This window comes from Phocoena phocoena, chromosome 19 (genome assembly GCF_963924675.1).
Source record: "Phocoena phocoena chromosome 19, mPhoPho1.1, whole genome shotgun sequence".
In the NCBI taxonomy this organism is placed as follows: domain Eukaryota; kingdom Metazoa; phylum Chordata; class Mammalia; order Artiodactyla; family Phocoenidae; genus Phocoena; species Phocoena phocoena.
The window spans coordinates 1627403-1771581 of NC_089237.1; the positions used below are offsets into that span (position 1 = coordinate 1627403).

Here is a 144179-nt window from a genome sequence, read left to right on the forward strand (position 1 = left end):
GCGCCCAAGCGGGCTTCTCAGGAGAGGGCGCCGGGGAACAGGCTGCCCGACCCGATGGGTGGGGTCCCTTGGGGGACAGGTCAGCAGGGAGGAGAGGCAGAGCCAGGACTGGCGTCTCCCCCAACCCCTGCATCAGAGATCTCCCGGGAGAAGCACGCAAGATCACGGAAGTAGATGTGGAAAGGCTCTTACGGGTTGAAAGCATGTGATGATGGTTGGCTGTTTCCTCCACCTCCGAAGGGTCACGTCTGTTTGTACAGGTGGGGCAGGAGGACAGGCCTGGGCCGAGAGCTCAGAGGGCCTCCAGTCGGGCCCAGCTCCCAGACCCCCTGGTTTTGTGACCTCTGGCGAAGAACTTCGTGAATCTGAGCCTGTCTTCGGGGGTGTAGATGGGAAAACTAACATCTCGAGGGCGGCCACGATGAATCGATGGAGGGTTTATGGAAAGCATGCACGCGCTCTCCCGAAACTGGACTGGACGCCATGGCCCCCAGCCTCAGCTCAAGTTCCCACTCCCCACAGCCAGCCCGTAGCGCCAGGCAGCGGATGGGTCCCCCCGAGTCTTCTCCAAAGACTGGCCTCTCCTCCGTCCAGCACGAGGGGGCTTTCCACCGGGAGGCTGGTGAGTGGGGCTATCTGACACCTGCTCAGGCGCTGGAGAGGCTCACGTCTGTGTCAACCTGCCCATCCTGGGCCCCCAGGCCTGTCGGGGTGTTGAATGAAGCTGAGAAACCCACCGCTGGGCCGACTTCTAAGTCCAACTGGGCGGCGTGGCCTGGGGCAGCGCTGATTATTTTGACAAGCTGATGGACGGGCAGAGCCGTGCGGTGGCCGCCACTTCTGTCAAGGTGGAGCCTTCTGTGCATGAAGGGCAGAGGGAGTAAGAGCTAGAGAGCCGGGGACCATGGCCCTGAAGGAGGACCTTCCGAAGCACAAGACGGCCTCCTCCTGGCCACCCGGGGGACTGCGCCTGTCACAGCCCCTGTGGGGCTCCCTGTCTGGGGGTGGCCACAGCCGACCACTCTGAGTGGGAACCCCCCTCCCCCGGTCACCATCCTTTAGAGGCAGCGCTAGAGAGAGCTCAGGCAGCCGGATTCTTGCAGGAGTCGTGCAACGTTGCCCTTGGACACAGTCTAGACCTGGCGGGGGTTGGCTGTGATCGGCTTCCCCTCCTGCTGAGCTGGGGAGAGGGTGCGTGGCAGGGGGCTGGGTGTGAGGGTGGTGATGGAGACGCAGGAGAAAGGGCTTGACTTGCCGCTGTTGTGTTAGGAATTGCAGACACCTCAGGCTTCTTAAAAAAACTCGCGTTGACCCCCTTCACCAAAACAGCAGTTAAAACCCAGAAATGAAAACAATAATGCATCTGTGCAGGTTTTTTCAAATTAAATAAAGGGTGAAAGCAAACGATAAAATCAAGTAGGTGGCTCTGGGCTAATTCTTCTCGTCTGACTCTCAAGCCAGGCTACACAGGTACGAAAGGACATTCACTTTTCTCCTGTTGCTGAGCGTGGTGGCATTGTCAAATGACACTTTGTTGAAAATATTAAAACGTAGAGGTCACGCCAAACCCAGCTTGAAAGCGGGAGGACATTCTTTCGTCTACGCACCAGTGCATATTTGGAACCTTAGATGCAAATTCTTTGGAGACGGACGTGCTTCCCTGGCGGCAAGCACAGACAGAACGTTTGAAAGCAGGTCTCACTTTAATTTTTGACAAGTGTTAGGAAGACATACCCTTCGCAGCTTGAGAGAGATGGAGAAGGAAAACCAGCTTGCGTGTCAGAGAGTGGGGAGGGAGGGTGGGGAGAGGCGGAAGTGGCTTCTGGAAGGAACCGTCTGACTCAGTTTCCACGTCCACCGAAGGCTCTGTCTGGTGTTAAGGAGGGGGTGGCAGGGAGGCCACGAGGGCAAGTCCAATGACAGCATGGCAGGCACCTGGGAACCTGACAAGGAATCTGAATTTCTCCAGGGGCGTGGGGAGAGGGGGCAACAGAAGCTTGGGCTCCTGAAAACTCATGGGTGTTATCTAGTTTATAGTGGTTTGCATCCAGCCCTGAGCCTTGTGGTCCAGCTGAATTCTTGTAGGGCTCATGGGAAGTTGCCCTCAAAGTCTACACCTGAGGGATTTGGAATGGGATTGTCCACCATCCTTTGGGGGCAGCCCTAGAGACAGAGCACAGTCAGCTGAATTCTGACATTGCCCTAAGACAAAATGTAGACCTGGGGGATTTGGCTGTAATCAGCTTCCCCTCCTGTTGGAGAGGGTGCGTGAGGTCGGGGGGAGTATAATTTGTCCCTTCGCCCAGCCTTCCTGTACTCATGCCCTGTCACGTGTAAACAAGACTCTGGGAAGTTAAGGAGGAGGGACAAGCAAGGCATGTTGGGTATATGCAGCAGGTGCCCGGAGCTGCCATTGCATCTTCCCAGCAACCCACGTTGGAGATGAGAAAATGCAGGTGAGGGCAGCCACGTGACCTGCCGAAGGTCCCCCAGCGAGCAAAGGGCAGCACCAAGATGCAACACAACCTTGCCTGGCTTTGAAGCTCTAGTTCCTTCTTCTGTACGGAGCCACCTACGTGTATAAGAGAAAATCAGATGTCCAATGACCGGATTAAAGTCCCTTAGCAGTGGAAGAAATGAGACCGAAACACGCATGTCTCGGTCACTTAGTTTGGGTCGCTGTCCCTACGCGTGAGTGACCTCCTGCATGCCTCACTGATATCTGATAGTTAAGGAAAAACCCTAGTGTGGCCAAGAGAAGTGAGTCTTGTTACCTCCTAAGCTCTCACGTGCTCTCTTAGCTTTCCTAAGCCACCCCCCCAAATTCATCCCCATGGCCTTTTAAAAAAATTGAGGTATAATTCATATACCACAAAATTCACTCTTTCAAAGTAGACAATTCAGTGGTCTTAGTATGTTAACAAAGTTGTGCAACCATCACCACTATATAATTCCTCTAAAATTAGGAATTTCATCACCTCTAAAAGAAACCTCGTACCCACGGTCCTTCCTACCCCATCTCCAAGCCTCAGGCCTTGCCGATCACTAGTCTACTTTCTGTCTCTACGGATTTGCCTATTCTGGGCATTTCATAGATGGACTCGTGTGCTATGTGGCCTGCTGTGTCTGGCTTCTTTCAGATAGCATAATGCTTTCAAAGTTCATCCTAGTTGTAGCATGTATCCATACTTCATTCCTTTTTATGGCTGAAAAACATTCCCTCGTAGGAATAATTTGTATCTCTTCATCAATTTGTCCACATCTTTGCCAACATCTGTTACTGTCTTTTTTATTGCAGCCGTCCTAGTGAGTGTGAAGGGCTACCTCGTTGTGGCTTTTACTTGCATTTCTCTAAAGGCTACTGTTGTTGACCGTCAATCATATGCTTACTGGCTTGTACATCTTCTCTGGAGAAATGTCCAAATCCTTTGTCCATTTTTAAAATTGGTTAGTGGTCTTTTTGTTTTTGAGTTACAAGAGCTCTGGATATGAAGCCCTTATTAGATGTATGATTTGCAAATATTTTCTCCCATTCGGTGGGTTGTCTTTTCACTTTCTTGATCGTGTCCTTTGAAGCAATTAATTTTGATGAAGTTCAATTGATCAATTTTGGGGGGATTCCTTTGCCTTTGGTGTTATATCTAAGAAGCTGTTGCCCGATCCAAGGTCATGAAGACTTACACCACCTATGTTTTCTTCTAAGAGTTTTAGCTCTTACATTTAGGTCTTTGCCCATATGCTGAGGTAATATGCGTATATGGTATGAGGGAGGGGTACGACTTCATTGTTTTGCTTGTGGATGTCCCATTGTCCCAGCACCATTGGTTGAAAAGACTATTCATTCCCCACCAAACTGTCTTGACACATTTGTCTAAAATCAACTGATCAGAAATATATGGATTTATTTCTAGACTCTCAATTCTATTCCATTGATCCACAGGTCTATCCTCATGCCAGGACCAAGCAGTCCTGATTCCTATAGCTTTGTATACATTTTTGATTACTGTAGCTTACTCTATGTTTTGAAATCGAGAAAGCATGAGTCTTCCAACTTAGGTCTGGTTTTTATTTTATTTTATTTATTTATTTTTGGCTGCACTGGGTCTTGGTTGCTGTGCGCGGGCTTCTCATTGTGGTGGCTTCCCTTGTTGCGGAGCACAGGCTCTAGGCGTGCGGGCTTCAGTAGTTGTGGCATGTGGGCTCAGTAGTTGTGGCGCACGGGCTCAGTAGTTGTGGCATGTGGGCTCAGTAGTTGTGGCGCACGGGCTTAGTTGCTCCGTGGCATGTGGGATCTTCCCGGACGAGGGCTGGAACCCGTGTCCCCTGCATTTGCAGGTGAATCCTTAACCAGTGCGCCATCAAGGAAGCCCCTAGGTCTACTTTTTAAAGATTGTTTTGTCCATCAAGCCCCTGACCTCGGCCGCCTTTACCAAAAACGCGGGTAAGAAACCAAGAGCCACCTCCTCGCCCCAACCTCAAACCAAATCCTATTCAGTTGCCTTGACAAGCCCAGGCCAGCCAGACACATCGTCCCCTTTCCAAACTGACAAGCGTGGTGCGTTCACGCTGGATCACCGTGGACCAAGGGGGTGACCAGCCAAATCTTGAAGCCTCATCCGTCTTCTGATCATGAATCCTTCCAGGCTTTGAATCTGTCTGTATCAAAAAAAAAAAAAAAAAAGAGGAAAATACATTGCCAAAATCCAGGCATCTCGTGTCTCATTTATATCTTGCCTCTGCAGTGTAAGACCTGCCCAGAAAGCCCACCTCTACCCCCTTCCTTCCTTCCCCTCCTCCCCGTTTCCCACTACTCCCCCCCCACCCTTTTGAGCTGGGTTGAGTCAGCCTCGCCTGCGTCCCGCCCCTGCGGTCTCCAGCCCAAGCTGCCCGCCACCCCCTGGGCAGTTCCTTGGCAGAGATTTGAAACGTTTCTATTGAAATGACATTTGAACAAACGCGGAGGGGTTCAGTTGTACTTCAATCAAATTCCGTCAGATCCAGTTGGGAGCCGGGTCCCTGTGGACAGTGCACACGGAGTTCCCTCTGTTTTCTGATCTGAATTGCTTTGTTCTTGGTCCAGGAAGGGGGAAAGAGGGGGATGCATTTGGCCTAAAATGAAACATTTCCCTTTTAAGTCAAAAACTTGAACGTGGCTTGAAGGAGAGAGTTTAAGCTCCATAATCCCCGGTCCTGAGCAAAGCAGTAACAAGCCTGCCATTTCCTTTCTGAAGGAGGGGAGTCAGGGCAACAGCTATTGGGTAGAGCAGCCTGGCATCCCCACGAGCCTGCCCGGAGTGGCATTTCACATGCTCCCGGGGCCACCGCTCAGAAATCATGTCCCGCAAGGCAGCTGGGCCTGTTTCCTTTCCCAGTCTGGGCAGAGATGCTCTGTGTTTCAACTGCTGGGGGAAACAACCCCAAAGCAGCTTTTCTGTGGCTCCCAGCTCTTTTCTTCCACTTTTGCTGCCTGGGCGGGTTCCCCCCCTGCCCCTCACCGCACCATCACAACAGCTGCTGCCACTGGTCTTTAACCAGCCCTGCTGCCTGTAACCAGCAGCGGTTCTGTCACAGTCTTTCTTCTCTCCCCGCCCACCAGCCATTAGCAAGTGACGGAGTCTTGAGGGAGCGGAGTGGGTGTCAGGTCTTTGGGTTCCAAAAGTTTGGTTGTTCTCGCCCCAGACGTGAGAAAATCGGGCCAGATAACACTCTAAATTATCATCCATTTTGAAAACATTTGAATCGTCGCGGAATAGCCTCAAAGGGACGTGAGCAGGTATCTAGTTAGATTTTCTCATTTTTCTAATGAAAAAGCGTGCATCTGACTGAGTCCCAGCCTCCAGGCACGGAAGGCTTATTTGACTGGGACTTAGTGCTTCGAGCCTCTCCCTCGCAACACCTTCTGCCGGCTATTTATTTTTAAGTGTTATTATTTTAATTTAATTTTTATTTTATATTGGAGTACAGTTGATTTACAATGTTATGTGAGTTTCAGCCAGACACATCGTCCCCTTTCCAAACTGACAAGCGTGGTGCGTTCACACTGGATAACCATGGACCAAGGGGGTGACCAGCCAAATCTTGAAGCCTTCAAGCCAATAATGTCTTCTTTCCCCACATGCTCTTCTAGAACCTTGGCATCCCCCTGCCCTTGAACCAGGGTGGGCCTGAGGGCTGCCTGACCAGTAGAGGATGTAGGAGTGACACCATGTGATATCAAAGGCTAAGTCATGGAAATGCCGTGCAGTCTGCCTTTTGCTCTTCTGGGGTGTTCCTTCTTTCCCCTCCCCCAGCCCACACTTCTCTAACACATCTGTTTATACTGCGGGGTTCACCTCAAAAATTTCCTCCCCAAGAAGCTGTCCGTGATCTGTCCTGCTCCCAAGTGTACAGTCCCTGACCGTGGCCAAAGGGATCTGATCACCGTGCCCAAGAAAAAATCCAGGGCGAGGTGCTTCTGGGATTGGCACAGCATTTCTACGAGGCCCTCTAGGAATCAGGTTCTCTCTTTCCATGTTGTGAAACCCAGCATTTGACTTTCCATCCTTGGTTTGATCCCAATCTAGCTGCTACCTCTCCAAATGCCGTCTCTACACACAACCATTCTCGTCACAAAGATGCGCGAGCGCTCCGCACGAAATTCTCCTAACATCTCGTTGGCCAAATCTGGTCACGTGATCACCCCCTAAGCCAATCCGTAGAACCGGGGATTACACTTGGCTTCGTCCAATCATGCTTTCTCCCTTGGGTCTGAGAGGGGCCCATCTGTCCTGACCCTGTGGTCACAACAGAGTTTTTTTGTCTGTTATCACTTATGTGAGACAAATATCATTATCTTCCGGGCCGGACTGAGTTTGTCAAGGATAAGAACGATATCTGAGTTACCCCTTTGTTGGGAGCAGCACACCCAGGGCCTGATATTTTAAGGAACTCAATGAATATTGCGTGAATATAGACCAAGTTCATCTCGGAGTCAAATCCCTTGTGAATCCCATCTTCTTATTACTCCCGGTTACTCAGGGGGGCCCCTCCGAGGCACCTGGGGAACTAGCTTTTGTCTTCTCAGCATTGTTCCCTACCTGCAACTTCTCACGAAAAATGCCAGTTCCCCGGTTGCTGGGATGGACACGTTTGCTAGGATGGTCTAATCATACACCCCACACCATGGTGATAAACGGGACCCCAGAGCTACCAGCAGCCGTGCTCTCTGCTTGAGAGGAAGGAGATGCCCCCCCCCCCCAGGAAGAAGCAGTAAGCGTCTGTGACTCTGAGGTCCTCAGAGCTGCCCTGTTACCCGCTCGGTATCCTTCGAATCAAGACCCACTTTCCCTTAAGCTGGTTCGAGTTAGCTTCTGTCACTTACAATGCTGACTAATACAGCCCCCTGTCTAGACTTGGCCTCCTCCGCAGGGCTCAGTTCTTTGAAAACCAGTAGGTCAGCTTTGTTCACTGATGTGTCCAGTTCCCAGAAAGGTGCCCCGAGCCATTGCAAGGATGCCATAGAATGAATGATGATAATACGACAGAGGTGGGTTCAAATCCCAGATCTACTGTCTATAAGATGCAAATTACGGGAGCCACTGAAATGTACTGGAATTTAACCCTCTCCTTTTTAAAATGGAAATAACACACTGTCTGTTTCCCTCCTGTAATTGTTATTAGAAATAACATAAACATATATGAAAAGTCTCCCAGCCTCAAGGGCCTCACAGGAATCCTTTCTGCCAGTCTTTCTCCCTGTGGGCCCAGCTGATCGGACTAACTGGAACAGCGTCCGTGCCTTGTGATGTCTTGGCCTATGGGAGAGGCATCTGTGTGTACCGGATCTTCCGCCACCATCTCCTTCCAAGCAGAGTGGTCAGAAGTGGTGCCTATGCGTGTGTTGCTGTGTTTTGAACCAACCGATGCTGGCACAGCCAACTGACATGAGCAGTGGTCTTGGCTGGCCAGTGGCCCTTGCGGTGCTTTGGTGGACGAGCTCTACTCACCAGAAGTGACCAACAGTGGCCGTCCAATCAGATTCCCTCACTGAAAAATGAGGCTTGTAGAGAAAAGGAGAGAGAGGTGTGATTATAGGGTGGGGGAAGCCACTGAAAGACACACAGAGAGAAGAAGACAGGAGATGGTCTGAGACTTAGAAAATTAACATGGCAACATCCAGGAAATGGGAAGAAAGAAATCTGATGCCACTATGTCAATAGCAGCAGGGACCTACTGGCCAGGAGCTAACAGATGCCTTCTGCTCAAAGGGCAATAGTAGGACCAGGTCACTCTGCTGGATGACCGGCGTTGCCATGGAAATACCCTAACTCTTGAAATGCCCTATTGAAAAACCTGGCTATCAAACTCCCATAACTCCTGTTATGGTATAAGATGTTCCCGTTCTTTGTGGGGCATGGCTATGCAGCTGCTAAGATGTTTGCTATCTCTCTAGATTCCCCGGGTCCCCTTATTATAAACCCCATTAACACAGCCTGAGCACACCCCTGTTCCATACAGTTTAAAAGAACCTATCATACCTTTCTCTCTGCCTAACATGTGCAGGTCTTACCTCAAAAGAAAGTTTGATGTAGACATTTCAGGCATTAGTGAAAAGACTAGTTGGTACATATATTTTAAGTTAAGGAAACATAAAAAATCATACCACACAGACCACAGTGTCCAACTTAATCGACAGAACCAGAATTATACCACAAAGGACTGTAGTAGTTATTCTTTAAAATAGCACTACTCTCTACAAAAGACTTGAACAGGACTTCACACACAAAAAAAGGATCTCCAAATGGCCAATAAACACATGAAGAGGCATCCAGGTACTCAGCTTCAATAAGGCAATGACATACCACTACATGCCCGTCGAAATAGAAAATACCAAGTGTTGGCAAAGAAGCAGAGGACGAGAAACTCTTACACACTGTGAGATGGGATGTAACCTGGTACAACCACTTTGGAAAACTGTTTGGTGGAATCTACCAAAGCGGAACACACATAGACCCTATGACCCAACAATTCCACTCCTAGGTATATGCCCCAAAGAAACACATTCACCAAACAACATGAAAAGAATTAGAAACAATCAAATGCCCATCGGCAGGAGGAGGGGTAAAACCTACTGTGTAGACTCACAGTTGACAAATGTAGTTACTCGGTGGATCCTGTGTGTCAATGAGCTTGAACAAACTTTAGATAAACGTCATGGGCAAATCTCATAAACATACTGTATGATCTATTTATATAATGTTCAGAAAGTTCCACCCACATAAAGTTTAAATCAGGCAAAACTAACCTAAGGTGTTAGAAGTCAGGGTGGGTATTATCTTTATCAAGGGGAAGGAAACTGGAAGGGGGTACCAGGGAGGCTCCTGGGGCTCTTGAAATGCCTGTGAAAATCCATCAAGCTGTACCCTGGTTCACTGTGTGAGCCTCTCTATTTATGTCAAACTTCAATGAGAATGTACCTTAAAAAAGAAAAAGACTGCCTGGTTCAAAGATGACACTGAATAGATCAGTGTTGATGTGATTCATGTGCCTTTGTCTTTTAAAAACAGTTCAATTCTTTCAAAAACGATCCTTTCATTGCTGCATCAATATAATTCATCATGGCAAGCTTTCCCTTCACACTGTACGGACAGCTGTGTCCTCAGGCCCCATGCTGGTCGGCCCTTTGTGCGGACTCATCTTGTTTATTGGCACGGCCAGCTCTGCTCAGCACCTGTGCTCTCTTGGAACCTCTAACCCCATCCCAGATGCTTTGGCTAATTTTGCGTTCAGCAGGGGAAAAAAGTTGTCTGATAGACAACGGGGTACGGTGGAAAGAGCAGAGAACCAGATCTGCTTCCGTGGAGCCAGATCTGGACGATTAACACATTTCTGCCGCTTCAGGTAAGTTGCTTAAACTCCCTGAGCCTCAAGTTGCTCACTGTAAAATGGGATCATGGCAGTTGTGAGGAATGAATGGGATGACATAAAGTAGCCAGCCCCATGCCCGGCATACTGAACTTCCTGAGTAAATGTGAACTCTTACTGTTGTTGTTGGAGGAGGATCTAAAATAAGTTTTTTTCTAATTTCAAAATTAGGGATGTTCTGTTGCCAAACACATGGAAAGCACCCAGAAGGAGACAGAAATCGCTCAGCGATATAACCCCCAAATTGTAATTTTGTGGTGTGTCCTCTTACTCCTTTCCTGTCCATACACCCTGGTCCCCAGCTTCAGGTGGGCAAGAAATAGATGTTGATTTCCTCTAGTCCAGCTTGAATTCTGTTATGAGCCCATCCCCCTGCAGGCAGGAATTCACTTCATCAGTTCAATCCCCTTCTTTTCCCTGGCGTCGTATCCGAATTCTCAGGGTGGGTGGAGGAGAGAAGGAGGGAGATGAGGAGGAACTGGGGGCCGGGGGGTCTGGTCCATGGGTCTGGGCATCCATCTATGTGCTTTGCTGCCCACTGCCCCTCACCTCCATTTGCAGGCCCCGCAGGTCCCCTAGAGCTGGCGGCAAGCTGGGGCATGCCACAGAGGCGGTCTGAGGTCCCATCACAGGATCCTCTCCGCAAAGCACCCTCTCTCTGGGGTCAAAGGCCTCAGAGGAATTGCCTCCGATGCCCTTGGTTCTCAGAGCCTTTGAAGGATACTCCACCTCTGCAGCCCCCGGCAGCCTCCGCCTAAGTGACAAGCAAGGCTCAGGGCTTTTTCTTTTTTTGTTTTTGGCCGTGCCTCAGGGCGGGATCTTAGTTCCCCCACCAGGGATCGAACCTGTGCCCACACGGCAGGGGAAGCACGGAGTCTTAACCATTGGACCACTGCGGAAGTCCCAAGACTTTTTCTCAGGAACCCTCCAGCCTCTAAATTCTCAGCCTCTCTCCCTCTCCCCTCTCCCCAACATCCCTCTGTCCCTCCCCCACTCCAATCTTAACCCCAGAGGACATTTTCTGGGGTGGAGCTGGAGGAAAGTTTATCCATCATGCCTTCTGTTGTTGCAGCCCTCAAGACCCTTCTGTTTTTCAAGCCCCAAACCCTGAACCTCTCCTTTTCCACTGCTTCCTGTTTTACATCCCTTCCCCGAGGCAAGAAGCACCAAAGAGCTGAACTTTAATTCCGAGATAGTGTGTCTGCGAGGAGGTTCAGCAAAGGGTAAAAGGAACTGGAGACACAAAAGTATCCCTTAATGCTTAAAAGATTTCGTCTACACACACACGTGCGCGCGCACACGCACCCCAGGAGGACGCAGCTTTGTGGCCTAATTTTTCCATTTAGCGATGCCGTATGGACCCATGCCTGTGTCATGATGGCATTTTTATTGACTTCATGCTGTGCCATTGCATGGGGTGCAGTCACTTGCCTTAGTGCACCCAGTGTTGGAGAAATACATGACACATCTTCCTTGAGTTATGATGGGTTTACATCCCAATAAACCCACTGTAAATTGAAAACATCTTAAGTCAAAAATGCATTTAAATCACCTCACCTACCAAACATCATAGCTTAGCCCGGCCCACCTTAAAAGTGCTTGGAGCACTTAACGTTAGCCTGCAGTTGGGCAAACTCATCCGACACAAAGCCTAGTTTATAATAAATGTTGGATAGCTCATGTAATTTATTGAATCCTGGACTGAAAGCAAAAACCAGAATGGTTGTCTGGATCCAGTGTGGCTGTCGGTGTGTTGGCCGTTTACCCTCATGGTCGCCTGGCTGCCTCTGTGCAGGTTCAAAAGGGAGGATCGGACCTCACGTCGCCAGCCCAAGGAAAAGATCCAAATTCGCACCACCTTAAAGTTGAGAAATCACAAGTCAAACCGCTGTAAGTCGGGGACTGTCTGAATCTCCAAATCTTTATTACCGTAAATAACATTGCCACGCACGTCCCGTAGGCAGGCCACTCTCAGCTGTGGGTTCTAAGACAAGGGTCATTATCTCTCTAAGCCTTAGTGTCTTGATTTATAAAACACTGGCACCACCTCACAGAGTCATTAGAAGAATTAAATAAGACGGTAGATGTAAAGATGTAAAGTGCCCAACAAAAACGTGTTCGTTCAAGGATGATGAAGATGGTGATGATGACAGTCACACAACTTCTTACAAATCTCTATTTTTCTCAGGATAAAAACCTAAAAACAAGACTGCTGGGTTAGAGGTTCCTTAAAAAACTAAAAACAGAGTTACCATATGATCCAGCAATCCCACTCCTGGGCATATATCCATAGAGAACTCTAATTGCAAAAGATACATGCATCCCAGTGTTCACAGCAGCACTATTCACAATAGCCAAGACATGGAAGCAACCTAAATGTCCATCAACAGAGGAATAAAGAAGATGTAGTATATAGATACAATGGAATATCACTCAGCCATAAAGAAGGATGAAATCATGCCTTTGCAGCAACATGGATGGACCTAGAGATTACCATACTAAGTGAAGTAAGTCAGACAGAGAAAGACAAAATCATGTGATATCACTTATATGTGGAATCTAAAAAAAATGTTACAAATTAACTTATTTACAAAACACAAATAGATCCACATAGAAAACAAACTTATGGGGCTTCCCTGGTGGCGCAGTGGTTGAGAATCCGCCTGCCAAAGCAGGGGACGCGGGTTCGATATCTGGTCCGGGAAGATCCCAGGTGCTGCAGAGCAGCGAAGCCCGTGAGCCGCAACTACTGAGCCCCCGCACCACAACTACTGAAGCCCGCACGCCTAGAGCCCATGCTCCGCAACGAAGAGTAGCCCCCGCTCGCCGCAACTAGAGAAAGCCCGCGTGCAGCAACGAAGACCCAACGCAGCCAAAAATAAATAAACTTTTAAAAAAAGAAAACAAACTTAAGGTTACCAAAGGGGAAAGAGAGGGGAGGAGGGATAGATTAGGAGTCTGGGATCAGCAGACACACACTACTATATGTAAAATAGATAAACAAGAGCCAAGAAAACAAAAGCGCTGGGTTAAACGATAGGTACATTTTCTAAAATCTTCTGAGAACTGTTTTGATTTACCCTCCATGGTCCCTGCCCAGAACCCCGTTGCCAGCCTGGTGCACCTGTCTCCCACCTGTTGGGCGCGTTGACTGCAAAGGGCTCACAGCTGCACCGTCATCTGGAGCGTCGCCCTTGGCCTATGGGAGCCACCCACGTGAGAAGCGCCCGGCAGGTTAGCCCGCCCCCAGGGCAGGCCGCAGCCAGCGGCTGACTGACACGGGGTGCAAAGGCCAGCTCCCCGGCCTCAAGGTGGGACAACCCGTGTTTCCGTTCCTGCTCCCAAGCTCCCCACGGGATCAGGTTAAGACCAGACTTCAGCTGAACCACATCGTGGCTCTAGCCGCTTCCTTCACTTCCTTAAAGGCTTTTCTCCTAAGAGCCTTCCTCCATCAGTAGATCATTTCCCTGGGAATCCCTTCCGGAGAATCCATCTTGAAACACCCATCCAATAGCAGTGGGGGGCGTCGGGTGGGAGGTCTTAGGTGCATTGTGTGGTGTCACTCTTTAAAGCGCGTGACCGCACAGCTAGGCTGCCCGAGCGTGTGTGCTGGTAGAAGGGGGGTCTCCATCCCAGGACACCCTGCTCTGAATGGACGCGTCTCCCCAAACACACGCGCGCGGGCTGCCCTCCCCCAGCGAGCCAGTGAGCCTCGAGGCGAAGTAGGAACGGACAAGCCATGCAATAACAAACAAGCCAGCGCTACGAGAAGGCGGCGTGGAGCTTCACTGCCCTTCACGGAGAGAGGCCGAGGAAGCCAGCAAACAGAACCTGGGGGTCCAGGAGCGGTGAGGGGGTGGGCAGGCTGAGGCAGCTGAGACGAAGTCCAGAATGGGGCCGAGGTGAAAAGCGGGCACTGTGACCTCGTTCAAGTACATCCGTGCAACGAAGATGCTCATTGAATACGCAAACCACCTGATGCTTGCATGGTAGGAAAAATAATAAGAAAACACCTGGGGGCTTCCCTGGTGGCGCAGTGGTTGAGAGTCCGCCTGCCGATGCAGGGGACACAGGTTCGTGCGCCAGTCCGGGAAGATCCCACATGCCGCGGAGCGGCTGGGCCCGTGAGCCATGGCCGCTGAGCCTGAGCGTCCGGAGCCTGTGCTCCGCAACGGGAGAGGCCACAACAGTGAGAGGCCCGTTTACCGCAAAAAAAAAAAAAAAAAAAAAAAAAGAAAACACCTGGCACTGCCTTTGGGTGGATCAGCCAATATCTTTATTCTCTCTCTCTGTCCCTCTCTCTGCGTTTGTCTCTCTCTCTCTGTCTCCTCTCTCTCTGTCTCTCTCCCCCTCGATGACTGAAGTACCCACTCTGTATGGCCTTCTGCTCAATCCACACTGGTAATAGTGACAAGACTTTGATGTGCTCCTTATTCAACAGAATGTTGTTTAGTTCAAAGTGAGGAACAGAGGCAATTCTTTGCTTTTAAATTATTAGCTCCCTAAGTCTTCTGGAATGATGTAGTTTGACTGAAGCGTGCGGTTTATTAACTACATAAAGACGACATTATCAGAGCGGAGAAAGGCGGCGGCGAGCTCTGCCATTCAGCCCAGCAGCAGGGGTTCTAGGTGCTTTGATCTCAATCAATGCTAAATGTCTTTGTGAGGTAGAGAGCGAGCTGAAATTATCTTTGGCATGTGGCAGCATCAATTATTCAAGTCCTTTTCCTTATGAATTAAAGTGTTCAACTTCCACCCCATTTGTGGGATTGGGGCATTTTTTTTCTTTTATTGTTGTTTTTCCAGTCAGGAAAGGCCCTTGGAATAAACCTCCGAGCGTCCGCTAATCATACCCCAGCTGATGACCTCTGAAAGGTCACATCTCCTCCTCACTAATTGCTTCCCCACCCTCACTCGGAGCCCTGGTCCTCTTCGAGGTGACCCGGAGGACTGCAGAGAAAACAGGGGCATTGTTTCTATCTGGCTTCGTGCCAGGATGGTCAGCAGAGGCCAATGAAGTAGCCCCTTGACAAGAAGTGTTGGTTTGAAATCTGATGAAATGGAGGCGTCCCCAGGCTGTTAGAACACCCCCGCCCTGGCTGACCTCAGCTGCCCGCTGTACCCCCCAAGGAAGAGGTCAGCTATCAAACCGCCCTTCTGATCAAGACCCAGTTCCTTTGAATACACCCGCCCTCTGGGATGGTGATTTTTCCATCTGCAGGCTGAGACCCATGAGTGAGTCATCTAATCAATGTAGTGGATTGTGTCCAGCAGAACTGAAGAGAAAAGAAAAGGAGAGATCAGAATGCATTGGATGTATTAGGCTAAGTATTGTTCCTTGAAACTCTATTTCAGATCTGAGTGCCCTGGGTCAACATACAGCATCACCACCACCACTTCCTCACCAGAAAAACCTTGAGACAAGGATCTGGGGGCAAGTCGCTTATCTGGGGGGCGGGGGTGATTCCAGAAAGTTCTGTGCTAGGCGGGGTAAGTGAGAGAAGAAGGAAGAAAGCCAATGAACTGCAAGTTAATTACTGGGCTGCCACCATGGGCCACTGGAGCTCCGTCCCTCTGGGGACAGTCTGAGTTGTCCCACCAAAAATGAGGGAGCTGAAACCTTGGTCCACAAATACTTGTCCTCCATCGGTCAGGGTCTCGCCTGGATATTAGCTCCCTGTCGCTTCTAGGAGGCTCCGTACATAGACCAAGTATGCCCCCGTGGCCAGAGAGCCCCTTCAGGCAGAGGGATGGGACAGAGTGGAGAGAAACTGTCTGTGATGACGCTAGGGGAGACCAAGGGAATGTACACGGAGCACAGCCTCATCTGCTCCACCACGTAAGATGTATTTTGTATCATGGATGGCAGTCAGAACAGTCTGAACATCCCTGCCCTAGAAGATAAAGGTCAGAGATCCATCACCCATACCACTGGAGTATTCTTTAAGCCTTCTAGACTTTTCTCGAAAGCTCTGGATCAACTACATTCACTGACTTACTACATTTACCTTACAAGTTAGTGATGTTGGCACAGCAGAAGCCCATGTAGGTCAACGAGCCCAGCAGAGTGCTGGTCTGGAATGGCTACTCAACAAAGGGTGAGTTGAATTTGAAACCAGTTTATGAACCACAGGGGCAGGGGGATCACCGAGTACCTACTGGATGCTTGACATGGCGCTTGGTGCTGTGGGCAACCAGGGCGTTGAGGTACTGATGATCTGATCAGAAGACAAGGCTAAGCAAAAAGCACCAGCTGGAAAACATCGTGCAGCCAGTCAAAGACCGAGGCAGGAAGCAGGACTTGCCCCTGTGTGATGGTTAGGATCACGGCACCTGGGTATCTGGTCAAGCATTATTCTAAATGTTTCTGCGAAGGTGTTTGGGGATGAGATGAACATGTCAACGAGTGGATTTTGAGTACAGCAGATTGCCCTTTATAATGTGGGTAAGCCTCATCCAATCAAAGACCTCAGAAGAACAGGCTGACCTCCCCTGGGCAAGAAGGAAATCTGCCAGAAGACAGCTTTTGGACTCAAACTGCAGCTCTCCCCAGCCTCCCTCCCCCATCAGATGTTAGACTCACCAAGTCTCCACTATCACGTGAGCCAGTTCCTTAAAATCTCTCTCTCGATATCTGTCTATCTATCTACCTACCTACACACTTATCTGTGTATCTCCTTTTGTTTCTGTTTCTCTGGAGAACACTGATTAATGACACCTAAACTCTCCCTTTTCACTCACCCCCAACCCCCCATAACCCGGTCACCAAACTCTTTGCTTTCACCCCTCTGTTATCTCCAGAATCAATCCCTCTTTCCCACCCACACCATCCCATCCACGCCATCTTCTTACCTGGATCACTGCACTCAACACATAACCAGACTCTGTCTTCCCACCACCTTAGGGACCTATGGCACATGTGTTAAATGTTGGCATACTGGAAGCTGAGAACTCGACCTTGCCTAAGGTGACCTCAAGAGCTGAGCACGAAGGAGAAGAAGGCCAAGTAGGGGGCTGGAAGGGGAGAGAAGAGGGGTACATAAGATCTTCCTAGAGAAGGTGCTGCTGGAAATGAGTCTTGGAAAAATGGATGAGTGTTTACCAGGCAGGATGATAAAAGAGTGTGAGAAATTTTCTAGAAGAAGGAAGTGGTATGATGGGTTTAGGGAACCAAGCTCTATTTAAAGTGGTGTACGTTTAGAATTGTAGTACCCACAGTAGGCGAAATGGGTGCTTACATATTCTGCTGAGAATATTTTCCTGGAAGGCAAATGACCAACAGGTATGAAGAGCATTTGAATTTTTCCGCTCACTTGACAAGCAGTACCTCTAGGAATTTTTTGGTAAGAAACGCCTGTAAAAGTGAAAAACTAGAAATATCCCAAATAGCCAACAAAATGGGATAAGTTCAATAAATATGCTGTATTCCCTACAATTGAATACAATCTGATTATTTTAAATGATGTTGAGATGAATATTTATTGTCACGGGAAAGTGTTCATGACTAATTAAGGGGAAAAAGTAGGTATTAAACCGGGTGAAAGGTACGTGGGAACTCTCTGTACTACTTCACAACTTTTCTGTAAATCTAAGACTATTCTCAAATGTAGAAGTTTGTCTAAATACCTTAAAAGCCAGATATTTACAGCACTGTCTTATTTGTACTGATATGTGACGTACACACTGGAGAATATATTTGAAGGTGATCCTAGTGGTTATTCTGTGTGGTAGGATCAGGGGCACTTATTTTCTTCTTTTTACTTATCTGTATTTTCTATCTTTTCTACAATGACTGTGGAGTACTTTTGTCACGCTTTTAATATGAAAGATAAAGTTTATCTTAAATTTATCTTAAATATTCTTTAAAGGGAGCTTATCAAAGAGGGAAAGAAGAAAGACCAGTAGCTAGAGGAAAATAGTATCAAGAGATGGTTTAACATTTTATTTTAGTCTTTATTCCAATTCTAAAATAATATATTCTAATCCTGTAGAAATCTGAACATCACTAAAATGTACAAAAAGTGTAATCATCACACATAAGCCTGCTTCTCAGAAATGATCACTGGGGAGTGGACTCTGGTGCTCCACTGAGAGCCCACGGATTCCTTCGACCATTTCTGGAGCTCCTCTCCTGGGTCCAGTGTGGCTTTGCTTCTCACCACCAGCACCTGTGACTCTCTTTGAAGGGCTACGTTCAGAATTCTGGAGCTGCTTTGCCCAAATGTGCAGAGAGGGAGAGGTGGCTGGGCAGACTACATGCGAAGGAGTAGAACATGCGGTGAGGCATCATTTACACTCCTGAGTTTCCCTGTGGGAGGAGACTGGAGCTACTCTTAACTATACTGAGACTGCATTCTGACTTGGCTTCCTCCCCATCCCTATCCTGCTTCCCCCTCCCCGACCAGGTTCTCCTGGAAGCACTTCTGTAGTAAATCACCTGCACACACATCTCCATCTCAGGGTCTGCTTTTAGGAAAACAGTTATGTTGTTGCTGTTGATGCTCAAATGCACCGCCTTCCCTTCTTTTCTCTATACATACAACACGTGTTGCACGGCTCTGACACACTGTACTTTATGGACAACTTGGCTCTGATCTTCTCAGAAGCCAGCGCCGAGAGAGCCATGATCGGTCACATGATTCAAGGCATCCATGGGATTAAAAAAAAAAAACAAAAGCATAGCTGGAGAGAAGCAGAGGTATGTTCTAGCACTGAGTGCAGAGAAACATTTACCCTGTGACTTGCAGACAGCCACCTTCTCAACAACTGCCTGTAGTGGTTACAGTAACAAAGTCCATAGCTGAAGGCAAAGGGCTGAAGTGGTGTGGCTGAGGAAAAGATGCTCTGACACAACCCAAGGTTTAAAGTCAGCATGTAATCAGGGATGGCACGAGCAGACGCCTGTGGAGGCAAGGTGGTGCAAACGAGGCAGCGGTGAGAACAAAAATGATCGGAGGGCGCATTTCCTGTGGGAGCCACTACACAGCTCTAATGAGGAGCTGCCATGTGGGAACACTGTTGCCAGATCTTCAAGAGGACCTGAAAATCAGAATTTATATGTAAAATATCTCAATTTTTAAATACTGGAGATCTTTTTTGTTTTTGAAACACCAGGCCAAACAAATATGATTGTGGGCCAAATTCAACCCATGACTAACAATTTGCCACCACTGTTCTACGGAGGGAAATAATGCAGAGAAAGGGAAAAATGAGGCATGCTCTTCAAATAAGCCAACCGAAAAAGTACCTCGCACAATTTACCTTTTAACTGCATTTTTCTGTTGCTAAATGCATATTGTACAGTCAGCTTTATCTTCTCTTTTCATTTATCACAAGCATTTTCTAACACCATTAAATGTCACCTATGAAAATTATATATATATATATATATATATTTTTTTTTTTTTTTTTTTTTTTTTTTTTGCGGTACGCGGGCCTCTCACCACTGTGGCCTCTCCCGCTGCAGAGCACAGGCTCCGGACGCGCAGGCTCAGCGGCCATGGCTCACCCGCCCAGCCACTCCGCGGCATGTGGGATCCTCCCAGACCGGAGCATGAACCCGTGTCCCCTGCATCGGCAGGTGGACTCTCAACCACTGCGCCACCAGGGAAGCCCTATGAAAATAATTTTAATGGCAATATTACAGAAGTACTTAAAGTGCTAGGGAGTTTTTGTTTGTTTGTTTGGGGATTTTTGTTTGTTTGTTTGTTTTTACTTTAGGAAATAACACTGCATTTCAGATAATTTACTCCAACTAGACTCCTAGGTGTGGGATTACTTTGTAAGAAATTTTTTTAAGCTCTAAATTCATATCAAGATTTAGAAATGCTGTTGCATATATCAATAGTTCATTTCTTTTTATTGCTTTTTTGTTGCATTCTACTGTATGAATATACCAAAGTTTGTTTATTCATTCTCCTGTTGATGGACACCAGGATGTTGATGGAATAATAAAAAGGTCTTTAGTGCCAAGTTTAAGAACCACTGAGATACACACAGAACATAGATGATCATAAATACCAATGAGGGAAGGAAAAAATAATATTATTACCTGTATACCCCTCATCATACATGGTGGGTCAGGTGGGTGAAGAGAAAGGTGAAAGAAAAAGTTGTTTGAGGACTAAGTATTTTTTTCTGTATTCTACATACGAGTGATAACACCAGGGAATTTCAATTATGTCTTGGGATAAAGAAGAAAGAGTTGAAAGTCACCAAAAATGTGCTTATGAGGTCAAATATGTAGAGTCAGCCTACAGGGAGAAAGGACTAATGAACACATATTTAGACACATAAGTAAGTGGTGGGGCTGAGGCATTTGCCTATGAAAACTCTTGTGACATCGAGTGGCCACACAACACACATCCTCCCTGGGCACCATCAATGTGCACTCATGGTCTCTAACCACCAGTGGGTCCTCAACGCTGCCAGGCACCCTCTGCATTCCTCTGGTCCCTTCTCACTTCACTCTCCTCCAGATTCTGTGCTTGAATCTCTTCTCTTCTCTCCCTCTTCTCTGTCCCTCAATATCCTCCTCGAACACCAGGCCTTCAATTCTCCCGTCATGTCTCTGAGGAAGCCCACAAAAGCTACATCACCCTTCCCGTCTCCTCTCCCAGGAACCCATTCGGCGTCTTCAGACTCAACGTCATGAATTTATCTCCCCCAAACCACTTCCTCCTCTTGGTTTCCTGGTCCCATCAAAGGCAGCTCCGTTCTCTAACTCACAGGGTTCCCCAGTCTCAGCGCCTTTGCCTTCACCCTCTCCTTTCCCCTGATGACATGTTTCACACCTGTTTGACCTCTGGGCTGCTCTTTCCTTTCTAGTCCCATTGCTGTCACCCTTGTGCAGTCCCCTTACCTCTCCAGCCCTATGGAGATTTCACAAGCTTGCTGTGGTCCTATCCATCTCAAACCCTGTCCCCAGATTTATTCTTCCAAAGTGTGGCTCTGATCAGCCACTGTCAGGCTCAAAAGCTTCCTGTGACTCTCCCATCACCTATCAAGTTAAGTCCATCCTCCTGAGCTCCGCTCTGGGGTCCAACTAAGTTACAATATCATCTCCTCCTGGCCCTTCAGTAAACTGAGCTCCTCATTGTTCTGGAATGCTTCCCCCCTCTACCCTCTGGCCACCGCATTGTCCTTGTGGGTCCCTCTAGAACTGGAACCCTTTCCTTCTCCTCTTCCCATCATTTAAGTTTCAACCTAAGCTCATCTATGGAAACCCTGATGGCACCAGTGGGGTGATTCTCCCTTCTCTGCAGCTCTGTACTCTCTAGGCAATTGATCACATTCTGCTTTGTATCATTTTAATGCGGGATTTAGCGCTCTGACTACCCAGAAAGCGCTCGAGGGCTGAGGCCATGCGATCCATTCTCGCACCTTCCAGCAACAGCCATGCAGTAAATCCTCGTAACGGGTGTTCAGTGAACCCTTAAATTACTCAGGCTGTTGAGACTTGCCGAGCCAGGCCACATGTGTGGATAAAGAACTCTTCCCGGGCTTCCCTGGTGGCGCAGTGGTTGGGAGTCCGCCTGCCGATGCAGGGGACGCGGGTTCGTGCCCCGGTCTGGGAAGATCCCACATGCCGCGGAGCGGCTGGGCCCGTGAGCCATGGCCGCTGAGCCTGCGCGTCCGGAGCCTGTGCTCCGCAGCGGGAGGGGCCACAACAGTGAGAGGCCCGCGTACCGCAAAAAAAAAAAAAAAAAAGAACTCTTCCCTGGCTCTGCTGCTAAGCCCACACACACACCAGCTCACTGGCGTTTCCTCACAAGTCAAGCACTGCAGACGCATCCCTCATTACAGACCCGCCCAACTGCTCTCTCTTCAGACCCAGATCTCTTGCCCTGAGGGTTTCCGGCCAACACCCCCAGACTAGAATCTCAGTCTCAGGGCTTAGATGACTTCTTAGAGCCTCTTTCTTTGTCTTCTCGTCCCCAGTTTTTCACTTCTGGGACAACCCCCAGGCGCAAGAGCAAAGCCAAAGCTTGACCCCAAGGCAGGGTCCCTTCGGAACCAGCTCGAGAGCAAAAGAAACCCTGCCTTCCCCGAGATGAAAGCTCTGTGCAGCAGGATCACCCGTGGCCTAATGCCACGCTGCCATGGCAACATGAATTTTAAGCAGTCATCGCAGAACCCGCCTCTCCTGTTTCAGCAACCCTGGAGCCAGCCTCTCCTGGGTGGGTCTTGCCACTATGAGCGTGCCGGGTGCACTCGAGGGACCTGAGTCACTTTCTGGGGTCAGGACGGCCCAACCTGGTAACTGATATCCTGAAACCTGTTTAAGTGTGACGTCCGGATCACACTTACGTCTCCAGACATAGAGTTTGTTGCTGGGGAAGATGTGGAGGCACCAGCAGCCTCAAGGGAATCACACCCAAAAGAGGGCTGGAAACAGATTCTCACTCCTCTACCCTCCAGGAACCGGACCTTTCTGTATCTTTTGCATCCATGCAAAGATGACTGACGTGTACGTGATCCCAAGGACGTCACCGCTTCTAGGGAAAATAAACCACATATTGAAACAACACAAAATGCGTTGTAACTGAGGTCACAATAAAGGCTCCTCCACTTGCTGTTAAGCTGTAGGCTGGGGCCCCGGGTGACAGTGACACCAAACAACAAACACCCACAGCCCCAGGGAGGCTGGGATGCCCCAGAGGACAGGCAGGGAGGCACATGTCCTTCAGTCTCCGTGACCGTCCCCACTGTCCTGTCCCCCAAGGGTCAGGGGTGCTCAGAGAGACTGAGGCCCCAGCACACTTGGCCTCGTGCCCTAGACTCGAGTGCTGGAGCCCAGGTGGTCTCGGCGCTGAGTAGATGCAGCACAGACAATGTAACGGTGTCAATAACAGCTCTGGCTAGCATGCAAGGAAATGATTGCCCGCAGACCTTGAGGTCGGTAGAAATCTGAATTAGTACAGAGTTTTAAGAAGCCAATTTGTGGACTTCCCTGGTGGTCCAGTGGTTAAGAACCTGCCAATGCAAGGGACACAGGTTTGATCCCTGGTCCAGGTAAGAGCCCACATGCTGCGGAGCAGCTAAGCCCATGTGCGCCCCAGCTACGGAAGCCTGCGCGCCTAGAGCCCGTGCTCCACAACAAGAGAAGCCACCACAATGAGAAGCCCGTGCACCACAACGAAGACCCACTGCAGCCAAAAAAAAAAAAAAAAGATTATGGTGGACTGGTCTTTAAAATATGCATACTTTTTAACCCAGGGATTCTTTTTTTTGTTTCTGTCCTGGAGAGGTACTTGCAGATGTGCCCAGAGAGGAATGCACCAGGGTGTTGGTTGCAACATTGTTTGTTTTCATGAAAACTTGGAAACAACTTAAAGTTCATCTACAGGAGAATAATCAAACCATGATACAAACTAAATGTATTGGTTTCCCAGCGCTGCTGTGACAAAGTACTACAAACTAGGGGGTTTAAAATAACAGAAATGCATCCTCTCATAGTTCTGGAGGCTAGAAGTCTGGAATCAAGGTGCAGGCAGGGCAGTGTCCTTGTTTTCAGAGCGGAGTGTCCCTCTGAAGGCTCTGGGGAGTGGCCTTGTTTGCCTCTTCCAGTTTCTGATTGCCCTGGCAATTCACAGCATCCCTTGGCTTGTCGCTGCATAGCTCCAATCTCTGCCTCTGTCTTCAGGTTCCCTCGGTGTGTCTCTGTGTATCATCTCCTCTTCTTAGGATTCCATTCATTGGATTTAGAGCCCAACCGAATCCAGCATGACTAACGTTTCAGTAAATTCACCATTAGGGATTTTTTTGTTTTATTGACCGCATGGCACAGCATTTGGGATCTTAGTTCCCCGACCAGGATCGAACCAGTGCCCCCTGCATTGGAAGCGCAGAGTCTTAACCACTGGACCACCGGGAAAGTCCCGGGATTTTTTTTTTTTTAAGACATAAAAATTTGGACACCCATAACTGCTGTGAAGTCATTGACTTTTCACCTATTTCAACAAAAATAATAGAAAGTAATATGAGATGTAAAAGTGAGGTAATAATAGGGCCACCAATTCACAGTATTAGTGACGTATCTGGACATTTGCTGTGTAATCAGGAGATTTTTATTTTAATAGGTGACCCGACATCCTCAATCCCCTAAACCCCAAACTAAGTGTGGTACTGCCTTGGGGTCTGTACAAAGATGAGGTTACAGACGTGACTCCTGCCCTGGAGAAGTTCCCTTTGTTGAAACTGATTGAGGTGAGAGTAGTATGCAGTACAAATGCTTCAAGTTCTGCTTGCCTCTAAGCCAAAGAATGAGAGAGTATAGAGGACTAATACAGGGAAGGACCAGCACCAGGGATGCTGCAAGGAAAGTAGAAACCCATAACCTAGGTCTCTCTAACATCTAATTAATAACGTATCAATACATACTAGAAGCTAACGGCTTGGGTCAAAGGTTTGCGCCCTACTGGGAATGAAGCTTGCTCTCCTCCCAGAATAGGTAGCCATGCTTCCCTGCTGGCTGAAATAGGCTCTGGTCTGTCCTCATTCCCTGGGCTTCTAGAAACTGGATCCCAGAAGGTGTTTTATGCCAGCTCCTCACCGAGATGGGTGTCTCCTTCATTCCATGCCTTCTCGTTTTATATGGATAACATCTCACCACGTTGTTTTGCATTTTATTGAAGGTTAGAGCTCTGAGATTATTTTGATATGCTTCACATGTTCCTGAAGGGAACGAAATCCTTCCCCATAGAAGCCCAACTCACAGAGAGCCACATTCTGGGGTCAGAAAGACTTTATGAAGGCTCTTCTTTGCGTCAGTACAACCTTGCATGTAAAAATTGCAAATAGTCATCGAGCATTCACTAGGTACCAGGCACTGAACAGAGGTTTTTTTTACATAAAATTTCCCATAATTTTCATACCCCTGTATGAGGCAGGTATTACACAGATCCCAATTTTATGGATGAGAGAACCAAGTTTGGAGAGTTTTATTAAATGTTTAAGGTCACTCAGCTAGGAAAGGGTAGAACCTGGATCTGCCCCGAGGTGCTGTGCATCAGGCAGTGTGCTTCTAGCTGTCATGCTCTGCCCCCCCCTTAATAGAGTGTATTCTAATTCTTAGTTTAAAAGTATGTTTCCCAACTAAACTATAAATTCTTGAGAGCAGGACCTAATTTTATTCATGGCAACATACCAAATGCCTAGTTGGCCTTCTATGAAATTGGATGGATGGATGGATGGAAATGATAGGAAGGAAAAACCTTTTCCCTCTACCAATTTATGTCCATTGCTTGGGGGCCTGCAAATTAACTGACAAAAGAACAGATTAACAGATTAATTAAGGGAGGTTCATTCTCAGATTGACAGAGAAAAGACAAAGTTTATTCACGAGCATGAGAGCACCCAAGGGAATGGCTCCTGAGCAACTAGTTAAGGGTCTATATGTCATCTTAATCAGAAGGGAGGTTAGGACTTCAAGGGAAAGCAAATGGTGGGAAACTAACGAGAAACAAATAGGAGAAACAAGCAAAGGGTATGGAAAGTTTTGATAAGGCTTTGTTTATGTAATTTCTCATGTAGGTGCAAGTGGTCCATCTCCCTTCTGGCTGTAAATCTCCCAGGGAGGGGATTTACGGCAGCTGTATTTTTGAGGCTTTGTTTAAGTCAGAAAGAAAAAAAAAATCAGGTGAGGTTTTTGCCGCTACTGCTGTTTGTTCGGATATTTTCAGCTTAACATAGGTTTCATTTCACATTGGTGGGTCCAAGTGGATGCTATCAGATGGATGGTTGGATAGAGGGATGGATGAGTGGATTGGTGGGTGGATGGATGGGTGGATGGAATGATGAAAGTGGATGGTATAAACTCATCTGTGCATTTGGGGTGGAGAGTAAAGAGGCATTTTACAGCAAGGCCAGAGCCACAGTCAGCCTCCCAAGACGTTCCGTATAAATCTCCCCGCCACCAAATCGCATCCACAGCTTGCTGAGGTGCCTACAGTTCTAAGTTTGGAGATGCATTTTCTTAAGCCAGAGATCCCTGTTTAAACGGAGCTACAATAGAGAGGGAAATAGTATAATTTGAGAATTTATACGAAATGTATACTTATAAATATATGTGCATAATAATATATATTATAAATGTTATACTGTATATATACATATATATAATATATATACATATCTGTCTATATGTGTGTATGTGTGTGTATATATATATATATATATATGTCAGACAGCTGTGCTGCAGTGGAAAAGAAGACCCCGGATGAACTTCTAGCTCCAGCAACAGGACAGCTGAGCTAACACGGACTCCCTTCTGTTATAAAATGCAGAAATAATACTAAATGAAGATAACAATTACATAGGCCCTGGGGGAGAACAATAGGAGGCTCAGAGACTTGGCGGATCAGACCTAGGTCCCCTCCATCAAGCTGGAATACCTGAAGGGCTGCCCAGGACACGAAAAGGGGGATCAGATAAAAGACAGAACTTCTCCCTAAGGTATAACAAACATATAATAGGAGCTGCCGAAAGAGGACAGAGGAACCTTATTCAAAGGACAGGGGATGAGAATTTTGAGAATGGAAACAAGACATGAGTCCTCAGGTTGAAGACACATCGTCCTGAGCAGGACACAGAAGCATGCCCGCCTCTAGACACACGGCAGGGAAGCTGCAGGACCCTCAAGATAAAGACCTCTTCTTGGAGGTGAAATGGGGAAGAAAATCTATAAAATAACAATTGGACTTCTCAGCGGCAGCAAGACAGGGCAGAAGGATGAAATAATATCTGAAATGCAGAGGAAATTACTCTCAACTTATTCTTTATTCCGCTAAATAATCATTTAATGGTAATGATAAAAATCGCGACACGTGGACATAGAGAACAGACTGGTGGTTGCCAAGGGGGAGGGGGTTGGGGGAGGGATGGAGTGGGAGGGTGGGATGAGCAGATTTAAGCTTTTATTATACAAACAGAATGGATAAACAACAAAGTCCTACTGTATAGCACAGAGAATTATATCCATATCCTATGATAAACCATAATGGAAAAGAATATGAAAAAAAAGAATATATATATATATGTGTGCATAACTGAATCACTTTGCTGTATAGCAGAAATTAACACAGCATTGTAATCAACTATACTTCAATAAAAAAATAATAAAAATAAGAAATAAATAAAACTAAAGCAATACTCAAAGAAAAAAATAGTGTTAGGGTACAATAAGAATGAGGGTAAGACAGAGACATTTTCAGACAAAAAACTCAGTTTCCTAATCAAAGCCATTGATGAAAGATCACTGAAAGATGCACTCCAATAAAAAGAAAGTGGACCTGGAAAGAGGAAGTGGGATCCTAGGGGTGACGGTGAGCAAAGAGCTGGGTAAACATGCAGTTGAAGCTAAATCAGCATTGACTATAATAAACAATAGTGACAATCACAGGGACTCATTTGTTTAAAACCGTAATGGTACTAATAATAACATCAAGGCTGGCAAACTTTGACCCTGGAGCTAAATCCAGCAACAGCCTGTTTTCATATGGCCCTTGTGGTACAAATGTTTTTTCCATTTTTTGTGTGGTGGTAAAATACATGACATAAAAGTTACCATTTTAACAATTTTTAACAGTTCAGTGGCATTAAGTATATTCACGTTGTTGTACAACCATCACCACCATCCATCTCCAGAACTTTCTTCATCGTCCCACACTGGAACTCTATCCCATTCCCCTCTGACCCTCAGGCCCTGGCAACCACCCCTCTGCTTTCTGTTTCTATGAATTTGACGACTCCAGGGACCGCATATAATTGGAATCATACCGTATTTGTTCTTTTGCGACTGGCTTACTTCACTCAGTGTAACATCCTCAAGGTTCATCCATGTTGTGGCCTGTGTCAGCGTCTTCTTCCTTCATAAGGCTGAATAATATTCCACTGTATTGGGCTTCCCTGGTGGCTCGGTGGTTGAGAGTCCGCCTGCCGATGCAGGGGACGTGGGTTCGTGCCCCGGTCCGGGAGGATCCCACATGCCGCGGAGCGGCTGGGTCCGTGAGCCGTGGCCGCTGAGCCTGCGCGTCCGGAGCCTGTGCTCCACAATGGGAGAGGCTATGATAGTGAGAGGCCCGCGTACCGCAAAAAGAAAAAAAAATTCCACTGTATGGGTAGACCACATTTCAGTTATCCATTCTTCCACTGATGGACACTTGAGTTGTTTCCACCTTTTGGGTCTTGTGGATAAAGCTGCTATGAGCATGAATATGCAGATATCTGTCCACATCTGATCTCAGTTCTTTGGGGTATAGACCAAGAAATTGAATTGCTGGATCATAGGCATTTCTGTTTTTGATTTTTTGAGGAACAACCCTACTGTTTTCCAGAGCGGCTGCCCCATTTTACGTTCCACCAACAATACACAGGGCTCCAATTTCTCCACATCCTTGCCAACACTTGTTGTTTTCCGGGGTTTTTGATCGTAGCCCTCCTAACAGAGGTGAGGTGGCACCTCGTTGTGGTTTGAACTTGCATTTACATAAAGATTAGTGACATTAAGCATCCGTTCATATCTTTATTGTCTGTTCATTTTTGCTGACAAGACGGAAGGGAGGATGGATGCAGGGACGAGTATAGGAGTATTGTTTTGCTTCTTTATTAAGTATGAGAAGTAATCTGGGCGAAATGTTAACATGAGTTAATTCGAGGTGATGTGCATATGGCTGTTGGTCATGGTATTCATTGTATTTTTATGGATTTTTTAATTCCAAAATTGAATTTTAATGAACACACCCACAAAGAAAATAAGGTGCATTAGACTCCGTTGGAGTGCTTCTACCTGTTACAACTGGGGAAATCACACCTGCAGAATGAAGGTAGAGATGCTCTCCCCCCACAGCGCTGTAGTGAGAATGAAATGTGGCAGGAATTCATGGAGGGACTCTTTCAATGTAAGCCTGGAAGCTGTGGTTGTCCAAATCCCTAATTCCCCAAGAGAGGGACCTTCAGGACAACACAGCTTGGTGGCTGCCTACGGGTTGAGGAAGAAGAGCCGGTTAGAAGATGGAGAAAGGATTTCTTTCTCAAGGTTCTGAGCAGAGTCCTGCAGGAATTCGGCCCAGGACCAGCCCAGAGCATGGGCTTGGTCATGTCAGTTGAATCTCACTGGACCCCAGCACACTGTCTCACATGCAGTGCCCCCTCTCCCTAAACATTTGGTATCAGGAAGACAGAGGCAGGGACTTCCCTGGTGGGGCAGTGGTTAAGAATCCACCTGCCAATGCAGGGGACACGGGTTCGATCCCTGGTCCGGGAGGATCCTGCATGCCGCGGAACAACTAAGCCTGTGCGCCACAACTCCTGAGCCTGCGCTCTAGAGCCCACGTACCACAACTACTGAGCCCGCGTGCCACAAGAAATAAAAATAATAATAATAATTAATTAATTAAATAATGAGGGATGGAAGGGAAAGAATTGAAGGAAGACAGAGGCATTCGTCCTCAACGTGTGGCCATACAGCGCCCTCCCACCAGAAGTGGAAAAACTTGTTTTCTGACACCATTTATTCCCCCTGTACATCACCCCGCGCAGGCGCCTCCGGATGCCCCAGCCTCCAACCTCACCAGCTCAACGGAGGAGCTGACGAATCACTCAGGCTGAGGAGGGGGAGATGAAGGGGGCTTAATCAGGTTGCGGTGCCAGGAGTTGGAGCTGGACACAGAGAGATGACCCTCAAAGGGAGGAATTCTCTTGGCGCGGTCCACAGGCCAGGGAGGGAGTTTTCTTTCTGCACGAGGTTTTCGGCAGAGTCTCAACCCTTATCCGAAGCCTCTAGAAACAGGTCACAGGCCCCTCATCCCCTCAGGGCACAGCAGCCAGGAGACCGTGCGGCGACCCACCCCCCAGCCACCATCAGCTCCCACCTCGCCGGCTCCGGGGGTTCTGGGGCTGAGGACGGGGTGCGTGGGGAAGCCCAGTCCCCTCTGCTCCCCACGCCACCCCAATCCGGCTTTCCAACAAGCAAAGGACTTTCTCCACAGCAGGTCCCTGAATCCCTAAGGGGAAAGCCCAGCCGCCTCTCTTTGGGGAGCCATGAGCCTGGGACGCCCCCTTCTGGTGAAGTGTGGGGAGGGGACTGTCCCCAGAGCGAAGGGCGGGGCCTCTGAGGCTGAGGGAGGGAGGCCCCGTGTCACCAGACACACAGACCCCCCAGCTTGCCTTCTCTGCACGCTGGGACCCCAGAGCCCTCGGCTGATGCAGACGTCACGGTCCGTCTTCCGTTTCCTAAAACTAGCAACGGGCAGCATTGTCTCCTCTAAGGATAAACGACTTCACAGCCTCCAGGGGGCCACTGATGGTCCCCTCCCCAGAGGGCCAAGGGACAGGGACGAACGCCTGAGGACTCCTGGAGAAATGGCCCTGGTGGTCAATTGTCAAAAGGAGGAAAATAAGCACATTCCCAAAACTCTGACAAAGGTAACGGGATTCTGTCTCTGTTTCTACTGTGGCCCCAAAGACTGAGAATAAACCGGTAGGTGCCCACCACTCGCCCAGGTCCAGACAAGGTGCTGGACAGGTGTGCCCACCTGGTGGACCAAAAGGCATCCTTGCAGTCCAGCCTGTTGGGGAAGAGCGGTTGTGCCCTCTCTTCAGTTAAGTGAGGGGGTGTCACAGGGGCTTGGCTGTGCTCCAGAGTGAGAAGGGCAGGACTGGAGGAAAGTAAAGGTCAGTTGAGGCCACGAAGCAGAGGGGACGGAGGGAGGATCAGGTGCCCTGTTAGGGCAAAAGGATGCTGGCATCGGAGGGGCTGCACTGAAGGGAGTGGCTGCAGCCATTTGAATCTCGCCCCAGGCAACCGGAGATGTGACCACAACTAAGATGTGGACCAGGGGACGCTCAAGGGCCCAGAGAGGTCCTCATGCAACCAGCAAGGGGACTCGTGGTCCCTTCTGCCTATGGAAGCCGAAGCCAGAAAGCCCTCAAGGATCGAGGAAACCCCCCACCCAAGTAAGAGTCGGCAGGACGGGTGGTTTCTGTGTCAGTCAACTAAGTGCTTCCCTGTTCTCCCACCTCCCCGCTCCAGGGGCCAGTGAGCGGGAAAGGAGGAAAAGAAGCGCAGGGCAGACAAGAGGGAAGAAGCTGACCCCTGTCTCCGCAGCCCAGGCACCCCAGGCGGCCCAGCCCGGAGCAGCGCAGAGGCTGCAGGAAGGAAGGAGCTGGACCTCTGGACGAAGTGCTGAGTTTGCTCATTACGCTAACGTTTGAACTGCAAACGGAATTAGATCGAGATGGCTTTTGTCACCGACAGTGCCTGGAGTATTTGTTTTCTGGAAGGGACCAGAAAAGATACGGGACTCGCCAGAGCTTTCATTCAGGGTTAGGAGAAGAAAGAATGCACAGTGTAGGTTTAAAGGGAGAATGGGGTGTGTGTGTGTGTTGGGGGGGAAATACAGTTGTTTTCTTCTTGCAACCTATAAAGTTCTGAACAGACAAAAAGTTACATATGTATCACCTCATTTTATGTATCTCCAAATAACCCTAGGAAGAAGGTCAAATGATCACCTTGGGTTCACAGAAATCAAGGAGCCGTCCCAAGTTGGAAAGGGGCAGGGGGAGCTCAAGCATCTCACAACCCTACGATCCACCAAGGACCCACAGACCCACTTCCCCACCTTCTTCTGGGCAAAAACAGAGCTCCATAGGTAAGCAGCTTTCCTACCCCCCTTTCGTGGTGTTTGGCACCACACAGGCATTCCATCTGAATGAATGAAAAGCCACCCAGTCATGGGATAGAGCATGGCTGCATTTCATAAATATTTGCAAGCTATTTGGCTACATAAAAACTAATCAGCACTCCTGCCCCACCTCCTGCATCCTCCCATTTTTCCCATCCCCCAACCAAGCCAGTGTAACCATCCAGTGTGGGAGTGCCTATGTGTCCACCAGTACCCGTTCTCCCCACCTTCCTTCCCAGTATTAGAACCTCCGGAAGTTCAGCTAGTCACAAGCTGGACTAACGAAAGACTACAATTCCCAGCCTCCTTTGCACCCAGGTGTGGCCACGTGACCAAGTACAGGCCAATGGGAGGTGGGTGGAAATGACACCCTCTCCTTCCTCTCTTCCCACTGTCTTCCCAGGCATGACCGTGGACACGGGGGTGGTGAATCAGCATCAGTCACTACCCCAGGGCCGTGGTTGTCCACCTTGTCTGGACCTTGGGATCACCTGGGCAAAGGCTCTAAAACAGCCCTCTGATGCCAGGGCTCCACTTCCAGATTCTGACTTGATTGGACCAGAAGATTCTAATGTCCAGACAAGACAGCGAATAATCATACCAGCGCCGGGGGTGGGGGTGGGGTGGAGCAGCAAGGTGAAAACACCTCGGTCCCTGGATTTCTGCTCTTCCTTGGAGCCCACTCACCTGGGCCGCCTCCTGCCTTTGAGCAAGGATGTGACAGAGACAGAAACTCCTCCACGTGTGAACCACTGCCTCCCTTCCAGGGTTCTTTGTTACTGCTCTTTGGCCTGGACCTCACCTAGTCCAACCCGGGAATCCTCCAGTCTCCCATAATTGATGCTGGGAGCCGTGTGGGCTTGGTTTCTCCGTGGGACCCTGGGGGCCTAGGAGTACAGCCGCCTAACACAAGTATGCAAGTCCAGGGTTGGAATCCTCCTGATTTCGAGACACACTGGCTGCTGGTAGGGTATGGATTTGCCTTTAATCTCACTGTAGATGAGCTTTGCAAGTAAAGGCATCAAATTAACTGGCCTGCTCGCCTTCCAAGAAAGATCTGGCCGATTTCGCTTACTCTCTGGGAGAAATGTTTCCTTTCCCTTAGACGAGGGACTCTTGTGAGCCCCGAAGAGTGGATTCTGTAGAATCTGAGACACTCTTTCAGTGGTGAAACATCTGTGTTCCCTGCAGGGGCAGTGAGTCGAGGTCTTGGGCACACACCTACCTGCATTCATCTGTAGAGGCGTGCAGAGAGATGGCTCAGCGGCCCCAGTACTTATGGGCTAAATAAGGTAAGTTGTCTGAGGTTAAAAGCAAGTGAGGGGCTCCTACCTGCTAAATGGATTCTGATGAAGCTGAGGATTAAAAGTGAAGAGAGCATGAGGGTTTGGCAAATCACTTACTATCTTTTTTCCTACGAGGACTTTGCAGGCAACTTTTAAGAAATGTTTTATTCACCATGTAACCCTTAATCTCAACCCACTGACCAATCCAAGTATGAGCCCAGCGGGACCCTTTGGGGCAACATTTCAGGGCTTTGGGCAGAAACCAATGACAGTGTCGAGCAGCACAGGGCGTCACCCGTAACTCCTATTCCAGGGCTTCTCCACGGCGGCATTGACATTTTAGACCAGAAGGTCTTCTGTCATGGGGTGTGGGCTGCCCCGTGCACTGTAGGATGTTTAGCAGCGTCCCTGGCCTCTGCCCACTCGATGCCAGGATCACTCCCCGCCCTAGTCATGGCGTCTGAAAATGTCTCCAGGCCCTGCTCAAGGTTCCCTGCGGGCAGAGCTGGACCCTGGCTGAGAACCGGTGCTCTAGATGAATTCCACGAACTGAGAAGTCACAGCGGAGTCCGCAAGGGCTCAGCGCAGACTGCACCCATAGGGGGCGCTCCGTCAATGCTTGTTGGGGTTCCATCAAGGCGTGTTAATAACTGGAGAAGAGGTGGGCGGCGCGCACCGAGGCTCAAACCTCCAGAAGTGCCTCCTACGTTCGTGCAGCGGACGTGAAAATGTGCGCTCAGGGGGCAAATGGACCGAGGGTCCCCAGCACGTCCACACCACGGCCAGGCTGCCCACAGGGGCTCCCAGCCAATGACCTTGCTTGGTGGGGGTCTTAAGGCAGAACCATTCTCACAAGACACAGGCTCAAGGACACCCGGGCAGCCTGGCCAAAACTTTCTTGGAAATGCTCCGCCATCTGAGACTCCCTGCCCACCGCCTCCCCAGAGGTCAGCCCCGCACCATGGTCCGAGAGCCCTCACCCTGTTCTCCAGCCTCCACCCATCATCCTTCACAGGTGTCTCCCCCAGCAATCCCCTTGCCCACCTCATCCCATCTTGGCCTCTGCTTCTGGGTGGATCGGAGCACACCTGGCATTCTAGAAGGATGCCTTTCCCCAGCCCCCTCTTCCTGTGTGATGCCACAGCCTGGGACTTCCTCCCGGGGTTGCGGCGGGGGGTGGGCTCCGTTGATGAGAGCATCACATAAAAACCAGTTTAGACCGGGAGGGAGTTCTTTGAAGTGATTCAGTTCCCTTTGTCCAGAAAACCAAAGAAGACTTGAGATTATCTCATAAATAGCTAATAAAACCAGAAACACACTAACATTCCAATCCAAAAACACTTTGACAGGGTAACCTTTTATCAGTTTTAAGGCGGCAAGTCAAGTCCTCTGGTCCACATGCCTTTCTTCTGACCAAGGGTCAGGGTCGAGGGAAGGGGCTGGCCAGGGGGAGCCCTGCCAGAGCACTCTTCTCCATCATCCATCCATCCTGTCTCTCCAGTCCCCAAATACGATCTTAATGCACTTTGGTTTAGAGCAAGCATGTCCCGCGGCCCCATCCAGCCGAGTGTGCAGGAGCGACTGCCTAGCCCGAGGCCCCGGGCTCAGCTAGCTTTGCCCGCGGCCAGGCTCTCCCAGGGGCAGATGACCTCCTTTTCTATGGCCTGGTCACTCCGTTCTCCTGTCCTCGTGTCCTCCGAGTCCACCAGGCAGGTCCCGCTCCCTGTAGGCACGTCCATTTTGATCTGGAAGAAGCTTCAGGCGCAAGAGGAAAGCAGGTGGGTGGGGATAGGAGGTCACCAAATCCCCAGCTCACCCTGACATCCCTGAAGGGGTGTGGACACAGGTGCATTTGCCAAAGGCTGTGTGTGCAGGGACTGGCTGGGCAGATCCCTTTCACTGGGGAAGGAGGGAGGCTCCTATTTTCTTGCTGAGTGAAGAATAATTCAGAAAATGCTTTACTTTCATTTTCGAGGGGCTTTTGAGTTTTTATGGTTTTGATGAATTCCGGATGTTCCTATAGAACATGCCAGGACTTAATCTCAGCCCCTTTAAACTGCCTTCTCATGAAGTGGTGGCCACTGAGAACAGAGGTTTTAAAAGCCCCAAGCCTGTATGTGTGGCCTGGCTGTGGCCACAAAGCTAGAACATTCCCTCAGCAGAGCCAGTTGGGAGGAATCAACAGCTATGTTCGCCGTGGATCCTGACCCCTCCCCTCCCCCATCCCCGGATGCACAGTGCACGGATACTTGGGTATCCATGGCAACCTAGGACCCCAGCAGGCGCCTTCTTTCAACCAGACGTGGCAGGGCCCAATGCAGGAGCCTGTTGGTTGGTGCAAGGTTGCCCCCCCACCTGCTGTCTCCCCCCCAGACCAAATAAAGATGGGGGCTGATTCTTTGTTTTGCATTGTCTGTAACTTTTCTTTCTGCCCTGGTCCGGGAGTGATCAAGCGCCCCTCAGAGCCTCTGTTCTGCACCCAGGAGCTGCTTCGGGGCAGGGGGTCCTCAGAGGTGGGAACAGCAGCACCCACGATGGGGTTTAGAGGGGCCTCCCCTGCGCAGAGACTGGACACTGTCAGCACCCCTGCAGCCCCTCTGAGCCACCGGGCAGGTGTGTGCAGGAGGGGGTGGGGGAGGGGAGGGAGTGCGGGGGCCCAGCACCACCTGTGGGTCCCACTGCTGCCACTGAGCTTTCCGGCCCTTTAAAAAATGCGATGGATTCATTAGATTAACGTCTTAGGGGTGGAGCAGGGTGGGTGGAAGAGTATAAAAAGGGGAAAAGAAGATGGAAAAGAAAGAGCCTCGGTCCTCACCAGACATCCACGTGCACCCGCGCGTGCACACACAGACAGACACACACACACACCCCTCCATCACACACACACACGCCCACACGTGCACACACACACACACACCCCTCCATCACACACACACACGCCCACACATGCACACACACACACACACACCCCTCCATCACACACACACCCCTCCATCACACACACACACCTCCATCACACACACACATACACCCCCTCCATCACACACACACACACACACACACACACACCCCTCCATCCTTACTTGGCTGCTCTCCGGGACCTTGGTCGTGGCAGCTGCCGGCCCGCCTCCCCCAGCGGCTGCACCTTCCCGTGGGGCACAGGGGGGCACCTGGGGGAGAGCCTGGCAAAGACCGGGGAGGCCAAACAGCCTCGTCTCAGGAACCGGCCGAGGGACAGGGCCACGCTGGCCTTGGGAGGGGCCCGGGGCCGGGGCTGGTCCGCGGAGGCCCCGCTGGTCTCAGCATCCGAGCGCCCGCGGGCGGCCTCCCGCTCCGGCTCCTCGCCCGGGGAGCCCTCCAAGGCCACCTTGATGGGCGAGGGGCAGACGGTGCTGCTGGGCCGCCGGAGGAAGCGGCTGGGCGAGGGGAAGGGCCTCCGTGGCGAGCGGCAGCGCGGGGAGCGGGGGCTGGACGGAGAGGAGGGCAGGGGGGCCCCGGTGTACACGGTCAGGTGAGGGCTGGGGGCCGCGCAATGGTCCGGCTGCAGAGAAGGAGGGAGAGAGAGCGCGTAGTGAGCGGCGTGGCTGGTCCACGGCCCGCGGGCCGCGCTCGGCTGACTCGGCCACCTGGGCCGACGGCACGCGGCACAGAGACCTCCCACCAAGGGGCCTGCCCGTCCCCAAGCCCTGGCCACGTCCCCAGGGCTGGGGTTTGCATCCCAGGGCACAGACGGCCCTTCTTCCAGGCCTGGGACACGGGGTGTGGCCAGGCTGGATTTCCAGTCGGCCTTGGACTCCGCCCCCAACGAGCAACGCCTGCACCCACCGTCCATCATGCCCTCCCTTCTCCATCCTCGGGACCGCCTAAAGACTGGAGGCATCTAACACCCTTTTCACAGAGCAGCGGAGGTGCCAGGAGGAGAGCTGATCCTTCCAGGCCTAAGACCACCCGTCTTGTCCTGAGCCCCGACCCACGTCCACGGGTCACCCCGGGGATGACCGGGCCCACCCTTTCCCACGCCCTTCCCCGCAGGCAGCGCAGCAGGACCTGGACCTTCCGCGGAGAAGGAGCCTGGAAACACAGACAAGGAGGTTATCGGTGGGGAAAGGGGAAGTAGGTCAGCAGATCAGCCTCCCTGGGCCACGGGGGCCGACCAGGGGGCAGCAGCGTGGGGTCAGGCAGGCTGTCGGGAAGGAGCCCGAGAGCTTCATCTGAGCTAACGGCGAAAGCGAGAACCCTGAATCGTCGGCAGGAAGGCTCTCTGCTCTCACCTCCCCTCGGCCTGCTCTGTGTGCCCCTGTCACCCCGAAGGCCTGCCCTGGCCATGTGCCACATCAAAGCCCAGTGTGGATGGAGCTGGGGGCTGTGCTGGTCCTGGCGGGGAGAGGGCTCCTGGGACAGCTGGACCGACACTGCCTCCAAGAGAGAAATGCCTCCAGGGAAGAAAAACCCTCTTTGGAAGTGTCACAGCCACACAGATGTCCCGCTTAGAGGGAGCCACCTGCCCCCGGGGGCCTGGGCACTGCCCTGGGGCCCAAGGAGGGCAGCTCCGGGCGCTGAGCTGGAGTCTGCTGGCTTCTGAGGCGTGTGCTGGTCCCGACCTGAAGAGGGAAGGGCACATCCGAGAACAGCCCTGAGAGGAAAAGCAAGGCCAGGGGGCCACAGGGAGCTTTGCCGCCGGGGTTGGGGAGAGCGGTCTCCACTCTCCCACCAGCTCCCTGAAGCTCAAGCAACACTCGGTTCTGAAACAGCAGCTCGGAGGCACTGATGCTGTTCCACTGCTCAGACAGGCCGACAAACCAGAGCTGAGGCCCGGAGCCGAGGCCACTGGGTTATTATACTAATCATCATTGTGATTATTGCTGACATGCAGGGACAACCGAGCAAATGTGAGTTTCTGGGCTAAGCACTTTATGTGGACTATTGCATTTATCTCCCAGAGCCACTCGGTGAGGCAGTCAACTCTTACTATGCCCATTTCACAGACGGGAAAACCAAGGCTTCTAGAAGCTAAGCCCCAAGAATGCGGGGAACGGTGAGCAGATTTTGCAAAACCAGGCTCACTGGCTCCGTAGTTTGCGTGTGTCACGCCAGTCAGATGTCTCAGTGCAGGCTGCAGGTCAGAATCACGCAGGGTGCCCGTTACAAATGCAGATCCCAGGCCCACCCCAGACCCACTGGAGGAGAACCTCACGGGGGGCACTCAGGGAAAGCAAAGTCTCACAAACTTTGCTTGTGAGAAGGAGATGCTTTGCAAGTAAGCAAGACCCAGTAAGTTCGCGGAGCTGTGCACTGCGCTTCCGACACCTGTGTCCTACAGGGCACAGTCTGCAAAGGAGAATAACAAGAGGGATGGCTGGGCCCTGATGAAGGGTTTGGGAGATGACTGCCAGGTGTACGGCCCTGCAGTTTATGAAGCACTTAACGATGTGCCAGGTGCGCAGAGCATCTATTACCACCCCATTTTAGAGACCAGAATACTGAGGACCAGAGGGGTTCAGTACCGTCCCCATGCTCCCACCACAAACCAGTGAGTGTGGAACACAGAACTCTACGGTGGCACCAAGATGCCTGCCCCTGCCCTTCAGGATGGGTGTGAGCTGTGGATGTCACAGGGCAGTCATCCCCGAGGTCAGGCTATGGCATACGGCATAGGTGACTCTAAAAGGAATTATCCCGGCGACCCTGATCTCATCACCTGATCCCTTCAAATCTGAGTCTAGAAGCCAGAGAGACAGAAGTCAGAGAGTTCCGGAGCATGGTTAGGAATTCAACGAGGGAGGAGTTCTCCATGGTTGGCTTTGAAGATGGAGGGTGGGGAACGTGCAGCAAGGAGTTTGGGCGGCTTCTGGAGGCTGAGAGCAGCCCTCAGCCGACAGCTGGCAAAAAAAATGGGGCCCTCAGTCCCATGACAAGAGACGGAATCCTTCCAACAACGTGGAAGAGCCCCCAGATGAGAACACACACAGCCTCGCGACACCTTGACTGTGTACCCTGAACAGAGACCTGCCCAGTCTCACCTGGCCACCTATGAGCTGGTAAATGGTGCTTGTTGGTGCTAATTTGTCCCTCGGGGATTGCTAACTAATATAGTGACCAAATGAGACTCTGACTCCAGATCCGTGTAACCCCAAAGGCTTTGCTTTTCCTACTGATCCACGCTGCCAGCCCGTAGCCTGGGGGTTTTGTACGGGACTTGGGGTCCTGGGCCAAAACGCCAAACTAGGAACCAGGCTTTATTCAGAGAGATGGAGAGGCATCGAGTTAAGCGAGGACACACCCACCCCCAGTTCATTACCTTAAATCCCACTCACTCAGAATTTGCGGTCAACTCCTGCTATAATCCTCACTTTACAGATAAAAACACAGAGGCTCATGGAGATGATGAAGCTCGACCAAGACGATACAGCTTAGGACAGCCAAGCCCCGCCACACACCCCCGCCCAATTCTGGCCCTTCCTCTCCACCCCACTCCTCCGCCCAGCACCTGCTTTATTCCAGGATGAATGACAGGACACGTTAGGAAGGTGGCTACTGTCCTGCTTCACTTACCTGGCCTGAGAAAGTCCCTTCTTCTGGGCAAACAGGCATCAGCCCGACTGGCCCTGGACACTCTGAGCAAGATGCCTTTTTCTACCCACTCCCACCGCGACCCTGGCCCCTCCCATACCCACCACGGCTGTGAAGCAGCAAAGCAGCGGTGTGCGAGGCACGTGGCGAAGAAATGACGCAACAGAGACACAGTGAAGCCGTGCTTGGCTTTGTTTTGTGCTGCTGTTTTATTCTGCTGCAGAAGGAGCGCGACACGGAGCGCGGTCAGTGGCACGAGAACACGAGCACAGGCTTTCAATGAAAGGCAAAGCAGACGATGCGGAGACGCGACTCACTTTCCGTACAGAAACTGGCTGAGAATTTGCAGGAGACCCTGTGGCCACTTCCTGGGAGCAGGTAGGTGGAGAGGGCCACCTTCCGGGGGCCACATGCCATGCACCAGTCCCCCCTTCCCAGCCCCTCTCACTCGCCCTTTCCCTGCTGCCCCCGAAAGCGAATGAGCACAGTTGGCCCCGTGGGGAAAAATCCATGTGGGCGAACACCCCATTTCTCCTACCGGTCAGCTCATCTGCCACCGCCCAGCACAAGACCTTCCCATCTTGAACAGACAAAACTGGGGACCCATGGACTGACCAGTCACTACACTGCTGCTGGTCAGCCCTCTGCAGACATACGACGTGCCATCAATTCCCCACTCTCTTCCCCTCAAATATATCCTAATGGTCCCTGGAGAGCTAGACTCTGAGAGAGAAGAGAAAGTAAGATGGTTTGGGTCAACAAGGCTTTAAATACACCTCAGGAAATGCCCTAAAGAATAATGAACCACTGTGCTGGGCAAAAATGCAAGGAAGAACAAGCTTACTTTAAGACCATGAAGCTACTAGGGTTGGTGATGATGATACTGATGACAACGATGACGACAGTGATGGCGATGATGGTGATGATGATGGTGGTGATGGTGATGATGGTGATGGTGTGATGGTGATTGTATGATGGTGATGATGGTGGTGATGGTGATGATGGTGATGGTGTGATGGTGATTGTATGATGGTGATGATGGTGGTGATGGTGATGATGGTGGTAATGGTGATGATGGTGATGGTGATGATGGTGATGATGGTGATGATGGTGATGGTGGTGATGGTGATGGTGGTGCTGATGGTGATGATGATGGTGGTGATGGTGATGGTGGTGATGATGGTGATGATGATGGTGGTGATGGTGATGATGGTGATGATGATGGTGGTGATGGTGATGATGATGATGGTGGTGATGGTGATGATGGTGATGGTGTGATGGTGATTGTATGATGGTGATGATGGTGGTGATGGTGATGATGGTGGTAATGGTGATGATGGTGATGGTGATGATGGTGATGATGGTGATGATGGTGGTGATGGTAATAATAATGATGGCTGTGATGACGATCACGGCAGCTAGCATTTACTGAGCACTTATATGCCAGGCATTTTCCTAGGCACTCTACTCCCTAGCCCTTGTATTTCCACTCAACCCTCACAACAAAAGCAGTCCTTTCTCTAAAATCCAAGCCTGAAAATGAATCCTGGTACCTTATGGCATAACTTATATTCTAGCATCAGATATACACCACATGGGTAGAGAAACTCAAGCTGTCTACAATATGGCATTAGTGGAATTAAGATGGTGCCTAAGTGCGTGGCAGGATAGAGAATATCATAGTAATTTAAATGTATCAATACTATTGTCCAAATAAATACTATTTTTACACCATTTGAGATTCAGATGGACCCTGTGGGGCTACTGTTAGTGCATCAAAGCTGGCAGGAGCAGATACCAGTGGCTGGAGTCTAGAAGCAGACACACTTCCAAAACCTCAAAACTAGGTAGGGATCCTTTCTACCAAACATGAGAATTTCCTGGTGCACCCCCCTCGACCCCCCAGGCCAGACAATTCTCCCCCATCTCTGTGCTCCACTAGTGTGTTGCACACCACCCAGCCTATATCGCCTCCATGTACCCTTGTCAGCCCCTTGAGGGCAGAAAACACCTCGTCCATTTTTGCATCTGTGCCATAGCACCCACCATGGGCTCTCACACAAAACGGGTGTTTAAAATACATTTGTGGATGGAGATTAAGAGGTACAAACTACTAGGTATAAAATAAATGATACTAGGATGTAACGTACAGCACAGGGAATATAGCCAGCGTTTTATAATAAGTTTAAGTGGAGTAAAATCTATAAAAATATTGAATCACTGTTGTACACCTGAAACTAATATAATATTGTAAACCAACTATACTTTAATAATAAAAAAATATATAGAATACACTTGTGGAACACATCCAGAAGTGAAGCCATGTGTCATCTCCCTTCCTTCAGAAGGGTAATGTGGAAGCACTCATCCGTCCAATAAGGAACGATAACCTACTTTGTTGACATGTCTGTGCCTCTCCTTTGACTGGGGATTCTTGTGTGTCTGACACTGAGAAGGTTTCCATCGATGCGTGCGCCACACCTACTATGTGTCTGACACAGAGCACTGGGTACTCTGCAGGAGGATGACAGACACATGAAGCAGACACGTCTCATGAGTGAGGAGTGGGCTGGTGAATCGTTGAGTCAAAGACGAACAAGACATACTCTGTGTCCTGAAGAATTCAAGGTGCATTTCAACTCTCCCACCACCCTACCACCATTTTGCTAGGTGTGTAACCTCAGCTCATACAGGGGTAACTAGGATGGAGGGCAAATACCTCCAGTTCCATGCTTCTCAAACTTTCCCACAGAAGTAGGCCCAACAGCAGGAGAACTGGGCAACCATGCTCTCCCAGGAGTCTGAGGGCAAAAGCCTGAACCCGCCACAGCCAGGCATGAGATATCTTTGACGTCTCAGCTTTTATGTTAAAAAATTCACGTACAGCTTGCAGTCTAATTCGTAATATATTCATGATTATTTTAATGTGAAATTTAAAAAACTATCTAACTTCCCTCCCATTGCAAATCTTCAAGTAAAATTGATGGCCCAGGCTGGGTATGCTCCTGGAATTCACTGACTCTGGTTTGAGAAACATGGATCTGGTCCCAACCCCTCATTTCAAAAATTATGAAGCAGAGAGGTGAAGTGACTTGCTCACGACCACATGGCTAGCGACAGAATGAGGACAAGAGTCTAAGAGGCCTTGTCCAAACCCGGGGGTCTTTCCACCCATCCATCCATCCATCCATCCATCCATGTAATATGTTTATGCAGAATTCACTAGGTATAAAGCATCAGATTCCAAATAGTGAGTGAGATACGGTCCCTTCCCTCCTGTCACTCAGTTTACAATGGCTCATCACCTGAAATTTCTGCTTGAGGCGCTCCCCCTGCGTTGGAGGACTCCAAGATTCTTCAAAAGAGAGATGAACAAAGCATCTCTGTAGTTGCTCTTCCCGAGTGTAAACTAGTCTATGACTGGGGAAGACGGGGAGATTAATAGAATCCCTTTGCTAACGTGAAACCAAGAGCCTCAAACCTCTTACAACGGCCTGGAAAGCCCGCGATGGCCTGCCTGCCCACCTCTTGGACCTCATCTTGTACCACTGCCCCTTTGTCTACCAGGCTCCTGTCATCTGGCCTTTCAGTCTGAGCCATTTCCCGCCTCTGGGCCTTTGCTCATACAGCTCCCTCTGCCTGGAAAGTTCTTCCTGCCTCACCTGCACTCCTTCTATGGCCAAATGTTTTTCATCCTCTGCTTACCCGCCGCCACCTCAGAGAGTCCCCCTGAGTCCACACACGCCGCGTCCTCTACTACGGCACTGTATATGCATTAAAGCACATTCTATGGGTTTTATCATATTTTTGTTTGAGTTGCCGATTACAAGGATGGCCTCAGTTCTTCAGCCCTCCACATCTCCCTGTCTTTTGCCAGAAGACTTTGAAATTTCTCTCACTGAAGAGGAAGAATCGATTTCCCCAGCCCTTGATTCTAGGCTGGATTTGTGACTCGCTTTGGTTATTAAGATGAGGCACCAGTTCCAGGCCTTCATCTCAAGAATCTTACGTTCTTCCACCGAGTCCCCTGCAATTTTGCCATCCTCATGGGATCATGCCCAGGCCAGGCTGTTGAAGGATAAGAAACATGTGAGCAGAATCCTTCAACTCATCCCGGCCTAGGCTGCCACAGATCAACCCTCACCAGGCGTGGGGATGAGCCCCACGAAGATCAACAGAACCTCAGAGATGACCCTATATGCATAAGCCATGAACACTTACTCTTCTATACCACTCTAGTTGTGTGCTTGTTTGTTACACAGCAGCAGCTACCTAATACACTTGGCTTCCTTATTTTTTTGTCAGTCCTGGACTATAAGCTCCATGAGGCAGGGAACATGTCTATTTTATTCACCAATGCCTGGCACATAATATGTGCTCAGTTAATTTGCTGAGTGAGTCTTCTTGATGTAGAAGGTCGGTACCTGCTCATCCACTTGCTTTATCTCTTTTGCATTCTTACACAGGTGTACAGGAGCAAACCCAACTTCAAGAATTACCTTTAGGCCTCCAAGGTCAGAGCTGGAACTGTCCTGACCACCCCACCCCCCACCCCTGACCACAGGCTGGCCTAATCTAAAGCTATGGAGGAGGGAAGCACCAACATCTAGATAATATCCCAAAGAGTACTATCTTTGACCCTGACTCATTTTGAAAAGGTCACAGACCTCTAACCATCCCTCCTCCCATGAATGAAGACATCGGCACCTTCGTCCTTTAACCAAAAAGATGCTCCATTTTACCTGGACTTCTCTGGAGGCCTCTGGCCTATGTCCTTCATTCCTACAAGCTACTAATTCCCCTGGCATCATGTAAAAGGGGGATGGGGAGGCAAAAGCGAAGGAGAGAGTCCACCAACCCTCAAAACTTAGGACTAAGAACAAGCTCAAAAGAAATGTCTCAGCAGAGTTTCTCCAGGCAGGTGTGACAGAGGGGCCCCAGGAAAGGGCATCTACAGGGGAGCCCTGCAGCCAGCCCCTGGTTGGGGCGCCCCGTCCCCGGCTGCTTTAGAGGCAGAGTCTAAATTGGACAAACGGGAGGAGGAGCTTTGGACGCTACTGGAAACAAACATGCGGAACGACGCCCTGGGGGTAGTTAACCACGCCCTTCTCGCCAATGGCGGTTCACGAAGCAGCTTTTCTCTCTGGTTCTCACCCCCAAGGACTCCGGAGGGTAAGACAGGCGATGTCACAGCAACGGAGTCAGGTGCAGCCCCCCTCTCCCCGCCTTCCCCGTGCCCGCCCGGCCCCTTGGCGATCTGGAGGGGTAAGAGGAAGCCCAAGACAGGGGTCCGAGGAATCGGGGGTGAACCCGACTGGCCCACCGCTCCCTGAATGGGGCGCAGAACCCTCTAGACTCTCCCCCACCCCCAGGAATAAATAAGTAACTGTGCATTTATTTGGGAGGCAGCTCTTTTCTGAGTTGGCTCCTGCGATCCAGTTTGCTCATGACCTGGGTGATGTCCACCGTGTTGGCCGCTTCCCGAGCCTTGGCTTCTTCTTCCAGCTGCCTGAGGATGACGGGGCTTGGGCTGGAGCGCAGGGTACGCCGCATGAACCGGAGGCTCGAGCTGAAAGGGAGGAGAGAACAGTGGCTGGCGGAGGGCCACGCGCTCCCCGAAGCGACACTGGCACACCTGGCGGGAGGTGAGGCCGGACTCTGTATCGGCCCCTTATCCCCGCGGGGAACCTCACGGGGGGCCCTCAGAGGCACATCCAGCCGTGGCTCTTTTCTCCCCGCTGGGAGGATGGGACCAGACTGAGGACCAGCTGCCATCATATCTGAGGCTTAGACGCGGCCAGGAAGACTCAGACGGTGCCAAGTACAGACTACCGTTCATGAGGTTTAGAAGTCAACGAGGCATCTTATCTTCCTGGAGGCCCTTCCAGAAAGAAGCGGACGAGGAGGGTCTGGATACTGGAAACCCAGGGGCTCCGGCCCCCAGGGAGAATTGGAACGCTTGTTTTCAAAAGCCAAGGTTCTGGGGCTTCCCTGGTGGCGCGGTGGTTGAGAGTCCGCCTGCCGATGCAGGGGACGCGGGTTCGTGCCCCGGTCCGGGAAGATCCCACGTGCCGCGGAGCGGCTGGGCCCGTGAGCCATGGCCGCTGAGCCTGCGCGTCCGGAGCCTGTGCTCCGCAACAGGAGAGGCCACAGCAGTGAGAGGCCCTCATAGCGCAAAAAAAAAAAAAAAAACCCCACAAAAGCCAAGGTTCTGGAAAGGAAGGAAAGAGCGGGGCCATCAAGGAGCGAGCCTGCACGGGCAGAGCAAGGGGACGGGTCCTGAAGAGGGGTGATGAGCAGGCGTGCGCTGTGCACCCGCACCAGACCCGGCGGACCCTTCCTCCAAAGCACTGTGCGCATGCGCGAACCGTCAGCCCCTTCAACAAAAGCCAGTCGTGGATCCCCGACCCCAAACTCTCCACCACGACCTCGGGAGCCAAGACAAAGCTCTGAGTGAGGCAGGTGATGGAGAGCAGGCTTGGAAAATGATAATTTCAGCAGCAAGGGGAGACTTAAAACCTAGGACCTCCCCCAAATTTCAGGACCACGTAAGCCCCTGGAACTCCAGCATCCACCCTAGGGAGGAAGAGGGCTCCCCTACCCGTAAGTCAGGGGTCCCACCAGCCCTGCCTGCCTGGAGCTCCATTTAACTTGTTCTGAAAAAATTAAGTTTTGTGCGCTGTCTCACGCCTGAGAGTCACGGGGCAAACTCATACCCGCCCTGCCTTCCCCACATAGTTCCAGGCCGGGCTTCCCACGTCCCACGGGGGTGTTCTCACTCGCGGTAGCGGTGACAGCATCACCGGACAGCGGTACCCGACCTCACAGCCGAGCACTGCACCTGTGGTCTAGTGCCGCCCCAGCCAAGCACCCGGATGCCCCACAAAAGATCTCAGCTGATTTCTCAGGTCTGTGCCAACTTAAAAAACATCTGGAGAGAGACATACGAAGCTCTCCTCCCTTCCCCACTACTTTCTGGCAGAACTTCTGGAGCTATTATGGCCCTTTCTTGTGGCTTAAAGAAAAGCTTTCAAGTCCCCAGGGACACTGAACTCCCTTCCTTACCCCGTGAACCTAGAAGAATAGCACCACAAAGACCTCCTTTCTCTCCTTTTCATAACAGGGCCATTATCCTCAAGAATGAAACCAAGTTGGGGTTTTTTTTTAAGCTCCTTTGACAAAGGCTCTGGTCCAACCACCCCTCTTTTGAATTGACTGGAGACTATGGAAAAAGAGCCCAGCGTGGGCTGAGCTGGCAAACGGGGCGGAGAACATCTACTAAGGGGGGGCCAGGGGAGGGGCGGACAGGACATGCGCTGGTGCTGGGAAAACCTCCGCCAAAGTCCTGCGTCTTTGTTCAAGCTGCCGTGCGGATACTCTTTTGAATCTTCAGTCCCTGTTGAGTTTTCTTTTTCCCCAAAAAAAGGAGCCCAAACTGCCCCTCAGAACATTTCATCCTTTGCCCAAGGGCTCTGCCAGATGGGATATGCTCCACATCTCCAATGAGGAAGGTGAGAAAGAATAAAGAAGGCCGTCCCCCTGGCTCAGCAGGAATTACTTAGTTTCCCTGTACCTTTTCCCTAAGAGTCTATATTTTTCTTGGGGTGCAATCTGCTCTCCTCTCCACAGTCTTAGGCCATTACAAAGGACATTACCAGGGTGTAGCTAAATTAATTCCTACACATCGGTTTGGAGGTGGAGAAGCGTAGCAATTAAAAAGCCAATGAGATGCTTCCATTTGTAATAAAGGTCATTATCCCAGCTCATAATCAAAACTCTTTGAAACCAGTGTTAGGGAAACAAAAGTCACTGGCAGTAATTACTACGCGCATCTTGCCAGCATGATTTCAGAGCATGGTGAGAAATACTTCCCAGTCCCCAATATTTTCATCCAGCAAATATCTTGATAATAGCCGTTTGGCTGAAAGAGACCCTCCTTTCCCTGTAAACAAAGCAGCAGGCAATGAGTGACTGCAACCCATTCTACTTGCCTTCTCTTGGTGGTTTCCTGAGGTTCAACCGCTCTGGCCAGCATTTCCTTATAGACTGGGGATTTCAAGTAGCGGGCATAAGAGTCCTAGCGGGAACAAGAGAAAAACAGTTATTATGAGAGGGAAAGTGTCACATCAAACGAATACACTGGGGCTTCCCTGTGGCGCAGTGGTTGAGAGTCTGCCTGCCGATGCAGGGGACACGGGTTCGTGCCCCGGTCCGGGAAGATCCCACATGCCGTGGAGCGGCTGGGCCCGTGAGCCATGGCCGCTGAGCCTGCGCGTCCAGAGCCTGTGTTCCACAACGGGAGAGGCCACAGCAGTGAGAGGCCCACGTACCGCAAAAAAAAAAAAAAAAAAAAAAAAGAAACGAATACACTGGCCGTTTCCCCAGCCTTCCCTCGGCAGTGAGATTGCAAAGTTAAGAGGATTTGTATCCTTGTGTGCAAGGCATTCAGATGTGTGTCTACAGCCACGGCGCTCAAGTGTGGTCCCCATGCGGCAGCGTCCATTTCACCCGGCCACTTGCTAGAAATGCACATTCTCGGAGACCCGGGGAGTGGGACATGCTGAGTCTTGGCCAGATGCTGCCGCCCTTCACACTAGAGAACCCGGGTCCACAGCCGCCCCCAAAGAATCTCGAGGGCTCTCCAGCGAAGTACGCACGAAACAGCAGACCCTTGCTTCCAACCTTGCCCACCCGCTACCTCCACTTCCAAGCCCACTCACAAGCCCTTCTCCCCTGAATTTCAGTAGAAAGGCAAGAGGATACCAAACCCAGCCCAACCAAAAACAGCCCCAGGCTCAGACTCCTCTTGTGTGGCTATTTACTGGGACCCTCGGCAGGTTCAGGGAACTTCCTGAACGCCTGCTCCCCGCAAGCCGACTGCAAACTCTAGTCGTAACATACATGGGACAAAGCCCACAGAAACATCTAGGAGAATTTCTCAACGACCAATTGAGAATTTTAAAAAATTTATTGAAACGGTACCATTCTAAAGACTAAGTAGTAGCAGTCCAAGTCATGAGAACTGTGGACAGAAGACCTAAATAGACATTTCTCCGAAGAAGACACACAGATGGCCGACAGGGACATGAAAAGCTGCTCCACGTCGCTAATCATTAGAGAATGCAAATCAGGACTACCGTGAGGTATCACCTCACACCGGTCAGAAGGGCCATCCTCAAAAAGTCTACAGATAACCGATGCTGGAGAGGGCGTGGAGAAAACGGAACCCTCCTACACGGTGGGGGGCATGTACATTGATGCAGCCACTATGTCATGACGGTCTATGCGACGACTGCAGAGTGAGAAGCCTTAAGAAGGCATGCAGGGGCTTCCCTGGTGGCACAGTGGTTGGGAGTCCACCTGCCAATGCAGGGGACACATGTTCGAGCCCTGGTCCGGGAAGATCCCACATGCCGTGGAGCAACTAAGCCTGTGTGCCACAACTACTGAGCCTGTGCTCTAGAGCCCACAGGCCACAACTACTGAGCCTGCATGCCACAACTACTGAAGCCCGCGCGCCTCGAGCCCGTGCTCTGCAACAAGAGAAGCCACCGCGATGAGAAGCCCACGCACCGCAACGAAGCGTAGCCCCCGCTCGCCGCAACTAGAGAAAGCCCGCGCGCAGTAACAAAGACCCAACACAGCCAAAAATAATAAATAAATTTTTAAAAATAGATTAAAAAAAAAAAAAAAACAGGGCACACAGTCTCTGCAGGCAGCCCTCCCTGGCCAGAGGGCCCAGGAGCACAAGGAGGGGCCAGCTCAGCGGGCAGGAGGGAGAGACAGCTGACAGCCCTGCATCTAACACCGCAAAGCAGTGACCACGCATTCTCTCCCTTTTCCCCACATCTAAAGAACCCTCCCAGCACCTGGGGAGGGAAGCGCTTCCAGGCCTCCGTGCACCCTCACCACCGCCGCACCTACCTTCTTCATGAGCATGTAGATGTGGGTCTGTGCGGCGTCCAGCACGTAGCGGTGGGGATGCTTCAGCCCCTTGACTGTGATGTCCATGGTTTTGCCGTCTATGTTTATCCACCGCCTCGCCCCTGGGGCCAGAAACAGCCTGAGACGGGGAGGAAGACGTCAGCAAAAGTAGCCAGACCAGGTCAGTGAATGAAAAGTTCACAGCTGCTTGGGAGCGAGGGGTTGACAGTCGTGGGTTGGGTCCCCCGGGGTGAAAGTGGTCCTTTTTTTAGGAGACACTAAAGCATTTGAACAGGCCATCAAGCAACATTTCTTAGAAGCAAGAAAACAGCCCTGCCAGCATCGGGAATGTGAACTTGTGTTTGACTTTGGAATTCCCAACCTCTGGCAGAGAGAGAGCAAAAAGTGGGTGGGCTGACCCTCCCCCAGCTTTCTCCCAGGACCTCCAGCCTCCCGGAGCAGGGGTGAGGTGTCCACAGCGCGAGGTGAGGTGACTGATGGGGACGCGAGGTGTGGGGGGCCTCCATCCAGTCTCCGACCTCAAGCATAACCGCGGGGGGGGGGGCAGCTGGGGTGCCGGGGGGAGACCTCCCCCCAATCTGGCTCATCCTCACTTGTAAATCTCCTCCGCTTTCTCCTTGACCTTGGACTGATCTCCGTACTTCAGATCCTCACAGGCTTCCCAGAATCCCAGATTCTCCCCTGTGCGGGGGGGGGGGGGGGAAGGGGTCGGGGGAGGGGGGAGGGGTCGGGGGAGGGGGGGAGGGTCCACGGGGACAGCCGGACAGGAGTCCAGATGGGAGGGGAAGGGAGGAAAGAAGAGAAACGGGTCAGCTGGGGTACATCCCATCCTGGAGCAGCGACTACGGCGGGGCCGAGACCACACGTCCTCTGTCCAGGGCCCGGAGAGGCTTGTTACCCCAGTGAGCACACCTACGTGCTCCAGGGGGGCACGTGCCCTGTGTGTGCAGCCATGTGTCTGCCGGGAACCTGCGCTTTCCCCCGGGGCACACAAGTCAGAGCTCAGATGAACCACCAGAGGCGGTCTCGTTCCTCTTCATCCAGGAGGTCGCACACCTTGCTTGGACAAGTGACATCTGATCAGGCTGGGACGCATGCGTCGCTGCTCTGTAGGTTTTCTCCGTGAAGGGTCCTGGTGACTTTGCGCCTGGTCGATGACGCACGTGACTCCCACCTCCTTTGTGCACAGAGAGCCCGTCTCTTAGGGCTCCTCGCGGGGCGTATTCCAGCCAAAGACCCTCACGGAGACGCTGCCGAAGCAGCGATGCTGACGGGCTGGCTCTCAGGAAGGCCTGGTCACCTGAGCCGGAGAGTCTGCGCCTCTGGGCCCAGGAGGAAAGCCAGCTTCTGCCCCACCCCGTTTCCTTCCAACTTCTCTAACTGGAAGGGGGATTCTCCCAGCCCCCAGTAGTGGGAACACCTCGGTGCGCCATCCCAGGTGGCCAGTTTTCGCCTGAGAAAATAAACGGGGTCAGTCCAGTGGGAGAGCAAGAGCTTACGTGTGCCTGTGTGTGTGTGTGTGTGTGTGTGTACGTTGTGCGTGCACACGTGTCTGTGTATTCGCGTGTGTGCATGTGTGTGTGTGCCTGTGTGTGCATGGGGGGCAGGGGGGAGGTGAATCACAGAATGCCATGGTGGGCGGAAATGGACCAGACCATCCCCTCCTCTCCATTCCCAGTATTCTCTGGAAGGCTCCCAGGTATTTTAGACTGGAAAAGTTTGCACGATCCTAAACTAGTTGACCTCTGTCCCGTAACTCCACAGAGATCCTTCCTCTTCAGCATGAAATTCAGGGTGCTCCTGGGACCGAGATCACAAACATGAGTAAGCAGGCCAGCAGTGCTCTTAAGTGACAGCCATTGGTCTTACAGCAAGTGCCCTGCAGACCACCTTGCCCACGGCAAGACGGTTAATTGCTGAAGGGTAAAATTAAATGAGCAATTATTCACACTAGTCAAAAGGCGGAAACAACCCACACGTTCATCAGCAGATGAACGGATAAACAAAATGTGGTGCACACATACAGTGGGTATTATTCAGCCTTAAAAAGGAAGGAAGTTCTGACATAGCTACCATGTAGATGAACCTTGAAGAGAGCATGCACCGTGAAACAAGCCAGACACAGGACAAAGACAGTCTGATTCCATTTATATGTGGTTCCCAGAGTCGTCAAGTTCATAGAAACAGAAAATAGAATGGTTCCCAGGAGCTGGCGGGGAGTGGAGGAGTGGGGAGTTAGTGTTTAATGGGGATAGAGTTTCGGTTTGGGAAGATAAAAAAGTTCCGGCGACCGATGGTGGTGACAGGTGCACGATGGTGTTAATTTCACTGAACTCTACACTTAGAATGGTTAAAATGGTAAGTCTTACGTTATGAATACTTTACCAGGGTAAAAAAAAAATTAAATGAGCACAGAAAAATGTGTACATGAATGTTCATGGCAGTACTACCCATAATAGCCAAAAAGTTGAAACAACCCAAATGTCCACCACCTGAGAAGTAGATAAACAAAATGTGGTATCTTCACACAATGGAATATTATTCGGTCATGAAAAGGAATGAAGCATCGTTACATGCTCCAACGTGGATGGACTTTGAAAATACTATGCTAAGTGAAAGAGGACAGAAAGCCACATATGGTATGATTCCATTTATAGGAAATGTCCAGAACAGGCAAGTCCACGAAAATAGAAAGTAAATTAGTGGTTGCCTAGGGCTGGGGGTGTGGGCTGGGGAGTTGGGAGCAGAGGAAGACAGAGAAATAGGGAGTGACTTCTATGCGTCAGGGGTTTCTTTTTGAGGTGGTGAAAAGGTTCTAGAATTATATAGTGGTGATCGTTGTGCAACTCTGTGAATCTACTACACAGCACTGAACGGCACACTTTAAAAGGGCATGTGAATGATACGGTCTGTGAATTTATAGCATGTGAAGCATATCTCAATTTTTAAAATTTTAATTAAATGAACTGATTATTTACGTGTTCTGCTCGTACCGGAAGCCTCGGGAATCTCATCCCGAGATCACCAATAGCGCTCTTTTAATAACGCAGGGAAATCTTGGGGATGGATTCTTACCAACACTAAGTGACGCCTGGGTGGGATAAGCTCAGAGTGTAGTTTGTTAGCCGACCACTAGATGGCGCCGGATCCACTTATTCACCAGTTGCTTCCGGCCTGTCCTAAAAGCAGCTCCCTTTCCCATCCAACTGTTCTGGGTTTTATCACCTCGCGGCAATTAGGCTTAATCAGAAAAAAAGCGATTTTCAAGAATCCATCTTAGCATGTAATGTGTGCATCCGGCAGTCAAACAGGCTTACGGCAAGTCCCGTGGGATACTTTCAGGTGCAACCTCACAGGCCAGTGGGTCTTGGGGAGCCAGGCCGTGTCAAGGCTCAAATGCGATGCTCCCCACGACTGGGGACTTGGAGAGAAATAAAGGAACCCCATAAAAGTAAACTTTTCAGGGGAGGTGGTGAAGCCCATGGAATGCTCCGCCTATAGGGAAGCTGGTCCCGATCTGGCCTTTGCTTTTCCCAGGTGTCTCCCACTGCAGTGTATTTACGAGGCTGCAGGGGCCTCCGGACGGCTGGGGTATAAAATGTGGCCCCATCCATTCCATTCAAATCCTCCAAGGAAGCAGACCAGGAGCTGAGACAGTGGCTCTCGATCATGGCCGCATGTCAGAATCACCTGGGGAGTTTTCAAGACTTCAGAGATTCCGCCCCAAACCAATTAAAAAGGAACCTCTGGGGATGGGATCCAGGTGAACTGCGTGGGCGGCCACGGCAGAGGGGCCCTGAGCTGAAGAAAACCAGGTACATGGCGGCAGCAGACCCGGGAGCTCGAGGGTGGGAGACCCAGGGATCAGGGTGAGCCAGTGAGGGCAGCCAGAGGGGATGGAGCCTTGGAAACCTGAGTCATGTCCACGTGGATTCTGTGAGCAAAGCAATTCCCCCGACCGCGGGGCCCCCGGGAGCCAATGGAGAGACCGGGTCCAGGATGAGAGTCGGCCCAAGCAGAGCTATGGAAACACCTGCCGAGCAACCTCGGAGCCCTAGGCTAGACATTCAGGAATATTTCTAAAAGCAAATGTTTTATTTAAAAGACTCAGAGACCCACCACTGAATTCTTTCTTGAGAAAGTACTGGAAGCTCTGTCGACCCTTGGGGTCTCGGATCAGCTCGCTGAAGTTGAAAGCCCATCGTTCCACCCGCATCTTGGTTGGGAATTCCACCCTGCAAGGACCACAATTTGTAAATGCTCCAGACACTCAGGCCGCACCCAGGGGGCCTGCGTGCGGCGAGGGGGCTTCAGCCCCTGCTAACCTCCGCGAGTCCCTCGACCCAGGGCACGACCCAACCCTCCCCTCCTCCATACCCGCACAAACAAGCCGAGTAACCCCTTGCTTGGAAAATGCAGCCTCAGACACGTCCCCTGGGCCTCGTCTCAGGATTTGGCCTCCCCAGCGGGGGGAAGGAGGCCCCCAGCAGAGAGCCTCACGCTAACCCTTCAGGGCAGAGGGACATGCACGCCTCCTCGAAGGCCTGTGGAGACCAGGGGGCCAGCCTGCCACACCAGACCAGAGAGAATCCCAGAACGGCCCCGGTGATGGGTGCTGTGGCCACTGCCAGCCCCTCAACACCCCTTTCCCACGGGAACATCTGGTGACCCTTCCTGCCCTGCTTCAGGCCCCATGCCCCCAGGCAGACACCCCACAGGCCCTGCCGGCCGTGCACCCTCTCCCAGAGCCTCCCCTACGATGCCAGGCCCACTCCACTGCCGCTCATTCTGAACACGCTTCGATCTCAGGAAGGACACGCGAGCCCAGCTAGCATGGGGTGGGTCTCACGGTCTAGAAAATCCAGAAAACTGTTGGCTTTTCTCCTATTCCTTATGGAATTCTCCGTAACCCAACACAGCCCCTGGGAAACAGAGGTTCCCAAGTCCCAGACACCACGTTGCCCACTGGTGCAACAGCTGAAACCATGACTGGGTACAAGTGATGTCTGTGGTATCTCAAGCCGGTCAGGCGATCTTACGCTTCCCTAACGTCAGCGTGGGAACAGTAAGGATCCCGGAGTAACAGCTACCACTTACGGAGTCACCATCTGTGACACACTGTGCTTTACACACACACCCATCGCTGGGTCCCTAAGGGAACACGGCCAGCTGGATAGCACTTCCAAGACGACGGAGGCTCAGAGAGGGTAAACCCTTGCCCGGGCCCACACAGTAAGAAGCAGGGCCCGGCATGAAACAGGTGTGCCAACTTCAGCGGACATCAGAATCCCCTGGGAGACTCATTAAAACACTGACTGCTGGGCGCCATCCCCCAACTTCCTGATTCAGTCTCGGGTGCGGCCCCAGAGCTTGCATTCCCCACGAGTTCCCGGAGGACGTTGATGCGGCCGGTCCATGGCCAACCCTGGGAGCGGATGCTCCGAGCCGGTCTTGTGAACCCTCGCTGCTCACTGAAATCAGTGGGCTAATGGGGCTCAGGAGGTAAGCCAGGCCAATTAAGAGGCTTTGGAGATAAGGGCTGGATACTGGGTTTTCGTCTGCTACGTTTTGTTTGTTTGGCCGCACTGCACGGCACGTGGGATCTTAGTTCCCAGACCAAGGTTTGAACCCGCGTCCCCAGCATTGGAAGCGTGGAGTCTTTACCACTGGACCACCAGGGAAGTCCCTGTTTTTGTTTTTGTTTTTAAGCTTCCCAGGTGATGTTAATACCGTTCTAAAATCTAAACCATTAAGAAGAAGGCCTCCCATTTTTGGGGGGTGGGGCTCATCTGGCATCCACCCAGTACCCTCTGATCACGGGCTCCTACATAAGCATCACCTCTTTTCTTCACCAGCAAATCTCTGCCTCAAGCTTCCATACTCCACTCTCCACTGCACGTAGCATCCGGCAGCATCCACGCCTCCTTCCCAAACCCTCTCAGGACGGTCCCTGTCCTGGCCAGGTGGCCCCGCCTTTTCCCCCACAAGAGCCGACTTCTGCACATCCTTGTGCACAGGGAGGTACAGGCTGCCTCTCCCTTCTGATGACTGCGACAGAGACACAAGCTCCAGAAAACCGTCCTAATAACTAGAGGCCCCGGAAGACTCCCCAGAAGATGGTTCTAGAGTCTTGGGCTCTGCGGTTGACCCCCAACTCCAGGTGAGCGCCCTCCTTCACCTGTCTGCTGCCCATAGCGGGCTATGCGGAGGGGTGAAAGGCCTCCGCAGCTACGCCTGCTCACCTGGCCGGATCTGTGCCACCTGGGTGTTCCTCATGCCTTAGGTGGTGACGGCCTTGGCGCTGACCCCGCTGTGGCATGTACCCGACGCTCTCTGTTTTTCCAGCTACCCCACCCCACCCCACATGCTCCTTCCAGCCCCTTCTGCCTCTCCTGCTCCAGCTCCCTCTGAACTGCCCCCCTCTTCTTCCCCCCTATGTTAGCTTGGGCTTTTCCCCCCTGCATCTTGGCCTTTGCCCCCTCTTCCAGACGACAGATTTATGCAGGCACAGGTAGCAGCAACAACTGTTCAAATTTCATAAACAGCAAAGGAGTAAGTGGTGTAATCCCCAAGGCAGCTTTAGGGCTCTGCTTTCCAGGAACTTATTTTTACTCTAGTCAGAAGTCAAAAGTGCGAAGCCATGAAGATGATTGTTTTCTTTTCAAAAACGCTCTATGGGCTTCCCTGGTGGCGCAGTGGTTGAGAGTCCGCCTGCCGACGCAGGGGACGCGGGTTCGTGCCCCGGTCCGGGAAGATCCCACGTGCCGCGGAGCGGCTGGGCCCGTGAGCCATGGCCACTGAGCCTGCACGTCCGGAGCCTGTGCTCCGCAACGGGAGAGGCCACAGCAGTGAGAGGCCCACGTACCGCAAAAAAAACGATCTATGTATTGTTAAAGCAGAGTTACCACTTGACCCAGCAGTTCCATCCCTAGGTACATACTCCAGAGAAATGAAAAACATATGTCCACGTAAAAACTAGCACACAAATGTTCACAGCAGCATTACTCACAATCGCTAAATGGCAGAGACAAGCCAAACGGCCATCAGCTGATGGATGGGTAAACGAGATGTGGCGTGTGCATATACATTAATATTTTTCAGCCGTAACTCGGGATTGAGTATGAATACCTGCTTCAGCATGGATAAACTTTGAAGGCATTATGCTAAGTGAAAAAAGCTATCACAAAAGACCACAGATTGTGTGATTCCATTGATATGAATGTCCATAATAGGCAAACCTGTAGAGACAGAAGGTTTAGCGGTTGCCTAGGACTGGAGGGTTTTGGGGAGGGGGATTTGGAGGGTAATAGCTAAAGGGTAGAGGGTTTCTTATTTGGGTGATGAAAATATTTTAAAATTGTGGTGATGGCTGTACAATTCGATGAATATAGTAAAAACCATTGGCTTGTACACTTTAAATGGGTGAATTATACGGTGTGTGAATTCTAACTCAAAAAGTTACTTTTAAAAGGACCCCGATATCTCGAATACATACAGTTTGGCATTTAAATCCCAGAACTGGGTGTCATCCGTTACCCAAGGATTGCTAGGAAGGCAGCCCGACATGATGGCGTCGTTGGACGAAAACTGCTCACTGTACTTGACGATCCTGAAAAGCAAACGGAAAGCGATTTCCTAGAAGTTCAACACCCCAGAGACCAAATCAACACTCAGGTTGATTGACCAGCCTTCCCTCCTTCAACTTGTTGGATTCAGTTACATACTTGTTACCGTCTTCTTAGAAAAACGCTCTAACAGCCCTCGGGATTGGCAGGTGTTAAACAAGCTCTGTCCTATTCTAGTTGTGAAATGAAACCTCACCAAGATCTGTCCTATTCTAGTTGTAAAGTGAAACGTCGTCTCCCAAACCAGTTCTCTGTGACTTCTCCGTACGTATTTCATTAAAATACAGGCTCTTTACATTTGATCATGAGTTTTCAAAATGCAAAGCTGACTCTTTGCACGTGTTCAAACAGGTGTCTTGGCACCATCTTGGAAGCACATGGTCGCCACAGACTCGGTGAGATTCTGTTGTGCCACCCTGGGGTCCACCCTTGGTCAAATAATGCCTGCATTTGGGAACTCAGACCCAGTATTCACAGCGGTGGTCTCACTGAGACAAACGTGGGCAAGAGCTAATCCCTCCTGGTCGGGTTAGACCTTTTGAGTCAACACGCGTCCTGGTATCTGGCAGTTTGGAAAAAACCTGGCATGCCTTCACCCTACAGGTGGGGATTGCATCCGTAGTATACACGTAAGGCACCTGCCACGAAGTCTGCCCACAGCCATGAGAGTTTGATAGAGCAGGACCGTGCCCGGGAGATACACCAGAGCTCTCGGTTCACAGTTCCGCGCAGAACTCAAGCCCCTGGGCTCCACCTGCCCCGTGACCTCCCTATTCTTATCAGACCTTTACAGTGGAGCAGCTGGAGGGAAGGGGAAAAAATGCATCCACAGGTCCAAACACTATAATGATGTCCAAAGTATGGTAATGAGACAAACAAAAATTGGAAAGTGGGCCTACGAAGTATCCAGTGTAGCCTTTGAACCTCCTCTAATGGACTTTCTATTTGGTTTCATGAAACTGGGTTTCTGCAACATCAGAGCAGGTGGGTCTGGCTTTATCGCAGAACATTAGAACCCAAAGTGAGCGCCCGGCGTGCAGCCCCACCTGTGACTCGGCAGCCGCAGACAGAAGTCACTGCAAAAGGTGGGTGAGGTCAGGGCACGTATTTTCGGGCAGGTGGTAGTTTTGCAAACTACGGGTTTGGGAGGATGTCAAAAGATATTTGGAGATTTTGACAAAAGCCTAACCCTAACCGCCCTGGAAGAAAGGCACTGGACAAAACACAGTCTCTCCCACCCCGATCGGTACCTGTGGGCAGAATAAATGACTAGTCATGTCGTGCGTCCCCAGAAATCAGCCAAGTCCATTTTCAAGTGTGTAGAAAAATTGCAGAGCTAGAAAGGTGAGCCTCCAAGGAATTCCACATTTTGAAAGGGTAATTGCTTACATTTGGGGGGCACGAAACCTTTTCATGTCTTCCAAATAATGCCCTCTGGGAGACTGGATCAAAGTAGCCTGAACGTTCAAGAATCAAACATAAATTTCCAGTTTCTCCCAACGGGATTTTAAATCAAACATTAACAACGGACACTTATCAGTACATTGAACACAGAATCCAGCCGGTGAACTTCTGACTCTTCCCACTTTCCCATCCACACAGACAGGCTTGTCTAGGGCCTCACCCAACCCTGATTTTGCCTAGCCCGAGGCCTGAAGACTAGCACTGAGTGAAGAACCAGGAACTAAACCCCCAAGAGACTGCTTTTGTCCCCGTGAGTCCTTCAGGCTCTTACGTCAACCTATGACTTGTCAAGTTCGCCTTGAAGCAGTTCCCCTCCTAACTATTGTGCAAACCTCACCAAGACCAACAAAGCAGGGACGTACCCGCCAAGGGACACGGAAGACTTCACCGTGGACCTCATTAAGGCCTGTCGGTAATACATGATCTGGAAGAGAAACAGTCGTTAGATGTCCAACTGCCCCACGGGGGTGTCGCCAATGCCGACACATACGTATGGCTCCAAACCAGGAGCCATGTCCCCATCAAAGCACCCCATTCCGTTCCCTCAAGCCGGCCACCCCAGGACCAGCAGGGCTCAGGTCTGCAGCAGATGGGTGGCCCCCAACTCCAAATAAGGAGCCTCCTTCACTCATCTCATTGTGTGTTAGTCTTGGAAAAGGCACCAACTGGGGAAAAAAAAGTTCTAAGGTGCGTTAAAGTGAGACATGGGATAGACACAGAAGCTTAGCTTTTCCCCCAAATGCCTCTGACTCACAGAAGCAGATCTAACTAACCTCACGGCCAGCACTTCCCAGGGCTCTCTGTCTTGCACCCCGGATACAAGATTTGCCAACACAGGTCGCTTGTCACCCTGGACAGATGCTGAGCGGCCCTGTAACTGTAGCAGCAGGGACCAGGGTGGATGCATCCGCTCCACGCCCCCCAGTTCTGTGCCTTCGGAGGGCATTTCGCACCCTGAGCCTCAGCGTCAGCCCCAGCCAGATCTTACATGAGATGCTTTGGCTTCTGTGCCGTCCGTTAATTGGGAAACAGCTGTTTGAACGTTACACGTGGTTTTCATTTCATCACTGAGGGCAGAGCATGAAGCCAAAGTACATATGATTTGTAAGAGGATTAAAAATCAGATTCCCTTGAAACTGGGAGACTAATTACCTCTTTTCTGACAGAAACCACCGTTTGTTTCTGTAAAACAAAGAAGCAAAAACCATTAAACAGATGTCATGAAATCATTACAGTCCAATTACCCATTTGAAAAACAAAAACCCTTCCCCAAGAGAAAACTGCCCATCTCTTTTGACTTAAAGGATAGAATTTCCCCATCACCAGCCCTTCCACCCTATTCTACACAACTTCTAGAGAATAAGACCGGCTAAGAAGGGGATGCTTTACCACTGTAACTTTATCCTACTCTCCGAAAAGCCAAGATGAATTCAAGACTAAGCTCGGGATTGCTCCCAACCCAGTGTAGCGCCTACAGAACGTCTGAAATGGAACGGGGGGCGGGGGGGGGGAGAAACTAGCGACTTGACCAATACCATATGTTGCGGGGGGGAAAGCCACGCTGTCAAAAACAAAGCACACAATTAAAAGAGTCAAGAGAAGCCTCCACTGCAAGCTGAGTCCAAGAGCTGAGCTGTAACATGGAAGAGCTCACACCGGGCCCTATCCTCTCTGCAGCCGCTGAAGCAAGTTCGCCTCCCCTCTCTGGACTTTTCGAGTCATAGCCGAGGAAGGATGGCTCCGAGAGGGATGCCATGTTTAGGGTCTTGGAAGCTCCTGGAAACCATTCAGACCTGTCTCCTACTAAACTCTCCTACCATCTGACATGCTTCCCTGGTACCACTTGTCTGCCCCATGCAAATCTTGGAGGCTGGGCATGGGGGGTGATGCCAATTCAGCTTTCCTAGGTCTGGTCCAGGGGCTGCCTGGTGCTGACTCTTACACTTCAAGCTGAGCATCTAATTGCTGGCTGCTAAAACCCACGCTGCTGAGTGCAGCCAGGTTTGCGCTTGAAATAGAGTCAGAAGTCCAAGGAGGACACGATCTCCCTTAGCCAGTTAGTAAAATAAGTACTGGACCAGAGCCCATTAACAAGGAACGAAGGAAGGTCTGATCTGGAACGTCATACGCAAGTCTCTCCTTTCTAATCCACGCTGGGTTTCATTTTGCATCGTTAGATTGTTTTTATGTGCTTGCTTTTCGCAGGAAATCCTTCTTCCTGGGTGGGGTAGGGAGAGTTAACTCAGAAAGGTAATGCTCAGGTAGGCCTCTCTAATCTGCCACCCCTTCCCAAACTTCCTTCTTCATAGCGCTGATCACAAGTATAATTAGATATTTGTTTGTGTGACTCTTTGTTTAATCTATGTATCACCCATTAAGCACCATTAAGAGCAGGAAGACCATGTTTATCTTCCTGAGCATAATGTATGGTACAGAGTAGATGCTCATTAAATGCCAAACAAATGATGACTGCAGTGTACTTGGAGGCCTAGAAAAATGGAGATGTATTTTAAGGTTAACAGAATATTTTTCCACTTAAAAAACTGAGAACACTCCCCAAATATTTTGGCAATCACACTGATTATCTGTTCCAATTCTCTAACAGCCCTAACATAGGGCTGTTTTAGAAGACACGTGTTTCAGGTAGAAAAGAACCCTGGGGTCAGAGTAGGGAAGCTGGACTTTTGTGTAACAATAACCACCAAGCAATAGTACAAAGCAGTTTACACCTCTCCGAGCCCTTACAGAGTTTGAGGGAGGAAGGTTTTATTTTTCTGATTTTCAGCTGAGGAAACCAAGGCCCTGACATCTCCTGGTCAGTAACTGGCTGAGGCAGGATTCAAACCCAGATCTGCCCTTTGCAAAGCTGAGGAGTGATCCAGGAAAGACAGAAAATGATCTGCTCTCTTCACCAATGCCTTCCTCCTTGCCCTGAAGCTGAGGGTGCCGCCGAATGAAATGTCTTCTCTGTCCGGCCATTTAGTTTAAAATTAAAACAAAAAAGAGTGCTAGGGGCCCCAATCACAAGAGGACACACACACACAGAAGACACTAGTAATTAACACTAGTGATGGTAAAACACACTCCCAGCTAGAAGGGAACTAAGATCTGGGGACCTAAAGCACAGCACGGTGACTATAATTAACGATACTTGTGAGTTGGCCAGAAAGTAGAGCTTAACTGTTATCACCACAAAAATCGCAGTTACGTCAAGGGATGGAGGTGTTACCTCACCTTATCGGCGGTAATCATCCTGCAATATCTACATGCATCCAATCACACACTGTACACCTGAAACCTACATATGTTATGCGCCAATGATACTTCCATGAAGCTGGAGTCCGGAAGCACGAGCGCTGGTACTATAGAGCAGGCACCACCATAAACACCCTCCTTTGAAGCGCCCAGGCCCCAGGATGAGCCGTCCTGTGGGCCACTGGCCTCTGGCCTCGGGGACCCTGCGTGGACGAACACAGACAAGACAGGCAGACTCTCAGCCTGTCCGATGGTCTCCGGGCTCCCCGGGGAGCTGTCCTTGCAAACCGGTCACCAGCACACCCATTTCTACTCTACTTAGCGTGGTCTGACTTCGGCTTAATACCTTTATTTCTGGGGTCATTATCTCAAGCTTCAGGGTTTTAAAATTTTTATATTTTAATTCCCTTCTTGACTTTGCTGTCCTTTTAGGGCTCTGTGTCGAAGGTGTGGTTTGCTGTGGGTTTTCTGGGTCCCCAAATTACCAGCTATCTCCTGGGAATCAGACTGCAGTGGATTTGATTGAGTCTAAGAGTTTGCCCACCTCCACCCTGGATTGTCCGTGTGGATTTCAGCATTTCTAAAAACAGCCGTCAAAACAGCCGTCCAGGGACTTCCCTGGTAGTGCGGTGGTTAAGACTCCGCACTCCCCATGAAGGGGGCCTGGGTTCGATCCCTGGTCAGGGAACTAGATCCCACACGCATGCCTCAACTAAGAGTTCGCATGCTACAACTAAGGAGCCCACGAGCCATGACTAAGGAGCCCACCTGCTGCAACTAAAGACCCAGTGCAACCAAATAAATAAATAAATACTAAAAAAAAGAAAAAAGCTGTACATAGGGTCTGACTCCTGTGGATTGACATATAGGGTATCTCTGTGCTTTTAAGAGTGCATGTGTTAAAAAAATAAAAAAATTAAAAAAAATAAAATAAAATAAAATAAAAAGAGAGTGCATGTGTATCTGGGAAGTGAGGGAGAGGGTTCGGGACTTTTCTGAAAGACGGAGAGAGAATTTGATGGGGTGGGAGTCCTTGTAAGAAAGAGTATAGACTTTGGGGTCAGAAAGGTCAAAATCCCTGTTCTGTCACTAACCGACTTTGGATGACTTATTTGGCATCTCAAAGCCTCTGTTTTCTCATTCGTAAAAGGGAAGAGAAAAGGGGGGATTAAATGACAGAATCCTTAAGTGACTGGCATAAGGCGGGACTCGACGTACCCTGGCTACCGATCAGGGTTCAGATACTGAGAAGATTCGGGGTATGGCATTAGCCCCAGTTACGAGATAAAATACAGGATGCCCAGGCAATACTAGGGACATATTCATGCCAACAAGTTATTCGCTGCTTACGTGAAATTTAAATTGAACTGGGCATCCTGTATCTTCCTTGCTAAACCTCACAACCTACTTTCAATATGATTATTACCTAGCCAAAGGCCATAAGAAACATTGAAGTGCAGTTATTAAAAAATACACGGGCTTCCCTGGTGGCGCAGTGGTTGAGGGTCCGCCTGTCGATGCAGGGGACGCGGGTTCGTGCCCCGGTCTGGGAAGATCCCACATGCCGCGGAACGGCTGGGCCCGTGAGCCACGGCCGCTGAGCCTGCGCGTCCGGAGCCTGCGCTCCACAACGGGAGAGGCCACAGCAGTGAGAGGCCTGCGTACCGCAAAAAAAAAAAAAAATACACACACACACTTCTAAGCGATTCAAAGAAAGCCACCTCATGGTAAAAGAAGAAATAAACATTTGTCGCACCGTGGAAGGCACGCACAACCCCGGCTTTCTTGGCAGCTGGTCCACCTGGGATGAACTCACTTCTTTATCCTTCATCCCAGTGACACGTGTTGCTACAACAGGAACACTCGCCTAAGGGACTGTCAAATACTCTGCATTCTTGGGGTACTGACTTCGGACTTTTCACTCGCAGAGTTGCCCAAATAGGGACGCATCCAGATCTTGTTTACACAGCTCTTGCCGGCTGCAGACGACTGTCACAGGGCAGGAGGGCTCAAGGCCGTGCCCTGGGAGACCCTGGGGTGACAGTGGACAGAGGCGGCACGGGAGCCCCAGACAGGGGTCAGGCAGTCAGGCGGGAATCTGTGCAAACAGGGCTGAGAGCCCAGCAAGCCATGGAGTGAAACGCAAGGCGGGGAGAACCACAGGGAACCGGGGAACACAGGCCTGGAGAGCAGAGAACGGGTCAAAGGCCAGAAACCAGGAAATCCGGGAACGGAGGCCGTTAACGCAAAGCAGACACAGGAAAGAGATGGGGGCAGCCGGCCGGCCAAGGAGCCGAGAATCCGAGGCTGTGAGCCTCCGAACGAGGTCTGTCCTGCCATGTCCTTCCCGATCAGGCCCGGGGGGAATGACCACACAGCTTCTAGGGCCCAAGGCAAGATGAAAGCGCCCAGCCCCTGGTCCGAAAAAGCAGTAAGAATTCTAAGCCAGCAGAACATCAAGGCAGGTGCGGGGATGCTGAGCGTGGAGCTGGGGGCCCGAGCACAGGCCGTCTGCTCCTGAAAGGGGCCCTGGGCGCAGGACCGAAGGGTGCGGTCGGGGAGCAGAGGTGGTACCCGGAGGACCGAAACGTCCCCCTGGCTGGCTCAGCCTGGGCAAACGGCTCAATCTGTCTGTTTCCGTTTTGTCCTCTGAAAAAGGGAACTTATATGAGCCTCACTTCCCAAGCTGCTGGGAGAAGGTAATAAAATCCAGCAAAGCTTCTAGAAGCTGCGTGATGGACATCAGGGCCCGTCAGCAGGACACGGAGTGGGCTCAGGGGCCAAACCCCAGCTTCACCGTCTCCGAGACGTGTGACTCGGATGCGTTGCCTGGTCCCTCGGCCTGTCTCAACTGTGGAGCAGAGATGCTAAAGCTTCTGCCTCGTGAGCTGCTGAATTTGCACAGAGCCCCGACCGGGGGTGAGGCGGCCGGCCCTGTGGCCGGCACACAGGGAGCTGTGGGCAAGCCTCAGCCCTCCCCCTGCTACCACCGGTCACGCAGGAGCCCCAGGAAGACAGCCGTTTCCCCAGCTGGGGGAATACATGGCGGGAGGGGTTATTGCTCACGGAGGGCTCCGGGCGGGGGCTGTGCCGTGCACAGTACTTAATACTGGGCAGCCACACTTCTGTCCTTCGCCCAAAGGCCGGTGTGGCCGCCAGTGTAAACAGTGCTGCTCTCAGCAGCCGCTGGAGGCACCAGGCAGGGGTGTGGACACTGGTGTGTGCCTGCCTCCCCCCCAGCCCCCAGCCAGGGCAGAAGGATGAGAAGAGACAAGGACAAGAAGGAAACTGGCGAGGGACAGCCCCCAGGCAGGGTTGAGGGCCTCCAGACCCCATCAACGCTCGAGGGACAGCCCGCAAGCAGGGTCGAGGGCCTCCAGACCCCATCAACGCTCTCTGGCAGCAGGGAGATAGTTGTAATGACAGTGAAAGCTGCAGGGTACACGTTGGATCCCGTTCTAGACCCTTCACATAAATGACCTGGCTGAGGCCCCTGAAGAAGGAACTACTCTTATTCCCATTTTATAGATGAGGAAACTGAGACCTTGAGCTCAAGAGCTTGTCCAAGGTCACAGCTCCAGGGGGTGGCGGAGCTGTAGTCACTCTGGTGTCAGAGCTCCCTCGAGCACAAGGCACTGGCCCTCGTCACAAAACGACCCTGGTGACCCTGTCGGGGTCGGGGAGGGAGGGCCGGCCCCGGGCACTGCTGCCCACAGCAGGCTGGGGCCCGGCCACCACTCAGCCCCTCCCTGCAGGGCCAAATCCTCTGAGATAACGGGAAGGTGGCCCCCCACCTCCAGGCATCAGGACTGAGAGAGGACACGCTCCCTATGTGTCACCCTGGCTCTGGCGGGCTCCTCCCAGGGCTGGGTGCCCCAGCGGCCAGCGGCCATCAGCCTGAGGAAGTGGGTCACCCAGGATCGTGGACACCTGCCAACCCCACAGCCTCCTTCCTGTGCTCGATGGTGTTTATGGCTCTTGGATCATTTGCCCCTGTTTAAGGAAAAAAGAGATCTTTTCAAGAATTTACAAATTCTCGGAAATGGGTCATCTCTTCAAACCGGCACCGAGAGATCTTCTCTGAACGAGGCAACAGTCCGACACCTCTGCACCCCCAAGGCCTCCTGGACACACACCCCGTCCTCTGGACCCTCTCCTCTCAGGCCAGATAAACAGGGGACACCGGGTCCCACTGTGGGGAAGGTCACACAGGTAAAGCCCAGCCCCTAACAGCTGGCTGTGACCCGCACTGGCCGAGGGGAGGACGGAGGGGCCCCGTGCGCACGAGGATTACGGTTCTTTGTTCTTCTTAATGCACCAGGGCAGCCAGAGCGCAGACAGGAGAAAGAGAGCTGGTGGGAGAGAGACACAGAAGGCAGAGAGTAAACGGCAGTGACAGCGCCCCGGCCACACAGCGCCACGGCCGCAGCCTCACCCCCCGCCCCTGCACGGACTCCGGGCTGAGAGCATCTCGGCCCCGAGCCTGCCCGCCAGGGAGCCTGAATACACTTCCTCAGTGGAGGGGCCTGGCTGCCCTCCTGGGAAAGCACCCCAGATGGTGCCCGAGAGGAAGCAGCTCACTCAGCGTCTGCGCTGTCCTGCCAGGGCTGAAGCTAGAGATCCCGCCCCATGCACACGTGCACAGGCGCACACAGACACACGCGTACGACACACAGACGCGCACACACACACATGCACACAACGCACATACACACACACGCATGTACACAGACGCATACACATACATACATACACAGACGCGCACACACACGTACACAGACGACAGACGCGCACACACAGACACATGCATACGACGCGCACACACACACGCATGTACACAGACGCACACACATACGTATGCGCACAGACACATACACACACGTACACAGACGCATACACATATACATCCGTACACACACAGACACGCACACACAGACACACAGACACACACAGACACATACACACACAGACACACACAGAGACACACACACATACATACATACACACACAAATGCACACACACATATACATACACACACGAATACACATACACAGAGACACATACAAACACGTACACAGACACATACATATACACACATACGCACGCACACACATAGACAGACACACACACATATACACACAGATACACATACACACACACACAGAGCAGCGCCTGGTCCGAGCGAGCGATGGGCCTTCCCCCTCCGCCACACCACAGAGGTTTCCACAGCTGCCTGATTCATAATAACTGCAAATCTTCCAGCCGGGCTCAGTATTTTCCTTGATGACTCTGTTTCCTTGGTAACCGAGCCTGACAAGGCCCTGGCAATGATCTGTTATCTGACGAGAGGAACGTAGGAAAGGCCGCTGAAGGCTGACAGTGCCAAGCGTGCATCAAAGGAAGGGTGACTCTGAATTACAGATGAGGGTCCCAGCAACGGCCCCGGGGGATGCCCTCTGGGGACGCGACGTCCCCTCCAGGTGGACTCCAGCCGAAACCGGGGCCTCCGGCCCACACACTGGGGGGGGTCCCTAAAGCCATCCTGAGTTCCAGGTCCCGGTGGGCAGCACACACGAGTCAGAGCCTCCTGGCCAGCTTTGGCCTGCGCCCTCCTCTTGCCCCTCGACGTCCTTCCTCCTCCTTTCCGGGCTCACCCGCCCGGCTCCCGCCCAGGGCTTTAGGCACTGGCTCACGGATGACACACTAGGCTAACAAGGCCCCTGACCCCTTGCTGCCCAAAGACAACGGTAGACAGAAAGCAAGGAAACCACCTACCACCAGTTTACGTGGGCTTAGGCTGGTATACTGGCATCTGTGGTTCTCAGCCCCGCCGGGGGGCACCGGACAAAGTCTGGAGACAGTTTTGATAGTTGGGACTGAGGGGCAGGCAGGGAAAGGCTCGGAGCTACCGGCATCCAGGGGGTTCAGGCCGGGGAGCTGAACAGTCCACAATGCACAGGACGGCCCCCAGAGCACGGTCTGGCCCCAAGTAACGGTGCTATGGTCGGGAAACCCTAACCAGGATGCCCACTCTTTCAGCAGCTTCTGCACCATCTTTCTTTAAATAAAAACCCATCTTAGGAAATCAGCCATCCATCATCAATGGTGGCCTACTGGGGGGAAAGGGTCCTTTTAAAATAAAAAGCACAGGAGAATCTCTGCAAAGATCCCACCCGACGAGATGCAAAAGAAAGTGGGACAGTCCAGGTCCTGTCACACGGATTAAGGTTTAAACCCAAAGTTGATTCAAGGGTTGTGAGCCTGGGGCCTATAGACTTCGGGGCGGGGGAGGGGGGACTGGCAGAAATTGTGTTTGAAATGCCTGTCTGCACACCCCTGGGTGAAATGGGCTCATAACTTCCATCAGGTTTTCAAAGGGGGAAGTGACTCAGAAAAGTCTGAAAACCAGCCATCTAGATCCCATTGGCTCTGACCTGCATGCTGCCGACTCCGGTCTCTCTTGACTAGAAGCCCTGCCGTGGCCTCCCTGCTCTGATACCACACAGCCCATAGGCCTCCCCTCTTTGGCAGTCTCAAAGGGGAGGTACCAGTGCCCCACAGACACAAACAGACAACAGACATGTGGACACCTTCCCAGCCTGAGACCCTGACCTAGGCCCCGCCCAGCATATGCAGCAGAGACCTACCTGTTTTACCTGAACTTCACTTGGATCGGTCACTCGGTCCAGGCCATAGTCCAGCACGTCATTCATTCCCGGCTGAGTGGGGAAACAAAAAGAAAAACGACATAAGAACCGCTGCTGGGAGAGTCTCCGGTTTCTGATTAACTCTGGACCTTGGTCAAGCTGCCAATCGTGAGGCCAAGCTGAGGGGCGTGGCCCAGCCTGTGGGGGGCTACAGGGGTGCGCACGGTTCTCCAGGCGAGCTGGTGAGTTTCATGGGGCTACTGCACCACCACAGCGTCCCCAGAACCTAAAACAGAGGGATGGAGAGAGGGATGGAGGGAGGGAGGGTGGGTAGGTGGACGGATGGATGGATGGATAAGTGATGGATGGATGGATGGATGGATGGATAAGTGATGGATGGATGGAGGGTGGGTAGGTGGACGGATGGATGGATGGATAAGTGATGGATGGATGGATGGATGGATGGAGGGTGGGTAGGTGGACAGATGGATGGATGGAGGGTGGGTAGGTGGACAGATGGATGGATGGATGGATGGATGGATGAGGGGTGGGTAGGTGGACAGATGGATATGTGATGGATGGATGGATGGATGGATGGATGGATGGATGAGGGGTGGGTAGGTGGATGGATCAATGAGAGGGTGGGTGCACAGATGGATAAACAACCTGCAAACTCAATCAGAGTTCACTGGGATTGGCACGTGGGACTCCTGACTCCCTTCCCGCTCTACAGTTCATTGTGTTGGAGAGTCCAGGCTTCCGTCAGGCACCCAGAGGTTCCAATCCCGGTTCTGCCACTTCCCAGCTGTGAGGAAGGTCTTGGAAACTACTTCTCCCCTCTGCCCTTCCCACCCCTGGGAACTGCAGACGATCCCTCCTGCCTGTCAGGTTCCTGTGAGGGTTTAGCACACGATGGAGTATGAAGCTGTCAGCAGAGCGTCACTGTTACCGAGCAAAGGCTGTGTGCATCGTAAGGGCGCGTGTGTGAACACCTGGCCCAAAGCTGGCCTCAGTGTCTGCCTGTCTCCATCAGGCCTCCCCAGCCAGCCCTGCTCGGTCTCTCAGCCCCTCGAGGCCAGCGATTCGAGTCTTCCACCTCCTCTGTTTGGTGCGGGCACCCGTCTGGTACAAAGAAATCCCCCCAGGGTGACGGAAGACAGACATCACACACACACACACACACTTGCATACTCCCACACTACTCACATGTACACACTCACTCTCACACTCAAGGACTTGCTCACGTGCGCACACCCCCGCCCACTCACAGCTCACTCTTTCGCACTCTCACAGGTATGCACTCACACCCGAACGCAGCCACACGTGCTCACATCTGCGGCTCACACACGCACGTACCGGCACAGCCACACGCACACACGCACACGCACACACACACGCTGCCCCCCAGCAGGCCCTCCAGCCTCAGGGGCTTCCGTGCAGTCGTCTGCTCGTGTCTTGGACCCCTTCTCCGACTCTGGGCTCTGAACTTGATCCACTCTGACGTGGGTTCAGCTGCTCCACGGTGCACCTGTGTACCCGGCGCAGGACCCTGAGCTGGAGCCGCCCGCGGGCCTTGTTCTGCGGCCGGTCCCCGCCGGCCCTCCCCACCCCTCAGCTGCTCCCATCGAGCTGCGGTCCCGCCCCGGGGCCCTGCCTTCAGAACTCTCCACGGGGCTGCCTTTCTCCTGCTGCTGTTTTGGGAGGCTCCCAGGCTGCATTCGCTCACGCACTCATTCATTCGTTCACTCCTTCCCTTATCCACTCACTCATTCACTCATGTACTCACTCATTCATCATTCACTCATTCATTCATGCATGCATTCTTTCACCCACTCACTCACTCATTCACTCACGCACTCACTCATTCACCAGGTAGCATGGGGGTCTCTGTTCTCCACGACAGTCACCAGAGCCACCGCTGACACAGTTTCTGGGATGCAAGAGGCAGCTGGAACGCAGATACCGCAGAGCTGAACGCAGATACCGCAGCGCACAGGACGCAAGGGCCACGGTGGCCTGGCGGTGGGCTGTCAGCAGACAGGGAGCCGTGCAGCCGCGTGCAGCCTGGGCCAAGTGCAGGAAGCCCCGCCTGCCCAGAGACGCCAAGCCCACCACCAGCCCCTCCAGCCGGAGGAAGTATGAGCGCCAAGGCGTGGTGCCCGACAACATCCCTGACGCAAAAGCCGAAGAGACAGTTTGCTAACGGCTCCTTAACTCAGGTTAGGAAAGGACCCTCGTACCCCCAAGGGCTGCCCACGAGGAGGGGACAGTCCCAGAGCCGGCATCCGGAGCAGGGCCGGGGTGGGCGCTGGTGCCACGTCCCGGTGACACGTGGCTGCACCGCATCCCTCCCGTCCCTTGTCTTGTTCTCCCCTCTTCTCACCATTGCTCTCTCCCCTGACGTACAGTTTGGACCTTTTTGGTGCGCGGCACAGAAAACAAAGAACAAATAAAACACCACATGGTTTTAAAAACCAAACAAAACAGGGGACAGAGAGAGAGATGAGGTTGACGCAGGGAGACACAGAATTCGAGGGAAGGGCTGGGGGAGCCTGATCTTGGCGTGAACGTTACTTCCGCGGACAGCTGGCCCCAGACCCCTGGTCTGAAGCAGGACCCCGGCCCTCACAGCTGTCCCCGCAGCCGTGCAGGGCACATTCATCTGTGTGTTCCAGTCTCAGCCCCTCCACCAGACTGTAAGCTCCCTGAGGGCCACGTCTGTCTCGGTTCCCAGTGGAGAGACCCCCTTTGCCTCCTAGGCCCCTGGCACAGGGTGGAAACTCACAGAACAGATGTTTGGGGCTTTTTTTCTTAATCTGGATCAGAGTCGATGGACTCTCCCATCCTGTTTTAATGGTAAAATGTTGTATGTCAGACCCCTTTCCTAGGTTCATAAATGGCCTTTGAAAATACTATTTTCATAGTGTCACAGTGTTCGGTCATGGAGCTATAACTTAATTTACTTTGCCCTCTCTGGACATTCAGTCCACCCTCAGCAGGAAGTGGAGGACAGACATCCTCTCGGGTGAGTGTCTGCACTTGTGGTTGAAACAAAGGCCGTTTATCTCGACGCTCAGACCAGCAACCGCCTGCCTTAGAGCACATGTGCCACAGGCCGCCTCTGTCCCCAGACCACATCCTCCTTGTACCCATGGTCCATGTGTCAGCGGCCTGTATCCTGGGGAGACACGGATGCCACAGATGGCACAGCAACAATGCACGGGAGGCCCCGAGATGACTTTTCTAAAGGAACCGTTTCTCCTTCTGTCCGTTTACACAATGAACCTTCGTTTGCATCGTGCCCAGATCTGTACCCTGTTCCGCTGGGGAAAAGTGTGAGAGGAACATGGCTCTCCAGTGTCAGCAGTTTGCACTTGGAGCTGCCTGAGCTGAGAGAGGGCCACCCGTGGGCGCACCTCCCATGGCAGCATGTCAGACAGAGGTGTGCTCACGTCCCGGCGCTGCCCAGGCCGCCGCGGCCTCCTGAGGCTCGATCTCCCCACCTGAACGACGGGGCGATGACACCCCTATGGCACAGCATTTCCGTCAGGTCCCTGGGATCAGCCAGGCCCGGGGCTTAACCCAGGCGCGTGGCAGGTGCTCAGCGGCCTTCGGCTGTTACATCACGCCCGGCGCCCGGCTCCCCGGCTGGTGCAGACTCAGGGCCCCGGGAAGGTTTCGCGAATCCAGGGACAGACAAACGAATGGGAATGAACGTGCTCAGGAAGTACGGCAGTTGGCTACAGTCACCCCACCCAGCCAAATGCTTTGTATGCCCGGCTGGCTCCTTCCCACCCAGTTGACAGTGTGTCTGGGGCCCCTGGGGACGGTCTGACAGCTGCTGCGTTGTCGGTCAGATTGCTCAGTTTCCAGCCGAGACAGACTTCAAACTGGATGCTCTTCAAACGGGACGCATCCGTCTTCCTGACGCTCTTGGGCCACTGAGAGGCTGAAGGCTTTACGAAAGTCAGGGAGAGAAGGAGCCCGGGCCACCCGGCCCCGGCCCCGACTCCTGGTCCGGTTTTGGGCAAGGGGATCGGCAGTGAGAGGGCCGGGGCGGGGAGAGAGGTTTTGTGTCCGGGGAGCTTCATGTCTGCTCCAAGCACAGCAGGCTTCCTTCTGCTCGTGGCCCCCCAGTGCCGCCAGTGAGGGACAGGCACCTCTGAACCCAGCACCACGTGCACGAGAGTGGCAGCAAACCATGTGATGCTCTAGTGACCAAGGAGGTGACAAAAGGCCTTGAACGCACAACAGCATCACGTGACACTGTCACCGGGGGCAAAGGAGCGTGGAGACCGGGAGGGAAGGCTCTGCAGTCTGTGGGTCCAGGTCCCCCGATGCTCGCTCACTGGCTGTCACTGGCAAGTCAGCAGCAGCCCTGGGCCTCTGCTTCCTCACCAGCAAAACGGGACTAATCACGTAGCCTCTCAGGTAGGGCCGCAGAGATGGAACGAGAAAGCACGTGCAGAACAATGCTTGGCGCACAGCCCGGGGCACTGCAGGTTCTCCACTCAGGTCTGCGGTGACGGTGACCGTGACAGCGCAGGTGATGGAGGTGGAGGAAGTGGGGACCGTGAGGGAGGTGGTGGTAGAAGCCACTGTCAGGGACACACTGTTGAACATCTGTGCTTCTGTATCACACAGGGAAGAGCCACTCGGCCACCTGCCCGGCGTCGGGGCCGAGAGCTGCCCCAGGAGGCCTGGGAACAACGTGGAGAAGCTGCTTCTCGTCGTGTCCCGGTAGACCTCCTGGCTGCAGGGACAGAGGGGAGGAGAGGGTCCCAGGGCAGCTCGCGTGCACAGTCAGACTCTGTCACCTGGCAGGGGATGCAGGCACACGGGCGTCCCACGGCACGGAGTCTCCACACGGGATACAGAGGCCGTTTTCCACCCTGCAAGGAGCAGGACCGCCTCGGTCACGGGTGCCACGGGGCACCAGCGCCTCTTACCACCTGAGAGGCTTATCCACCATTCGCCATTCTCCTCACCAAGGGTCCCCCCCGGCTTCAGGATCAGATGACAATATGGGCTGAGCACGGCCTGCCTCCCTCTCACACAAAGATCTCACTCCTGCGCTACCCGTGGGACGGCGGGTGTGGGCTCTGACCTCCAGGACCCTGTGCTCGGTCAAGCAGCCTTCCGCTCAGGCCCCCGGGGACCTGGGCCGGGCATCGGCCAAGTGGTCTAACTGGAGGAGGTGCCCTGAAACAGCAAAACCAAACACGCCTCAACCCCGGCAACAAGGCATCGGAACCAAAGTCCTCGCAGCTGGAACACCTTACGGGCTGCCTGTCTTGGATGCAGAAAGAAAAGTAGCAAAACGGCCCAAGTCTGATGGGCTCCAAGTTCAAAACTCCAGAAGCTTTGGCCCCGTGAGGACGCAGTTCACTCTCCGGTTCTGAGAACTTGGTTCCCGGTCAGGCAAGAAAACTAAAGGAGGAAGACGAGGAACGTGTGTTCCAAATGCTCCACTTCGCAGAATTCCTTCCGCTTCTCCCACCTCCAGTGCCCGGCAGGCAGCACACGGGGCTGACGCGGGAGGGAACCGAGGCGGCAGAGGCGCCCGCGGTGGGTGGCGGTTACAGCCTGCTTCTCCGCGCTGGGCATGCGACTTCCCTCCCAGGTAACGAGCTGCTACAAGTCGCATCTCGTATGTCCAGCTTGTGCCTCTAGGCCACCTAACGTCCCAAAGCCAGAGACGCCACGTGTTCTAAGCCATGAGGCTGAGCACACATTTACCCCCGGCCCCCATCTCTGCCGGGGACCGGATCCAGAGAGGAAAAGGACAGCAGCAAGAGACACACGGCACGGCCGTGGCGAGGCCGGCTTCCTGTTCCCTACACGTGTGATTTTTCCGGCCGTGGAGCCTGTGTCCTACCTTTTCCTTCTTACATTCCTCTTCTAAGGCATCGAGTCCTAGCCCTCACACGAGGCAGACTCATTCAGGTCCCTCCGCTATGGAAATGCACCCAGTCCTAACAGCAACGGATGGGCCACGGGCGGACTCCATCCAGACGGTGAATTTCCTCTTGCAGCCAGAGGCCGTGGATGTTACTCAACAGCGAGCAACAGCTCCTGCAGATTCAATTCTAGCTCCAGGCAGAGATGAGCCATAAAAGGGGGATGGGGAGCAAGGTTGGGAGTGGTCGGGCTCAGGAAGAGACGGGTGAAACCAGGGGGGATGTGGCACTCACGGGGCATCGGTGCACCAGCCAGTACGCCTTCTCCTGGCGATCCAGCGCGTACCTGTCCGCTTTATTCCTTTCCTTTTCAGCCCTGAAAAGCCAAAACCCACGTTAAAGGCCAGTAAGGTTTTGCGTCTGTTGCTCACGGATGGACCCCCTTCCTGCCGAACCCCATTCCGGACCACTCTCCCAATCTGCCCAAGTAATCTGTGCTTTTGCCATAATGAGAATAATGAAAATAGCGAACATTAATATCATCCTTATGTGCTAAATACCCTGCAACATACTTTTATACATATTAACCCGAACCCTCCCAGTGAGCAATTCTCAATTTGCAGTTCAGGGGCTGAAGCAAAGAGAGGTTGAATGTCCCACTGAGGGTCGTGCTGTCACCAGGGGGCAGAGGTGGGACCCGAACCAGGGATCTGGTCCCGGAGTCCAGCTCCCCCCGAGAGCACCAGCGTGTCATGCGATTGTGCCACCATGACCAGCCCGAGGATCAGACCGTCTCCCCCAGCGTCTCCACTGGAGTGAGCGTGGGTGACATTCTCGGCCCACCTGGCTTCCGGATGTTTCCCTGCTCTGATAAACAACATAATCAACAGCGGAGTCAGGAGGCAACGGCAATGCCACAGCCTGGGATGGGGAAAACGCGGGCCCCGGGGAGTTCTGCTTTCTCTCTAGCCGTCAGTGCCACTCTGTCACTTCAAAGAGTTCGCAGCAAGTCAGGGTTTCTCTGAGCCCAGCTGATTTCTGTGAAAGGTTATTCAGTCTCCCTCTTTCCCATTACAGGCAGGAAATGACAGGGGTGAGGGAGTGTTCATTATCATACCCCGTCCAGCGCCATTGCCACGGCGACGTGCGCTCCGCTCAGCAATGCCTGTTTGCCCAGGCAAGGCAGGATGACGCACACGCCCTCCTCGAGACAGAGCCGGCGGATTTACGTGCCAGCTCGTGTATTGTGAATAACATAATATCCAGAGAGCCAGGTGGGTGGAGAGTGCCCTTCCAGGGGGGTGTTTGGCAACATCCTCTGGAAATTAACTATAAACACTGTCACTCCAACTTCCCCCTTGCCAACTGAAATGGATTTTCTACCGGGTTAACTACCCCGTGTCCTCAGGAAGATGGGCCGCAGGTGGCCTGAGGCACTGTGGACTTTCCATAATGCTGGACCACCTTGGCAATAGAGTCGATCGCTAATTTACTGCAATGCCCTTTCTGGCTTTGCTCTTGTGTGACAGAGGTTACCGGAGGAGAGTGGTGATGAATGGCGTTCAAGAGAACCAGTAAACGAAGAATTATCTTAGTTTGTCATGTTGTGATCTTTATAGCGAACCAAATAGACTGTAATGGACTGAACGTTTGCATCCCCCCAAAACTCACACGTTGAAGCCCTAACTCCCAGTGCGACAGTATCTGGAGATGGGGCCTTTAAGAAGGAATTAGGGTTTAGAAGTAATTAGATGAGGTCCTGAGAGTGGGGCACGTACGACAGGACTAGTGCCCTGGTAATAGGAGATAACAGAAGAGTCTCTCTGTCCATCTCTCTCCCCCATGTGAGAGCACAACAAAAAGGCAGCTGTCTGCAAGCTGACATGAGCGCCTTCATCAGAAACCAAACCCTGCCACAACCTTGACCTTGAACTTCCCCCGCTCCAGACCTCTGAGAAAATACATGTCTGTTGTTTAAGACACCCAGTCTACGATGCTCTGATACGGCAGCCTGAGCAGACTGACACACAGACATACGTCCTGCCCTTCCCTGAGTACCTTTAGGTCTAAACATTCCACAAGTAGTCAAGAAGTAAATATAAAATTACAAATTGTGTTGTGAGCTCTGAGGACACATTCAGTGTACCATAGTGCAGAATCAGGGATGGCCAGTGTGGTACTTTTTAAATAGTATGTCTACAGTCCTGTGACCCTCCTTCCACTGCCAGGTGGGTCTATGTCTTCCCCCACTGAGACCAGGTGGGGTTTGTGGCTGTGTTGACCAACTGAGTATATCACAAATGGCACTGTGTGATTTCTGAGGTTGGGCTATCGAAGGTGGGGCAGCTGCCACCCTCCTCAGTGAAGTATTTGCCCTTGGGGCTTCCAACCACCTGTAGGCAGTGTCATATGCCTGGTGCTGTGAGGAAGCCCAGGGCAGACCTTCCAGCCCTCTGGCTGCAAGCACTTGAGAGGCTCTGATCCACAACTGCCCAGCCCAGCTGTCCCAAACTCCAGACCCACAGAACCCTTGAGAGATAATAAAATACTGTTGCCAGTCTGAGCCATGGAGTTTCAGGATGATTGTATGCAGAATAACAGCTAATCAGAAGAGCTTATTTGATTGGGATTGATATACACACACTTCCGTATATAAACTAGCTAACTAATAAAGCCCTACTGTACAGCACAGGGAACTCTGCTCAGTTCTCCGTAATGACCTAGATGGGAAAAGAACCTAAAAAAGATTGTATATATGTCTATGTCTAACTGATTCACTTTGCTATACACCTGAAACTAGCAAAACACTGTAAACCAACTATACCGCAATAAAAATTAAACAAAAAAAAAAGAAAGAAAAGCTTCTTTGAGCACATGACATTTGAACTGAGGGTTCTCTCTCGAAAGGGTGGGACCGGATCCTGTTTGTGTTTCAAAACTGGGGGCATATGGGAGCAGGGGATGCTGCCGTGGCCCAGCTGACAGTGAGGTTGGTGATGGAAGCAGACAGAAGTGGACAGGTGTGGCAGAAGGGATTCTGCCAGCAGTACCAGCGGGACTGGATGACTGAACACAGGACATGGGTCGGGGAGAGGTGAATGGGGGTTCGTTGTACTCATACGCGTAACGCTGAAGGGAGAGAAGGCTTGGGGAGCGAGGGGGAAACATTCAAGTATGGACAAAGTTAGGCTGAGGTGTGATGTCAACGTGAGATGTTGAGTTTCTAGCTGAGATGCTGAGTCTGGGATTCAGGAGAGAGGTCTGTGCGCAGAGACTCGGGGGAACAAAATGGGTGCCTCGTGAGCCAGACTACACGGCCACCTGATTTTGTGGTGAGATCCTGTACTTGTATTAGTTAGGCTTCTCCAGAGAAACAGAAGCAGTAGGAGGATAAATAGAGAGAGACAGAGACAGAATTTATCTATTTCAAGGAATTCGCTCACACGATTGGGGAGGTTAGCAAGTCCAAATTCTGCAGGACACGCCAGCAGGCTGGAGGACTAGGGAAGAGCTGGTGCGGCAGCTCAAGTCCAAGCCCGTCTAGAGGCAGAATTGCTTCTTCCTCTGGGAACCTCAGTCTCGTAACGCTTTCAACTGTTTGGATGAGGCCCACCCACACTGGGGGGAGTCATCCGCTTTACTTAAAGTCTATTGATTCAATACTAATCTCACCTAAAAAACACCTTCACAGTGACATCTGAGATGGGTACTGGACCAACTCTCTAGGCACCGTGGCCCAGCCAAGCGGACACATAAGATTAACCATCACAGATCCTAAACCTGAAATCTGAGGCAGCCTTTGAGGGAAGCAACAGAACCAGTGGGGAAAAGCCAGCATCCCAGGAGGACAGTGGCTTTCAGGAAGTGCTCATCCCAAGGCGTCTAGACGCGAATGGCCAAGGGGCTGCCCCATGATGTGAGCAGCTCAGAGCTTTACCCAGGCTGAGGCCAAGGCCCGAGTGGTGGGGCTTGCGGGGGCCACTGGGGGTACCTCTGTGCTGCAAGGCAGCTCGGGGTCCAGAGTCCTCTGGGTCGCGGGCTCATCCTGTTTGGAGCAGAGGAGGCAGAGGAAGCTGCAGAGGGGTCGGGGCGGGGCGGGGGCACGTCCCAGTCAGCTCTGTGTCCCTGGGGCCCGGCCCAGTGCTGGAACCCAGCAGGCACTAAAAACCGCCCACTGAGTGGAAGTAACACTAGGGCAGGCTGGACCACGACCTCACCAAGTGACCTTGGCCAAGTATTCTGACCCCTCTAAGCCTCCGCTTCCCCAGTTGCAGATGTGAGAGGCGACAAGAATTACTGCTCCCGGCATTTCCTCTCCCCGGCGTGGGATGAGACAGTGCACGGAACCCACCCAGTGGAGCCTCACACACAAGTGCACGTGACAAAAGGTTAGCAAACTGCCCCCCGCCCCCGCTCTGTCTGAAAAACACCCAGGCAGAGGCACCTTCGTGGTGAAAGGGCAGAGCCAGCTCTCCCCATAATGCACCTCTTCATGAATTCAGGCCTGAGAACAAATACCCTCCCCCCCCCCCCCCCCCCACCGTGAGCAATAAAGCCATCCTGCCTTCCGGATTCCTGTCTGCCCGGACGGCACTCCCGTGTAACGGCGCTCACCGCTTGGTATGGCTAATTTTATGGGCCCAGGGGTGCCCAGGTGATTGGTCAGCATTATTCTGGGGGTGCCTGTGAGGATGTCCTCGGATGGGGGTGCTTTCAGTTGAAGACCTGAATAGAACAAAAAGGTTGACCCTCCTGCAAATAAGGGGAAGTGCCCTCTGCCTGGTGGCCTCGAGCTGGGACATTGGTCTCTTCCTGCCCTCAGGCTCCAGCTGAAACACCAGCTCTCCTGGGGGTCCAGCTGGCCGACTGCAGGTGCTGGGACGGCTCAGCCTCCATAACTGTGTGACCTAATTCCTTGTAACAAATCTCAATCTCTCTACTCTCTCTCCCCACTCCTTCCCCTCCCCCACCTCCTCTCTAGCTAGATCAATACACAGAGATTCTGTTTCTCTGGAGAACCGTGACTCACCCACCACTACTCTTCTTCCAGGGCTGCTTCAGGAGGACGGGGTCTCCACCATCCAGCCCAACCATGTGCCAGCCACTCTAGACCTCCTGGGGTCTGGACCTGCCGGGGTGAGTGAGGCCGGGCCGGCCGGACTCACTGTTCTGGTGATCACTGGTACTGGTCCCCAGATATTCCTGACTCTCCTGCATCTCAGACACACAGGAGGACTGCACACCCCGTGCACCCTCCTTTGAAGCAGGCATAACCACATGAGCTGCCTTGGCTAGTGAATTGTGAGCAGAAGTGACGTGAGTCCTGGAGTGGCTGCAAGCATGTCAGGGCCCCAGCTGACCCACGGTGGACACGTGACACGAGCAAGAAATGAGCCTTGTGGTTTCATGTCTCTGATTGCTGGGTGACGTTTGTTACGCCAGCCTAACCTCGTCCTGACCGATACACGCTCCCCAACATGTACAGCTGGCCCTTACAGACAAGGCAGGGCCCCCAGGGGGAACTTCAGGTCCAGTTTTGAACCGGTAAATGAGGGCGAGTGGTGAGTGGGCTCGAACAGGTGACTCTGATGACAGCTCTCCCATGTTTAAGATCCTTCCATGGCTCCCCACAGCCCTGAGCACAAAACCTTCTCCCGATCCGCTCCTGCTAACACATCCAGCCTCACTTCCGCCAGTTTGGGGCTTTGCACTCTCTGTGCCAGCTCCAAGGGACGGCATCAGGCGGGCACTGCCATGCCCCCAGACTCTGGTTGTCTGCTTAGAGCAGCGTCCCTCTCACCTCTCCTCTTCTCTCCTCTCCATCCACCACCACCATCCCTCACCTGGATACACCCTCTGCAGCCTCCAGATTCAATGCTGTTTCTGCAGCTCCTTCTCCAAACCCCGACGTGGGGCTCTCGACTCACTGAGGCATCATGGCCTGTCTGCTTGCCTGCCGGGCTCCCTAGACAACGCCTCTACCTTCCCTATGCCTCACCCACTGTTTAACACATACACACTCAATAAAAGTTTATTTTATTAAAAAGAAACAAAGAAGGAAGGGGGGAGGAGAGACAACCAGGGGACCAACAAGATCTTTGACTCACCGGTACTGCTCTTTGGCCTGCATGATGACAAAGTCCCACTTGTAGTTAATTTTTTTGTTCAAGAAATTATAATTTTCCTAGAGGAGGAAAACAAAATGAGAACACTGAGCCCCACAACCTATGCTGTGTGCAGAGGGCAGGAAGCCTTAAGTCAACAACGAGACCCAGCCAGACGGTCTCCCAGCCCAGCTGTGCAAAGGCAGTCATTCAAAGGGTAGCACCGAATTCTCCACAAGCCTTCACAACAGAAGCCACAAGTTGGCTTGGTTTTTTTTTTTTTTAATAAGTGTATCCCAAATCTGATAAGGAAGAGGGGGTAGTGTGCAAGAGAATACGGGAACTTAATATTCAACCACAGAGCACAACAAATCCACAAAGCTAAGCCCTAACGTTGCTGTGATGCTGGCTTTCTGCAAACATGTTTGTAAAAGGCAAAAAAACAGCAAGATCGTTGCTCTCTGCCCAGAAGTCTAGCCTTGTGAGGGTTAGGGCGTGCTCCTTGAGAAGTATGACTCATCCTGCCTAAAACAAAAGTCTGCACTCGTGTCTCCCCATCTCAAACTCAAGTTCAGATGTGTCCATCCCGTAATATGCAGTATCACACATATTAATGAAGTCCTATTATTTTGGGACAGCAAAAGGAAAGTGGTAGCTACTGTGTGCCCAGTAGTTACTGAGGCAAGGGCTTAAGTTACAGCAGGAGAAGCTGAACCTCAACATGGAGGAGAATTCACTTCAGCCGGCTGCTTCTAAATATATGGATGGATGAGGGATGGATGGAGGGATGGATGAGGGATCAACAGACAGATGACAGATGGATGGATGAGGGATGGAGGGATGGATGAGGGATGGATGAGGGACGGAGGGATGGATGAGGGATGGATGGATGAGGGATGGAGGGATGGAGGGATGGATGAGGGATGGAGAGATGAATGAGGGATGGAGGGATGAGGGATGGAGGGATGAATGAGGGATGGATGGATGGATGAGGGACGGAGGGATGGATGAGGGATGGATGGATGAGGGATGGAGGGATGGATGGATGATGAGGGTACATATGAATCGATTGATGGGGCGAACAGGGGAAAATAGCTCAAGACTATATTCCACTCAATTATAAGAACCTATACTTGACAGCATCTCTATACCTTTTCATATTCTTCTAAAATCCCTTTCTTCTTGATATTTCTCTTGGCCAGATAGATGGCTGGAAAAGAAAACAATGACATTTCCCATCATCCTCATATTTCAAAACCCCTCTATGCGTGAGACTGTCATGCTCAGCTTAGTGAAGAGAACACTCAGGTGACCCAGTCCCTCCCCTGGGAATCACTCCCAATACAGATGAGAACTGACATAAAGGTCGTGATGACAGCAAGACAAGTGTCACCAAAACGCAGCAAGTAAATAAGCGGCATGGTAAGCCCTCCCCAGGGCATAGGAGGAGGGCGGAGCTTTACCATAGTCTGTGTCTTCAGCGGGCCACTGCTGGGTGGGCCAGAAATACGGTGTCTACAAGAGAAACCAGGGAACCAGGCTTACACGCTGGGCTGTGAACCCCCAGCGCCCAGCCCTCTAGCTTAAAACATAAAGCTGCCTCAGCCCCCCCACGGTTTCTAAAGATCTGTGAGGATGTGAAGCCAACCAGTTATCTTTTCAGATGACACTAACCCCCTGCTAACACCGAAGGTCAAGGCCAAGGCTCACCTGAAATCGATAGAGGCTGTTGTCAGGCTTGAGAACGAGGTTCTTGGGGTCTTGCAGGGGGTAGATGTAGCCGTACTTGACAATAAAGTTGCCCAAGTTCTGTGCCTCTGGGGAGAAGCGGTTGAGACAAGGCAGTTAAGAGCAGGGGCCAAGGGCAGAATCTCACGGCCCCGCCCCCGCAGAGCACCCCAAACTCAGGTCAGGTACCCCCATCCTAACAGCACTTCAGCCGAGAAGTGGGGACAGTGGTTCCTGAACTTAGTTGCAGACAGGTATCAACTGGGTAGCCAAGGCTAAAAGGAGGGTCCCCCTGCCCAACCCCCGAATGACAACTCAGTAAGTCTGAAGGGCAGTCAGTGACCCCACTGTTGACGGTGCCACAGGTCATCCACTGCAGGTGTTTGGGGTGACAGGCGGAGAAATACTGGAGGAGCATCGCTGGGCCCTTTGGGTCTGGGGAAGTCCAGAGGAGCAGGGAGAGAACGTCTCTGCTTGACCAACAGACATCTCTTCATCCCGAGAGGGGCAGAAAGGTGAGGCTGTGTTTATAGTCAACTTCTACCCCAAGCTCAGCTCTGCCTGCACCCTGGGTCCAGATCCCAGGCTCCTCCCCACGTCCCTTCAACTCCCACCCGCCTCCAGTCTGCTCAGAAACACAGTCTTGGTTCTAGATTTGCATCGATTAAAGGATAACTGTCCTGGTTCATTCTCAGAGGCACCAGTGAGAGCAGGTGTCTTTCTACCATAGAGCCCTCCCATCCTGCAGGCCCAACGACCCAACCCACATCCTATCCCACAGCTCAGCCTCCCAGGAGCGGGGAGGCTTCCTCCCCACCCTCCCTCCTCATATCTCCCTCCCTCTATCAGAGACCAGACCCTCGTTGTACCAACAGCCTTTTCGCTAGCGGCAAGTCAGGTCCCCGAGGCTTTCTGCTCCAATCCATCCTTCAGACTGCTGCCTAACATCCCAGCTTAAACCTGATTACTGTACACACCACCACGCTGCAAAACCCTCCATGGGTTACACTGCCTCTCTCCCAGATAAAATTTGGAATCCAAGAATGTACCAGGTGCACCCCACCCGTCCACTGCCCTCCACACCCAGCTGAAGTCACTACTCCCCATTTCCCCTGTTACCACTCCATTCCTCATTCATTCCATGTTTACGTCTTTGCTAATTTCCCGGCTGGGAAGACAGACCCTCTGAGCTTCCCTCCAGGATTCACGGGCATCGCTTGTTTGGGGACCAAGGGCACGTATGCATCACTCCCTCCAGGAAGTCTTTCTTGATTACCCATGAAGTTCTCATCTCTCCAATTAAAATGTCAATTTCTCAGAGACGCGGGCTGAGCCCCCGTTTAGCTTCTACCCTCCAGAGATGCCCCCAGGGTGACGCGCATACAGCAGCCCTTGGTCTCGGAGGAAAAGACGAGCTCTCACCCAGACTGGAGACCCACAGCCGCTGGGTGATCCACTGGAGAACATCACTCCCTGCAAAGCAGAAGCATTTGGCCACCGTCAGAGCCTCCCCGACCTCCACGCCCCCCTCCACGCGGTCGCCCAGCCGGCCTCCTCCCTGTTCAGCCGTGATCTCGTCCTTCTTCTGCTCAAAAGCTTCAGGGATGCCCCGCCCCACTCCCCCCAGTAAAGTTCAGTCCGAACCCTGCAGCCCATAACTCAGGGCCGTCCATGCTCCGCCTCTGGCCAGGTTTCCAGCCTAACGTCCCCTACACCCTTCAGGCTTCACCTCTCTTGTGATACTTATTCTCTTTCCTTACGATAATTGGTGCCTGGACGTCATTCACCGAGTAGGAAGTAAACAGACTAAGACTTAACAATGAAAAAAAAACAAAACAGACCCAAAGCAAGCTGTCCGTGGAACTCTGGATGGAGCCCGGACCCAGGGGAGTAAATCAGAGCCAGGGACGGGAGGGGAAAGGGGTGCGCCAAGGGCAGGGCTGGTTCTCCCACACCCCCAAGTTCCCAGGCGGAACTCTGAGAGAGTTTAGAGAATTCTAAAGCGAAACCTGGCTTTCCAGGTCGTTGTAAAGACGATTTTGTCAAAGCGGTTAAGATGAGCCGCTTTTTAAGGAACACTTTGTGGGGTGATGTACCACTTCAGACCGTGGAATGCGGGCTCCGTGCGCCCTCTCGCCCTGGGCACTGCAAGGCCGAGGGGCTGGCCTGGGAGCAACGCAGACTGCAGGCCGGCGTGGAAGAAACCAGGGGAGGCACACGGGGACAAGAGCAGGAGGGAACGTGCACCCCTCCGCCCCCAGCAAGTGTTCAGATTGATCTAAGGGCCAAGGCAAGCCGGGTCCCACCAAGTCCACAGCTGATGCAGGACCCCAGGGAAGCTGTGGCCTCCCACTCAGCCCGGGCCCTCTGGCCCCATCGGCAGAACACACTCCTCGCAGGAGGCGGGCGGGATCATCTCGGGAGAAAGATGCACCCCAACTCCGACGTCATCTTGCAAATGCCAACAACCATATTTTCCAGCCACCCCGGACTGCTTTCCAGAGGCCGAGCTGGGTCCCCTGCCTGCGTGGAAACCAGCCCACAAAACACACCAAGGAGGAGGGTCAGCGTCTGAAAACCCGCTGCCTGTGTCCTTGTAGCTGGACTGTCGCAAAGGACACTTCCTCGCTTGCTTGGGGGTGGCCAAGGGGCGTTTCTTCTGACACCCGCGGGGGGGTGGGAGGGCTTAGGACCCCTCCCCCACTCTCTGGGCTGAAGGAGCTGCCCACAGTGTGGCTGAGGGTGGACACCCTGTAACTGCCCTTCCTGCGCACACCCCGGGCCACAGATATCCAGCTATCAGCTCTCCACGCCCATGTGCCCACCGCAACGGCTTTCAGAGGCTCCCCTGTGGCTCCTGGCTTTAGTCAGCGCTTCGCTTATTCAAAAGCAAGATTCTTCACCTAAACCCCTACTTAAAAGTCCCAGGACTGGGTGTTTTAGACTTTCCACCCCAAGTCTCTACACGGTGGCGTGCAGACCAGGAAAGAGAGCCCCCGGCGGAGAGCAGACAGGTTAGCGCTCCCCCCCAAGGGGCCGAAGGTTTTCTCATCCACTTGACCGCTTCCTGAAATAGGTCGAATGAGGTTATGGGGGCCCCGGTGTGTCCACCACGTGATCTGTGCCGACAGCACCACAGGCTGCTCAGAGCCCACGTCGGCCACCGTCGTCCCCTTAAGTCCTGAGTCACCTGCCCTCTGAGGAGTCGGGTGGCACTGATCCCGTTTGCTTTCATTGGGGCCGATACTGCAGGACAGGGCTCCTCCTGGGCTCCGACTGCAGCTGGGACTCACCTGAGTAGGATGAACAAGGCAGAACGTGGCTGGGTGGGCGGCCCCGCACCAAATCCAGGGAACCAGGGGCCCCACCTACCGGGAAGGAAAGCAGCTTGCAATCCCGGACAGGGAATGAGAGCATGGACACTGGAGCGGTGTAGCTGGGCTCAAGCCCACGCTCAGCCCTGTATGCATTTAGTGACCTGGGGACAAGATGCTGGAACTCTGCGTCTCCGTGTCCCCGGCTGCAAGAAAGGGCTGGGGGGGTCACATCTCTCCCTACGCTTATCGTGGGTGACACAGTGCGGGACACAGCCAGCTATGGGCCCCGTGGGGCATCACTGAGCATCGGCCACGCGCACACTAGAGCCTTGTCTGGTTCCTGCAGGCATCCCCTGGGGCAGGGATCACTACTTCTGCTTGTCAAATGAGGAAATGGAGACTAGGGCTACACGGCAAAAAAAAAAAGGCACCCAAAGGATTCAATCCCAGGGTGCCTGACTCAACGTCCAGCGCCCTTTGGACAGTTTGAGACCAGGATTGATTCATACACTCAATAAACTTTTGTTAAACTTCCACCCTGACCCCCGGCTACACTAAGCACAGGGGTTACTCAGATGAGCTAGACGAGATCTCTCCCCTCGAGGGCTGCCCAATCCAGTGGAGAATTCAACCAGAATTCATGACAACCAGGAGCCGGGAGGGGGTGGGGTCAGGGGTCAGAGGCAGCCTGCAACGTCCTGGGGCGCCCAGGCTGCTCTGGGTCCTAGTCTTTCCCAAGTCTAGACCACTGGAGTTTTCTTTTCTTCTGCGAGCTAGCCTGTCGCATGCCAATCATTCCTCTGCTGCTCCCACCAGCCGGAGCTGGCCTTCTGTCACACTCAGGGAGCCCGAGAGACGCTGCTCTGGCTGGGACGCGCCTCCTTCTGGCCGGCTTTGCCTCTGCAGAGACCCCAGTGCCTTGAGTGACGAATACTCAGGTCATGGATGGGGTCAAGAGCGAGGGCTCACTCAGGACTCAGCACAGCGGCGAGTCCCAGGCTCGCGCTCTGAGAAGCTGCCCCCCTCTGCCAACAACACGACTCGGTGGGAAAGGGACTCCTTACTGCAAAAATCACAAAACAAACGCAACGCACAGATTTTACCCAAATCACAAAACCATCGCAACGCACGGATCAAAATGCATTCTTATTTGGGGGTCCAGCCCCTTCTGCCGATATCCTGAAATGACGCCCTTTATCCCACCCCCAGAGAAAGGAGACTAAGGTGCCCTGCCCTTGGGGGAGTCAAGAAGGGTCTGAATGTTAATTAGAAGACAGGGAAGGATGGAGAAAACAAAGGCCAATTCTTTTTTTTTTTTTTTTGCCAAATAGTATTTTTTCTGCTACTTGATTTTATTAAAACAAATCAAACAAGACAATCAAATAAAAAACAACTGTAAAGGTTTTTAAAATGACCTCCTGGGGAGGAGGAATGGCTTCACAAGGGGACGTACTGGATTCTTTTCTCTTTCCTTTCTGACTCCTTGCCCAGAAGGAGCCTGTGGAGCATGAATGGGCAAGTAAGCAGTAAGTATATGCGGCTTTGTGGGCCACGTCACGGTCTCTGCACAGCTACTTAACTCTGCCATTGCAGAGTAAAAGCAGCCACAGGCAATACATAAATGAGGACGTGTATCTGTTCCAATAAAACTTTATTCACAGATACAGAACACGGGGCGCATTTGGCCCACGAGCTATAGTCTGCCAACCTCTGTGTACGGTCTGTTCCAGGCCAAGACCAAATCACAAGATACATTACCCGTCATGGCGTGAGGGACGCTGATGACCGTGACCTTCTGGTTCTGCACTCTGACCCCCATCTCTGGGTCCTGCATGTCCTTGACGAGGGCTTCAATCTGCAAGACAGAACCGCCAAAGCTGGCTAAGCAGAACCATCTCGAAGGCTGAGTGAGGCCCTTCTGGCAGCACCGAGGGAGCAAAAGATGCAAAGAGGAACACGGGGCCCTTATAACCAGGAGCCCACCGCCTAGGTGGGCAGCGCACAGCTGAGAACTAAACGCGCACATCAGAGGCACAAACTCCTCCCTAGGTGTGAGAGCTCGGACGGATTCATTCTGCCAAGGAGATGCTGCAGAGGCTTTTAGGAGAAGATGGGACTTGGCCAAGAAAAGGGTTTTGTTGGATAGAAAGTGAGAGAGCTACAAGGCACGGGAGAACGACAGCGCCCAGGGTGGGAGCGGGACTGGGGTAGGGGAGGGGCCGGGTCTCAGGGGGGCCACAGAGGGTGGGCTCTGTCCCAGCAGCTCTGGCTGGGGAGCAGTGTCATCGGGCCCGCACCTGAGAGAGGAGCATCGAAGCATGAAGAAACCCGCCCCAACAGAGAAAAGCAGGGGCCTGTTCACCACTACTGCGACCGTCGGGGCACGAGAAGATGGGGCTTCCACCCCTCCCACTTCCGCCCCTCGGTCTGTCCTCAGCAGGGCAGCCCGTGCGAGACGTTCAATTATTTTAGGCTGTATCTCTCCTCCGCTTGAAACTCCGCAAGGGCCATTCCACTCAGTCAGTGGCCAAGTTCTCCTACTGGTCTACATGGCTGGGATCACTTCCCCCCGACTCTCCCCCTAATAGGCTCAGGAGCCACGCCCAGCTGCATCCTACCTCGTGCTGCAACCTCGAACTCCCCCCCACCATTCCTATAGCACTCACCTTCCAACGTCCTCAGTAATCTACCTGCTGATCATAACGTCTGCCATGTGTCTCCCTCACTCCTAGAAAGTAAGTTCAAGAGCAAATCTTCCTTTTTTTTTTTAAATTTTTTGGCCGCACTGCACAGCATGTGAGCTCTTAGTTCCCCGACCAGGGATCAAACCCGCATCCCCTGCAGCGGAAGCACAGAATCTTGACCACTGGGCCGCCAGGGAAGCCCCGAGGGCAAATCTTTTGTCTGTTGCTGTCTGCTGCTGTATTCTGACTGCCGGGAACAGCGCCCAGCACGTGGACAGTACCCAGTAAACAGCCGGCTCATGAATTAATAAATAAATAAAGGCAGGGGCAGAGGAGATAACAAGAAGGCATGGCTTTCAGAGCCCTCGTTCTGACTCTAATTACCTAGGATTAACCGTGCGTGCAAGTGACTGACTGGTGCAGTGAGGGTGGCAGAGAATAACGGCAAAGTTTATAACTTAGACGATCGGAGTTGCCAGTTACAAAAATAGAAATTTCAAAAGGAGGAGCGCTTTGAGAGAGCAGACACTTCTGCTTTTGGAATGCTGACTGCGAAGGGCTGCTGAGATAGCCACGACGTCTGGAAGGGGATTGGAAACGAAATGTCCCAACTTCAAAGGACACCACAGTCAGAGATAAGAACTCGATTCATGAACATCGACGAGAGAGTTGACACCAGAGAGAATCCACGAACCATCGGAGGAAGCTGGAACTGCAGGAAGACACCCACAAGGACAGCCCTGATTGTCTTTAGAGTATTTTTTTTAACATTGATGAATACAAAACATTTTTCCACTTGAAAAAATTAATAGGAGTAAAATTAACTGAAGGATATTTTAAAACAAACTGGATGGATTGGCACAATTGAAAAAAGACAGCCAAGCACTTCTCTGGTCAACGCTGATGACAGGCATCGACAAAGCCTCACGTGCAGACGCTTCAAAGTTCATGCTCCAGGAAACTCCTCGCGAGGGGAAAACCGTGCACACCCCCAGCCCCCCCAGGTGCCTGCAAACGATCAGTCTGTCATTCAACAACCAGGCAGCCATGGTGGACTCAGGGAACCAAAGGTAAAGAGCTCTGTTCCCTGAGCGTAAGGAGTTCACCGTCCAGTGCAAGGATATTGCAGGACGATACGGGAAGTACAGTGACCAGGGTGAGGCCACGGTGTCCTGACAACACACCTGTACCAGGGAGGAGGTGGCCGGGAGAGGCACTCCTCGAGTGGTCATAAAAAGACGAACAGGAATGAGGAGGCAGAAAGGGCAAAGGATGGCAGGCGAGGACCCTAAGGCTCAGTGAGCAGCAAAAGCAGAAACACAGAATACGAACGAGTAAGTGGAAACAAAGACCTCTCCTGTCCTCCTCCGGCTGGAAGCCCTCTCCTGAGGTCAGGGCAGCTGCGCACGGCTGGACAGATGCTCACGGAGGGTCTCCCCTCAAACCCAACCTGTCCACGTCCCAACCACGACCCAAAGCAAAACGGCTCACTGCGCCACTGCTTCCCCTGGTTTAACTAGCTTGGTTACATGATCCTTTCTCTCCTGCTGCTTCATAAAATAACTCATCCTCACACTGTACAGCCCTTTACAATTTCCAAAGTCCTTTTAGAGTTTGCGTGTGCTTGTGGCCCAAAGAAAAGGAACCCAAGATTCTCATGTCCTCAAGGTTCTCTCTTAACTGCAGGAGTCCACTCAACCTCTCTGAATTCCCTTCCTCTACCATAAAATGACTGTATATTCACAATTGATAGCATTTTGTTACCTCTTAGAATCTAAGTAATTGTGTAAAAATGCTTTGTAAGGACAGATATATAAAGATATATAAGCAGAAAGATATATACTTGGGCTTTGTTGAGTGGTATATATACTTTGCACAGTGGTTGAGAATCTGCCTGCCAATGCAGGGGACACGGGTTCGAGATCTGGTCTGGGAAGATCCCACATGCCACGGAGCAACTAGGCCCATGAGCCACAACTACTGAGCCTGCTCGTCTGGAGCCTGTGCTCCGCAACGTGAGAGGCCGCCATAGTGAGAGGCCCGCGCGCCGCGAAGAAGAGTGGCCCCCGCTCGCCGCAACTAGAGAAAGCCCTCTCACAGAAATGAAGACCCAACGCGGCCAAAAAATAAATAAATAAACAAATGTGGGGTTTAAAAAAGAAAAAAGGAAAAGAATTTAAAATTAATCAATACAATCATAAATAACATGTAGGTCAAATAATAAAGCATGATAACAAGAAAAGATACATACTTCACAAGGAGAGATATTTGTTAGTGTTTGTGGGTTAGAATCGTTAACGTCAGTAGTGTTCGTATAATCAGTGCATCTTTAAAATTTTGCATGCAGAGCTGTCTTTAGATGCCTGGGAATAAAAACCCTGCTCTACCAATCATCCAAGTATAGATATTTACTGAGCATGTATTAGGTGCCCAGCCCTGGCAGGGGGGTTGGTACAGGAAGATAAAAGACAGCCTCCCGAGCCTCAGAGAGTTGGGAAGATATGGTACGAAGATAAACAAATGAACTAAGGTAAACACTAGGGATCTGGGTGCGAATAAAGTTCAGTTCAAATCATCCTCCAATGAGCAGGCGAGGTAAATCACTAAACTTCACTAAGGCTCATCCTCTGTAAAGCAGAGATGAGCACAGTACCGACGTCGTCAGACGGACGTTGTGAAGATCAAAGGAGATGAAGCAGCGAAAGCACCTAATACCATGCGGTGCGCAAAGAATTTATTAGACAACAACTGCAGACTGAATTATGCACCAGAAACTAGGGAAAGCAGGGATGGGAGTAAGAGCCAGGAGGAGAAGAGGACGGCTGAGATGATCCCCGGACATCACACAGAGTGAGAAGGATTTTCCCAGCCGGCCACCGTACTGCAAGGGAGGGACGGGGCGAGGGGCCCCGCGCTGCCTGACGCAGGAAAGTGAGAGGCTGAATTTGGAACCCTCGGGCACGGTTGGTGGGAATGCAAAACGTATGCAGGTTCCTCCCAAAGTGAAAAATAGAACTGAGACAGGCTGGGACCTGTTGTTTGTTCTCGCTCCCCCTGCTGCCGCAGCGGCCCCAGGAAAGCCTTGCCTGAATCTCTTGTCTGGTCTCTAGTCAATTTCTATTGCTCAAGGAGGCCAAGAACCCTGGTCAGTGACAGAACTACCAGATGATCCAGCAATCCTATTTCTTTCTGGGTATTTATCGAAAAGAATCAAAATCAGGATGGCGAAGAGATACGGACACTTCCGGGTTCACAGCAGCGCCGTGGTCAACAGCCAAGGTGTGGAACCACCTAAGTGTCCACTGGTGGATGAACAGGTAAAGAAAATGTGGCACATCCAGGGATTATGACTTAGCCCTAAAGAAAGGAAGGAAATTCTGGAATCTCCGACAGCCTGGATGAACCTGAAGGACGTTATGCTAAGTGAATAAGCCGGTCTCGGAAGGACTGCACGATTCCACTACCTAAAATCGGCTAATTCACGGAACCAGTGGAAGGGCAGTTGCCAGGGCCTGGGGGAGGGGGAGACAGGGAGATGCAATCACTGGGCATGAGGTTACAGTCAAGAAGATGAAGTAAGTTCTAGAAACCTGCCCTGCAATATTGTTTCTATAATTAACAACATTGTGAATTATACACTTAGAGAAATGTAGGAGGGTAGTTTCTTGTGTGATGTGTTCTCACCACAATAAAACAGAATATTTTTTTAGAAGAGAGAGAGCGCGCCCGCGAGAGATGACCTGGCTGCGCTGGAGGTGAAAGGTCAGGCGGGGAGCCCCGAACTGGAGACACGCCACCCGCCACTCCGGAGGCTGGCAGGCCCCCCACGTCCCCAGGGCGGGAGGAGGGGGGACACACGACGTCCTAGGTCAGCGCCGAGGGCTGGGCTGTCCTATTTCCACCTGCTGCTAAACCGGCACCGGGAGCTGAACCACAATCCCGAGAAGCGGCCGAGGTCAGGGGCAAAGGTCACGGCCGCTCCGGGCCCAGCGCCGGCCCCTCAGCTGCCCGCGGGACCGGCCGGGGCCCAGGGCCGCCCGGGGCTCCTCGTGCAAGACCCAGCGCGAGCCCGTCCGCACAGACGCGCTCTCGGCTCGCGGGATCCTTCTGGAACGGAAATGACGCGTTTCCGCTCCACTCGGAGCTGCAGTGCTTGGCCTCCTGCAAGGTCGGGGCCTGGGGGCGTCTCGGGCCACGGGGGCACCGAGCGGCTCCCAGCGGAGAAGGGGGCGCGGGACACCCCAGGAGGTGGCCGGAGGGCGGCTGCTTCCCCCGGACGCGGGCGGGGACCGAGGGGCCACGGGCGGCAGGGGTCACCTTTTCTGGAGTTGTTTTTTCTACCTGAAGCACAGTGGATTTGCAGTGTTGTGCCGGCCTCTGCTGTGAAAAAAGGTGACGCAGTTACACACATACAGACATTCTTTTTTATACACATCCTCTCCCGTTATGCTTTTCTGGAATTCTTGGCTGACCGTGAGCCTGGGATTCACCTGCTCCTCCCAGAAGTGCCCGCCATTCTGACGTGGGAGCCCGGGCCTCCCCTTTCCCAGGGTAACTGCCGGAGGAAAGCCCACATTTGCTCCAGAACTTTTATCAGCTGAAACAGCAGCATTTCATGGCGTCAGGGCGCCCATATACTGGAGAAGAAAGAGAAACCCCCGCTCTGAGTTAGAAACCTGAGCTTCTCCAATAGAAAGTCAGGGGGTTTGATTCCTTCTCTCTGCATTAGAAAAAAAAAAAAATCTAGTTATAAAGAGTTTGAAAATAACCTTCAGAGGAGGAATAATGAGAGTTATTTTAAAAACACAATGAGGGGAGTCAGATTTCTTTCTGGCAGGTGTGTCACCTTCACAGAAGAGAAGGGCTGGGGGCAGCAGGGAACACCACAGGGACCTCGAGAACATTCTGAGAGCGTTCGGCCCATTGGGGTTTGGATCCAGTTTCCTCAGAACTTTCCTTGTATCAGTTCCTCTGAGGGGTCTCCCCAAGCACCCAACAAGGAAACCGTAGGACTCTGGCTGCTGGTCCCGTCTCTGTTTTAACTGAGTTAAAAGGAGGGCACTAGGGTGGCCCTGTGACAGTGTGACTGGTGTCCTTTGAAGAAGAGGAGATGAGGACACAGACACCACGGGGGGCGAGCACGTGGGGACACGCGGAGAAGGCGGCGTCTGCAGGCCCCGGAGAGAGGCCGCCGGAAAGCACGCTGCGCACACCGTGCCTGGGCCGGCGGTGCTCTGCCGTGGCGGCCCCAGCCCAGTCATACAGGCTCTGGGCTCCAGCTCTGCTTCCAGCAGAAGAGCCCCTCTGCCCACCACAGACAGGGGACAACCCGAGTTGTGTCCCCAGGTCCCCAGAGGGTGAGGATCCCTTGCCTTTCTGCTCCCAACTGCTGCCAACTCTCACGCCCTCCTCCTCGTGCCTGGTGGGCATCCCCCCGGAGACAGGGAGGCACGGCCACCCCCGCCCCAAACGTCAGACACCCTCCCGTCTCCCACACTCAGATCCCCGCGATCCTGGGCCACACGAGGACGGCGGGGTAACCAGGCGGTGCTGAACCCCGGGTGACGCCGAGCTGGGGGCGGGATGGGGGCATCAGATGCCACGTGCCTCTGCGTGACTGCAGGCGTGTCACCAAGGAACAGGAACGACGGCTCCGAAGGCCTCGACATCCCACCTTCCACGCCCACGCTGCCCCTCGCTGTCACTCCCTGTGCAAGAGCTCGGGCTGGGATTTTCCTCTGAGCCGGAGAAGGTCCCCCAGGGGGATGATAATAATCAGTACTTTTCTGACCTGGAACCACGGGGTTGTCTGGCAAACAGAAGGGGCTCCCACTAAGGAGCCTGTCCGCCCAGAGGCCAGCGGACCCCTGGGCCATCTCACCCCGAAGCCTCTCGGACCCTCGGGGGCACCACACACGCTCTGATCGGCGCTTAGGCCACCCCAGCCAGAAGCCCAGGAAGCATCCTCCACGATCCCGGTCAGCTTCTGCGGACTCTGCTTTTGTTTCTGACCTGTCTCCTAACAGGCCTCTGTGGCACGTCTCACGTCCCTCCTGGCCCATCTGGCTCGGCCCACCCGGCCTCTGCCTTGGGCCTGGCAGGTCCCCAGCCTCCAGGGCGCCCTCCAGTGGTGGTGCTGTTGACATTTGGGGCCGGCTGTCCTGTGCACGGTAGGTGTCTAGCAGCGTTCCTGCCTCTTCCCTCCAGCTGCCAGGGGCAGCCCCCTCCCTAGCTGGGACAACCCCAGATGTCTCCAGATGTCACCAAATGTCCTGGGGCTTTCCTCTGGGCTGTGCATTCAAATCACCTGGGAAGCTTTTCTGTATTTGATTTTTTATATATATATATATTGCTTTTTGGTCGCACCGCACAGCATGTGGGATTTTAGTTCACTGATCAGGGACGGAAACTTTGCCCACTGCAGTGGAAGTGCAGAGTCTTAACTACTGGACCGCCAGGGAAGTCCGTGGGAAGCTTTTCTTTGAAAACACCAATGTTTTGGGACTTCCGTGGTGGCCCAGTGGTTAAGACTCCACACTCCCAATGCAGGGGGTTCGATCCCTGGTCAGGGAACTAGAGCCCACATGCCGCAGCTAAGACCCGGTGTGGCCAAATAAATAAATAATTTAAAAAAAAAAAAATGTTTGGACTCCATCTGACTTGACTACTTAATTATCTCCTACGTAAATGAGAAACTCTAAGGAAGGTGCCCTGATAACAATGTTTTTTAAAGTGCAGCCAGGGTGGAGAAGCACTCCTACCCTCTAATCAGAATCATCTTTCTAACATGGGAACCAACTCGTTTTATTCGTACCCGATTTTAAAACGTCAAATGGCTTCTCAGCGAACACAGAAAGCGTCAGACCCCCGGCTGGATGTGCGAAGCCCCCAGTTCTGGAGCCTCCTTCACTACCAGCCTTTCCATCACCAACTTCCTGCCCACCCCTGCCCCCCGGCCAGCTACCCCAACCCCTGAAGACTCTCCCACGGCACAACGCTATTCCACACTTCCAAGCTCTGCATTCCCCCAAATGCCACTCATCTTCCCGTCCTCCTGGCAAAAAAAAAAAACACCTACTAATTTTTCACACCTTCACTCAGTTACAAGCCCTCCTGTGAAGGCTGTTGGTCCCCAACCCAGATGGCACTGACCACTCCCTGCTCTGCGTTTTATATACGTGCATCTCCTCTAATGACGTCTCCCACGACCTACAGAACATTCTTCTTACTTCTACAGCGGTCCTTCTCTATTAGACCCTAAGCTCCAGGAGGAAGGGGCTGTGTCCCAATCCCACAGTGTCCCCAGCATCAGGCACAGCGCCCAGCACAGATGCACACGACCCTGTGCACGTGTTGAATGAAAGAATGATACAAGCGAAAGATCCCGTGCTCTGCCCGGGTCTCCTCCCTTTTGTTTCCGCACCCCCTTGCCCCGCAGCAAAAGGAGATGCCGGACGCCACACGGGAAAGCAAAGCACTCGAGGCTTCTCCACGAGGCACCAAGACAGTCAGACCTGAAGTGCATCCCAAGCGCAGCAACAGCTGTTCCTGGCTGGTATGGAGATCTGGACGTCACGGGGGAGGGGGGGATGGAGTGGGGACGGGCCAGCACTAGGACAGGAGCTCACAGCGGCCACGGGAGGCGGTCCGCTGTGCAGCATCCCACACACACACGCACTTAGTGCACACACTTAGCACACGCCGTTCCTCTGCCTGGAACAGCCTTCTTTCTCTCTGCCTAGAACCCCCATTTATCCTTCAGTTCTCAGCTCCGCGTCCCCCAGGCACCTTCGGGCAGGCCTTTCCAACGGCCTCTCCTGCCCCCAACATCATAGGAAAGCTTACAGCACTGGATCACGTTTGGCGACAACCTGTATTTTCCTGGTTCCACCACTTAGCGGCTACGACTGGGGCGAGTGACTTCACCTCTCTGAGCTTCCCGCTCTGTAAAATGGTGATGATAACTCTGTCTCATGGAATAGTTGAGAACACGCACGTAAGGGCCCCACTGGGGACACAGCCTACTTCAAAAATATCCATTGAGTGGTGGGTGACAGTTGCACCCAAGTCCACATTCCTTAGGCCTGGCTCCCTCTCCAAAGGCTGGGCACCTCGTTCAGCTGCTTCACGGTTGAGGGCCCCCTGGCACAGGCTCTTGGGACCCGCTCTGTGATCTGACCGAGGACCTCGGAAGACACAGACAGACGGGGATCTCCCCCCATCCAACAAGGCAAAGGGAGAGAGCAGCGCTGAGGTGCGGGCAGGGCAGGGGGGTTGGGGAGAGCCGGCCGTCACAGCGGAGGGGCTCCCGAGCTGGGCCCGGGAGTGGGGGGGACGAGGGCTCGGCTGGTGAGAAGGGGAAGAAGGGCTTTCCCAGTGTCGGGATCTGAGGCTTGAAGGGCACAGGGTTCCTGGAAAGACAAGGAGGTCGCTGAGGCCAGAGCCCCCCTGAGTGAGGGGGGCTGCTCTGTTCTGTGTCCCTGCAGGGCAGGTGTGGGAGGCCAGTGGGAGGTCAAGCCGGAGGGGTGAGTGGGAGCAGGGTCCTCAGTGGCCGGGCTGGGAAGGCTGGACGTCACCCTGTGCACGGGGGAAACCAGCGGAGGGTTTCAGGGCGAGGGGATCCGTGTCAGTTTGCGAAAGAAACCCAACATGCCGACGAATGGTATTGTGGAGGCCGGCAGGTGGGGTGGAAGACAGGAGTCCGGGGTGGAAGAGAGGAGGCAGCGGTGGAGGAGAATGGGCTGGAGACCAACACACCAGTCAGAAGGCCCGGGTAAAGACAGGAATGTCTACCACATAACAGTCATGATGAAACACGATGTCTGAGGCTCAAAAACAAACAGAATGTCTCCAGACAATTGCTCTCAAAGCCTCAGCGCCCGAGCTGCCCTGTCTGGGAGAAGGAGGCAGTCCTGGGAAATCCTGGAAGATGACTGATGGCTCTCAGAGATCCCGTCTGGGCAGTTTTCTCTGATTCTAGGAGGTGGTGTCTGCGGTACAGGCTCTCAGGGTTCCTTCCCAGTGAGACAACACTCCACCTCTCTTTTTATATCCTCACACCTCTACCACCTGGAATACGCACAAGCTTACTGAAGTAGGTGGACCAAGGGTGACCAACTGTCCCAGCGTGCCCAGGACTGTCCAGGTTTTAGCGTGGAAAGTCTTAGACAAATTAGGACAGTCTTGACTACGCCAATTTGCTGAGCTCCAAGGGCTCAGGGCAGGGCTCTTACTGTCACAAAGCATTCAGCTAATTCTACTCAAGACAAGCCTAAGACGGTGGACACCACACTGTGAAAAGTGGCTGCAAGTGGGAGGAAGGGCGGGCAAGTGACCCAGGACCTAATCCTCCGCTGACCCCTTCTGATACCGGTCATCTCAAAAGCCTAGAACAAAATGAGCCATTTCATCCCCAAATACACCACCACACAAGGTGCGTTCCACCCCGCACAAGTCCCCAGTATGGACACCCCCGAGCCCAGCCACTTGCTCTGAGAAAGCCTTTGCATGGGGAGGGTCCTGACTTCCGCTGTGCACAGAGAGACCTGAGATCCACAGATACACACACTTGAATAAGGAATCTAGGAGCGCTGCAGGTGGGGTGTCCCTTTAGCCTGCAAATCACACCACTTTCACGGTCTATGTGTACACATTCACCACACACACACGCTTTAAAATACTGCAGTGTTGAATCAGAAAAACAGCAAACATGGTAATTTAACATCTGGGAGCCTCTAATAGTATCAGGAGACTGTCTCAAATCTAACCCGGCCTCGCTGAACTGCCTTCCTGCGCCTGCTCTCCCAAGTAACAGGTTGTTTTCAGCCTCCAGCCGGCAGTCGCCCTCGCCTGCGGATTCTCCACTATAAACAGGTAACAAGGAAACCTAATCGTTAGAGTCTTTAAAAGACGGACAGACGGAAACACAAGGCAAATAAGTCACTTAATGACATCAAGCGGCGCTAACCGACCACAAGGGCTGCCCCCCGCCCCTGCCCACATCGCCGCCGGCACTTCCCGGAGTTGGTCCCCGCGCCCCTCCCGGGCCCAGGTGATGGGGCCGCGCTCACCTTCCGCAGAAATGCCATCCTCGGCCTGTACTGCTGACCTTGGTGTCGGATTGTCATCCTGGACCCTGGCGGACGCAGAACCTGGACACAACCGGAGGGAAGAGGAAGTCCTCGGAGAGCGAGCCGGCGTCCCCGTGCCCGGGCTGGGTTGTGCTGCTCGCGGCGCCCCCGACCCGCGCGCCCGCGCCCTCGGGAAGCGGCCCGAATCCGCGCCGGCCAATCAGCGCGCCGCGCCGCGGGCCGGGCGTGCTCCGCGCCGGCGCCCACCTGCCGCCAGGGGGCGGTGTCAGGCTCCGCCGGGGCCCGCGGAGCCGCAGGTGAGCCCCGCGCGGCTGGGACCCGCGTGGGAGGGTCTGTGGCCGAGGGCGAGCCCTTAAGGAGGATGGGACTTCGGTTAAGAAGGGCGACAGGCACGGGAAAGGGAGGGAAGGGATAGTTTCGGCGTTTGGGATTAACATATATACACCACTATATTTAAAATAGATAAAACGACTATACTCCAGTAAAAATTATTTTTTAGAAAAAGGACATTTATGGCAAAAATAAAGTAAAATAGATAATCCTGAAAGACCTACTGTACAGCACAGGGAACTTTGCTTAATATTCTGTAATAACCTAAATGGGAAGAGAATTTGAAAAAGAATAGGTAGTACATGTATCTGTATAACTGAATCACTTTGCTGTACACCTGAAACTAACACAACATTGTAACTCAACTACACGCCAATAAAAAAAATTAAAATTTAAAAAAAATTTTAGAAGTGTTTAGGGGAAAAGCAAATTCTACGTGGAATTGGTAAGATGTTAGTTAACAAAAGAAAGGACGTGAAGAATAAAGAAGGAAAGTTGAAGTCCCTGCTGGGCCAGCTGCCTGGTCTATATTTTCAGTTTCTTTTCTTTTATACGTTATCACAAGAGATCAAATATAGTTCCCTGTGCTATACAGTAAATCCTTGTTGTTTAAGATGCTCTATATCTGGATGGGAGTGATGGTTATACACAGGTAATCATGTTTGTCAAAACTCATCCAACCGTACTCTTAAAATTGGAGCATGACATCGTCTGTAAACTATACCTCAATAAAAAGACTGACCCAAAAAAGCAAGTATTGTCTTGCAAGACGGCAGAGGGACATCGTGCTAAAATGAAATTCTCCTGTGACTCGGTCAGGTAAGTGGACATCTAATCATCATCACCACCATCACCATCGTCACCACTATGGTCATCTGCAGCCTCCCCTTCATCAACACAGACGTGTGGTTCAGGACCTATATGGGGGTCCAGCTGCCCTGGATACCATACAATGGGATCTCCATGAGCCTGGCCCCTGTAGGATAAACCTCATCCAAGCACAATGATATGGTCATTTACACAGCAGTGCCCTTTAAACCCCAGTTCCAAGGTCACCTCCCAGGAAAATGTCCCAACACCTCTGGTCAACTCAACAATTAAGTTCAGTCCACTGTGCTTAGTGCTCGGGAGATAAAACTTAAAACGTCCTGCTCTCAGCCCTTGTGCCCTCCTCCCAGACTGGGAGGACGGGCAGAATCATCCACAGTTCATCTCTCCATGATGGATGCCTCAGACTGCCTGCAGGCAGAGACTTTCTTAGAGGGGTCAGGGTTAGAGCAACCGTGGGACACCACTGCCCTCACCCAGGCCCGAGGGATGGTGAGCCGGAGCCCTGGTGGGGGGCTGTCATGCAGGGGCTGTCATCCTGGAGGGACACAGCCATGGCTAGAAAGGGTGCTGGTGGAATAAATACCCCGACTCTCCTCTGAGTGCTTCCCATTTGTCGGTCCTGACCGGAAGCCAGAGGGTGATAGAGGCCCGGGGATGCAGCCTGTCCGGATCAGCCTTCCAGGGCACACAGCCAGGCAGAGAAGGGCAAAGGGTTGGGGGTGGGAAGGACTTAGGGGAGGCAAATCGTGAAGCAGCAGCACCATGGGTTAAATGTCTTCGATAGCGTGGAAGCCCAGAGCACAGATCTTGGAGTTGATTCTGTGTCCCCAAGCACTCGGGACAGCTCGGTGACGGCACCACCCAGCCCGCACAGACGTCTCCTTGACTCAGACAGAAGTCATGTCGAATTCACCTGACTCCCTGGGCCACTGCCCGTGCTCTGGGCCATGTTTGCATTTCATATAATTCTGTCTCGTTTGCATTTTGTCACAAGTGTGTATTACGCTGGCGATTCTAAAAAGTCATATATATACAAAATAATCTTAGATGCATGAATGTTTCTTCCTAGCTCCGCTGAGAGAGGCAATAGCTCATGAAAACATATTCTGGGAGGGAACTCAGAGGGCCTTAATTTCCACGCAGTGAGCACACTGGGCCCGCAGACAGACCCTCTCTGCACGCCCACTGGTCAGCACCAGTTCAGCAACAGAGGGAAGGAAGTGTAGCTGGAGCCCTACGTAGCCCACACCTACGCTTCTCCCTGCCTTTCACCTTCTCCGCAAGAAGCTACTTGAGACCCTCAGAAGCTGACCGCACCTGGTGTGGCTCTGAGTGCTTGACCTGGGAGAGAGGGAGAAAAAGAGGAACTTTGGGGAACTTTTCTGGAAGGTTTCCTGCTTCTTCATCAACTGGGGATTGTTCGGAAACTACTTTGGCCCAGCAGGGGCTACCAGGTACCACCACCAAGTACAGTCCGGAATAAAAATCCCATCCTTATCTTTTTTCTCCTAAATTAAATGAATTGGATGCACCCAGAGGTGATACTTTTCACAAGCATGGCTAGAGATAAACACAGGAAAACAGAACAAGATCACGCCTCCCTCTGGCCCCACCCTCTTCCCAACTCCGTAGGGTGCACTTCTGTCTACCTGTGGAGCAGGTCAGGCTGGAACTAGTAAATGGCATCTGTAACTTTTTTTGTTCAGGGCAGTACTGTTTTTCATTATAGAAAATTTGGAGCTATGGATCTTTTAAAAATGACAATTATGTAAATTGGTACAGCTGCCATGGAAAACAGTATAGAAGTTTCTCAGGAAACTAAAAACAGAACTACCATAGGACCCAGCAATTCTACTCCTGGGTATTTATCCAAAAAAGAAAAACAAAAAGAAAAAACCCAAAAAAACCCTAATTCTAAAAGATACATGCACCCTATGTTCATAGCAGCACTATTTACAATAACCAAGACAGATGAATGGACAAAGAAGATGTGGTTTATGTAGTCAATGGAATACTACCCAGCCATAAAAAAGAATGAAGTGCCATTTGTAGCAACATGGATGGACCTAAAGATTATCATACTAAGACAGAAAGAAAAAGACAAATACCATATGATATCACTTACATGTGGAATCGAGAATATGACACAAATGCACCTATCTACAAAACAGAAACAAACTCACAGACAGAGAGAACAGACTTGTGGTTGCCAAGGGGGAGGGGGGAGGGAGAGGGATGGACTGGGAGTTTGGGGTCGGTAGATGCAAACTATTACATTTAGAATGGAGAACAAGGTCCTACTATATAACACAGGGAACTACATCCAATCTCCTGGGATAGACCATAATGGGAAAGAACATTTAAAAAACGAATGCAGATATGTGTGTAACTGAGTCACTTTACTGTACCGCAGAGATTGCTGCAACTTTGTAAATCAACTCTGCTTCAATTAAAGAAAAACTAAAAACAGAACTACCATATGACCCAACAATTCCACTCCTGGGTATTTATCCAAAAGAAAAACAACCACTAATTCGAAAAGATACAAGCACCGCTACGTTCAGAGCAGCTCTATTTACAATAGCCAAGATATGGAAGCAACCTAAATGTCCATCGACAGAGGAATGGATAGAGAAGATGTGGTACATATGTACAATGGAATATTACTCAGCCATTAAAAACGAATGAAATTTTGCCATTGGCAGCGACATGGATGGGCATGGAGGGCATTATGCTTAGTGAAATAAGTCAGACAAAGAAAGAAAAATACCGTGTGATATCACTTATATGTGGAATCTGAAAACTACAACAAACTAGTAAATGTAACAAAAAAGAAGCAGACGCACAGATACAGAGAACAAACTAGTGACTACTAGTGGGGAGGGGTATGAGGGGAGGGGCAATATGGGTAGGGGATTAAGAGGTACAAACTATTAGGTATCAAACAAACTATAAGGATACATTGTACAATATGGGGAATACTTTATAATAGCCAAAATGTTATAATAACTACCAATGAATGGTGTATAACCTTTAAAAATTGTGAATCACTACATTGTACACCTGTAACTTACATAATATCGTACAGCAACTATACTTCAATTTTTTAAAAAAAATTTTAATTCAAAAAAGGAAAAATGGCATTATGGGAAAAGGCGTTTTCACAACTTGCAATAGGCTTTCGTTTTAAGACAGCTGAGGGCTTCAGGGGAAGTGTGAAGGCCTCCAGGCTGTGCTCTGGTCCCTGCTCAGCCTCTCACCGGATGTGAGACTTTGTATAACAGCTTTGTTGAGGGATAACTGACATACACTAAACTGCATGTATCTGAAGTGCACAATTTGATGAGTTTCGATACATGTATACCCCCGTGAAACTACACCCACGGTCAAGACGGGGAGCACATCTGTTACCCCCTGAAGTTTCCTTATGTCCTTTGTGATCCCCGCCCCCCTGCTGTCCCCAGGCAACCCCCGACCTGCTTTCTGTCGCCCTGAATTAGTGGGAGGGGTGAATCTGATCAAGTTACCTAATCTCTCCAAGTCTCTACTTTCTCAGTAGTAATAAGAAAGAGCCCGACTTGATGAATTCAAAATTTCCCTCCAATTTGAAAGTCACATGACTTTAATAAGTGAACATAAATAAATACACAGCTCAATCAGCCTGAAGGCTGGCAAGGTGGGATTTTTGTTTGTTTGTTTGTTTTTTGCAGTACGCGGGCCTCTCACTGTTGTGGCCTCTCCCGTTGCGAAGCACAGGCTCCAGACGCGCAGGCTCAGCGGCCATTGCTCATGGGCCCAGCGGGATCCTCCCGGACCGGGGCACGAACCCGTGTCCCCCCGCATCGTCAAGCAGACTCACAACCACTGCGCCACCAGAGAAGCCCTAGCAGGGTGGGAGTTAGCGCTCCCTACAAAGCGAGGCCTCTCTGGACTTAGACCAGCCACCCCAAAACGGGATCCCACGTGGCAGACATTCAAAAGAGCCGAAGAGCTGGGTGCCACCATGGACGTGCCCCCAACCATTCCTGCCACACGTGATCGGGGAGGGTTGGGGGAGAGGGGCAAGAGGGACCCACCTTAGGAGAAGAGACCCCAAGAAAATGTATTACTTCGTGCACCCCATCTGTATCAATCGTACTGAAACCCTTCTCTTCTGTCAAACATGCCCATCCTGCGAAGGATTTTTAAACCCAAAGCGTGCCAGCAAGGGCCCTCTACTGATGCTCAGGTGCTCCCCCTGCCGGTGGGGTGGCTCAGCCTCCAAAACCCTGGGTTCCCAGCCCCTCGTCCTGCCCCCAGCAGCCACCTCTGTCCACGGAGAGCAAGTGCCTTTCTTAGGGCTTTCCAAAGCAAGGGATTTTCCAAAGCTCCTGCACATTCTGCTCTTTCCCTTGGTTTCCCCAGAACAGCAATGTCTGGAAGGGTACAGGAAGATGAATGCTACAGGAGATGCCAAGGAAATAAAAATATTAGCCCATGCAAGAATTTTCTTCTAAGACTATACTTTCAGGGATCATTTCTATATTTCGTTACTACAGAAGTTTCTCTGAAAGAGATATGGGAACATATGTATATGTATAACTGATTTCACTTTGTTATAGAGCAGAAACTAACACGCCACTGTAAAGCAATTATACTCCAATAAAGATGTTAAAAAAAAAAAAAAGAATTTTCTTCTGACATCCATTGCTTCCACATCACCCAGATGCTGCATTTGAAGATCAACTTCACCCATGCTCTTGGCTCCCATGTGTGGGTCTAATACTGCTCTCTCTTCTCTCTCTCTTCTCTTTCTAGGTAGGTAGGTAGATAGATAGATAGATAGATAGATAGATAGATAGATAGATAGATAGATAATGTCTGGTTACATCACCTGAACCTTAGAAAAGCCAGTCCTGCTCTTTCCCTTTCCCTCTTTATGTTTGGTACACAGCCCTCCTGGGGTCAAACTCAAGTCACCTTACAGACAACCAAATTTGGTGTTTTGTAAAAAGTGCAAACCTTTAGGGGAGGAAGGAGTGACTGCTAATGAGTATGGAGTTGCTTCTTGGGGATAATAAAATGTTCTGGAATTAGACAGTGGTGATGGTTGCACGACCTTGTGAATAGACTAAAAGGACTGACGTGTACACTTGAAAACGGTGAACTGTAACGGTATGGGAATTATACCTCAGTTTTCTAAAGCGCAAGCTCAGAGAAATAATTTTCCCCAGGTTTTGCTATTATGAGGCCCCCTCTCTTTCTCAAAAATCTTCAGCGGCTCCCTATCGCCTCCCTAATAAAATTAATTCTCTCCCAGTCTGGCCCGATGTGAACTGTCACCTGCAGTGTCACTGCCCCTCAACATGGAGTTTCTTTCTCTCGCCAGCCTTGAAGTCTGCTTTTTCACCAGCCTGCGGTGGATTTTCTCCCCCCAGGTCTTTCCCACCAGGTGTTCTGCTGACACCTCCCTCCTCCCCATTCCTTCACCACTGAGTTGGTGCCATCCCCGTGGCATTTTTTCACGCACAAATTTGGGTGGGACATCATTGGTGAACATCTTACATCCCCTGCTAATCGATGAGTTTCACCAAGAATAAGGTCAGCCAGCAGCTTGTGAGCAGCGGTCTCTGGGTTTGGGTTTGGGTTCTGGCGGGGGTAGATCTGACTGTGGCACTGCCAATTTCTGAGGTGTAAATACTCCTTATTTACATGTGACATCAGTGACCACAGAATCACTGGACGGGAGGTGCAGATCCTTCTGTATCTGTTGGATGCATTTGGCGGCACCAAAAACTGCTAAGGATTAGCAAAACCTGAACTGGAGCATCGTTACATAAAGACTGAGCAGAAAACTTTATAGCAACTAGGGGCTTCCCTGGTGGCGCAGTGGTGGAGAGTCCGCCTGCCGATGCAGGGGACACGGGTTCGTGCCCCGGTCCGGGAAGACCCCACATGCCGCGGCGTGGCTGGGCCCATGAGCCATGGCCACTGAGCCTGCGCGTCCAGAACCTGTGCTCTGCAGCGGGAGAGGCCACAACAGTGAGAGGCCCGCGTACCGCAAAAACAAACAAACAAAAAAAACCACCACCAACAACAAAAAAACTTTATAGCAACTAAAACTGTTCCAGAAACTTCAGAGGTAATCTCATGGACCAGGGAACGGGGAGTCATTGGAATATTTGCAACTTAAGAGGCCATGATCTAGGATGTTGTAGACAAGACCTACACTACACTCAGTGGTTGCATCTCTTCCAACTCTGAGAATTATTGAGTCTCAGATGGGTGTGGTGCCAAGGGAGTCTTGTATGGCTGGTATCACTCAACCAATATCACCTTCAGAGGCCGGGCAATCACCCCTTAGAAAGGGCTTTCTGGCTGCCCCGATCCACCTCTTCCATGCACCTAAGGAAGCCTGCCCTTTTAAGCACACTCTTCACTCTGCATCGTATGTGTGAAGTTTTACGCATGAATGTTGGGCTTGCAGGGTGGTATCTGATATCTTGCGGGTAGATTTGATTTCCTCGAAGGCGGTGGTTATTTCGCCTGCCAGTCGCCAAGGGAAGAAATAGGTTCTAAGGCAGAAAAAAAGAAGCAGGAATTCAGAAAGTCAGTCTTGGGTACCAGTCTATTGCTGGAACTCACCTGCCCACCATAAGAGAGCAAGTCCAGGGCCAGGAAGAAATGGAGTCTGCATCTCCAGGGATCACACCTCTTTTGTTAAGAAAACTGTTCTAGTTTCATGTGGTTTTTGCCATTTCCCTTTTGTTTCTCCTCTAGGATTCATGACATTTTCACTCATTGTTCCAGCATTCCCTGCTCTGTGTCAGGGAGTATTCAGTTTTGTTCAACAAACCTTGACTGAGCACCGTTTCTGGGCTGGGAACCATGTCAAGCACCCGTGGTATAAAGGTGAATAAGACACGGTCCTGCCTTGAAGATGTCTCCAGTAGAAAAGAAAGACAAAATATAATTCTGGGATAGTGCAGTGGATGGTGTGGGAGTATGTGGAAGGCAAAAAAGAAAAGGAAAGAACAGAAAGGTGGTAAGAGCCTGCTCAGATGAAATCATAATAGTTTCGCGTAACAGGCCTTAGTGTACCTGCCCATTCACTGAGGGCTCGCAACAACGTAGGAATAGCTGTCTATTATTAAGACCCCCAGGCAACAAATGAGTAAAGAGAGGGGAAAGGCGGGGAGGGAGATAAATTAAGAGATTGGGATTAACACGCATATACTGTATATAAAGTAGATAAGCAACAAGGACCTACTATACAGCACAGGGAACACTACTCAATACTCTGTAATAACCTATATGGGAAAAGAATCTGAAAAAGAATAGAGGTACATATATGACTCACTTGTAAAGTCAACTCTACTCCAATATAAAATTTTTAAAAAAATTTTTAAATGAGTAAAGAGAAAAAATAACAAGCTGAAGTTTCTGCCCCATTAAGAGCAGAGCCAGGACTGGGACCCAGGCAGCCTGGCCTCTGACTTCACACCTCACCTCCATGCAATGCCAGGGTCCTCGGATCGGCCAGGAACTGCGTCCTGTGCCCGCCTCAGTCGTGCACTGAGAGCTAGCTGGTTTCCCACAGAAAAGTCATGGTGTTAAAACCAGAAACAGAGAAAACTGGGTGCTGGGCAAGCAAAATCAACAGCTGTCCATGGTAGTCACTTCAGAAATGCAGCTTTTCCTCTCTCTCGGATTGTTGGCCTGGGATGAGTTTTCCACAGATGGTTATCTCATGTGTCAGAGTCTGAACTTACTTCTTCAATGGCTTCTGACACAGAGGGCCAAGCAGTTTTTCAGCAGGATTGCATATTTACATTCCGTTTGCCCAGAATGAACTAATTTCATCACGCCCTTGTTTGTGTTGGGTGCTATTACATATCTTATACCTAGACAATTCTAATTTTTCCTAGATTCTGTATTTGTACGTGCATAGCTTTCCCTTTTTAGACCAGAACATCCAAATAAGAGGGTACTATCTCAAAGTTGTTAAGGTGACCCTCTGAATCCACAGGTGAGCCAGAGGGGGCCCCGGTGGGAGGGAAGAACAGGTGTGCCCGTTCATCCCTGCTGTTTTAGGGGTGAAGAGGGCTGCGTTTGGGAGAAGAAAACAAGAGCCGCAGGTCCAGCACCCAGGCTGGGGTTCACGTTCAAAAGGCACTTCAGTGTAAAACCTTTTTTTAAAAAAATTATTTAGCGTCATTTCAGCCGTGTGATTGCATAAAAGCTAGACTTCACGTCATTAAAAAACGGATGTGCACCTGCACTGGTAAAAAAAACCGGCTAGAAAACTGATGGGGAGTTTGGGGGTACCCTACTGTGCTCCTGCATCTCCATTTTTAAACATCGTGATAAGGGGAATTTCCGCCGCTCTGCTAGCGGTGCTGCCAGGTGCGCACAGACACGAAAGGGCAGTCAAGGGTTCCGCGGTCCCCAGCGCCCCCTCCCTTCCCGCAGAGGGGCCGGGCCCGGCCCAGACCATAGAGGCGCGGATACCTCCAAAGTCCTAGGGAGGAAGCGCAGGCTCCCGGAGGCGGACTTCCGCCGGCGGCCATTCCCGGCCCCGCCCCTCCGGGCCCGGGTGCCAGCTGGGTGTGGGTTTCCTACGGGGAGCTGGTGGGGGGCGCGGACCCCGGAAGTCTGGGGCCCCTTCCCCGAAGTGGGGCATCGGGGTCGGCCCCTCGAACCCCCAGCGCTGTGGACTTGTTTCCTCGTTATAATTCCTTGAGCCGTGGTGAAACCCGCCCTAAAAATACGTGATTTAGGCTTGTCTTGGTGTATCTGAGAGAACGACCGGATGCCTGTGTGAAAAACAGCCAAGTAGCTAAAACAAAGAAGTGTGTCTTCGTGTTTCGTCGTGTGCAGATGCGGGGGGAGGACTTGGGGCGCCTGACTTGGCCCTGCGCCCTGGAAGGAGCGGGGCGCCGGGGTACAAGGCGGCCCGGAAGGTCGGCACGGCCTCCCCCGGGCGGGGGGCGGGGGGCGGGGTGGGTGAGGCTCAGAACCGAGCTCTCGCCCGGAAGTGGGCCTGGCGATTCGATCCCTGCGGAGCACGGGCCGCGGTTCTTCCTCTTCAGGACCGCGCTCGCTACAGGTGCTGACTGCCTAGACTTTTTGACTTCAGTGCCCTCGATTTTAAAGTGAGGATGGTATCGGCCATCCTGTTCTACTGTGGGATCCTGCCCTGCAGGGGGGGATCCTGTCCTACTATGTATCATCTTATGCTACTGTGTGTGAGCCTGTCCTACTGGGTGGGATCCTGTCCTGCTGGGTGGGATCCCGTCCTACTGTGTGTGACTACTGTGGCATATGTTCTTTAGTGAACCGGATTTACCTTCTCTGACACTATAAGATTGTGTTGCGGGAATGTTTCATAGAAAGAAACTTTCACCGCAGTGTGTTCCTGAGGGGAAAATAAAAGATGGACAAGTTTGGGATTTGAACTGCGGTCTCTTGCCACAGTTACTGATAGAATATTACATTGTTCTGAAGCGTTGCAGTAATGGAACTCACCTAGCTCTGTTTAGGCGGGCGTTTCTCAAGCATTTGACCACAGAAACTTGAGTAACACCCTATTAATATCTCCCCAACGCGGTTTTCACCAGAACACATTTTTGGGAGACGCTGACATAAATCATTCACGTGAGCACAGACCTGTGCAAGAGTCACTCTCACTTCTCAAAAGACATTTCAGAACTTTTTGGAAATCACCTGACTGGATTTCAGTAAGGATAGTTTCAGTTTTACAGACATTGGAGAAATTGGTCCATAAATAATGAAGTACTACAAGCTGTTAACATTTGGAAAAGGAAGTGAACCTTCCTCACCCTTCCTCCTCCGTACATCACGGACAGTAAATAACATCTTAACATCACTGCGCCAGTATTATCAGCGTGTTGTCAGCATATTATTCATAAAGCAATAGGAATAATTACTTTGAAAAACACAGATCGTTCCAAGTGGAAATTCTACAATTCATGGCTTCTGAATGACAAACCTTGGACATTTGTTGAAGGACCTACTTGAGTAAAACATGATTAACATTTCCTGCTGTAAATAGAATGTAGCTAAGAAACGCTTAAGTATGTTGTATGTATATATGAAGTGACGTTCACGTGAAACTCGCCCTAACATTATAGAATAAAATTGAGTACAGGGACCGTCTTCAGCTTTGTTCACGATGACTGAGCTGCTGAAGTAACAACAGAAGCTCTTAAGGCAATTTCATGGGTTTGGTGCAAACCTCTATCAAGGGGAGCTTTGAAGTGACTTACTAGTATGTTACTAAACCTGCAGTTTCAAGCAGGACCCGCCTAAGCATAACAGTAACAAGTCATTACAGTGTCCTTGTTCCAGTGTCTGGTCCTCCGTCCTGTTGGGCCAGAAACCTACACCGTCCGCACAGAGATAACCAGGCTCCAGAGGACACACTAATGCTAACCAAACTCAAAAGGGACCAATGTATAAGCCCGGCGTGTAAGGTAATTCCTTTCTAGTGAAAAATGTAACTATCAGGCAGCTGGCAAACTTTATCCACCAACAGTGTGTTCCTTCTTGAAAGAAGATCTACATGGGAGTCCAGATTCATATACTATGGGTATATCACATAGGAGACACATGGCATGGAATCAGAACAAGAATGATACCCAAGTTGAATGGCATTGGGTGTCTTCACCCTACAGATGTACCTGTGAGATTAGCTAGATCTTCATTTTCCTGGGTAAAAGCACTCTCATCCATGGTGCTAGAGACAAGATAAACCATTTTATCTCTTTGAACATCTCTTTCAGAGATGCTCGCCCCATATTCTTTCTCGAGCTGGAGTACAACGCAACTGACTTGGTTCAATCTTTTCTGTTTACAGCTGCCATCCAGCTGGACCTCCGTGAAGTTGCACCTGGGGCAGAAAGATAGGCTACTGCGTGGTCACACAGAGACTTTCCTCCCTGGGGGCAGAGGAAGCCAGAAGGTTGCTTGGGAGACCCTGTCTCTGTCTGCCTGAAGCACAGGTGAACTGGATTGTGGAGGGCACCTTGACAAGAAGCAAGATCACAGCTGGGGCCGTCAGGGAGGTCTGATGGAGAGGGCCACATAGTGCAAAGTCACACAGGTTTCTTCCGGAAGCCATCTGCTTGAACAGTGAGTAACGTGTGCCTGCGATGCGAAATTCTGCTTCTTTAAACAGAATTTAATGATTTAAAGTATATGCACCACATTCTGTCTGTGAAAATCATGGTTGTGAAAACATGTTCGAAAGATCTGTATATGTTGTCTTTTCTAAGTGAATATTATATTTCAATTAAAATATACGTACATATAACATGCTAATCAAAATGCGTTTTACTGAGATCTCCCTCACCTTCAATCTGTTGATATATTCTCAATTGATGTTTTTCAGGCCCTTGACCTTCACCCCATAAGAGGCATTACAGTGTTCCCCAATTTTATGATTGAGAACGGTCTGAATAGGGAAGGGGCATAAGAGAAAGGCCAAATATAATTTTTCTGCTAATTAATTTCATAGAACAACCAGCAAAGATTTTAAAAATAATTTCCTGGTCACAACAGGCAAGAGAGAATTCATTGTCAATAGGTCTGCAGAATGAAAATGAATCATCCTTGGGACTTCCCTGCTGGCGCAGTGGTTAAGAATCTGCCTACCGACGCAGAGGACACAGGTTCGATCCCTGGTCCGGGAAGATCCCACATGCTGTGGAGCAACTAAGCCCATGCGCCACAACTATTGAGCCTGCGTGCTGCAACTACTGAGCCTGCGCACCTAGAGCCCCTGCTCCGCAACAAGATAAGCCACCACAATAAGAAGCCTGTGCACCGCAACGAAGAGTAGCCCCCGTTCACCGCAACTAGAGAAAGCCCGTGCGTAGCAAACGAAGACCCAACACAGCCAAAAATAAATAAAATCATTAAAAAAAAAAAAAAAAAAAGAATCATCCTAGTCAGAAACATGGAAATGCAGGAAGGAATGAAAAATACCAGAAAGGATAAAAATATGGGGAATTAGTAATAAATATTAAATGTCAACCCAATAATTATCATGTCTTGTGGAGTTAAATTTATGTGTAGAACTAAAAATGTATGAAACAACACAAAAAGAGGAAAGGGAGAAACTTTTAGGAAAGCTAAAGTTGTCTAAGGTTCTAGCAGTACTGGGAAACTGGTAAAAGTAATAAATTGTATTAGACAGAAATAAGACAAGATTACATATTGTCTAATCTCTAGGATAACAACTAAAAGAAAATAATGTATAATAGAACATATAACCTACAAGTTTGGGGTGGGGAACAGAGTAAGAGATAATATTGTATTAATCCACAAGAAGGCAAGAAAAAAGAAAAATGGAACATAAAACAGCCAAATAGAAAAAAAAAATAGAAAGTAGGAATAAATCCAACTACATCAGCAGTTATTTATATGTAAATGGACTAAATAATACAAGAAAAAGACTAAGATTGTCAGATGGGATAAAGAAAAAGAAAACATGTAACTTCTAAGAGAGACACTTTAAATATACAGAGACAGAATGATTAAAGTAGAAGGACGGGAAAAGATAGATTACACAAACCCTAGCAAAAACAAATCAAGTGTATCTATACCAGTATCAAATAAGACTTTAAGGCAAGAAGCATTACTAGAACTAAAGAAATATCATAACGGGTCAATCCAACAAGAAGATAACAAGTCACAAATCTGTACATATTCAATGACATAACTTCAAAATACATACAGCAAAAATTAAACAAAGAAGAAACAATCATAGCGAAAAACTAACACACTTTCCTCAATAGCTTATACAACCAGCAGATAAAAGACCAATCAGGATATAGAAGATAAAACACACAATTAACAAACTTGACCTGGTGGCTATATGTAGAATTCTGTACTCAACAATGACAGAATTTACATTTTTAAGTGTAAGTGAAACATATACCAGAATTGACCGTATAGTGGATTATAAAGAAAGCCTCAACCAATTTCAAAACATTGAAATCATTCAGAGAATGTTATTTGACCACAGTGGAATTAAGCTTAGAAATCAGTAATAAAAAGATAATATGCATTGTCTGGAAATTTAATAATATATTCCTAAATAATTCATAAACTAAAGAAAACCCCCAGATATTAGAAAATATTTTTAATTGAATGATAATAAAGACATAACTTATATAAAAACTCACAGGATTCAGCTAATGCAGGGCACGGAGAGAAACTTATAACCTTAAAAATGTACACATTAGAGGGACCTCCCTGGTGGCGCAGTGGATAAGACTCCACACTCCCAATGTAGGGGGCCCAGGTTCCATCCCTGGTCAGGAAACTAGATCTCACATGCATGCTGCAACTAAGAGTTCACATGCCACGACTAAGGAGCCCAAGAACCGCAACTAAGACCTGGTGCCACCAAATAAATATTAAAAAAAAAAAAATTCATTGGAAGAAAGACATCAAAAAAAAATGTACACGTTAGAAAAATGGTAGGCTGGAAATCAGTGATTTATTCTTCTATTTCAAGAATGTATTAAATAAAGAACAGCAAATTAAATATAAGGAAAATAGAAGGAAGTAAATGAGAAAGATGATAAACAGTGAAGTAGAACACAAATATACAATGGAGAAAATCAACAAAATCAAAAGTTGGCTCTTTGAAAATATCGTTAAATGGTAAACTAACAATACCGTCCTACAAAAACAAAACAAATTCCCAATATTAGAAATAAAAAAGAATGTCACTACAGAGCCTACAGACATCAAAAGGATTAATAAACATATTATTTTTTAAACTTCACACTAAAATTTTGAAATTTCAGACAAAAAGGAAAATTTTCTTGAAAAATGCAGCTTTCCAAAGCCCACTGAAGAAAATGAACATTTTAATATCTAATAAATAAATTGAAGTTATTCAAGAACTTCCCACAAAGAAAACTCCAAGCATACATGGCTTCACCAGTTAGTTCTCGCAAATATTTAAATAACACGAATCTTGCACAAACTCTTCCCGGGAACAGAAAAACAGAGTATATTTCCCAACTCTTTATGTGGCCAACATAACCTTGATAGAAAATTGGACTAGAATCTTACAAGAAGGAAAAATCACTGGCCAGTCACTCACGTTGTGATATAATAAAAAGAAATATTTGGCCTTTGTCCAGGTTCCTGGCACACAGCTCTGAACCCCTTGGAATCTCAGGGTAACACGAGTGTCTCTTGTATGCTGATGGGGTGGCTGGTGCCTGGAGGCCCTTCGGGCTGGTCACCAGAAAGAAAGAGGCCTGATGAGGATTGAAACTTCCAGCCCAGCCCCCTAAACTGTAGGGAGGGAAGAGGGATGGAGATTGAGCTAATCACCGACGGCCAAAGATTCAATCGATCGTGTCTTCATCATGAGACCTCCATAAAAACTCCTACACGACAGGGTTCAGAGTGCTTCTGGGTTGGTGAGCACATCAAGGTACCAGCAGGGTGACTTGCCCGGTGACAGCATGGAGGCTCCAAGCATTACCTCACCCCCATATCTTGCTCTATGCCTCTCTTCCATTTGCCTATTACAGAACCCTATCATTTACAATAAACCGGTAGCAGTAAGTAAAGCACTTCCCTGAGTTCCGTGAGTCGTTTGACGAAACATCTAAACTTGGTGGGTGGGGTGGAGGGCGGGTATGTGGAAGCCCCCAGTTTACGGCCAGTTGGTCAGAAGTACTGGCAACCTGAGCCTGGGACTGGTGTCTGAAGTGGGGGTGGTCTTGTGGGACTGAGCCCCCTACACCTAACTCCAGGTAATTAGTATTTCAGACAAAAAAAAGTGGCCGGCCATTTCAGCAAGCAAAGAATGGTGCCCGCGGCCGTCAGCCACTGCGGCACTGCGGCCACCCTGGTGGTTTGCCCTGAGGGGAACACCGGATGCAGAAAAACAGGCTACTGGCCCCAGAGGGTTAAGATGCAGATCTAAGGAATTTCAATGAGCCCAGACCCTTGCATCTTCCCATACATAGAAAAGGACTAAAATCATTTACTTGACGTGTCTGTTTTTTTGTGATTAGCAGTAATCTTTTGACATTTGACTACACAATTTTTTTTTCAGCAAAAACTCCTCTATATCCTGACTCCTTCCTTGCCTCTTTGGAATGTTCTCCAGAGCTATGTGAGAGGCTGTCTCCCAGGCCATAGTCCTCAGTAAGGTCCCAGAATAAAACATAACTCACAACTTTTAGGTTGTGCGTTTTTTCCTTTCAGTCGACTGTCAAAATTGAGCTGAATTGTTAGACACCCAGTTGGTGTCAGAGAATTAGAGAACTGGTTGGTGTCAGGAGGGGGAAAAAAACCTCACTTGTGAATATTAGATGCAAAATCCTAAATAAATTACTAGCAAATAAAATCAAGCATCCAGCTAGGGTTTATTTCAGGAATGCAAGTGATGCGATATACTAAAGTGAGTCAAGGTAAGTCATCACATTAGTAGAAAAAACAATCATCAACCATGTTGGTGCACACCTAAAAACGGTGACCTCAGGGAAAGTGGTTTCCAGAAGTAAGATCAGATGCATCTTTCCTTCCTCCCTCTGAGTCCTACCCCTCCAGTCTGAGTTAATTTGTAGGAGAAAACTGCAGTCTGTTCCAGGCCTGGCCTGGCCTGAGCTACAGGCTGTATCACCTGTTAAGTCACAAGGACCCCTGATTACAGGACCCTCTGGCTTTGCATTTTGAGCCCCATCTCTGGTTCTGCATGTCTTTTACTGATGCTTCAGTCTGCAAGACAAAACAGAAGGAGGCTCGCAAGCTGGTACTATTGAACAATTAATTATTGTACCTGCTCTGGCAGGTCCTAGAAAAACAAATATCAATCAAGGTCCTGGAAGATTAAGTAACTCATCAAAAGTCCCACTGCTGATACATGGCAGGGCTGAGATATGAACGCAGTCAGTCTGGCTCCCGAATTCACAGTCTTATTCATTCTGTGTCACTAACGCTATGTGTGGATCACTAAGCTCTAAGTGTCAAATTGACATGAGTTACACACGCTGTGAAAGTGTAAAGGAAAGAGATTGATGTGACTGGGGGTAGGTTGGTTTAGAAGAGCTTTAAAGAAAGAAGCAGCATTTAAACTGGAACTTAGAAGACGACAATTTTAACCAGCAGTGAATGAAGGTGTGTTAGTCAGGACAGACTGGGTTATGCTGCAGTAACAAAGGTTTAACACAACAGAGATTTGTTTCTCTTATGCAAATGCTAATTCATTGTCCTGGCAATGTCCAGGGCACTCCCTCAACGCCATGACTCAGGGATGCAGGCTGCTACCATCCATGGTCCACATGCCTTCACGAGCGCGGTGCAGGGAAGACACCAAAAGTGGAGAATTTGCACCTGCCTTTCAATGCTTTTAGCCTGGAAACCACACGTATCACTACTGCTTGTAGCCTGTTGGCTCTAAGACAGCACATGGGATATTGGGTGAGAATTTTTTGCCTCTGCCACTGAGAAAAGGGGCGTTCCAGCCTGAGGAGCAAACATGTGCAAAGGCATGAGAGGATAAAAATGCATGGTATGCAACGTAAGAGCAAAGAGACCTAGGACCCAATAGGCCTGGACGATCATTTCATAGGTGTATTAGTTTGCTCCGGCTGCCGTAACAAAATACCACAGACCGTGGGGCTTAAACTTCGGAAATGTATGTTCTCACAGTTCTGGAGGCCGGAAAGTCTGAGGTCGGGGTACCAGCAATGTTGTTTTCTCCTGAGGCCTTTCTCCTTGGCTTGCAGACGGACATCCCTCTGCCCACGTGCCCCTGGTGTCTCTCCGTGTGTCTTAATCTCCTCTCATTAGGATACCAGACAAATTGGATTAGGGCCCAAATGAATGGCATCATTTGACCTTAATCACCTCTTTAAAGGCTTTACCTCTGTTACAGATTGAATGTTGGCATCTTCCCCAAATTCATATATCGAAGCCCTAACACCCGATGTGACTGTATTTGGAGGTGGCGCCTCTCGGAAGTTATTAACGAGAAATGAGGTCATAAGGGAGGGGCCTGGATCTGATAGAAGTAGAGCTCAGGAGGAGAGAGACCAGAGAGCTTGCTCTCTCCCTCTCTCTCTCTCTCTCTCTGGGAACTCACAGAGAGGTGGCAGCTGCCTACAAGCCAAAGAGCGGGGAGCCCTGAACTGGAGACAGGCCACCCGCCACTCCGGAGGCTGGCAGGCCCCCCACGTCCCCAGGGCGGGAGGAGGGGGGACACACGACGTCCTAGGTCAGCGCCGAGGGCTGGGCTGTCCTATTTCCACCTGCTGCTAAACCGGCACCGGGAGCTGAACCACAATCCCGAGAAGCGGCCGAGGTCAGGGGCAAAGGTCACGGCCGCTCCGGGCCCAGCGCCGGCCCCTCAGCTGCCCGCGGGACCGGCCGGGGCCCAGGGCCGCCCGGGGCTCCTCGTGCAAGACCCAGCGCGAGCCCGTCCGCACAGACGCGCTCTCGGCTCGCGGGATCCTTCTGGAACGGAAATGACGCGTTTCCGCTCCACTCGGAGCTGCAGTGCTTGGCCTCCTGCAAGGTCGGGGCCTGGGGGCGTCTCGGGCCACGGGGGCACCGAGCGGCTCCCAGCGGAGAAGGGGGCGCGGGACACCCCAGGAGGTGGCCGGAGGGCGGCTGCTTCCCCCGGACGCGGGCGGGGACCGAGGGGCGGCGGGGGTCACTCCTTCCCCAACACACACACGCACACGCACACACACCTGTTACGCTCATTTCTGATGACAGGGCTTAGAGCTCCATCCTCTCCCTCACAGCTTTGCAAGTTATACGCAACTCTTCCTGAAAATCCTGTACTTCGTTGGGTGAAGCCCCCAGCTTCTGAGCAGAGAATCAGGGGGAGCTAGTTAGGTGTTTTACCTGCTCTGCCAGTTAGAAATGTAAACGCCTCTGATGAAAAACAAAAAAACAGCAGGCTCATTCCTTTCCCTTTGTGTTAAAAAAAAACCAATCTACAAAGAATTTGAAACCCTTCAAAGGGGATTAACAAGAGCTATTTTCAAAAACCCAACAAAGACAAATTTCTTTCCAGCAGGGAGGGCCCACTTTGCACAAAGGGTTTGCCAGGAAGAGGGGAACATGTGTGCACCATGTACGTTCTTAGGGAGTTACCATGGTCTGAACGTTTGTGTCCCCCGCAGATTCAACCTAACCCCCAAAGCAATCATCTCCCACAGTAGGTGGGGTGACAAGGGTGGAATCCTCATGTGTGGGATTAGTGCCCGTAAAAAGCAGACCCGGAAGCTCCCTCGCCCCTTCTACCATGTGAGAACACAGCCAGAAGTCTGCGACCAGGAAGAGGGTCCTCACCAGAGCCCAACCCTGCTTGCTGGCACCCTGATCTCAGACCTCCAGCCTCCAGAAGAGGGAGAAATAAATTTCTGTTGTTTGGAAGCTACCCAGGTTGTGGTATTTTGTTACAGCAGCTCCAATGGACTCAGACAGGAGTCTTCCCGTTAGGGCACAGAATAATTTTCCTCGGTAAATTCACTTAAGTGGTTCCCTTTTAAAAAGTTATAATAAATGTAAAGTGCAAAAAAAAAAATATGACTGACCCCTAGGCTCTCAGAGAGGCAACCTCAGCCACCTCCTTTTCTTAAGCAGAAACTCTGTCCACCAACAACAGAAAACCTGCCTTGATTTTAAAGCTCTTCAGAAAGGATGATGCTGTGGCCTTTCTCCAAGCCCCCCATCATCTCTGTGTTCTGTGTGCATCCCTCCTGCGGGTCTCCTTTCATCAGACACAGGGAAGACCTCCTGGCCCTTTCCCAACACACAGACACACAGACACACACACACACACACACACACACACACACACACACACACACACACACAGTTGACCAGACCACAGCCTCAGCTTCCCAGCTGTAACAAGAGGTCATCGCTGGCCTGTCAGACCCCACAGTAGGCCTAGCATCTCCACTCTCAGATTCCAGCTCACTGAGGTATGACATCAAGCATTTCAAGGAACCCAGTCACTAAAAGTATCAGAAGCCATGGCTTCAACATCCGTCTGCCCACAGTCATGGTTTCTCCTCACATTACGTGGCTGTCACTCTCCACGAGATCTCAGCGAGCGGAGCTCCCATAAACCAGAGAGGGCTCCCTGCCGACAAGACTCATCACGCCCTTTGCTGTGCAAAGCTGTAAGCAGTGATCTTTCTTTCCTCATAAGGGCTCGTGTCCCAACTATAGTGCTGCCGTCCACAGCCCGAATGCCCAAGCCCCCCACCATGTGGCCTCTTAGCTGCATCCAGCCTCGATATAACTTTTGTTACATCCCCAATAACCACTGAGAACCACTGTCAAGTCTTCCAGAGCCTCCCTCTAGAAACAGAACTGCCTGTTGGCCATCGCCATTGGGCCCCAGTCAACAACACACAGGCCACAGATCCACGGCGCTATGCAAGTCCCTCCTGTGTCCTGGTCCTCTTCCGGCCTCAAGAACATCCTCCAAGCTCCAGCTAAGCCACCACCAAATCTTCCAGAACGCTTCTGTGACACTCCACCCAGGATAAGGTGAATGCCTGCAAGGGCACTTGCTCTACCCTCCAGGCATTTGCCATTGCACCTGTGATGTGCCACAGGGTTGGTGTACGTGACCGCCTCCCACTACTAGACTAGAAGCCACTTGAGGACAGGGACCACGGCCCCACTGTCTTTGTTATCCAGCATCTAACGATGTCTGACACATAGTAGGTGCTTAATAAATGCTTGTTGTGGGAGGATTGTATAAATCATACCAGCAATTCTAAATCAGCCCAGCCCTACACTATAATTTGAAAAGATACATGCACACCAACGTGCATAGCGGCACTGTTCACAACAGCCAAGACATGGACGCAACCTAAATGCTCATCGACACAGGAACGGATAAAGAAGATGTGGTACATGTATACATATGTGTATGTATATACTATGGACTATTACTCAGCCATAAAAACGAATGAAATCGTGCCATTTGCAGCAACATGGATGGACCTAGAGATGATAATACTAAGTGAAGTAAGTCAGACAGAGAAAGACAAGTATATGATATCGCTTATACACGGAAACTTGAATAAAGAAAAAGATACAAATGAACTTATTCACAAAACAGAAATAGACCCACAGACATAGAAAAAAAATTTGTGGTCACCAAAGGGGAAAGCGGGGGAAGGATAAATTAGGAGTCTAGGATTAACATATACACACTACTGTATATAAAAGAGCTAACCAACAAGGACCTACTGCACAGCATAGGAAACTCTACTCAGTATTTTATAGAGTAAGGGAAAAGAATCTGAAAAAGCAGGGTCAATTCGGTGTGTGTGTGTGTGTGTGTGTGTGTGTGTGTGTGTGTCTGTGTGTCTGTGTGTTGGGAAAGGACCAGGGGTTCTTTCCTGTGTCTGATGAAAGGAGACCCGCAGGAGGGATGCACACAGAACACAGAGATGATGGGGGGCTCGGAGAAAGGCCACATGTGTATATATATATGCACATATATATTATATGTATGTACCACTGTTCTGTACACCTGAAACTAACACAACATTAGAAATCACCTGCACTTCAATAAGTAAATAAATAAATCAGCCCAAAAGCCTCATTATGACCCCTATTCCTTGCAGTCCTCGCCGAGGACCACCTGTTTCCCTAAATCAAGAGGAAAGCTTTTCGGAGGGCTGCAGCAAGTTTTTTCCCACCTCCCCCTAGGTGGTCAGGGCTGCCGGGACACAGGAAATGACAGCCTGGGCCGGGAACAGAGCCCTGAAGGTGCCGGAGGCCACATTCTTCGGACACTGTGTGTCATCAGCTACTCCACCAGGTGAAGCTCCTGGCTTTGGATGCCCCACCTCTTTCTGCCACATCTTAAACAAGCCCAGGACCCTCCGTGGTGGGCGCCCATCACCAGGCTGTGCAAAAAGAAATCAGACGTGGGGCTGGTGGTCACGACCACGTAGGGGTGGCACTGGGCCCGAGAGGGCAGCCTGGGAGCCACAGGAGAAAGAAGGGCCCTTCTGACCAGCACCGTTCCCCCCAGCCCTGTCACAAGCCTGTCATTTCCTAAGCAGCTGGACTTGGAGTGGACACCGGAGGACCCTGAGCAAACTCTCTAAGCTCAGGGAAAAGTGACCCCATCCATTCCTCTGGCTCACAGCCGAGTGGTCTTTTGAACTTGAATCTGACATTGCTTGCCTGCTCCAAATTCCTCCGCGGCTTCTTTTGGGAAAAAATCAGACACCTTTGAAAGGCACAGGAGATTTTTACCATGTATCTTTGCCTGCCTGCCTGACCTCACACTCCCCGTGTATAAAAATCTCAGCAACAAGGAACAACTTGCGTTAAACACACCAGACTCGCACACACCTCTGCTCTGACGCACGCTGCTCCTGCCGCCTGGGTCTTCCTTCCGCCTCTTCTGGGCCCAGCAGAAGCCCCGATGCAGCATCTTTCAGTCTTAGATTCAAGGGTCTGCTGGGCCTCCCCGGCTCCTGGAGTAGAATCCGAAGCCCCTGCCCACTAGACTCTGTACTTTATGTTCCTAGAAGCGTAGCGAGACCAGCTTCACTGTATCACACCGACCGTTCTTCCAGCGCTGGTCCTTACTCGCCTCAGTTTCCTTACCTGTAAAATGGGGATAACTGTCAAACCTACCGCTGTAGTGTCAGTGGGAGGACTGACACCCGGAAGTGGCCGTAGGGGTTGGAAAGGGAGCCGGGGAAAGAAAGAAGGGCAATACCCCGTGCATTCCTGTGCAGGTGTGCAGGCTCCCCTCCCTCCGTGGGTCACTGGGGTTACAGGGAGCCTCTGGGAACAAGAGCATGGAGGGCAGAACACCCCCAGGACAGTGCGGCCCCAGTGGGGAGGAAGCTTCTGGTAACGGGCTCCTCACCGCCCTACATGGACCAAGAGGCAGCCTGGAAACTGAGATCCTGTGGTTATTAAGACCACAAGGGCTGCCCCCCGCCCCTGCCCACATCGCCGCCGGCACTTCCCGGAGTTGGTCCCCGCGCCCCTCCCGGGCCCAGGTGATGGGGCCGCGCTCACCTTCCGCAGAAATGCCATCCTCGGCCTGTACTGCTGACCTTGGTGTCGGATTGTCATCCTGGACCCTGGCGGACGCAGAACGTGGACACCACCGGAGGGAAAAGGAAGCCCCCGGAGAGCGCGCCGGCGTCCCCGTGCGAGGGCTGGGTGGTGCGGCCTGCGGCGCCCCCGGGAAGCTGCCCGAATCCGCGCCGGCCAATCAGCGCGCCGCGCCGCGCCGCGGGCCGGGAGTGCTCTGCGCCGGCGCCCACCCGCCGCCAGGGGGCGGTGTCAGGCTCCGCCGGGGCCCGCGGAGCCGCAGGTGAGCCCCGCGCGCCCGGGGCCCGCGTGGGAGGCTCTGCGGCAGGGGCTGAGCTTGGGCCGCAGCACCAAAGCCCGGGGAGCGAAAACGGTGCATCACGGGCCTTGGCCCCCTGGCTGGGCTGCCACCAGCTCCCTGCATGGGCCTTAGCAAACTGCGTAAGAGCGTCGGTCTCCTCTTCTCACGGGAGAAAGGCAAGTGAGTGGGTTGGAAGGGACACCTGTGTGTCAGGTACTATGAGGACGGAATGAGTAACCGGGCCAACCGGCAGTGGAGTGTGGTTGGCGGGGAGGAATGCTGCCCCGGCTCCTCAGATGGGCTGGCTCCGAACCCGGAATTTCCACTGGCTGTGCGGTTTCAAGCCAGTTACGGAACCTTTCCCCCATCTTGTCAATGAGGACGGTGCACACTCCCTGTGCTCTTTCTTTATGTGTGTGGGGGGGTTGATTTGGATTTAACATTACTGAGCTAATACATGTAAAAAGCACTTAGACAATATCATATGGTCTCACTTATATGTGGAATCTAAAAAAAATGATACAAATGAACTTATTGATGAAGCAGAAAACGACTCACAGACACAGAAAACAGACTTACGCTTACCAAAGGGAAAGGGGTGGGGATAAATTAGGAGGTTGGGATTAACATATACACACTGCTATACATATTAACAAAAGAGATGGTCAACAAGGACCTACTGGGTAGCACAGGGAACTCTACTCAATATCCTGTAATAACCTATATGGGAAAAGAACCTGAAAAAGAGTGGATATATGTATCTGTATAACGGAATCACTTTGTTGTACACCTGAAACTAACACAACGTTGTAAATCAACTATACTCCAATATAAAATAAAAATTAAATTAAAATAAAACAGAACCGTGACTGACACACGGTGAATGTCAAAGAAACCATAGTTTCTCCTATGTCTCTTGGGATTCTTAAAAATTACCATTCCTAGTGTCTTCTTTATACCCATAGTCCGAGACCTACGTTATCTCAGAATAATACAAGAAGTCTTGGAGTAGTCACTGGAGGTAAGAGTACAGACTCTGGAGTCAGATTACGTGGGATCAAATCTCAACTCTGCTATTTACTAATGAACAAACTGTGTGACTTTGGGCAAGTTCCTTAATCCCTCTGTGCTTCAGTTTCTGTAAAATGGGAATGGCACAATGACCGCCTACATAACAGGGTTGTTAAGGGGAGATAAAGGAGTACACAAATCAATAGATATCAGTTGTTACTATTATTAATATTAGTATCATTAAAGATAGTGTAATAGAAAGAGCACAAAACGAATGAAAATGGTCTCAACTTGACAACTGCATCATTCCCCTTGTCCTCACTTTATTCATCTATAAAGGAGGGACTAGAGCTAACCAGTCTCCGACAGGGTGAGACCTCCCAGGTCTAACAGGCAGGATTCTCAGGACCAGGGACTTGACTGTTTTTCCTTGTAGAGCTGGGCGCCCGAGCGTGGCAGATAACGCTGACGTCAGAAGAGGGCGGGTGGGCAGTTGCCGTCAGAGGGGCAGTCAGCAAACAAGTCTTCTGCTAATCAGGTTCCCATCCCAGCGGAAGAGCCGAGTTCCTGCCACGCCACTCTGACATCTTAGCTCTGGGTTAAAGTGCTAGTATAAGCGTTTCAGAAACCAGACTCTGAGGTCTGGTTGATTCACAGGGAAATGACTTGTCAGAAAGCAATGAGATGCAACGCTCTCCCTGGCGAGGCCACCGCGATGGTGCGTGACAGAGGGCGAGAAACCGCCCATTTCATCCAGGTTCCCAAATTCATCAGGACGGGCCAAGTAATTTCAGAATCATTTTAAATTGATGTGTGTCTGTAATTGTTTCCCCATTCTCTTATCTTGTTGATTTGGGCTTTCTCTCTTTTTTCTCAATTAGGTTAGATGGTGATTTGTCTATTATGAGATTGTGTGTGTATGTGTGTGTGTGTGTTTACTGGAGAATCGGATTTTATTGAAAAGCTAGAACTTTAAGATCATCTAGTCATTGGATATTTATGCTGTGTAAGTTACTTAACAGATGTGAGAGGGCTCTGTAAACTAGAAAAGAACTTTAGATATCTAGAGTGGCCACCTGTATCACTTTGTGTCACCTGTGCCTTGCCTGACGTCCCCCAGTGGATCAGCAATGGATTTGGGATCAGAATCCAGGTGTCCCGAGTCCCAGTCATATTCGTGTCCCCCACCCTACAATGTCTCCCTCATCTAGGACACTTGTCAGTCATGGTTCTCAGTGCTTTTTAAAAATTTTTTATTTTATGTTGGAGTATAGTTGATTTACAATGTTGTGTTAGTTTCAGGTGTACAGCAAAGTGATTCAGTTATACGTATACATATAGCCATTCTTTTTCAGATTCTTTTCCCATATAGGTTATTACAGAATATCAAGTAGAGTTCCCTGTGCTATCCAGTAGGTCCTGGTTGATTGTCTGTTTTATATATAGCCTTGTGTATCTGTTAATCCCAAACTCCTAATTTATCCCCACCCCTTTTCCCTTTGGTAACCACAAGTTTGTTTTCTGTGTCTGTGAGTCTGTTTCTGTTCTCTAAATAAGTTCATTTGTGTCACTTTTTTAGATTCCACCTATAAGTGAGATCATATGTAGTAGCTCAGTAATCTTAAAACCAAAACCAACCCCCCCACCCCCCGCCAAAGAAGAAGCACAAGGAGGGTGCAGTATCCTCATTGATAAGATGGGGAAAAGGTTCCACAACTAGCTGGAGATGGAAGAGTGAGTGGCGAATCCGAGTTCAGAGCCAGCCCACCTGGCGGGGCGGGTCTTTGATTGCCTGCAGGACTTGAACGTCGTCGCCGCGAGGAAAATGCTTTCACCTACAGGTCCCTCCACGTCCCTTCCCCCCACTCCCTGGCTCATATTCTTGACCATGTGACTTGACCCATGGCTAACTGGACTGGGGGCACTGGAGCACCTGACCCAGGCCACCCGTCCATAGAAAGGCCAACAACCTGTAACACGGCCAAGCGTCAAATGATGAACTGAACCAACCAGATTTTCACTCTTGGAGGAACCACGTGAGCCAGTGGTAGAGGCGGCCAGATCTGAAAAGAAGCCCTGAGGTGGAATCAGGCCCATGGTGGGGCAAAGCCATAGATGAGCTAAAGTCGGGGGGTGGTGGGGGGGACAAAGTCTGAGCAGTGGAAGGAAGCCTGGGGTAGAAGTGAGAATGGAACAGCAGCACAGAGCAAGACAGAGAGACCCCAAGAGCTCTCACAAACGTAAGTGAAGGCCCCGGGGGCCCTTGTTGGCAAAGAGCAAATTGCACTGTCTCTAGTTAGTTTTTCGTGGAGGTAATGGGCTACAGATCAGAATGATGGAGATACAGTATAGTTGTGTTTCAGCAAGACGTTTGTGGTCCACAGGGGAAAAGTGAACCTTATCACTGCCCGACCCCCGAAGCCCAAAACAAATTTGCAACCAATCTGTAGCAACAGTAGGATTGTATTGCCATCATATCTGCCCTCTGTCCAACCTCACCCTATACCCACCCTGGTCTTGACTCCATAGTTAATGTTTCCCTTGCCTTGATTTTTAATTTATAGCTGACCATTTTATATTACGCATCTCCTGTATGCCCCATTGGCCCAACTGTGAAAAGAGACATGGTATAAATGAATACATCGTTCAGATGAGAATTAGCTTAAGTGGACTCGTGTCTGAATGACCAAATCCCCAGTTCTTCCTTAATCATGGAGATAGGTCTATAGTTGCATGTCACAGGATTTACCCAAACTTGCATCCTATTAAAAATCATAATGATTTGGATGACAACACTGGTGACACAATGTTTACATTTTCAAAGATGCAAAATAAAAGAATGGCTAATACATTAGAAAATAGCCTTTGCCTCCAAAAATTCTTGGCAGTCTGAGCTTCCTCCAGTGTGCTTTTAAATGCCCGCACTGAATCAGCATCTCTGGGTAAATCTGCAGCGTTAGGGTTTTTGACTATCTACCAAAAGTCGTTATTGGAATAAGTCATATGAATTTCTTTCAGAAAAAAATTCTGACTTGACCCCAAACGGTTGTCAAGATAGTGTCCATTCTGTCTCTCTACCAGGTACCGTAGGAGAAATTTCTTTCCAAGTTTAGCACCAAGAAAAGCTAAGTCTCTCCTGAAAAAGAAAATCACAATGTATCCTTTTCTCTGATCAAGAGAGATGTGTATCCAGTTTCCTTTTTCACCCTGATCAGCAAAACACTTCAAATCTGGCATTAGGGTCCCTTGGAGTAACTGGAATGAACTTTTGGGTTTTAATGTTTTTCTCCAATCTGTTCTCCTATTTGAGTTCATATATCATCGGTTTTATTATCTGGGTTTTGTCATTTGGTAAGCCATAACAACTCCTTTTTGGAATGACTGGGGATATAAATTAATTACATAAATTGTATCTGAGTAATGAGTGGGAGAGACAAGGTGGGGGAGAAAGGAAAGAAGTGTGCAATCTCAAGGGTCTTCAAGATAAGTGACTGTATTTATCCAAATATTTGTCCAATCTACACTGTTTAATTTGAGCCCAAGATAACGTGCGAGAGGGAGAACGGTGTGGTGAAAATGTATTCGAATTTGATGAACACCTTGCTTTCCTTACAAGACAATTGATTAGATCACGCCTGTCCATCTAAATTGATCAGCTCGGCTGGGAAGTAAAAGGATGTCTCATTCCTGCAACTTGAGATCTCCTCTCTCCCCCCTGCATCCACACAACTTCCAGGTGAGATGCTGAGCAAGGGAGGGAAGGAGGAAGCGGGCAGGAATGGAGGGAGGTGGCTGGCTGCCGGGACTGCAGGAATTTCACACAGAATCATCTGAGCTAAGTGAGACCTCCTATTCACCCCCAGCTCATCCCCCCCCAATAAGGAATGTTTCCCTCCATCCTCGCCATCCTAAGGAGTAGAGTCCCTGCAGTGAGTCCAGGGCGGAAATTTCCCGGAAACACTTGCTAGATGCTAACAAATAGGGCCATACTGTCCCAGCCTCTGTCCCCCATAAGAAATCACATTCTACCTCCCTTATACAGGAGTCAGGTGGATTCTGCTTCATAATATTGACGCCTTTGCTTTTACAAGTCTCTTTCTCCCACTATAAATATATGCTCACTACTGAAAATCTGGGAATAGAGAGAAGTGAATTTTTAAAATTTTGATAATAGCTAATCTGGGAAAAGAAGTGTGAGTGACTGGGGAGGTAGGACGGAAAAGGGCGGACTGGGGCCACCAGCGCTGCTTGCCTGGGCAACTATGACGCTGTCTAAGGGGGTGGTGCTCTCTCCTGACCCCTTACCTGGCCAAACTCCAATCCACTCCTCCCACTGCGACAGGAGCCATTTTTTGTTTTAACTCCCTATCTGGACATTTTACTCCTCTGCTTCGAGGGCTTCTGTTGTCCACCAGGCTCTTAGGAAAAAGCCCGTCTGTAATGAGTGCTGCAAGGCCCCTCAGGTGCACCCCGCCCATCGCCCCCTTCTTCACTATGCCCCTGCCACACCGGCCCCCTTTCCATTCCTAGAACAACCCAAGCCTCCTTCTGTCCCAGGGCTGTCAGGTGTGGCCAAAACTCTTCTTCATTTACTTTCTCACCTGGCTAACTTCTCGTGTTTGGGGTTCCAGCCAAAATGTCACTTCCTCAGCCGAAAACCTTCCCTGACTCCCTCCCCAGACTGGGTTAGGTCCTTCAACTCTGCCTCTTCTTGGTCAACTTTCCACAACTATAATTCTTTTCACTTGTAAAAGGAAAAGGTTGGATTTGCACACCCAACTTTTTTTCTTTTTTTAAGGGAATTTCTTTATCTTTATTATTTATTTATTTATGGCTGTGTTGGGTCTTCGTTTCTGTGCGAGGGCTTTCTCTAGTTGCGGCGAGCGAGGGCCACTCTTCATCGCGGTGCGCGGGCGTCTCACTATCGCGGCCTCTCTTGTTGTGGAGCACAGGCTCCAGACGCGCAGGCTCAGTAGTTGTGGCTCACGGGCCCAGTTACTCCGTGGCATGTGGGATCCTCCCAGACCAGGGCTCGAACCCGTGTCCCCTGCATCGGCAGGCAGACTCTCAACCGCTGCGCCACCAGGCAAGGCCCCCACACCCAACTTTCATAGTAGTGTCAGTCACAGAAGCCCAAAGGTGGAAACAACCCAAACGTCCATCAATGGATAAATGGGTCAATAAAATGTAATACGTGCATATAATGGAATATTATTCAGCCTTCAAAAGGAAGAAAATCTGGCAAGTGCTCCAACATGGTTGATCATTATGTGAGTCTCTCGGTACCGTCTGTCTTCCTAACCGGATCCTCAGCCCCATGAGGGCAGGGACCTGATTCTCTTATCCACATGCTATTTCCAGCACTTGGGGTAGAGGAGGCTTTTAGTCAATATGTGAGAGAAGAAGGAGATTCAGAAAGACTCACAGAGAACAGAAATGAGGGACCCCGGGGCCCAGGAGTCTCAGTTTCTGTCTCTTCGGCTCTCACAGGCCCCGCTGTCCACTGATTCTGCTGCCTGTCCTTGGATGCACGGACATGTCATTGCAATCATTTTACATAAGGTGGCACAAGGCCCTTTCTGTTCCTGGAGTGCCGGAACCCCCCCTGGAAACCTTCCAGATGATAGTAATGGTAATGACAACAAAACTCATAGGGCCAAGCCATCGCGAGCCCGGCACTGGTGTGTTTTTTAAAGACAATCTTCATGTCAACTGGATACCCTGCCCACCGTTCAGGGGAGAACCTAGAGGCCCCGTGAGGCCTGGCAGCCCACCACCACCACCACCCCCCTCCCCGTGAAGTGTGGCGTAAATGTCTGTGGAATAAAGATGCAGGAGGCGAGGCGTAGCTGAACGGAGAAGGCTCCTCTCCCCTCCGGGCTGCTGCTCCCCGGCCCCGCCCTCCGCCCCCCCCCCCCCGCCACCCCGCGCGCCTCCCCATCCAGGCGGCATCTCTTTTGCGTTGCCCACCCTGAGGAGCCCTGCCCTGGACCAGGTGGGAGATCCTGTCTCGCTGTGGCTTCCGCGGGCCCGTTTGACCCTCAGACGAAGCTCAGGTCTCCAACTTAGCCCCTATCAGAAAGAAAAGTGTTATTTCCACGTCCTTCCAACTGTGACTTTCCCAAGTCAGGGATTTTCCAGTTCCCACCCGGCTGCCTTCGGGCTCTGACTTTCCTGGGAAGAGCCCCTCTGGTAGGGCTCAGGAAGCTGACTGATGCAGGAGAGCGAAGGAAATGAAAGCAGAGGCACCTGCGAGGATTCCGTTCAACATCCACCAGTTTCACTTTCTTTCTTTAGACGCGGAGTTTCAGCCCCCGCCTCCCTCGCCCTTACTTCTCTTTGCTCCCCGTGTGGATCTCAGCACCGCTTCTCTCCCTCCCTCCCGTTCCTGCCCTCTTCTCCCCGCCTCTCCACCCCTTCTCTCTCTTTCCCCAGTGACAGTAGTGGGCACCTTGACCTTGGAAGCAGTAGTCCTACCCTTTGGTCTCCTTTCTCTTCTTGGGTAGGCAGCTTTTCCAGGATCAACGCCAAGGCTGCCCTGCAGACACCAAACATTTTTCTCTTTTTCGATCCAAACTCAGAAGTTATCTTCCGCGGGGGCTGCTAGCATCCCGTGCCTCCGGGAGGAAGCCGGCGCCCCCTCGTGGCCATCCCGGGATCTGCGCTAGTTTTCCAGCCATTGCTGCTCCCTCACCCTCCCGAACACACTGTTCTTTGGTCATTGCAGGCGGCCGGCTTTGTCCTGGGCACTCGTCGAACCAGTTACCTGGCTGAACTGGTTTCCTCCTCCTCGGCCTGAATCCCCGCCCGCACGTCCACATCTTTGACCGCTGCTGCGGCCCCGAAGCCCCCTGCGCCCCGGTCGGAGCCACGCTTCCTTCCTCTTCGCTGGGGCTGGCTCGTGCCTGCATGTGACACACAGCTTCCCGGGGCACCCTGGCCCCTCTGGGACAGCTTCCCGAGACCCCTCATCGTGCCCCGGCATCGCACACTCTCCACCCGCGCCCCCATGGGACCCCCTTCCTAAACACACTGCCCTCCGCCCCCCAGAACTCCATCCTGAAAGGCAGCAGCCCTCGAGGGGCCACTCCCTAGGGGTTCCCCACCTGCCCGGCCCAGCCCGGCCCAGAGGCCCCTCCTAGCTTCGCCGGACACGCCCGCGCTCAGGCGTACAGGCCCCTCTCCTCGGGGGCGCGCGCCACCCAGCTCCGCCTCTTTCCAGCCACGCAGGTACCAGGCATGGCCGCCAGGTGTCTTCCCTGTGTCCAGCCTCTTGTGCTCAGGCCCCTGGGTGACCCATCGCACTTCTCCACCTCACAGACCCCCAAGGACCCCTGCTGCCCCTTCGTTCCGGCCACCCCCCCGCAAAGCCACACCCTGGACCTTGTCCTCACCCAGAAATGTTTTGCCTCCATATCCTGGATTCCAGCTTCTGGCCCTGCGAGCCGGCTTCCGGGCCCTCCGGCTCTGCCTTCTTCGCTCCCCTCTCCAGGTCCGGAAAGGCCAGGGCACGCCCCGCCCATCCCCTCGGGTCATCGGGCCCCGGCGGCCACGCTTCCCACCTCCTTCACGGGACCCCAGGTCAGCAGGTGAACTGACTTCTCAGAGCCTCGTGGGCCCTACCGCCCACAGACGTGCCTGCACATCCCCCCAGGCGAGCGGAAACCTACATGCAAGAGCATAAGGGAACCTGAGGAAAGCCCGGCTGTGACACCCGTCAGCCTTGTCACCGAGGCTGCCAGCTCACTTGAGTCCTCAAACTACACGTCCCCCCTTGAACTTGGCGGATCCCTCTGCCACCCTTCCCCCCGCTAGCGCTCTTCCCCAGTGTCCGACCAGACCTCCACCCGTTTCTGTAGGCAACGCGGCTGGAGGATTCTGCCAGAGGGTAAGGGGTCATTTCTCCTGTTCAAGGCCACCACCTCCAGCTGTGTGTGCTCTTTTTCTTTTAAATTAGTTTTTATTGGAGTAGAGTTGATTTACAATGTTGCGTCAGTTTCTGCTCTACAGCACGGTGAATCAGCTATGCCTGTACATATATACCCACTCTCTTTTAGATTCAATTCCCATATAGGTCATGTGTGTGCACTTGAGTCTGTTTCCTGCTATCTCCTTCTTGTCTGCTCCATCCTGTCTGTCTCTGTCCCTGTCTCCCTGTCCCCTTCTCCCTTGGCTACTGGGCTTGCCAAGAATAGCCTGGTGAGACCAGTGATATGATTCCAATTGTGTCCCCAAAGAAGTTATGCCCAAGGGCTTCCCTGGTGGCACAGTGGTTAAGAATCCGCCTGCCAACGCAGGGGACACGGGTTCAAGCGCTGGTCCAGGAAGATCCCACATGCCGCGGAGCAACTAAGCCCGTGCGCCGCAACTACTGAGCCCGCGTGCCACAACTACTGAAGCCCGCGCGCCTAGAGCCCATGCTCCCAACGAGAGAAGCCACTGCAGTGAGAAGCCTGTGCACTGCAACGAAGAGTAGCCCCTGCTCGCCGCAACTAGAGAAAAGAAAAAAAGCTCGTGCGCAGCAACGAACACCTAACACAGCCGAAAATAAATAAAATTAATTAATTTTTTAAAAAAGAATCACATTGAGCATATTAAAAAAAAAGAAAAGATATGCCCAAGTCCTGACACCCACTACTTGAGAATGTGACCTTATTAGGAAACACGGTCTGTCCAGAGAAAATCAAATTAAAATGAGGTCAGATGGACCCTAACCCAATCTGACTGGCGTCTTTATAAAAAGGGGAAATTTGGACGGAAGGAAGACGATGGCCATGGGAGCGGAGTGATGCGTGTACAAGCAAGGGGGGCCCAGAGTGCTGGCAAACACCAGATGCTGGAAGAAGCAAAGAAAGATCCTCCCCTAGAGCTGCCAGAGAGAGCGTGGCCCTGGCCACACCTGAATTAGGACGCGTAGCCCCCAGAATGGAGACAGTGCATTTCCATTGTTTGAAGTCACCCAGTGTTGGTACTTTGTTACAGCAGCAGCCCTGGGAAGGTCAGACAGCTGGGGAGGCCATGACACGGTCAAGACCGTCAGGTAAAGGTTCGGGATGCTCTGGTGGGCTCTTCACACTATTTCCCAAGCGTGACTCACAGCTCCCTGAAGAGAAGCAGGCTGGGACTCAAGGGCCTGGGCTTTCTTTTCCTTTCTTCTGTGTTTCCAGGAAGCCCTTGGAACAGATGTAGAAACCCTCTTTCCATCCAGCCTGGCATCTTGCTTCCAGAGGCAAGAGGCTGGGCAGGCCAGCAGGTTAACATTTAAGCAGGCCTGAGCACGATGTCCTCATGTGAAAACTGGGGCCTGGCAACTGGCCTCCTCCCAACCCCAATTCCCCATCCCCCTATCTCCCCACCATCTCCCCACCGCCCCTCCCCCCCAGGCCTTGAAAGAGGTCTGAATTATATATTCAGTCAGTGTTCCTCGCTCGCTGTTAGCACTTGGGAAGCAGGGACCCTGTCGTATTCATCTTTCTGGTCTGGGGCTCTGCTCCTAGGAGGAGCTCCCCAGGTGTTTGGTAAAATGAATTTGTAAAGCAGTTGTTGAGTCATCCGTCAGGTCCACGTTGGAGCAACATGACACAAAGGACCTTTACTCTGGGGAGGGTTTCCAGCCACCTGTTCTATCAGGCTCCTGCCAGCAGCCCCTGGCAGTAGCCGTGTGATAACAAAGGATCCCACAGTTTTGCAGGAGGCCCACAGCCTCTTTTCTCCCAAGCTCTCACCTCCCGGACTCCCAGACCCAAGGCGGGGCCGGAGGGGGCGGATGTTGATGTGGGACATGAGCAACTGCGCTTTCAAGTGACCTGTTGGCTGTCAGAGCTTCTCCAAGCCAGCGTCTGACAGGTAAATGCAAGATGCTTTCCATGTTCCCAGGGCCACAGTCGGGGCAAAGTACCCCAATGGGTGGGACAGAAGCATGGAGGGTCGAGGAACATGAGTGGCCTCAGGTCACATCCCCACACGGGCCATACAGAGCCCTTGTCTTGGTCTCTCGGTGTGACAGCAGTTGTGCTCCCGCCTGGAAAAAGCTTTACCGTATTTACATGTGATAAGGACGTTACCGTATTTACATGTGATAAGTTCGTTGCCGTATTTACAAGTGGTAAGAGCCACCACCGACTGGTTGAATGACTGAGGGCTGAGTGGGGATCCCATAGATCCTTAAGCATTTATTGAGCCCTTATTATCTGCACACTGTGGTGGGGAATCAAAGGCAAAAGGCACAGTCACTAAAAAAAGAGTCAGCTTGTATCAGAGAACCAAGACTCACACAGACCAGCACAAACGGTGTAGGGAAGAGGGGTTGGGGGCGCAGGCTTTAGAGCCAGACTGGGTTCCAGTCCCAGCTCTGCCACATCCAAGCTGTGTGTGCCCTGGACACATACTCAACCTCTCTGTGTCTCAAGTTCTTTAAAAGTAAGATGGGAATGATACTAACCACCGTACCCACTTCATTGACTGAATAGAATATGCGTGCAGCACTTCACCAGTGTTAACTGTGGTGGTGATGATTATGATTGACTACACTGTTAAGTGAGATATTATGTATAAAGAGCTAAGCAGTGCCTGGCATTTATGAAACACTCAGTCATATTAATTGCTATTACTATTATGATTACTATCATTTTTATTTTTACGTTCTGAATTAGTTTTCTATGTCTGTATAACAAATCACTCCAGAACTTAGCAGCTTAATACAACAAGAAACATTTATTATCTCACTTACTCTTAGTCTCTGTGGGTCAGGAATTCGGCAGCCACTTACAGCTGCCTGGTCCTAACTCAGGATCTGTCAAGAGGCTGCAGACAAGCCATTACCTGGGGCTTGACTAGGATCTGCTTCCCGGATGGCTCACTCACGAGGCTGGCAAGTTGGTGCTGGCCTTTGGCAGTGGCCTCAGTTCTTTCCCACGTGGACCCCTGCATGGCGCTGCTTGAGAGTCCTCACAATATGGCAGCTGGATCCTTGCCTGCAAAATAATCCAAGAGAGGCAGAAGCCACAGTGTCTCTTATGGTTTTCTATTGAGCCACAATAACCTACTAGCTATGGGGGTTGTGACCCTGTTCATTTTGGGAGGGGCTACACAAGGGTGTGAACACCGGGAGTAGAGACGCATTGGAGGCTGACCACCACCACGTCCTAAATTGTGTGGCAGAGACTGTAACTTCCATAGGAGTTCAGATGAGAGGGAGAAAAATGAAGGTAAGAGGGCTTAGGCAATGCGTGGAGTTTTTACAGCTAGATCTTGAGGGGTGTCCGTCGCCACTTCTTTTTCCTCAAATTCCTCGTTTCTGTGGCACTTGGACAGAGAGGAGGGTAGGACTTTGATAATCAGAAGGGCAAAGGGGAGACAGGGGAAGTAGGAGGAAAATTTTAAAAGAGGTGAACGGGATTTATTTAAGGGATAGTAAAAAGGAGACTAACATTGGGAAGGAAAAAACTCCAGAAATAGGGTGAGAGAGGCAGCCTGGGCTGCCTTTTGCCAAGGAGAGTCGCAAAAGCCAAGTAAATAGGCATAAACTAGCTGGAGTAGAAAGTAAACGTTAAGGGCATAAGGCTTTGGAGAAACGTTTTCAAAATGCTTGCAGGCTTGTTTGATGTGGGACATTTGAGGCTAAAGAATTTTCAAAGGTGAAGAATGTTCTCCTCTAAGGGGACATTCACTTCAATGCAAGCATGGCCTGGGGGGTCAAGGCAATACCAGGAACCAGACTTTAATAGCTTCCTTATATCAGGGTAGGAAGCGCAAGTTGATAAGAAAGTTGGAATCGAGCATCCCAGCTGGAGAGGGAGCCTCCCCAAAGGAAACACTGGAGTGGGAGATAGTCTATGTTTACACAGCGCTCGGGCCATGCCTGCAGTTTACACAAACTGCATCCTCGAGCCGCCTGACCTAGAAGAACCCACATCTGGTGCCCAGCCAGTGCCTGGAGGAACTGCCTGCCCAGCCCCAACCAGCCCGTGAGTGCAAAGCTGCTTGGACGCGCCTGGGGAAGAGGACCGCTCTGCACACACTGGGGCCATGACGGTCACGCACGTGTCCCCTTTGTGTCCCGCACAGAACTACCTGCAGCCCCTCCAGTTAGGTTCATTCATCAGGACAACAAGAAAAGCTCAGAACGCCCACCTTCCCATTCTCCCTCTTCCCTTTCCCTTCTTTCAAAACAATTCAGATCCCATTCACCTGCTTTCCGAGGCCCCAGCCGAGCTCCCAGGCTGGTAGATGTGCTCTAACACATCAGCTGTCCCTGTTCCCCACTTAGCACTGTCATGGCTAGTTGGCTAGTTGGCCACTTGGCCTCGCCCACTGCAACCTTCCCGTAAATGCCCTCCCCTTCGTACCCCACAACACGCGGCACAGTGCCCGGCCCATGCAGACGCTCCCCACGTGTCCAGACCAGGCAGTGCTGGGCTGGCTTCACCCTCTATAGGTCAGTCCCTCCCTGTGTGCCAGCAGCCACAGGCTTGCTTTTGACCTGGACCATCGCAGGAGGAGACTGGACATCACGGTGACTCAGGCCACAGGAGGATTAGAGGAGCCCGGGGGGCGTGGAGGTGGGGGGGCGGAGCGTGGAGGAGGGAGTGGAGGGGGCGTGGTTAGGTCGGGGAACTGTCCTTTCCCTTACAACACAGCAAAGCCTAAAGTCACGTTAGAAGTCATGCTTTCAAAGATAAGTTGACCATATGTGCGTGGGTTTATCTCTGGGCTTTCTATCCTGTTCCACTGACCTATCTTTCTGTTTTTGTGCCAGTACCATACTGTTTTGATTACTGTAGCTTTGTAGTATAGTTGAAGTCAGGGAGCCTGATTCCTCCAGCTCCATTTTTCGTTCTCAAGATTGCTTTGGCTATTCGGGGCCTTTTGCGTTTCCATACAAATTGTGAAATTTTTTGTTCTAGTTCTGTGAAAAACGCCAGTGGTAGTTTGATAGGGGTTGCATTGAATCTGTAGATTGCTTTGGGTAGTAGAGTCATTTTCACAATGTTGATTCTTCCAATCCAAGAACATGGTATATCTCTCCATCTATTTGTATCATCTTTAATTTCTTTCATCAGTGTCTTATAATTTTCTGCATACTAACACCATACACAAAAATAAGCTCAAAATGGATTAAAGACCTAAATGTAAGGCCAGAAACTATCAAACTCTTAGAGGAAAACATAGGCAGAACACTCTATGACATAAATCACAGCAAGATCCTTTTTGACCCACCTCCTAGAGAAATGGAAATAAAAACAAAAATAAACAAATGGGACCTAATGAAACTTCAAAGCTTTGGCACAGCAAAGGAAATCATAAACAAGATGAAAAGACAACCCTCAGAATGGGAGAAAATATTTGCAAATGAAGCAACTGACAAAGGGTTAATCTCCAAAATTTATAAGCAGCTCAGGCAGCTCAGTAACAAAAAACCAAACAACCCAATCCAAAAATGGGCAGAAGACCTAAATAGACATCTCTCCAGAGAAGATATACAGACTGCCAACAAACACATGAAAGAATGCTCAACATCATTAATCATTAGAGAAATGCAAATCAAAACTACAATGAGATATCATCTCACACCAGTCAGAATGGCCATCATCAAAAAATCTAGAAACAATAAATGCTGGAGAGAGTGTGGAGAAAAGGGAACACTCTTGCACTGCTGGTGTGAATGTGAATTGGTACAGCCACTATGGAGAACAGTATGGAGGTTCCTGAAAAAACTACAAACAGGGCTTCCCTGGTGGCGCAGTGGTTGAGAGTCCGCCTGCCGATGCAGGGGACACGGGTTCGTGCCCCGGTCCGGGAAGATCCCACATGCCGCGGAGCGGCTGGGCCCGTGAGCCATGGCCGCTGAGCCTGCGCATCCGGAGTCTGTGCTCCGCAAAGGGAGAGGCACAACAGTGAGAGGCCCGCGTACCACAAAAACAAAAACAAAAACAAACAAAAAAAAAACTACAAATAGAACTACTACAGCAATCCCACTACTGGGCATATACCCTGAGAAAACCATAATTCAAAAAGAGTCATGTACCAAAATGTTCATTGCAGCTCTATTTACAATAGCTCAGAGATGGAAACAACCTAAGTGTCCATCATCGGATGAATGGATAAAGAAGATGTGGCACATATATACAATGGAATATTACTCAGCCGTAAAAAGAAACGAAATTGAGCTATTTGTAATGAGGTGGATGGACCTAGAGTCTGTCATACAGAGTGAAGTAAGTCAGAAAGAGAAAGACAAATACCGTATGCTAACACATATATATATGGAATTTAAGAAAAAAAAATATCATGAAGAACCTAGGGGTAAGACAGGAATAAAGACACAGACCTACTAGAGAATGGACTTGAGGATATGGGGAGGGGGAAGGGTAAGCTGTGACAAAGCGAGAGAGTGGCATGGACATATATACACTACCAAACGTAAAACAGATAGCTAGTGGGAAGCAGCCGCATAGCACAGGGAGATCAGCTCGGTGCTCTGTGACAGCCTGGAGGGGTGGGATAGGGAGGGTGGGAGGGAGGGAGACGCAAGAGGGAAGTGATATGGGAACATATGTATATGTATAACTGATTCACTTTGTTATAAAGCAGAAACTAACACACCATTGTAAAGCAATTATACTCCAATAAAGATGTAAAAAAAACCCCAAAAAACAAGTCATGCTTTCCCAGGGAGGGTGTGAGGGGGGTGAAAAACTAGCCAGGGAGCCGTTGCAGCCTCGACTTTTCCTCCAACTTCTGAAGTCTTTAATTCAGCTCCAGCCTGGACCCAGCACCTCAAGGAGTTCCTAGAATTAAGGAGTGTCTTTCACAATCTCAGAGACTCTGGGCAAAGTCCAGGGTCAACGTGTGATTCAGAGGGTGGAGTGGATGCTATAAATTATGTATTTGCTTAAAAAAAAAAAAAAACCATAAAAAAAAAAAGAACAACAGTCTCCTGGGCCTGGGCTCAGGCATCTGTCTTGGGCAGTTGCTTTCTGACGGGCAGAAACACCCTGGTTCCTTAAACCTCTCAGGGTCAAGCCAGTCTCCCAAGCAGGCACGCGCTCCCCAAGCCTCCTAGCATCTCTGCCTCTGTCCTTGCCCTCACACTAAAGAGGCTCGTGGCTTTCCAAGTCCTGTGGAGGCTGCCTCTGAGGAGACTCCGGACGGTTCTGTTCGCTCTCACGCCAGCCAGGTACTGTCGCTACACACCTGAATTACTGCAGCCACCTCCAAGCTGCTCTTCCTGGCTTGGGCCCCCTCTCTCTCGTCCCCTCACGGGCACCAGCGCCAGGTGCATCAGACTAAAACTGCACGTGGTGCCCGCCCCCGCTCAAGAATGTTACTGTGCTTTCTACTCAGCGACGGAATAAAATCTCAGCATTGTGCCCTGACACCACCATGCCTCGTCAACCTAACCTGGCTGATTCTGATCAAACCGACGGCTCCCACGGTGTCCTGGGCACATGCCGGGCACCTGCCTGCAATGCCCTTCCTTCCTCTGCAAACAATCATTCCAGGCTTCCGTCCACCTCCCATGGTTTGGCCCAGGAAACAGCCACTAGCTCCAAGTAGCTTTTGAACACTTCAAATGTGGCTCGTGACACCGAGGAACTTAATTTTAAATTTTATTTAAATTTTAATTAATTTAAACGGAAAGACTGAAAAGAAATTCGACTCAGGTAGTGGGAAATGTTTAAGTCTGTTGGGAACAATTTGGTTTTGTGACTCTATTTTTTCAACTGTAAATTGTATGAAGTCTAAATACAGGCCAGATGTCCTCAATGAAAAATTAGCATCTGAGTTGAGATCGCTGCAAATGTAAAAACATACACTGGATTTTGAAGACTTAGTCCAATAAATAAGAATGTAAGATATGTCTGTAATAATCCTTATGTCGATTACGTATTGAAATATTTTGGATATAGTGGGTTCAATAAACTCTATCGTGAAAATCAATTTCACTTTCTTTTTCTAATGTGGCTACTAGAAAGTTTAAAATTACGTCTGTGCCTTGCATTATATTTTTATCAAACAGCCACGTTCAAAACTCTAGATTCCTGAAGCAGTGATCAGTAGAGTACATTTAAAACTTAGCATACACAACTTTGTATTTTTTTTAAATCTCCATATTTGTATAACAAAATCATTGACCACCTTCAATCTCCAACACCTAGCAGCCAACGCTACATTATCTGACACCTGTGTGGGCAAGGCACTCCGTCAGGCGCTTTACATGTTACCATCATACTGAGCCCTCTCAGCAACTCCGTGAGGTGTGGGCATAATTAGCTCCATTTTTCAGATAACAAAAATGAAGCTCCGAGAGTTTAGGTGGGTTTTGCCAGGATTCTCATGGCAGACGCGTGAAGCAGCAAAGCTGGGATTTGATCCCACCCCTGCCTGCCTCTCGCCGCTGCTCTTTGCGGCCCCAGCTCATGACTGATAGGAGTGGGCAGCCACGAAGGATCTGCTGCTGCGAAGGGTGAGGGCTCAAGTTCTAGTTTCTCCTGGCCCACACAGGCAAACACGCCATCCTGCTTGCCGGCTGTGAGCAGGCCACGTGATCGAAGTGCAGAGCGTGATGGTGTGTCCCAATCACCCCACGCCATGCGCACCGTTCAGCTAGTTCAAGTCGCTTAACAACTCATAATGTGGTAGTGTCTGGCAGTGCCAAGTTAGAGCATGTAGCGCGATCTGGGACCCTGCTTCTGACAAGCAGGGCTGAGCCATGAGTCCCTCTAGTCACTGCACACGACCCTCCAGTCCTGGAGGGCTGCAAGTCCAGCTGGCAGCCCTCAGAAATGCGGGGAAACAATCTGGGAGCAGCAGGTTGTGCCTCTACTGACTTAAATCACCTCCTTCTAGGGAGCCTTCACCATACCACATGCTAGACGCGAGGGTACCAGGGAAGCTGGCTGTGTCCCTTGTCTCGGGGCCACATTCCGGTGCAGTGGGTGAGGGAGGGGACAGTTACAGTTCACTGGGACCAAGGCTGGGATGGGGATGGTGGGTGAGGTTGCTGTAGGACCTCAGAGGCCAGGTACCTCGATCAGCCCGGAGAGACTGAGAAGGGAAGGAAGCGGGGGGGGGCGAGGGAGGGTTAAGGGAGGGAGGAAGGAAGGAAGGAAGGGAGGGAGGGAGGAAAGGAGGGAGGAAAGGAGGGAGGGAGGAAAGGAGGGAGGGCGAGAGGGAGAGAGGGAGGGAGAGAGGAAGGAAATAATGGGCCGGGGACAGAGGACAGGGGAAAAGAGGGAGCAGGGGAAGGAAAAGAGCTGAGATAGAGGAAGACAGGCTGCGAAGCAAAACAGGGAGAACTTTGGGTGTTTTCTCCCACTGCCGGCCAATCGAGAAAAATGGCTGGCACTGGTTTGGGATGGGCATGAAATTCACCCAGAGAGTAATTTGTCAGAAGAAACATCTCCCTAAGAAAATGCCATTATTCCATGAGAGGATTATGCTGGGAGACGGCGGGAAGGCTTTTCAGAAACACCCCTTAGTTCCTGGCTATTGATAAAGTGCCCGCTACTATTTGTTCCCTGGTTTACGGAGAAGATTACATAGTTAAGAATAGGGCCAGGGCGGGCCAAATCTTTTGGGAACCCAAGACATAAATGGACGTACATCAGAACTCACTGTGCTTTCCCTGGGGAGTTAAATAGCTCCCCAATCCCAATTCCTTAATTGGGATTATAACAAATTATCCAAATGTCTCTGTGATCTCCAGGATTCTTACTGAGAGAAGCATCTAGGGCAAGAGGTGTCAGTCTTTTAATATCTGAGCACTTCGCCCTTTCTGCCCTCCAAAAAGCACACACAGAGCTCCTAAATTACAGAGGATGAGTTTTGCTTGAAGGGCCTCACATCCTGCCTGAGGTGGTCCCACGGAACCCCATGTCCCCTTGGAGCTGGGTTTAACTTGGGGTCACTTCCTTTGCTTCCCCTCAGGCCCTGAGCAGAAATCCAGGGTAAGGGAATAACTGAGGTTTGGGCCAAAGCGCGCGGTGTGTCTGCTGTTCTACAGAGCACTCTTTGATCTCTTGCCCAGGGTGACCTTGGGAAGGACGGCGATGCCCCAGAACCTTGGCAGCTTCTGCCAGAGGAGCAGAAGTCCCCGGTCAGGGACTGGCTAAGGGATGACGTCTACGCAGTGTTTCGGCCGAACATTCATAAGTTTCCCCGTGGGGACCCAGTTCAAGGGCCTGGGGAGTTGGAGGTTTTTGAGGTCTAGTTTAGGCCCCATGTCTGTAAAATGGGGCAATTTAGATGGTATCTCATCATACCCTCCCAGCCAGTACTGCCCTAGCTCCAGGCAAGAGAAGCGCCCTTGCCCCCGACCTGTGCTGTAGAAGGTCCTGCTCAGACGCTCTTCTGCTGCAGTCCCTACTCACAGGGTGAGGCCAAGGGACCCACCCATAGCCTGTGCTCCCCCCACATCAAATGCACCCACCCCTAGGGCAAGGGGTGTCCAATGGAGGTTGTAGGGAGGGGTGTGCACAGAGCATGGTGTGTGGGCTCCCCATGACCTTGATGACGCAGCTGTTGCTTTATCAGTTGGACAAGCAAATACTTTTGACTGAAGGAAACATGGTGACACAGGCTAAAAGCCTGCTCTGTCATTTTATATAACTCCCCCCAAATACTCTGAGATCACTGCACCCACTTTACAGATTAGAAGACAGAGCCCATACTCTGAATGCACTGTGCTGACATCTCCACTTGAACCTCTGCCCTCTGGTTGAGGTGATTCCTTACCTGACACTCCTGGTGCTGTTGAAAACGAATAAACCCCGCCCTACTTCAGAGTTCAGATCTGGGGGACAACATCCAATATGCATGTATTTTTCTCACTGTTGTTATCAACAGACCCTGTTGGGGAAGAGAGACATCAGCGTCTGTGAGTGAATCTGAGCACGGGAAAGAGAAGAGACTTTTTTTTTGTTTTCTTCTTTCTTTCTTTCTTTTTTCCTTTTATTGAAGTGCAGTTGGTTTACAATGTTGTGTTAGTTACTGCTCTACAGCAAAGTGACTCAGTTATACATATATATACATTCTTTTTTTACATATATTCTTTTCCATTATGGTTTATCATAGGATATTGAATATGGTTCTCTAGAAGAGAGACGTTTCAACCATAGAAGGGAGAGCTCAGGAAATACCTGGGACGACGTTCTGACCAGCACAATATTGCTAAACCTTCAGAAGGTTTTTAAAGAAGTTTGGTACCTTCGTCCTCAAATAATCTAAAACTGAATCTCTCATGTATGGGCTGAGATGGAGTGCATTTGTTCTATACGTTAATCCTCAGGACATATCTTTAGGTATCAATACTCCCATTTTACAGATAGGAGAGGCAAGGCTCGGATACGTTAACTGAGTTCTCCCCAAGTTCCCGTACCCTGCACCCTCTCTGGGAAACGAAACGACTAGCAAACAATCTGATGTGCTTCGTATGGTTTAACCGGAAAAGCAGATGACCTCAACTTGCTGCTTGAGGGACTTTTTCCTATTACCATTCTGTGTATTAGCGGAAAAAGGGAAAGGAATCACAGTACAAAACTGCTTGCCACACAAAGAGATGCTCCCTCTTGCTTTTATCTCCTCTCCATCTTCTCGTGTGTGGGTCTGGCATAACCCTCCCACGGCCAGGGTACAGGCAGCAGCTGAAGCGAGGGAAGGACCTCTGGGGCCGGCGCTCATTTTCCAGACCTCTGACTGTGATTCTGATTCAGCAGTGGGTTCCTTTCCCTGAGTCCTGCCCTGAGCTAGCCCTCCTTTTCCTTAGCAGCTGACATAGGAGTTTGGAGACAGATACGTCGATGACATTATTTGCTCCAGCGAGAGCCAGGCTGTCATAGTCTGACAAAGGCAACGTGGACTGTTTCTCAGTGCCCCTGGGTGGGCCCTTACTGCACGATGGTCAACACGTCCTGGCATTTATACTGAGGCAAATGCTAGGTCTATAGGCCATGACGTGTGATGATGCCCGGCTAGCCAGCTAGCCAGGATCGTGGTTCCTGCTACTCCATGTTCCGAGGGGAAAAAAAAAACAATGCAGCAGCTGGACTGGGGGCAGAGGATGTTAATTTAGAGGAATCAGCTGAGATTTTGCACACTTAAACTTCTTTGGAGAAACAGAGCTTATGTTAGAGGACCTTTACCTGTTACTGGCAAGGGGCAGCCCATTTACAGGCAATAAAACATAAAAAGTCATCCTCACCTTGAAAAGCTGTAAGGGAAAAGAAAGGTGAGAGATTGAGCTAGGATGTTTTGAGTTTCCCAGAAAGAGCTTCAGATTTCCAACCAAAGCCTTGTGTTGAGTGTTATATAAATAGACTGCCCATAAATGCGTCCGATGCAGTAAGCAAGGTGTAAGCGTTTCTAGGAGAGCTGGTGTGTGTCTTTCAGACACAGGCTTTTGACTTTGGAGAAGCTGAGTGAGGTCACAGCTTGTCAACACCAGCTCACGGATCTTTCTCGGAGGCTGAGAAAAATACAACCAGTAATTAAAATCATGTTCTCCTTTAATAACAACAGCAACAAAACCCACTGACAATGCAATTCCACGTGCCGCGTTTCATACAAAACTTTCCCCATGAGAGGCTGATTCTGGTAGGGGCACCATTGCATTTCATAACAAAAAAAGTTGCCTTTTCATATGGAACGCACGTTAAGGGAACATCTGGGGCTTCCGCCACCATGTAAATATTGCCAGAAGCGTGGCTCCTCTTTTCTTTTTTTTTTTTTTTTCCTCTTTTCTTATTTCTACATCAACCACCTGGAACATTTTACAAACCAGAGCCTGAACTTCATCAGAGAACATCTTAGTAGAATCAGCCTAAAAGCTGGTAAACTTTGAGGTGGCAGTTAGCCCGAAAGGGGCTGGAAAAACAGACCAAGTAACCACCCAACAAATAAACAAACAAATTTAACTGTTTGTTCCTTAAATTTGATCTTCATACACTTGGGCACTCGGGGAACTACCGCTTTTCGGCATATCAGAAAGAGCCCTGAGTTCAGAATCAAAAGGGGGGATTTCTTAGTTCTGGCTCCGCAAGTAGCCAGGCTGAGGGAGGCTGTGAGTAGCACATCACTCAGACCTTTCTTCCCTCAGTTTCCTCCTGCTCTGGGAGTGACCTTAATGCTGGGTGTTCCTGTCAGGCTATTGTGAGCAGAGAATGAGATCAAGTAGGTCAAAGTGCTTTGCGGCAGTTAAAACATTACACACACACACACACACACACACCTGTAAGGGATTTGTATTATGGGAGGACTAGGGAATTCCCTTCCTTTCCTGGGACAGAAAGGAAGATATGAAAAACCCATGCCTGTTTTACCTGTAAGAAAGAACTAGAACCCACCTATTTGTAACACTGATGATGAGACAGAAGACGGTACAGTAACGAGAACCATGGATATGTCGTCATCCTTATTAGAAAA

At 51.0% G+C, this 144179-nt stretch overlaps 1 protein-coding gene and 1 pseudogene across 1 annotated transcript; one reads left to right on the forward strand and one right to left on the reverse strand.

The window, feature by feature from the left end:
- Positions 1 to 44836: 44836 nt before the first annotated feature.
- RGS9 (regulator of G protein signaling 9) lies at positions 44837 to 98239 on the reverse strand. The gene is made up of 17 exons (XM_065896403.1): positions 98183 to 98239; positions 87187 to 87283; positions 83534 to 83584; positions 82094 to 82200; positions 81847 to 81898; positions 81535 to 81593; positions 80387 to 80463; positions 74574 to 74655; positions 68389 to 68451; positions 59629 to 59658; positions 58839 to 58900; positions 56883 to 56996; positions 53507 to 53622; positions 49981 to 50068; positions 49367 to 49505; positions 47434 to 47519; positions 44837 to 45011 (listed from the first exon to the last, which is right to left on the reverse strand). The coding sequence occupies exons 1-17, from the start codon at positions 98237 to 98239 to the stop codon at positions 44837 to 44839; spliced, it is 1455 nt and encodes a 484-aa protein (XP_065752475.1).
- A 5619-nt stretch (positions 98240 to 103858) lies between these two features.
- Positions 103859 to 103940, forward strand: LOC136139538 (small nucleolar RNA U3; annotated as a pseudogene).
- Positions 103941 to 144179: the final 40239 nt, after the last annotated feature.

Coding starts and splice junctions, on each gene's coding strand:
- RGS9 (XM_065896403.1), bottom strand. CDS start 98,239: ATGACAATCCGACACCAAGGTCAGCAGTACAGGCCGAGGATGGCATTT. Junction 81,594..81,846: donor CGCTGAAGACACAGACTATG/GTAAAGCTCCGC, acceptor TTTCTTTTCCAG/CCATCTATCTGGCCAAGAGA. Junction 56,997..58,838: donor TCTTCCGTGTCCCTTGGCGG/GTACGTCCCTGC, acceptor TTTGCTTTTCAG/GATCGTCAAGTACAGTGAGC.